The 144179-nt window shown below is 37.1% G+C and overlaps 12 protein-coding genes and 1 long non-coding RNA gene across 13 annotated transcripts; 4 read left to right on the forward strand and 9 right to left on the reverse strand.

Moving 5' to 3' along the window:
- The first annotated feature begins 3411 nt into the window (after positions 1–3411).
- LOC114539540 (neurotrypsin-like) lies at positions 3412–15100 on the forward strand. Its single transcript, XM_028560174.1, has 5 exons — positions 3412–3502; positions 8065–8388; positions 10254–10577; positions 12757–13073; positions 14861–15100. Exons 1-5 carry the CDS (start codon positions 3412–3414, stop codon positions 15098–15100), a joined length of 1296 nt encoding a protein of 431 aa, XP_028415975.1.
- Positions 15101–23171: 8071 nt separating this feature from the next.
- Positions 23172–23543, forward strand: LOC114539532 (histone H4). Its single transcript, XM_028560168.1, has one exon. It carries the CDS (start codon positions 23174–23176, stop codon positions 23483–23485), a length of 312 nt encoding a protein of 103 aa, XP_028415969.1. The 5' UTR covers positions 23172–23173; the 3' UTR covers positions 23486–23543.
- Positions 23544–27092: 3549 nt separating this feature from the next.
- Positions 27093–27404, forward strand: LOC114539534 (histone H4). Its single transcript, XM_028560169.1, has one exon. The coding sequence runs from the start codon at positions 27093–27095 to the stop codon at positions 27402–27404; it is 312 nt and encodes a 103-aa protein (XP_028415970.1).
- A 1214-nt stretch (positions 27405–28618) lies between these two features.
- Positions 28619–41822, reverse strand: LOC114539541 (inactive ubiquitin carboxyl-terminal hydrolase 54-like). The gene is given in 16 exon segments (XM_028560175.1): positions 28619–29233; positions 30247–30488; positions 30996–31118; positions 32734–32933; positions 33454–34247; positions 34743–34892; positions 35660–35754; positions 35905–35949; positions 35952–35961; positions 36400–36505; positions 37016–37095; positions 37814–37927; positions 38297–38347; positions 38901–38984; positions 40310–40402; positions 41440–41822. Coding segments are annotated over 16 exon segments (2907 nt in total). The 5' UTR covers positions 41545–41822.
- Positions 41823–47959: 6137 nt separating this feature from the next.
- On the reverse strand, positions 47960–59155 carry LOC114539531 (collagen alpha-1(XII) chain-like). The gene is made up of 7 exons (XM_028560167.1): positions 59055–59155; positions 52562–52869; positions 51818–52109; positions 51118–51425; positions 50149–50443; positions 49450–49754; positions 47960–48628 (listed from the first exon to the last, which is right to left on the reverse strand). The coding sequence occupies exons 1-7, from the start codon at positions 59104–59106 to the stop codon at positions 48341–48343; spliced, it is 1848 nt and encodes a 615-aa protein (XP_028415968.1). The 5' UTR covers positions 59107–59155; the 3' UTR covers positions 47960–48340.
- Positions 59156–74204: 15049 nt separating this feature from the next.
- LOC114539542 lies at positions 74205–84124 on the forward strand. The gene is made up of 16 exons (XM_028560176.1): positions 74205–74252; positions 74351–74412; positions 74817–75178; positions 75844–76008; positions 76694–76804; positions 76891–76992; positions 77147–77243; positions 77553–77771; positions 78360–78730; positions 79358–79525; positions 80092–80205; positions 80442–80558; positions 80845–80938; positions 81051–81428; positions 82809–82931; positions 83991–84124. Exons 2-16 carry the CDS (start codon positions 74358–74360, stop codon positions 84122–84124), a joined length of 2610 nt encoding a protein of 869 aa, XP_028415977.1. The 5' UTR covers positions 74205–74252; positions 74351–74357.
- A 4804-nt stretch (positions 84125–88928) lies between these two features.
- LOC114539529 lies at positions 88929–90479 on the reverse strand. The gene is made up of 2 exons (XM_028560166.1): positions 89796–90479; positions 88929–89414 (listed from the first exon to the last, which is right to left on the reverse strand). Exons 1-2 carry the CDS (start codon positions 90346–90348, stop codon positions 89239–89241), a joined length of 729 nt encoding a protein of 242 aa, XP_028415967.1. The 5' UTR covers positions 90349–90479; the 3' UTR covers positions 88929–89238.
- Positions 90480–99120: 8641 nt separating this feature from the next.
- Positions 99121–101361, reverse strand: LOC114539543. The gene is made up of 6 exons (XM_028560177.1): positions 101321–101361; positions 101133–101194; positions 100465–100829; positions 99925–100089; positions 99288–99341; positions 99121–99168 (listed from the first exon to the last, which is right to left on the reverse strand). Exons 2-6 carry the CDS (start codon positions 101185–101187, stop codon positions 99121–99123), a joined length of 687 nt encoding a protein of 228 aa, XP_028415978.1. The 5' UTR covers positions 101188–101194; positions 101321–101361.
- A 7307-nt stretch (positions 101362–108668) lies between these two features.
- LOC114539530 lies at positions 108669–110245 on the reverse strand. Its single transcript, XR_003688899.1, has 3 exons — positions 110140–110245; positions 108959–109052; positions 108669–108718 (listed from the first exon to the last, which is right to left on the reverse strand). It is a non-coding gene; the product is annotated as an uncharacterized LOC114539530 (long non-coding RNA).
- A 104-nt stretch (positions 110246–110349) lies between these two features.
- Positions 110350–115470, reverse strand: LOC114539545. Its single transcript, XM_028560178.1, has 6 exons — positions 115324–115470; positions 113173–113269; positions 112705–112923; positions 111423–111793; positions 111022–111189; positions 110350–110499 (listed from the first exon to the last, which is right to left on the reverse strand). The coding sequence occupies exons 1-6, from the start codon at positions 115468–115470 to the stop codon at positions 110350–110352; spliced, it is 1152 nt and encodes a 383-aa protein (XP_028415979.1).
- Positions 115471–121192: 5722 nt separating this feature from the next.
- On the reverse strand, positions 121193–122607 carry LOC114539528. The gene is made up of 4 exons (XM_028560165.1): positions 122432–122607; positions 122098–122251; positions 121869–121987; positions 121193–121541 (listed from the first exon to the last, which is right to left on the reverse strand). Exons 1-4 carry the CDS (start codon positions 122597–122599, stop codon positions 121230–121232), a joined length of 753 nt encoding a protein of 250 aa, XP_028415966.1. The 5' UTR covers positions 122600–122607; the 3' UTR covers positions 121193–121229.
- Positions 122608–122652: 45 nt separating this feature from the next.
- Positions 122653–127225, reverse strand: LOC114539546. Its single transcript, XM_028560179.1, has 6 exons — positions 127212–127225; positions 124183–124287; positions 123581–123637; positions 123307–123446; positions 123064–123148; positions 122653–122913 (listed from the first exon to the last, which is right to left on the reverse strand). The coding sequence occupies exons 2-6, from the start codon at positions 124216–124218 to the stop codon at positions 122653–122655; spliced, it is 579 nt and encodes a 192-aa protein (XP_028415980.1). The 5' UTR covers positions 124219–124287; positions 127212–127225.
- A 6068-nt stretch (positions 127226–133293) lies between these two features.
- Positions 133294–138440, reverse strand: LOC114539547 (macrophage mannose receptor 1-like). Its single transcript, XM_028560180.1, has 7 exons — positions 136548–138440; positions 136306–136422; positions 135380–135473; positions 134642–135022; positions 134409–134531; positions 133472–133588; positions 133294–133316 (listed from the first exon to the last, which is right to left on the reverse strand). Exons 1-7 carry the CDS (start codon positions 136677–136679, stop codon positions 133294–133296), a joined length of 987 nt encoding a protein of 328 aa, XP_028415981.1. The 5' UTR covers positions 136680–138440.
- Between the last annotated feature and the right edge of the window lie 5739 nt (positions 138441–144179).

A 144179-nucleotide genomic window follows, 5' to 3' on the forward strand; every position in this document is an offset into this window, starting at 1 on the left:
ATAAAAAGTGTAACTGAATGTTAGTGTTTCTCAAATTTGAGCTTCCAATTAAAATCTTAATAAACTTTTGTTTGCCGCCTGAGTCTACCAATCTTCGCTAACTTTTCTATTTTACGACTTGAACGATTCCATCGGAAACTCTAACTCTCTGTCTCTGAGTCATTTTAAGTCGTTCCTGAAATGACATTGACTCACACACTATATATATAACTATTGTTAATTGCATGTCTAAATATGTTGTTGTTTGTCTATGTCCATGTCCACGTCGTTGTCCTTGTCCTTTTTAATGCATGTGTATATTTCTACGTCTATATGATTCTAAGAAAACGCAGAACACTTATTTTTATATGTTGCCATGTGGTATTTCATAATTACTTTAAATTGAATATGATAGAAGTTACGTTAAAATTATTATATTAGTGAAGCGACTCAGTGTATCAAGCAGGACCCTACTGAAACACACTTTAGGCCGGTGGTGTTGGTATCCTGATTAAATATAATTTTGATAATATTATATATCATGAGGTTATGTGCGCACGAGTAACCAGTCCATTGGATCATCCGGATAGCAAATTAACAGAACAACTATTCCGCCGTAGACGTTTTTTTTGCGTGTGTATAAAATCAACATGAAATTGTTGTAGCAACAGCACCCCCAAACGTGTCTACATGTATTGTTTAGAGAATGAAAATTATAGAACTACAAAACGTCTTATATTAAAATATCATCCAGTTGCATATGTTTGCAGCTTGTTTGATCCAAAGAGACCAAAATCATCGATCAAAAACCTTCGGTGCGAGGTTGTCGAGGAACAATTTGGAAGAGAAGTTTGCATAATATATCTCTAAACATCAAAACTGAATATAAGATACAAAAATATTATCAATAATAATGATAATAATATATACTACTACTAATAATAGTAAATATAAATGCGGTACATTTAGTGTTTAGTTATCTCTTAACCTTGATGTTCATGTATTACATGCAATATGTCGGACAATTGTATTGAGGATTGCGTGCGTGCCAAAGTACTCAACAAGCACCATTTACTTAGGGCTGCTTTCCACAATCGAGTTTTTTATAAATACGTATACGCACATAAAAGTTTAAAATCATTTTAACGATACTTATGAAATAAAACTAGACTTTACAACAACTTACAAGGTTTTAAGCTTTTACGTGCGTGTGCGTTCATGCAAAAAACGCGACAATGGACATCAGCCTTTACCTAACAATGACAATCCATTAATCAAGTGCCCTGTCCTTCAGTGTCGCTCTCCTCTAACTTGAATGTATTGTTGACGTATTTTAATTTTCTACAGCGGCATAAGAAGCGCGACAATTTGGAATATACATATATCGCATATTCATATTCTGTATGATCAATTTCTTTTGAAATCGATTATTGATTTTATTAATCAGGCTAGAAATTAGCTATAATTCAGTCAATTGGAGTTTGGAATTCTTGAAATTAAGATTCTTATCATGTATTATCAAAATGTCACATACATCCAGTTGCATTTCCAGCTGATTCGATTAAAGAGCATCTACATTATAGAGGTAGTTCCCGACCAGTGCGACCACAATTTAGAGTTAGGCTCAAACTCTCTCCCGATAGATTTCGCGAGAAAGAATTGGAAGACATAATAGATCTTATTCAGTGTTTTACCCTCTCTAATAAGTAGGTATTATTATCGTTCGTTCGTTCGCTGCGCTCATTCGAGAGTCACTCGCGCCTTTTTGCCACTGGAACGTAAGATCCATATCTTCAAGCGGGCCGTGTAATTTTCTGTTTATTATATGGACAAAATTAAGAAAAAAATATGTATAAAGACGACAAGAAAATAAAGCGCGAAAGACCATGATAGAAGCGAATGTTTTTTAAATTATAGCCTGACATATAAAAGTAGAATAAATTTCTTTATCTAAAGATATCTTTTTAGTTTTTTCGTTTTATAAACGAACCAAAGCTAGACCATTTGTATTTTTACAACAACAATGAAAATGGCGGAATCGAAAATTTTTAATATATATATATATATATATTTCGTCTTGCCGGCAGATGTTTCTTTACATTCTATATATCTAGCTGCTTTCACTGCATTAAAAGATCTATATCTTCACAGAATGGGAAATAAAGAGAACGAACGAAAGCCAATCATATTCGGCAACTGTAAAGAAGTTTTGCAGACAGTTATAATGTTTTACTTTGCTGCAAACCTCGTTTTTGGAAAGGAAGATTCAAAATTTTGTACAAATGGATGGTCTGTATTCGTTGAAGACAGAGAGCAATGGGAGAAAGAGTGTTTAAATGAAGATATTATCAATATGACAAATTGTTGTAAGAGGACAGCGGAGTATCTTGAAGAGAGATACGAAAACTACATAAAGATGTGTCCTATCGTTGGTAAGATCAATATCATTGTTCATATTTTGATCCCAAGGTTCAGTATATAGCGACGATATAACGTTTTCATTTGAACATTAAACGTATAGTTATTATATACCAAAGTTAATTGGTCCCGTTGGCTGGCTGCCTATCAACCTAAAAAGAAGCGTTATGACGTGTAGCTTTTTCATTACGCATATTAGGAGATTTTTGCAAGTGGGAATTGAGTGCGACGCTTGCGACCTGTTCAGTTATACTTCCGGTTATATATGTACTATCTAGTATAGGTCAGTTGTCGAAACCATTGTGGATGGTGCCAAGTGCTCCTCCCTACATCGTGGCAGTCTTTTAAATGTGAGATTGTATGTTCAACAATTACTCGACGTAAAATCAATCTTCAATTTGAGCTGCGCAAGAGAGGTATTCCATTTTTTTGATAAAAGTAGCACTGCATGCATGGTATACCTGGTTCAAAATAGTATATATATATATATATATATATATATATATATATATATATATATATATATATATATATATATATATATATATATATATATATATATATATTGCGTACATGGCCGACAGGTTTCGGCTAAAACCTTCCATGTTCTGTCATTAGGAGGCAATTGCGTTTGTCATTTTCAAGAGCGAAGAATAGACCGTATTACGAAGAGCAGAATGTCAGACCCAGTGTCATGGGTGAAGCCGATGATAACTTGCTCGCATAAATTCCAGATTAATCTTTACAAAGTGGAGCCAAACGTAAAATCACCGCAGCGGTTTCCTGCCGGTTTAAATAACATCAAGTATAACTTCACACTGTATGGGGGAAAGAAAGTTTCATGTACCATCTTAGTCTATGTTCGTTCTTGCAATACCAGTGGTAAGTGTAACCCTAAGTGTATAGCACTTCTAGCGGTGACGAATATAGTGAAAGCAAAAGACCAGGACACAGCGAGAGATAATTTATCTGGATATCTTGTTGTTATCATTGCGCCAGAAAAAGAGAGTGGGCATGCAGGGATATCTTATCCACGCGATTAACGAGTTTTGTATTCAATGTTTAGAAAAAGAAGAAATAGCTGAGAGAAATGGAAATAAAAGAGGTAAACTGCAAAGATCATTATCACTTTCAGAAATATATTTATTTACGTTACATTACTATCAAGTACAATTTCATCTGATTCACCAATCCTTCTGAAACGTTTGCATTTCAATCATTCACAAGTTCGTAGTTTAGTTCGCATTGCGTACTTTTCAAGTTGTCTCCTTTCTGAAGATAACTTCTGATTACTAGTCGTATGCGATATATCATTTTATAGACATTTACATAGACGCTATACGCTTTCTGTCAGCTTCCTGGGCTATATAGGCATGAGCCTGGGAACCGGTACCATAATTGAAAAAGTATTTTGTGTAAATTCATCTTTCGTTTTCGTCGCTTCTAAATCGTGAAAAAAAGACTAAAACATTTACGCACAATACTTATCAATAAAAAAGCCGCACAAAAGGAAATTTAAAAATATCAGTATGTATGCGGTAATCTTTACCGAGGCGAGAACCAGCATGATGCCAAAAGCCATGCATGCAGACAAATTTTGGCCTCGACTTTAACGACATATTACAGCGGCTTCTCCGCGGTTGTGCCTGGGGGTCTCCATGCTTTAGAAATTCCCCAAATTTCGTATGTTTTGCATTTAATTAAATTATTTGAGCATAAACTTGTACTCATTAAACATCTTTTACTCATTTATAAATATATCCAAATAAAGTAGTACTTTGACAATATTCTAACAATAATATTCTGACTGGACAGGATAATTTAAAAGATATAGCGATGCAATATGTAAACACGGCGTTTGTTTACATTACTGACTGTAATCTATACGTTTAAAGTTTCAGTCTATTTTTATTATCATGAATGCTTTCATTTCGTGGGTGACAAATTGCATGGCACTGAACAGCTGTATTCTATTTTGCTCTAGACTGTAAAAAAGATATCCTTGTTCTCTGGGATATTTCGAATTATGTTAACTCTACGTACATCGATGTTGTTAAAGAATTTCTAAAGAAATTTATGAAAAGTGAAAAGCTGCACGTAGAAGAACAAGGCACTCATCTTGGTTTCGCTTCTTTCTCAAGCGACAACCGAACTAGAGAATTATTGGAGGTTGGCGAAATTAAGAACAAAACATTGTTGATGCAGTGGCTGGATAGAATTGACTTTAAAAATAATCCGAGGGGCAATACGGCATTCAAAAGTATGGCGAAAAACGTAAGTAGGCTTAAAATGTTTTACCAATGTAACATTTATAGATGTGTGTTTTTAATCTTTGCTAATATATTCCATCGTGTTGTTGAGAAAAGTTGTTAAACCATGATATTACAAAATACCCCACAATTACCAGGTTAGGTCGGCACGTAAAGACTGTAAAACGTAAACAACCTAGATAAACCTACCCCAGTCTATGATAATATAAAAGGCAAAAAATTTGGTTATTTTTATTTGTAATTTATGTAACCAGCTGATCTGAGAAAGAAAATTAGCCAATCAGAAGCCAGAACCTCAAAAAAATCAGATATCATTTCATATAATGTAACCAGGCTTCCAAAATGGAAGGGAATTTCCTTGCAATTGACAACCACAAGGAAGGGGGGGATCTGTGTTAATAGGATATGTTATGCATTCTTTTCAAAAGTTCTTTGTTTCTTTTTTTGTCATTGCTCAGCACAGCCATATGAAAATAAGTTGTGGAAACCCTGATGATAACCCACTTTTTGCCGTGACGTCCTTTGTTGTCATCATTTCAGAGTAGCTTGCTGAGAATATACACTGAACAACCCTAGCTGCGTGAAACATTCAATGTCATGTGCCCGTTTGCACAAATATACAATTTATTTACTCAATTACTACGTACTTTTCAACAATCAAATGAATATACAAGTTTACTATTCAATTTTTTCATAGCCGTTTAACGAGACAAGTCCTAAAAACTTCCGTCCGGACGTAGAAGACGTTATTTTGTTCTTAACCGGCAGCGCACACGAATCTGCAGAAAATCAAACGAGGCTTGTCGATGAATATACCACAATATTTAGAAAGAAGAATTTCACTATTGTCCGCTTGGCTGTCGGGAATGAGGTCAAAAAGTTGAAACTATATATTAAAAGCTGGTCGTCACCAGAGCGAATATTCGAATCAAAGTTAGACGAGTTGGACAAAGTTGTGAATGATACAGTTGATGCTTCCTGCACTTTACCTGGTACGTGTATGTGTGTCAAAACGTAAAGCTGATAAGACACATTAGGCAAGCATTCTAATTCTATTCCATTTCACGCCACCCTATCCCATTCTATCCCATCTCATCTCATTTCAACCCTCCCCCTATCCCATATCAACCCATTCCATCCCATTCCACTCCATCTAATTCCTTTTCCTTCCCTTCTATTCCATTTCATTCCATTCTATTTCATTCCATTGTATTCGACTATACTATATAATCATAATCAGGAATAAGTTTTTGGTTAATATTGCAATAAATGTAATAAATGTAAAAAATGCAATGTTATCATCAACTGGAAAACTACGAACGCTGATAAAAGATAAAACTCTTTTAAAAAAAATATTTTTTATTGTTAGTTTTTAAAAATTTCGCGCAAAGACATATAACAATACCAAAGTATAATTAAACATTTGCAAAATTAGGGCTAGGAACCTTCTAGAAACCAAGTTATAGTTCAATCATTTCCTTATTTTCATGCCCTGGTTAAATTGAAATAAGGGACGCTGTTTACACACACGAATCGAAGAGCATACAAGAGATAGTAAATCTGTAATATTTAATCACATTATATCACGTGATAACTCCAACATAATTAAAACACTCTACGAACTCTATCTTAAAGATAAACACTACACATCTACAACGTTTAATATTATACTGATCTTAGGTTTTTTAAATAATATTAAAATAATTTAAGGATCTTATCATTAGTCATTGCTGCTGTTTAAAGAATCTCTTGCTTTCCTAAGCTGAACGGCTTTGACCATGGAGCACAAGCTAATAAACTAGACACTCTTCTGTAAACACACCTTAGGGTGCTAGATAACGCACCTTGGTGCTCTCAGTTGCCCTGCTGTCTTGTGGTTGATAGTCTTTCCAGTTATCAAAAAAAATTGGTGCTAATGCTGTCCCCCATTTTGCGACTCTGCATGTTCAGCAAATTTAAAGTAAACACTTATACATCTTTTTGACTTAAAGGAGGATGTGAATGCAGAGATAGCGGTAACTATGAGTTTACTGCATATGCTAAACCTAATGAAATCAAAGGGCTGGTTCATTGGTCAGTACCAGAAGTCACGTGCTCGGATTATCAGAGAGGCCAAGTTCATCCACCTGACGTCAGGTCTCCTGCAAATTTCTCGCTGGGCAAGCACGTGATCACCTATCACTACTCATACAAACGCAATAACAAGACTATAGAGTTCAAATGTTTTGTTAACTTCACTGTTGTCGGTAAGTAATTGTTGCCTCAGGTCCGCAAATTCGCATTAGAGCCGCTCTTGAACGATAAATTTTCGTTAATCACTGACAAACCTTATGGAGCTTAATCTGCTATCGACCACACAATTTTCGTAAAGTTTAGTCGCAATTTTAATCCGCAAAACATCACGTAAAACTACGTAATGTAATGAGAAACATGAATATATATAAGCTAAATATTACCACAAGGAAATAATAATACGTTGTTTCAATACGTTGCTTGGGGCAAATAAACTACAGTGCTGAAAAATCCTTTTACAGTTCGCAAAAGCGTCTCGTTCCATCGCCGATATACAAAAAACGAATTAAAACTCGAACCCGTAGGTCGCTGGTAATTAAGCCAGCAGTTATAGTAATGATTTCAGTACTTTAATATTTCGTATATACTTGCGAGGTTTTCGAGATCCTTATTGTACGTTTGTTAGTCTTTTTCTTCGTAAATTAAGGCAATAGAATAAACTCAAAAATTCCCAACCGTTTATTTTGAAATTTAGCTTGTCATTGCCCATGCACACAAACAGTAAATTCTGAAGTTGAAGAAGGCCGAGACGAGAAAATCTTAGTCAGTTGGACAGAACCTAAGCCTACATGCCCAACCACACCAAATCCTGCCAATCCGAAACTTACTAACTTGTTTTAATTTCTATTGGTAACTACACGCGGTACTACAATTACACGTACAGCAACAAGCATCAAACATTTGGTATCCAATGTCATGTAAGAATTGGTGTCACAGGTATGCTCTTCGCTCATACAACAGTCCCAATCGTTTTACATTACTTGATGGCAACTTGTACTAAATGCTATAGTGCATAACTTGTATTCAAAATTCAAATGGCCATTATATATAGCCAGTCCAAGGAAAGTTGATCATATAAACCTTAAACGGCTAAACGTAAAATCCGAAATACAAGTGTGCAAAGTATGCAAGTGCGAAGCTTTATAATTATTTTGAACGGTGTAGGTATAATAGAACTCGAATTGAATTTTTCACTAGGAGACAAGCATTAAAAAGCAATAAAAACCTACGGGCCTGACAAAGGAAATCAGAAATTTTCGTGATATCAGTCTCACTTTACTATTAATATCACTATTCAAAGCACCAACTTATCTTCATATTTCAGCTTATAAAACGCTGAGGTTACAAGGATCTTTAAGTGAAAATGGAAAAGGACGTGTTGAAGTGTTCTTCAATGGACAATGGGGAACAATCTGTGATGATGGATGGGATTTCAAAGATGCTAGAGTTGTTTGTCGTCAACTTGGTTATCAAGATGCTGTTAGAGCTCTTGAAAGAGGTCAGGTTCCTCATGGTTCTGGACGGATATGGTTACGCGACGTTGGATGCAAAGGAATGGAGCAAAATTTGATAAGTTGTTCTCATAGAGGATGGGGAGAACATGATTGCAGTCATGACGAAGACGCTGGAGTAGAATGTGTTTCAACAGGTAAAGATACAAAAAATAAACATGTTAAGGTGGCTCTCTCAGCATATATCTAAAAGCATCCGTTAACTCGGACTTTATCTGTGCAATTGTCCGTTAACCACGCAAAATACGATTCAATGACTATGATTTCTATTTTAATTAAACATTTTGTATGAAGTTTGCCTTGAATTATATAAAATTTCTGGTATTACAATTTTACAATCTTATTAGCGATAATAGAAAGTCTAAACCGCGGTTAATCTAGGTCAGACCGAGGTCCAACCGCGATTAGCCCGATGTTGAACCTCGGTCGAATACGGTCTGACAGACATTTTCTTAAGATGTTTTCGACCTGATTATTGTATTGTCGACGTTCTCAGTAGTTCATAATATTCCGTTCGAGAGCGAACGGTAATCGCGATCGTATGTTTTCCCTTGCGGTCTTCTGATGGGGTTTCTATAGGCCAACCGCAACCGAACCGCAACCGCAGTGTTAGGTTATCTCTGGACAGTACTGTAATACCGGGTTTTAAATTTTTTTTTGCTCTCACGCATTGTCACAAGTTCGCCTTTTGCGTCTCATCTTTTGTTATGAGAAGCCTGAACCTTTGACGTTGCGTAATGAGTTTTGTTACCACGAATCCTCTCTTATAGGAAGGAAAAATACAGTTATTATATCGAATGCAATTAAAAACATACTAGAAATACATGCATGCAAAATCCCCTCGCCTGAAGTAATAAACCTATATTTCCATTAGTGAAATTCTATAATACTCGTTTCCGCTGAATGATCGAAGTCGTATAAGTAAAATCTTATATCAAGTACAATTAGTCGACTCTCGAGCTATCACATTCAACTATAATCGTAATTCATTAATTGTGCTACGAATAGTTTTAAATACTACAACTTTTGTTGATAAATCTACAAGTTAAACTTACGAAATACTTGCATGCTTTAAAATACAAAATCTACCTATTTACCTGTTCAAAAACACTCGTAGATTTTTCACCATGTATTTGAATCAAAGTTTTTCTATCCGAAAGCATCATTTACTTTACATTTTAGTCAATTTTCCGAATGAATTTTTCCGTATATTTTCAAAACCATCCAAATGAAAAATATCTTTAAAAAAGTTTTATAATTCAAAATATCAGTTATGCTGACGCGAACCAAAATTTTAATTCAACCAATCGCACGCTCGCAAACGTTTGCTGGTTACCAGTTTTAACTCTTTTTAAACTCACGCATGCGCATAACTTACAAAAACGCCCAACGTCCATGACATAATGGCGGACAACTTTCATTTCGCATTTGCATTCCCGAGCGTAATTAAAATCTCCGGGCGGAATTAGTACCCTCGCCCGGTGCTTCGCACCGGCTCGGGGATAAAAGAAAACTTTTTTCGGAAACCTCGCATGCATGCATAGTCTGCGAGTTGAAAAGGGTTGAATTTTATAAACTTTAAACGCTTAAAGCCAGTTTTCCAGTTGGCGAATTTATTCGCTCCAACAGATAAAAAGTAGGAAGCGATTCTACTTTTTCGCGGCGAATTTTTTCGTAAGCCAATCACATCACTCGATTTCATATAACGCTTCGCGACGCGCGAATAAATTCGCCTAGTGGAAAATGGGCAGTATATAGGCTTAAACGTAAACCCCGAAATACAAGCGTGCAAAGTATACAAGTGTCAAGCTTTAATTGGGTTGAACAATGTAGGTATAATGGAACTCGAATTGAATTTCTCACTTGGAGTATGCATTAAAAAAAACAATAGAAACCTACGGGCCTGAGAAACGAAATCAGAAATTTTCGTGATATTAGTTTCACTTTACAATTAATTCCACTATTCAAAGCATCACCATATGCTTCACTTTAAATATTCCAGCTGATACAACGCTGAGGTTACAAGGATCTTTAAGTAAAAATGGAAGAGGACGTGTCGAAGTGTTCTTCAATGGAGAATGGGGAACAATCTGTGATGATAGATGGGATTTTAAAGATGCTAGATTTGTTTGTCGTCAACTTGGTTATCAAGATGCAGTTAGAGCTATTTATAGAGGTGAGGTTCCTGATGGTTCTGGACGGATATGGTTAGACGAGGTTGAATGCAAAGGAATGGAGCAAAATTTGATAAATTGCTTTCATGCGGGATGGGGAAAACACGATTGCCGTCATTCTGAAGACGCTGGAGTAGAATGTGTTTTAGCAGGTAAAAATACTAAAAATAAAAATGTTAAGGTGACTCTCTCTCAAAATATGTCTTAAAAACGCCCATGTTTCCCATTTCTCATTTAGCAGTGATTATTTCTTCCTGCCCCGATATCATTTTTCGGAAGTTGTCCTATTATATTTTTGTGAATGAGTTTAATTAAGTGGAGGACGAGGTTCGACGGTGGTCGTTAACCCGGACTTTGTCTACGCAGCTAACTTGATCAAAATCTACCTGTTCTTCTGTCATCAAATTGATTCTCCTGCTTTTTTAGGAAGGACGTGAAAATCGCCCAGCGGATAGATAAGGACTGTGTTAGAACTTTATTGAACTTAGTACGAGTTATGCCCCCCCCCTCTCTCCAAATTATCGCATCGATATAGCATCGTTCCTGGTCGTAACTTTGACAATAGTATTGTAAAGCAAAACTCGAGCATATTTTCAGGATTAAAAAAGTTATTTGAAAGTCCCGCATTAAATTCTACAAGCCTTTATGGTAATAAAAATTATTTCTGTTTTGTTGAAAAGAAAATTTGCACTTCTTATAAAGAGCCTTTTTACAAAATTTTTTTATCTTCATTACATATTGGCGATAAAAAACATCGATTATCAAGATATATCCGCCATCTTGATTTATAATGAGATCTAACTATATGTGACGTGAGAAGCAGGGTTAACGCCTAAAAAATAACAATGACATATTTACGTTTTACTTTAGAACTCTTACAATTCAAACGTTGTAATTTGAGATACGTGCGATTGTAATACCATGGAACTATAACTTGGATCGTTCCTGGTAGTAACTTTGAGAATACTACTGTAAACAAAACTCGAGCATATTTTCATGATTAAAAACGTTATTCGAAAGACCCGCATTAAATTTTACAAACCTTAACCTTGAACCATGGAATCTAAGCGTGCAAAGCATACAAGTGTCGTCGTTTGTATGTAATACCGCACGACCGTATAATGTTATACCGCGGGATTGTTCGGATTTGGTCGATACATTTAACAGTACATAGAATACAAGTACACACACGCGAAACACCAGTCTACACAGTATTGATATTCTTTGTGATGTGATTATACCTATGTCACCGGTAAATTTATCCTACAGTCAGTACAAATTCAGGAACAGAAGGTGAATTCGTTTTATAGTCGAGGGTAACTTCAAACGACAGCATGCCTTCTTGCTCAAATTTTTAATGATTTTTTTCATTTAATATTTTCTTTCTTATTTCAAAATAAATTCTTATGATTTGATATACAGCAACTGAAACCTGTATTTAAGAAATAGAAAACATTTTCCGTGTTTCTATACAGTTATAGAAACACGCGTGGGAGTTTGGGAGAACGAGAAATAATCAGTGGGAAAACGAGCCCGTAGGGCGAGTTTTTCCACGTTATTTTGAGTTCTCCCAAACTCCCACAAGTGTTTCTATAACTGTATAGAAACACAGGAAAAAATGTTTTCTATTTCTATTATAATATAACTCAATTAAAGATTTTGTACAAATATTATGATTCGATTCAATTACAAATTCTCATTACATCGCTTCGCAGTTATAGAAACACGCGTGGGAGTTTGGGAGAACGAGAAATAATCAGTGGGAAAACGAGCCCGTAGGGCGAGTTTTTCCACGTTATTTTGAGTTCTCCCAAACTCCCACAAGTGTTTCTATAACTGTATAGAAACACAGGAAAAAATGTTTTCTATTTCTATGATATAACTCAATAAAAGATTTTGTACAAATATTATGATTCGATTCAATTACAAATTCTCATTACATCGCTTCGCTTGTCAAGTTCGGCGGGAAAATTCCCGTGTTTCTATACAGTTATAGAAACACGCTTCTCGACCAATCAGCACGCGCGTACTATAAATGTTATATTATAATAAATTATACCTGCTGCTCCTACTCCGTTGCTATAGGTTCACATAATTACTTGGCATCTAATTGCAGACATTCCTTTTATATCTTCTCTTATTCTCATCCTTGACCTCATGGTTTTCTGTTTTAAGCGGTTGTTTCAGAGCTTGATGTAACAGATATCAGTACCTGCCTTATTCCACCTATTAATTTATTATCTTTACATGTATCTGGCTACGGGGAAACTGGGAACATTTTCGTCACTTTGAGTATTCGATAGTTCTAAAAAAATATTTTACATTTTGCAGTTCATATTTCACTGAGACTACGGGGACCATTGAGTGAAAATGGCACAGGACGTATTGAAGTATTTTATGGAGGACAGTGGGGAACTATTTGTGGTAATATATGGCATAAGGGAAATGCTGGAGTTATATGTCGTCAACTGGGTTATGGGGATGCAGTTGCGGCCCTTTCTGGAAATTTTGTTCCGGATGGCTCTGGAAGAATATGGTTAGATGGTGTCGATTGTACTGGACGTGAGAAAAGTTTGATCGATTGTCAACATCAAGGTCAAGGATGGGGATACACAAGTTATAACTGCGATCACTCTAATGACGCTGGGGTAGAATGCTCTACAGCAGGTAAAATTAAAGTCCAGGTAGCGGATCTAGGGTCAGTCAGACAGTAAATTACACAGGTTAATATTTATGAAATCTGAATACCTTAATAATAACAACGTTGTTGATTATGAAAGGAGCACGCCACGTAGTATTGATTTTCTCATTTAACAAGACCATGCAAACCACATTTACATGGCATATCCTGGACTTGAATTTGCCCCCCATTTGTGCTCCCCAATTTCTCCTCGATACCCCCTCTAGTATTATTTATAATCTCTATGGTGTTCACAGGAACTTTTTGTTGGGGGTACAAAGGTCCTAGATGGCGTAGAAAACGTTAGCAAAATACCAAAAAAAAACATTAGAAGAATACAAAGAGTGAGACTTCTGCTATAATGTCTATTCTGCGTTGTGTACTGATGAAGGCCCGGGTTAACGGACTTTTTTGCAGTATTAAATACTCACGTGATGTACCTACAAGCTACTGTAAAGGCTAGTATCCACTCAGGAAAATTGTCCTTTGGATCAGACAGGACAGGAAAATTTCCTTTGTATAAACGCCGCCCGAGAACGCACCGACAAAGGAAATTTTCTTGTCCCTTCCGATCCAAAGGAGATTTTTCCTGAGTGGAAACTAGCCTTTATTAAGCAACTACGCATTTTTTAGGAATAACGTGAAAATTTGCCCACGTGATAGATAAGGATTCTATATTAGTGTGAGCTTTAATGCTGGCGACCACGCCAAGTACCAGTCAATGACTATATAATTATTATCTCTCGTAATCAAACATTTTGTTTGAAGTTGGGTGCATGTTTTTAGCTACAGCTCCTTTGCTTATAGCCGGAAATAATAAGTTAACTAATTTGGCGGTAATAGAAAATTTGCTAAATCGTTTCAATGGGAACATAAACCAGGTTTTCAATCTTTTTTAATTCGCTCTTAGGCAATGTCGTAAGTTAGCCTCTTAAGCCCGTTTTCCACTAGCAATATTTTTCGCGCGAAGCGACTTTATTCCTTTGTATTTGAGCAATTTGTTCCAGATGGTTGCATTTGAGAGCTCTGGAACAAAAGTAAAATGTCGATTCGCGCGAAAAATATCGCTAGTGGAAAACCGGTTTTAAGAAAAGTTTCCAGGGTGTGTGTGTCATGAGAAAAAGTATCGTTTCCCAGCACGTGTCTTGGGAGGGGCAAGAGGGAGGGGAAGACTGTAATTATAGCTACTTACACATACCAAAAAAGTTCTCAATGCTTGTGACTAAGATTACAAGGCATTTACTGAGTGTTAACTTCTTAGTTTGATACATTTTGTAGATCACAGTTAATACGAAATTAATGTTTTAATGCATATTTTCGATTTTTTATCTGATGGATAACATTATCCAACTTCACGCTCCCTTTGTTGATACGTAACATCTTTTATTTTAGTATGCGTATGTCCTGGGACTCAAGTAAAAGCAGAAGTACTAACGGGTGAGACAAGGGTGTTCGTGAATTGGTCCAAACCTGAACCCACTTGCCAGACCACATCAAGCCCAGATAACCCGCAAAATACCTCTGGATGGTTCTGTGTTGGTGAACACACTCTGATGTACAAGTATACGCGAAATACAAGTTTATATATTACTGATATACTATGTCATGTGAAAATTAATGTTACAGGTAAATGCTTATTACATTGTATGACATTGTACGGACAAAGTGAAAATCAGAGAAGTCTTGAGAGAAAACCTAAACAAAATATAACTTATTTGCTTTACTTATTTCATCCATTTATTTCATTTCATTAAGTCTTCAGCAAATCAACCTCAATGCATTTTATCGCATTATATATATTATGTTGCCTTCAGGAAAGGATTGTTGCCTTGGATTATAATGAAATCACTCATGTTTGTTGCTGTGGTGAAGTCCACAGGAGAATATCTGACTTCAAATGCTGTGGCACAGAATACTACAATCCCAGAAGCAAGAAATGTTGCCGAGGAGGGAACGTTGTCACCTTTGGAGAACGTTGCCTTTAGCGTGAACTGAGTAAATTCCTTTAACTTAACCTTGCCTTGCCCTTGGTGTAGTGTATGTTGTATAGTGTCGTAGTAGTAGAAATTGCTATGCAACTCGTTCATCTATTTTCGTTTGCCTACCATATGACTCCGTTAACTTTTGGTATGTTTTTAGTTGGATTGAATTGACTGTCGCTTCTTCGTCAGATATTAGGTTACATTGTCTTGATGTTTTTTATTATAATTTACTTCCATATGGTAGGTGCCATTGTTTTATATTTACTTCCATATGATGTGCCAATCAAGACAATCCTAGATATATATTTTAAGAACTATAAGCAAGCTATGAAAAGTTAGTTATGAAACCTAATGTATAGTTTTTTTAGTTCTTAGTAATAAGACAAACTTTTTATTACGGCATGGTCCATATCGTACTAATTTCCATCTGTTGTTTGCCGTGGCGTATAGGAAATATTCGCATTGGGACCGGGGGCCCATATTCATGCATATATTGCGGTTAACAGACAATATAAAGACATTCGATTCCGAAAGAAATTGATTATTTGGAACATGAATATATGAACATGAACTTTCCCCATAATGTATCGACTGTTAATTAACCCTGCTGCACCCACAGCTAGCCCGCTAACAGGCGGGTACTCCGTTGTATGTATTATATACATGTGCTGCACCGAACTTGAGAAATTTGTTTATACCAGGATTAGTGAAACGTAAGGAAATCACAATTCGAAAATACCGAAAATGAAATCTGCGTAAAAAGTCAGCTATTCTCACCTGAATCGAGTTCGAATAAAAAAGAGACTGTGAATATGAGTTCGAATGTTTACATGCACGTATTTGTAAGATGAGTAATGTAAATGTGAGTAACACTAAGTATGGAAATAGACGAGTGCACCCTAGTATTGCAGACGTAGAAAAGCACATGTAAGAGAATAACATAGAATAAAAAGAGATTCGGTTTTCGGCGAGATTTTCCCGTATAAAAAGAATTAAAAGTGTTTTTGACCGGCCACGTTTGATGAGCTGATTATTCTCGAATTAGTCATCAAGAACCCGTGTAACATATTCACAAAGTTTCGCTGTGAATATTGAGATGAAGGGGCATTCATATTTTGGAATTTTTGTCAAATACATGCAGTCTGTAGAGCGGCCAAAGCGACGTCTAGGGTATTGACTTTATTGCAGATAGACTTCCAAACTGTGCGTGTGTTTTTTCTGCTTATCCAACGTGTTTAAGAACTTTTCTCTAATAGTTTCAAGATTTTCCTCGGCTAATTGTAGTCTGCTTTCATATCGCAGGGTAATCCTGCAGGTTTACTTTGAGTAAAAGAGAAGTCAACAGTGTCGCTATGCTCAGCATACAATCTATAAACAGTTATTAAATGCAATATTCTTGTTAATCTTGTATGCTTGTATGGTAACATCAATAAGTAAATTAGCTTGTAGGTACACCACGTAATCATTTAATACTACAAAGCTTTCAGTAAAAGCCCGGGTTAACAGGCTCCTAAATACACTGCCGGTCAAAAAGAACTGCTCAAAACAAGTTAAAATGCTCTCAATGAACGTAACTGTCCCTCAATATTGTACAATATTGTACGAAAATTGAAGGTAATGTCCGGACGTACTATAACCAAACGTTTCATTTACACTTCATTTTTCATATTTCCTTATTAAAATATATCAGTCTTTGCGATACTGGTTTTGAATTAATTTGAGCTAGAATCTGTGAAATTAGGCTTGTCTTAACAACAATGTCTTAAGTAGTATGTCGATTGTTCAAATCCAAGTGTATCTGTTTTTAATTATGTCCTTTGCGAAAAGGACTATAAAGTAAATTAAATAACCCTAGCCGTTCATCACAAGATCTCGTGGTTAGTGGAGAAGGTAATGTCTCCCAAGTGGTAAACCGAGTCTACCCTATAACTTTTATATTTATATTTATGAAACATACTCAAACGCTAGCGGAAAACGACAAAGAGCCATAGTCAGTATAAAAACGCTGCGCAGTCGCAGTAAACGAATAATAATTATCCCACAATCATCAGATTAAGCAATATAATATATACGAGGTCCTCATCTTTTGGAGTTGTATCCACTGCATGTCACGTTACTCACTTTTTATCTTTTTCATTATGAACTGAAAAAGTTAAGTAAAAACATCTTCAATGGTGTCCTAAGTTACAGTCGATACGATGGTTCGAATCCGAGTGTACCTATTTTCATTATATCTTCGAAGAAAGGATAAAGTAAATGAAATAATCATAACCGTTTAGCACAAAATCCAGTGGTCTAGTGGCGATGGTCCGAATCCAAGTTTCGCTGTTTTTCATTATGTCCTTCGCGAAAAGGATAAAGTCAATTAAAGTACCAATAGCCGTTCAGCACAAAATCTCCCAGTCTAGTGGAGACGACAATGGTCTCCCAAATGGTAAAGCGATGGTTCCAATCCTACCATAATCGTTTTTGATTATGACTTTCGTTAAAGGATCGATAAAGTATATGAAATAACCATAACTGTTGAGTACAACATCTCACAGTCTAGTGGCAAAGACAATTGTCTCCTAAGTGGTAAGTCGATGGTTCGAATCCAACTGTAACCGTTTTTCATTATGAACTTCGTGAAAAGATAAAGTAAATTAAATAACCACGGCTCTTCAGCAAGATCTCGTAGTGTTGTGGTCAAAATGTTAGTCTCATGTGTCGACGGTCGAAGGTTCGAATCTCGTTTTAGATGAAAATTTTCGTTATTAATCAAACATGGTAAGGTTATGTGAATAAGTTGGTGCATGCTTTCAACAATCACCAGTTAGCCTTGCGGTAATCGTGGACTATCAGTACAAGATCGTGGTATCAAGAACGGTATGGGACGTTTCTCATGGCGGTGGAAAACAAAAGAAAAAAAGGAAAAATGGTGGGTATGTTGCTCGGGGAGGTTTGTACTCGGTTAATCTTTGCAAATCAAAGTTAATCTTTAGGGAAATCAGGGGATAGGTAGGGTGAATAGGGGTATATGAGTACAAAAAGACTTAGTAATAAAAAAAAGTAATTGGGCGGCCCCGGCTCCGGGGCAAGGAAAAAGGGTATAGGTGAGAAGGCACCATATAAAATGTTAAGTCTTTTTGTACTCATTTAAACCTTTCACCCCTATTTATCCCCCTATTTACTCCTATCTATACTCCTATCTATCCCTGCTTTTACCTATCCTCATATATCCCTGATTACCCCCTCACACGATTAAATGTTCGAAGAAAGCTTGCTTTGAAAGTCAGGAAAGCCGGGGGAAAGAGAACCCCCCTCAGTCTACTCCTCGCCAAGGCGAGGGCATATTCGCCCTCTCACTCTACTCCTCTCACACTCACAAATTCTCACTTTATTACCTTTTTCTTTTTCGGTTAATCCAGGGCTTGAACCATCGACTGTATACTTGGCAGATCATCGTCTTCACCATCACAACACCAGTTCTTGTGGTGTAAGCCTAGAGTTTCTTATTTTACTTAATCCTTTTTAGAAGGATCTTTGATGAAATAGAAGAAAAAAAAATTCCCATCTAAGACTCGAACCTCCGCCTTTAAACTCGGAGAGCACTGTTTTTACCAGTAGACCGCACGATCTTGCGGTGAAATGCTATACTTTTTTATACTACTGAATACCTTATGGGTAGGATCTCAAATGAAATGAACATTTAAAGGAGTTCTTTTTAATGTTCATGATTTATTTTCTCGTCTAAAACACGCACACAATTGTATCTTATGCGTAGCCTGTAACATAATAGTAGGCATTTGTGTTCTCGCTAAATATCACATACAGGTATATGTTAAAGCACTATTATTTCCATCAGTTAGTTGTTATATGCGGCGCAAGTGAAGCTAATGGTTACGGTGGGCTTGTTTTGTATTTTTAATGAAGTGAAGTCAAAGTAAAGTACAAGAATTAATAATGCATTTCAAAATAGGCTTAAAAGAAAAAACTAAAAGAATTAAAAATAGCCGAATTCATATTAGGGCGGATTTATATTAGAAACTCATCTGAGACGGAAAAGTTGCTAGTAAAAACCCGTCTGAATATGAATTTGGCTATGCCTATGGATGAATTTATTCGTCCTTGACCGTGCTTATATCAGAAACTCGTCTGATTTATCCGTCTAAATACGAATTTAAGACGAGCTTCTCTTCCAGACGGGATTCCCGATACCTCGTAGTCGTACTCTCGAAGATTACATCTGAAATCGCAAATACATGAAGCAAATATCCAGTTAAACAGACATTGAGTATTTATTTTAAGACTTTGCTGTATAAAGAGTCGAAATACTAGCTGGTCTAGCAGGTTCGTCGAATATAAAATACGCTAAGAAAAAAGAAGTTCAGTTCAAAAGCGCAATTTCCGCAGTTAAGCGGTAACAAACAACAAACAGCAACACTACAATATTACTAAATGATTTATAATTATTCATTTTAAAGTTCTTGGAAGAAACGATTAAGTCAAATAGGGAACAATAGCTTATCGATAAACGATGTGGTCGTCAAGCAGTTGGTCTCTTTAGGCGTTAAGACGTTGGTCTCTTTAGTACAAAGGTTTAAATAATAGATTATATAGCGGATTTTATATTTCGACGAACCGGCTAGACGAACCGGCGAGAAACAGTCCTAAAATAAATATTCAATGTCTGTTTAACTGGATATTTGCTAATTTGCAATTTCAGATGTAATGCTTGTTACCTCATGACTATACGAGTTATATACATTTAGCCGAATTCATTTACACGGGAAACTCATCAATAACGAGAAACTCAACGAAGACGGGAGACTCGTCTGATGTGAACCTCACAGACGGCTTTCTCGTCCCAATTTTCCCGTCCAACTTTCCCGTTTAAATAAAAGACGAGCAAGTTTGACGGGAATCCCGTCTGGAAGAGAAACTCGTCTTAAATTCGCATTTAGACGGATCAGTAAATCAGACGAGTTTCAGAAGTGTCAGCACGGTCAAGACTACGCATAATAAACACAATTATTATCACATTCAGACAGGTTTTTACGGCCCTCAACTTTCCAGTCCTAGTAAGATGATTATTCGGCTTTTCTTAATTCTTGTACTTTACTTTGACTTCACTTCATTAAAAATACAAAACAATCGCACCGTAACCCTTAGGTTAACTTGGGCCGCATATAACAACTAACTTGCGGAAAAACTAGTGCTTTAAGGCACTTCATACCTGTATATGTGATATTTTAGCGAGAACACAAATGGCTACTATTAGCTTACAAGCTATACGCATAAGATACAATTGTGTGCGTGTTTTAGACGAGAAAATAAATCCTGAACATTAAAACGAACTCCTTTAAATTGTTAGTTTCATTTAAGATCCTACCCAAAAGGTATTCAGTAAAATAAAAAAGTGTAGCCTTTCATCGCAAGATCGTGCGGTCTACTGGTAAAACAGTGCTCTCCGAGTTTTGGCGGAGGTTCGAGTCCCAAATGGGAATGTTTTTTTTCTTCTATTTCATCAAAGATCCTTCCAAAAAGGATTAAGTAAAATAAAAAACTCTAGGCTCACACCACAAGAACTGGTGGTGTAATGGTGAAGACGATGATCTGCCAAGTATACAGTCGATGGTTCAAGCCCTGGATTAACCGAAAAAGAACAAGGTAATAAAGTGAGAATTTGTGAGTGTGAGAGGAGTAGTGCGAGAGGGCGAATATGCCCTCGCCTTGGGCGAGGAGTAGACTGAGGGGGGTTCTCTTTCCCCCGGCTTTCCTGACTTTCAAAGCAAGCTTTCTTCAAACATTTATCGTGTTAGGGGGTAATGAGGGATATATGAGCATAGGTAAAAGCAGGGATAGATAGGAGTAAATAGGGGGATAAATAGGGGTAAAGAGGTTTAAATGAGTACAAAAAGACTTAAACATTTTATATGGTGCCTTCTCACCTATACCCTTTTCCTTGCCCCGGGAGCCGAGGCCGCCCAATTACTTTCTTTTTTACTAAGTCTTTTTGTACTCATATACCCCTAATTCACCCTACATATCCCCTCATTTCCCTAAAGATTAACTTTGATTTGCAAATATTAACCGAGTGCAAACCTCCCCCGAGCAACACACCTACCATTTTTTTCTTTTGCTTTCCACCGCCATGAGAAACGTACCGTATACCGTTCTTGATACCACGATCTTGTACTTGATAGTCTACGACTTTACCACAAGGCTAACTAGTGATTTTGGAAGCCTACACCAATTTATTCACCATAACCTTACCATGTTTTATTAATAACGAAAATTTTCATCTAAAATGAGATTCGAACCTTTGACTGTCGCAACATGAGACTAACATCTTAACCACAATACTACAAGACCTTGTGTTGAATGGCTATGGTTATTTAATTTACTTTATCCTTTACACGAAGCTCATAATGAAAAACGGTTATGGTAGGATTCGAACCATTGATTTAGGACTTGGGAGGCCGTTGTCTTATCCACTAGACCTCCAGATCTTCTGCTGAACGGCTATGGTTATTTTATTTACTTCATCCTTTTCAGGAAGTTCATGATGGAAAACGGTTAAGGCGGGATTTGAACCATCGATTTACCACTTGGGAGACATTGTCTTCTCCACTAGACCACTAGATCTTGTGCTGAACGGCTGTGGTTATTTATTTACTTTATCCTTTTCACGAAGTTCATAATGAAAAACGGTTATGCTTGAATTCGAACCATCGATTTATCATTTGAACACCTCTGTCTTTGCCACTAGACCACGAGATCTTGTGCTGAACGGCTGTGGTTATTTCATACACTTTATTTTTATCTCAAAGTCCATAATGAAAAAAAGTTCGGATTGGATTTGAGCCATCGACTTGGCACATAGAAAACCACTGCATTCTCCACTAGACCACGACACCTTGTGCTCAACGGCCTTGCTTATTTCATTTACTGTATCCTTTTCGAAGTCCATAATGAAAAACAGTGATGTTTGGATTTGAACCATCGAATAACCTCATGGGAGACAATCGTCTTCTCCACTACCTACTAAACCGTGTGCTGAACTGCTATGGTTATTTCATTTACTTTATCCTTTTCGGGAAGGACATGATAAAAAACAGATACACTTGGATTCGAATCATCGACTTACCACTACGAAGACCATAATTGTCTTCACCGCTAGACTACGGGATCTTGGAGACCACTATAACCTTGGAGAAAAGGATGAAGCAAGTTAAATATAACCATATATGGTTCGTATATCGTATTAACCGTGAGAAGTTTTAATTCCAAATTTTTATTAATAATAAAGGAAGGTAATATTAGGTTTAATAAATTGATGCAGGCTTCCAATAATCAGTATTTAGTCTTGTGGGTCGTGAGATCAGGAACAGAATGGTTTTTTCTCATCGCAGCTAAAGAAAAAAGATATGGTATAGGTATGTTTCCTGGGAGAGGTTTGTATTCGGTTAGCCCTTTCAAATGAAAGTTAATCTTTAGGGAGATTCAGGGAATTCAGGGGATAGGTATAGATATATAGGTAGGGTGAATGCGTGGTATATAAAATACTTAGTATATGGGAGAGTCGGGACGCTGGGATGAGATGGGAAACGAGAAATGGAAGTCTTTGTATTTCACTTATAAAACTTGTGGGGCTCGTATTTGCTCATGTACAGAAGAATGACACAGGACGATGACCGAAGGTCCGAAACAGCCGAATAATCTGAAATAAATACACTAATTATGTCACAGTTATGTTTGTTGACGAATCATAAAGCCTATTCTCATTAATATCTTTAAATTATTAAATGTCGTCGTATAACTTCGAAATGTAATGCTCAAAATGTTGTGTGCTGAAAACGAGCTTCAGAAAGCAAGAGATTAAAATTTGCATGCAAAAAATAACGACTAAATCCTAACCAATCAGTAAACATAATTTTGCACCAATCAACGACAGATATGCTAATTAGAAAGCTCTTCGTCGACGTCGGACACACACTCTATATTATATAAGCGTAGCCAAATCTCTTGGAAGGTCATTCGGAAATTTATTCCATAACAGAATCACACAGCAGAAAAGAAGAACAAGCGAAGTGAATATTGAAAGATGTCTGGACGCGGTAAAGGAGGCAAAGGTCTTGGAAAAGGAGGCGCTAAACGTCATCGTAAAATCTTGCGAGACAACATCCAGGGAATCACGAAGCCCGCCATTCGTCGTCTCGCTCGTCGTGGTGGAGTCAAACGTATCTCTGGTTTGATCTACGAAGAAACTCGCGGTGTCCTCAAAGTTTTCCTTGAGAATGTGATCCGTGATGCTGTCACATACACCGAGCATGCCAAAAGAAAGACTGTCACCGCCATGGATGTTGTGTACGCGCTCAAACGTCAAGGACGAACCCTCTACGGCTTCGGCGGTTAAACGACTGCATCTCAAGACATAACAAACCAAACGGCTCTTTTTAGAGCCAACAAATCTCGTAAAAGAATATAGCGGATAATCAGCGATATTAAGCATGCAATTTACTTCAATATACGAGGCAAATTTTCAAATTCTTTCTTTGTTGATTGATTGGTAAAATTCCAGCCGAAACATATTTGTGTGTCAGACATGCACTGCTCATGACGCAAGCAAGGAACATGTTGACTTCAACAATTGTCGCCGCTAGCATTTTAAAATAAAATTTGAAAATAAATACACATTTAAATAACGAATAGACTAATCACAAACAATCTGTTCATGTGCATTTAAGGTCAAGGAGTGGAAGAGAATATGCAATTTTGCGGTCAGTTTCATAATGCAAGATAAATATGCAAGAATAATGCCCGAAATGTCGCCGGTATAACAAAGGACATGATGTAATCTTTCGAAAATATTTTTAGCGTAAAAACGACATTCCATCGTGACGAGCATCTGACCTACTTTGAAGAATGACTGAAACTGTTCCTTATGCTGTAAAATACTCCTTTACATCTTTCTTTGACCTCGCGAAGTGTTGTCACTAGCATTATTTTCAGGTTTATTTGCATTCGTCTGAGAATAAAGAACTAAATGTTTTTTACCTTAATACAAAGATACTATCTACAAGTACATATTCAGTGCATAATAATCAAGTTAACTCATTCCAGAGAAATGTAAGAGTGTTATTTAATTTTGACTTATCCACCGTTTAAGCTAAACGGGTGGTATATTCTGGTGAGTATAACTTATTTTCCCAGCTTTTGTAATCTTGAGCCAGGCATAACACTATTTAACTACACGTTGCATAGTTAAATCATGGTTAACTCAGAAATACACTACTCTGATTGGCCAATTATTCCCTTAACTACAGCTAAAAGTTAACTAGCCTCTGGCCTCAACAACTGGCCTCTGATCTTTCTAACGTTAATTAGCATTAGAAACTCGTAATTATACTTCGCTTGTTCGACGATTTTAAATGTCAGTTGTGCCCCATCATGTATGAGACGAAAATTACCACAAAACAGAAGCGACCAGGATAAAGGCAAATAATTACAGTTCTTTGAAACAGCGTTTATCTTTACTTTCACACGCAATTTAATTTTTAAAAGCACACTTGAAAACAATGCATATAAAAACAGGTCCAACGGAAGCAACAGGTGATCGTGCATGACATGCAAATTTTGAGTTATTTCAGTTACATACAGAGAGCTATAGGATATAACAATGTATTTTCGTTACTTGAGACAAAGTACAATTTTATCCGCAATTTTCCTCACTCTTGTTGTTATGGCTCTCGTGAACATTATTTCCTTTTGGCGGTCTGATCTTTCTAATAATCGAAGATATCTAAGGGGCAGCAATCGAACGTACTTATCAGAGAGCAGTTCATTAGTTTTCTCGAATGCAAACAAGATTTCAAAGAAATTTTTATACTTGCTTCAAACAGAAACGTGTATGCCAGAACATTTAAAAAATGCAAATGCCATTGGAAATTCATCGTCTTGTAATTGTGATGTCCTGATACTTGGCTACAAGTCTTCGTGCAATGAAGCCTCACCAGAGCATGTTCAACACGTGCACGATCCTAACACAACTTGGAGTACTGGACGAAATCTTCTTTACGATATTGCTATGAAAAGAACGACTAAATACCTGTATTATATTTATTTGGACGACGATATACTGCTTAAACCAAGCTGGGAAAACGATCGCGAAGTAAACAGCGACAATTCTTGGCGATTTTTTGAAAGATTTTTACTGGAATACACCCCACCAGTTGGTATAACTGGATTTTGCAACGCAAATTTTGTGCCATCTTGTAAAAGGCCAGACAAGCCCGCCGTTATTCGAATTCAGGGTTTATTTGATGCCGCTTTTAACGCTTTTCACGTTAAGGCTCTGCCGTACTTGTTACCTTACATAACAAAATACGAGGACATCTCGTGGTGGTATAGCCAACATTACTTACATGGTTTTGCAACGGTCAACTTCAAGGGAGAAGGTGTCGTGTCAAATGAAGCAATCACTGCTGTAAATATCAAACACAGGAATTATCCGCGAAGAGATGCAAACGTTGAAACCCTTAAGTTCATTATGCAGGATGTCGTTGAGATCGTAAAACGAAAGAATTTGCCAGAAATTGTGTGGCGAGGAAAAAAGGTGACTCGTGTAGTGTTGAAAAGAAGAGACTGTTCATGTTATTTGTGATACGCGGCCAAAAGATTAAATAATTTTTGACAAATTAAAATGCAAGATTTATTTTCAAAACCCACGCGCACAACCCGGGCCACCGGCACGGCGACAAAATAATAATTGTTTTCTAGCTAATTAATTTTTTCTCGTCAAATCTGTTTTTCTTTTTTAACAGGTACCACGCATTTTGTACGCCACAAACCTGTTATTTTTTCATATTGACTCAGTCATACCTCATAAAGTCATAACACAGCATTCTTCAAGACATACAGTTGGTTAATAAGTTGTAAATTCAGATTACTTCATGGTTAGCGAGTGCGTACAATTTTTATGAGCGTACAAACGATGGCCAACCATGAAGTAATTTGTTTATTAAATGAATATAAAGTAAAAGCGAGCTAAAAAACGAAATCTTACGCATCAAAACATATTTATTACCGTTCAGTTTATTTGTAATTTTGTTGAATGGAAGAATGAAGTTAGATATTCTTTCAGAAAGATTGTGATGGACGTGAAAATGTCTTGTATTTGAGTTATGTTTCAGTGAATCTCATCCCTACTTTCGACGCCTTCTTGAAAAAAAATGTAAACACTGAAATTGCCGCCAAAATGACATACGAAAATTTTTCACGTGTGAAGAATATCGTACGTCCAATCCAATTACAAGCTTATTATAAATTCCGAGTTGAAGACTTATTTGACAGTTTAATCGATCATTCACGGTAAACAACATAGCTTAATTCAAGAACATGACGTACATAGCCGTATAGCCATAGGACACTACTAGCTTTCATTGGCACACTTACCACGATTATTAGCTGCGTGGGTTACCATATGGCATATTTCATGAAATGCTGAAAACATAAAATTGATGGCGTGAATTTAACTAACAAGGAACGTGATTTTGTTGATGTTCATAATTCACATAAAGCGTTTTAAAGTCACCTGTGGGGTATTTGGTCAGAAGACGAAGACCGAAATATCCAGCTTGAAATGAAGATAAGAATGATGCCCTTGACATTGTGTTTGTTTACCGATTCTGTAAAGCCTATTCCCACTGTCATAAAAATATTAAATTCTTAAATATGACAGATTCGCACCCTTTCCTTGTATAACTTCGAAATGTAAAGCACAAAACGAGCTTCAGAATGCAAGAGATCAAAATTTGCATGTAAAAATATAAGGACGAAATCCCAGCCAATCAGCGAACATAATTGTGCACCAATCAACGATCAGAAATGCTAATTAGAAAGCTCTTCGTCGACGTCCGACACGAACTCTATATTATATAAACGTGACCAAGTTTCTCCGGGGTGATCAGGTGATCCAAAACAAGTCAACAGCAGGAAGAAACAAGCGAAGTGAATATTGAAAGATGTCTGGACGCGGTAAAGGAGGCAAAGGTCTTGGAAAAGGAGGCGCTAAACGTCATCGCAAAATCTTGCGAGACAACATCCAGGGAATCACGAAGCCCGCCATTCGTCGTCTCGCTCGTCGTGGTGGAGTCAAACGTATCTCTGGTTTGATCTACGAAGAAACTCGCGGTGTCCTCAAAGTTTTCCTTGAGAATGTGATCCGTGATGCTGTCACATACACCGAGCATGCCAAAAGAAAGACTGTCACCGCCATGGATGTTGTGTACGCGCTCAAACGTCAAGGACGAACCCTCTACGGTTTTGGCGGTTAAACGACTACATCTCGAAGACAAGATATTATTAATAAACCAAACGGCTCTTTTCAGAGCCAACAAATCTCGTAAAAGAATATAGCGTTAAAAGCGATAAACAGCCGTAACTGAAACTGCTTGAACAGGGTAAACTGGACTATTTTACTGCTTACTGTATGTGTCTAAAGGAAGCCCAGCTGAGAAATATTTGGATAGCAGAAACATGCATGAATAGGTTAAGGAAGAAGAACTTGAATAATTTAAATTTAGATCTCTACCGCACAAACAAGGAAGTCAAAGGCCAAATGCAATTTCTACGCACCCTTGTCAGACACATATATATACAACAAGGTTTTGATTTGTGAAATGACAGAATTAAAATCAACACGTTCAAACGCGATTAGGAATATGATCAGTTGATTTGGTTCTACACTTAATAAGCCTACAACCTATAGATAAAATTACACGGCATTTCGGTCTGTAATTAAAATTGCATAATATCTGCCAAACACGTGTCTGCGAAGGTTCTCGTTTCTCAATTTAGATGCTTTGGTAGTTGGTACTGCCTGAAAAAATATTTTGTATTAAAATACGCATTTTCTCAGAGTGCATGGATGATACACTGGTAAAATTAAAGGCTTCCTTTTTAGCCATTCCCCGTTCAAGCATTTGACTCGCCTTTAAAATTCGAATTTAATCGTCTGCCGAAGATTTAAATTCTAATTATGGGATCTAAGCATCGCGCCCCCGTGTTAAAGTACCACAATCGTCGAACAGTATGCAAATAATCTTTTGAAGAAAAATTTCTTTACAGTATAAATATCAACGATAACTTTTTACAAAAAAGCTATGACCTTAATTACAATATGTACTGTACATGTGTAGAGACCTCATTTTTTTCTTACACAAACATATACGCGTGTATAGAAATATACAATTAACCCCACCCCTCCCCTACCAAGTATCACTACACTCGGAAATATACAATTAGTACTGCATAGCAGTATTGTCAAGATTACGTAACATGTGCTGTAGATCCTGACACGACGGGCAGAACATCGTGTTTTTCTCCACGAAAATTTTACCACAACGATTGCACAACCTTCGCGAGTTTCGTACGTCCTCGTTAATCCGTCGTACATCTTCGGGAACCCCGAGACCTCTCGAGTGGCCTAATGTGACTGGGAACGTTGAAACGCTGAAGTAAGCTACCTGGTGGGTTTTTAGAAGCAATTTTAGAATTGTAAGGCGGCGGTTCGACATATATTGGGTATTAAACGACTTACGATTCTGCCCTTGTTCACTTCGCGACGGCGTTTAGCGTACGTGGGGGGTAAATTTGTACTTTGTAGGGTATTTGTGTTCATTCGGGGATCCTTCCCCGGATTAGGAGGCATATTATCGTAAATAGAACAACGACGAATGTCAGTATTTCGTAGACTTCTGGAGTTAGGTAACACCGTGCTGGTTTGCAACAATTGGTCAACTGGAGGACTGCGTACGGGGTTAAACGATGTTGACACGTGCGTTACTGTTGCGCTCCGAATACGAGGTTCTTCCTTTACACTCATTAGTTCCAAATCATTATTTAGACCGTTTATTTTACCATAATGGGCGGGACTGTAGCATAGCACATCTGGTTTAATTTTCTGCGTACAGTTTACTTCATCGCGTGTACTGCCGACACCACCCGAGTGGATAATACGAGAGTTTGTTCTTCGTGCAGTTGGCGGGGAGCCGGAGTCTGGACGATGATTATTTAGGAAAAGATCGTTTAATGATCGGCTTGAGATCGGACCAACTTCGTTCAACTGAACACGATCTTTTACAGAAGACCTTGGTAGGGTTCCCTGTCATATAACAAACAATTTTGGAATTAGACACAGTGCAAATGTCACTGAATGTTATTCTGTTACGCGTTTCAATTTTCTTAGGGCTGCTTTCCACCATCGCGTTTCTTGCACTTGCGCACACGCACGAAAAAGCTTAACACCTTCTGAGTTGTTGTATAATTAATTTTATGGTAGAAAAAAACACGCCAAATCATCCAAGGAATCCAATCCTACGCATCTATTCATCTTTGATTTCAAAAGTATAATTTGAATTACTTGCGTGTGCGTTCGTAGAAAAAACGCGACGGTGGAAAACAGCCCTTAAGCAACCACATGATGAGAAGCAGGGAATCGCTTATCCACAAATGTATTTACATAATGAGCAGAAGTAATGCGTCAAGGAATACAGGTATTTTTTGATATAGCAAGCGTAGTTTCCAGGGAAATGGACCAGCAGAATTTTCCACGATCCCTTGCTTTTCCGCAATGAAACACAAAGAAATTCCAAAGAAAATAGCAAAAACAAATGCTGAAGGGCAAATTTAATTTATGTGGTAATTGATACAATGCCTGCAAATAGTGTTGGTAAAAATCATGCAATATATTCTCTTGTTTTTACCAAATGTGTATACCACGCTGGTACGAATTTATATCATATGATGTTGTTTCAAGCGCAAATGCACGCATTTATAAAAAATTCTTATTAACCTCGCTTGCTTGGTTTATCGAGAAATATCGGACTTTGGTCTTTCCAATACAAACATTCGACAGCCTGATTTCCAAAAAGACATTGGTCTGCCTATTTCTCGATCAAAACTTCCCTCATTCCCAGGATCGTCTGTGTTTATAACGCGCCGTATCATAACACAGAAGGCCCTGGGAACGAGGTTGATGAATGAGAACAACCAATCATTTTGGGTCCGTGAACTCTAATGAATAACGGTAACCCTACCTTATGTTATTATTTCACTGTTTTAGAGGAACGAAAAGCCATTGTTGAAAATAGTTACACATAATTATTAACATCTTACGTGAGTTGCAGGAGTTTGCTTCATTTCCCTCAGAACCTGTTGATCTCTTCCTCTCTGATTGTCGATTAACTTTTGTTTTTCGCGCTGTGAGAACATTCTCCTCTCATAATCATTTTTCTCGTTGATAAGACGGTGTAGCTCGCGAGATCTATCAACACATGTCGTGTATCTTCTCCTTAAGTTTGCCATGTACTCAGGGCTTTTGGTTACTGGGCAATTCTCAATGGCGATGCGAAATCGAGCTGAAACAAAGCAATGATTAATTTAGCAACATTAATTTGGACGGGGCCGTAACTGGACCGCTGAATTGGGGGGGGGGTGTATATTCATATATTCATGTTCATACTGTAGGAACAATAGCGTACAAAAGAAATCAGTCGGGAATTAGGCGAATACTTGAATAAGCTTCTCGGGAAATTACGTTGGGCTTTCGCCCCACGAAATAAGCTTCTAGCTATCGCTTAAAACCTTTATGACTGGGACCACAATTTCTTAGTAACCTATATCATGAGTGAGAGTGGGGCTTAAAGACACAAGAAAAAGTCGAAAATAAATGGTAATGATGTCGCTTTTCTCACAATAGTCGAAAATTTCAGACCCCAAAACTAGCTAAAAAGAACTAAAAAGATATATATGCTAGGAAAATGTGTGCAAATACCTACAAAGAATTTTTTCTGTTCTACCCTGGGTTTTGACACCTGCAGGAATATAAAGAGTTTTTTAAATTACAAATCCCAGATAAAACTTACTTGATGCGTTTGTTGCTAAAGAAAGCGACAATGCCAAATCGTCCTTTTCTAACGCGTATGACCTTCGCAATAAGTTTTCGGCTTCTTCGACTATGACGCCTAATTTTTGTTGAACGTCATTTGCTAAAAAAATCGAGAATTAGTCAAGGATTAGCGGTTTTGTTCGAAAATAAAACGAAACAGCCTTTCCCTATCTTTAGCTGATAAAAATTCTTGTGGGGTGAAAAATGTCTTATGACTGCCGACATTTTACTAATACGGACATCTTTTTAATACTGACAATTTCCTATTGATGACGTATTAGAGAAGGGTCAGCATTCAAGAGGTGTCCGTAATAGAAAAGTCTGTATCACGGACATCTTTTAAATGCTGACACTTACCTACTATGGACATCCTCTAATGCTAACAATTCCTTCATTCGGACATCTCTCTAATTCTGACACTTCCTTAATATGAACATCTCTCTCTAATTCTGACACTTCCTTAATATGAACATCTCTCTCTAATGCTGACACTTCCCAATTGCGAACTCTCTCTTATGCTGACACCTCCCTATTACTAACATCTCTTTCAAATGCTGACACTTGCCTATTACGAACACCTCTCTCTTATCCTGACACCTCCCTATTACTAACATCTCTCTCTAATACTGACACTTCTCTATTGCGAAAACTCTCTCTTATGCTGACACCTCCCTATTACTAACATCTCTTTCTAATGCGGACACTTCCCTATTACGAACATCTCTCTCTAATGCTGACACTTCCCTATTACGAACATCTCTCTCTAATGCTGACACTTCCCTATTACGAACATCTCTCTCTAATGCGGACTTTTCCCTATTACTAACATCTCTATCTAATGCTGACACTTCCCGATTACGAACATCTCTCTCTAATGCTGACACTTCCCTATTACTAACATCTCTCTCTAATGCTGACACTTCCCTATTACTAACATCTCTCTCTCTAATGCTGACACTTCCCTATTACTAACATCTCTATCTAATGCTGACACTTCCCTATTACGAACATCTCTCTCTAATGCTGACACTTCCCGATTACGAACATCTCTCTCTAATGCTGACACTTCCCTATTACTAACATCTCTATCTAATGCTGACACTTCCCTATTACGAACATCTCTCTCTAATGCTGACACTTCCCTATTACGAACATCTCTCTCTAATGCGGACACTTCCCTATTACGAACATCTCTCTCTAATGCGGACACTTCCCTATTACGAACATCTCTCTCTAATGCGGACACTTCCCTATTACGAACATCTCTCTCTAATGCGGACACTTCCCTATTACGAACATCTCTATCTAATGCTGACACTTCCTATTACGAACATCTCTCTCTAATGCGGACACTTCCCTATTACGAACATCTCTCTCTAATGCGGACACTTGCCTATTACGAACATCTCTCTCTAATGCGGACACTTCCCTATTACGAACATCTCTCTCTAATGCGGACACTTCCCTATTACGAACATCTCTCTCTAATGCGGACACTTCCCTATTACGAACATCTCTATCTAATGCTGACACTTCCCTATTACGAACATCTCTCTCTAATGCGGACACTTCCCTATTACGAACATCTCTCTCTAATGCGGACACTTGCCTATTACGAACATCTCTCTCTAATGCGGACACTACCTTATTACGAACATCTCTCTCTAATGCCGGCACTTCCCTATTACGAATATCTCTACATGATATATATGTACCTTTTGAAGGTCGTGGAAAAGTTCTTGTTGAAAAATCTATGAGATCATCTGTGGTTGTATCAACAGAACTCACAGAGCTTGTGGCTGGTGAGCTGGCCTGGCTGCTACTAGATCCCACGCCGCTATCAACCTCGTCGACCTCACGACCACGAATTGAAGTTGTGTTGTAAGCACGCATGATCTTAGCCTTGGGGTCATCCCTGAAGATAACATTTTACAAAATTAATATAACTTGATGAATTAGATTATGTATGAAAGTAGCAGATTTGTCGAACAGAGTAAAACACTGAATGGTATACGATACACTACAGTTAAAATGCCATATTTCAAGTGTGTGTGAATATTTTAAGAATATTTTACTGAGTGTTCTTGGTGAAAATATCAAATTGTCTGGAATGCACGCAAAAACGTATATTACTAAAGAAAAAATATCATTTCATGTCTGTTGAGGACCCACATAGATTTTAAAGAAACTGAACGCGGATTTCTGGTTATCGTCGTGAATATTCATCTCTTTTTCCAAAGTCCCAAAATTCAGAATAATAATTTCAATAGCAATGCTCAAAAAAGATATTTGGCATCAGATAAATACAAGCACACTGATCTCCTGCTATAATTCTAGTCGTGGCACAGAGTTCATTTATCGTCGTCACCTGATTAATGCCATTCCCCAAATCCCCTCAAGTAAATATGTAAACAAAGAACATCACAAATACTCACTCCAGCTTGATGAGATCATCACACGAATTTTGTTTCCTCTCCTCGTTAATTCTTTCAACTTTCCCCGTATGCAAAGACTTCGTATTATTGTTATTCCTTTCTGGAAACGAAGAATTGTCCTTGCTATAAGAAAACGCGGTCTTCACATCAGACGAACTTTGTTCCGGGGTAGGAGAATTGTTTCTACTACGAGAGAACGACCTCTTTAAATCGCTCGCACTTTGTTCCGGAGTAGGAGAATTGCTCCTACTACGAGAAAACCTCCCCTTCACATTAGGCGTAGGTATATCTGGGGTAATCGGTGAATTGTTCTCGCTAGATACAGGAGTCCCAGGTTCGGAGTTATTTTGTTCCCGGGTCGGAGAATTATTCCTACTACGAGATAAGGCCCTCTTAATATCCGACCCAATGCCCCGTAGTTTCTTCATAGTCCTCCTGCTCTTTTTCCGATCAGGAGGCGAAAGCTCAACGTAATTTCCCGAGCCTCGGTCGGAGCCGAGCGAATGACTGCTGGAACTTGACAACAAGCCGTCGACAGCGTCGCCATTTGACTTGGTTTCGTCCACAACGGACAACGAGCCCCCGCTAAGGTCGTTCGTTTTTTCGTTCGTGAAACTCCGCGATCTGCTGTTCTCTTGGCTGGCGAGTAACGTCTTCGTATCGACAAGTTTTACTTCGGAAAGAGCATGTTTCGTGTTGACGGGCACACCGTGGGGGTTAACATAGAGCAAGAGCAATGGCTGGTAGTGATTTTGACAGCATTTCTTGCGAATCGTCTCCCATTCTGAACCACACTAAGTTCAAGAATAATTTTTATCTTAAAACCATAGAACGATTAAAGGCTTAGCGTATTAAAAATCATAACAAAAGGTCTGCAAGCGATTAAAGCTCGTTTCCGAAGGGTTAAAACAACGTGTTGAAAAATTCAAAAGAACGCACATTGGCATTGGAGAAATTTTAAAAAGATTTTTGTATGCATATAGTAAAGTATGTATATAGTAAAGTGTATTTGGCGCCTATATTTTTGAAGTAAAAATCGTCATTGTTGCTATAGTTGCAGTTGGTAAAAGTACTTCACAAATTATTTTGGATATTCATGTTGAAATGTGCATTCGTCAATTTTCAAGAAATGCCGAGAGCCACCTTAAGCTAAATAACCTTTTTGAGAAAACTCTGGAAGTACCCAAAGAGATCAAAACATCTTAGTTGAGATGAGAACGAGTCAGACAGGGATGGCAGCAACTAGTTTCCCATGGACAGGGCCCATGCACACATCACGTTTTCCTCACCTTGCGAACCCTGGCGTCATCAAAATAGATCCAAGTCCTGAGTTTGTCACTTTTAAAGAACGTCGAGTAATGTTTGCCGTAGTACGTGACCACGCCAGCCAACAATAGCTCAACCTTCCTGGCTCTATCGTCAACTACACGGGGAAATACCTAGAGAAAATGCAAGGAAAAAATTATAGGTTAGATGCATGAGGATACTACATCGATGTAGTACAGATCAGATTTAAGATAGAGTTACAGTGGGATTCGACCTCACAAATCACTTTTGGGCTGCTATTCAAAAGGGCAAGCAGTTGTATGGTGCAGCGAAGTGACAGATGAAGAATCGTGTAGATTTAAAGATTTTTTTTAATTTCACGTTACCACTATCAGGCATGAAACATCGATGGTTGAATTTGATGGTTAAATTTCCGTAGAATTGTCTATAGACGTTTGTTTACTTTTGTGAAAAGAGATTGGTTATCTTAGATAATCGCATTTGACCTTAAATAATTACACTAGAAAATTGATTTGCCTCGGTGAATACTGGATATCACTGAAAATAATCTAGGCCTCGTCTGGTTCGTTCTTCAGCGATATTCATCTCATCTTTGGCGAATAATTATTAATTATTGAACTTTGTAAAGAGCGTGACTCGAGACTACAAGTTTTGCATGATGGCGTAAGCAAACAATACGAGAAGACGACTAATTTCGTGCTAAAAGTTACTGCTAACAAAGTTTTAGCAAGCTGGGTCCGGTTGTATCAAGTCAACGTTAAATAACACTCTTGCATCTCTCTTGAATAAGTCAACGTGAATATTATGCACTGAATATGTAGTTGAATATGTAGTTGTAAACAGTATCCTTGTATTGAGGTCAAAAACATTATGTTTGTATGCTAAACGGGCTTGATACATACGGCTCCTGGACATTTACCTCAGGCAAACGAATGACAGGATCAATGCAATCCAACAGCTGTGTTATCTGTTCAACGTCGGGCGTTTCAGAATCCCAGATCAGGCCAATGCACACTGCAAAAATAAGTTATTTGTGTTTGTAGCGGATTTTTTTTCTTTTCAATATGATATGGAGAGAAGAATGATATTCACTAAGTTTCATCAAGGGCAAGGTCTAATTCAAATTACACTGTGGGAAACGAACATCAACATGAAATAACATACCGACATCTGGGCAATTCAAAAGCGACTGTTGCACTTTGATTTTTTTCCACAATTACCCTGAAAAGGAAGAAACAGTCTAATGAGAAAACGTGTTCTCTTCTTATTAATTTTCACGTTCACGCTACGGGAACTGACCTGTATATATATTTTACATATTAGTTTATCTGGACTGACGGATCGAGGTCAAAAAGTGTTTTGTTTGCGGGCGAATTGCATTGTTTTGTACACTTTTTATCAGTAAAAGCGGGAAATTACAAGGCCCAAAATAGTCTTGGCATTGGTATAGTCCAGTTAACTAATAAACTAATATATTTAGCTAGACCTTCATCCACGCATGATATTTTGATGGATGTGAATTGGGCCCGACAAAAATGAGTTGTGTGAACAGAGCTTTATACTTACATCTATTTCAACTAATTGCATGAAATTCAGTGTACCTTGTCTTGGTTCGAATATTTCTTTCAAGAAAAACAAAGGACATTGCTATGTACTTACGGGGCACGTTCTCACATCTCCTTGATTAACAGCCTTCTTCAACAGGTAACCAAACATATCCTCATTCAATCCTTTAAGTTTGCTGCTTAAGACTTCCGCCTCGTGACTAAACAAAATATTATTAAAAGAGATTTAGACCCAGAGGCCGGTTATACGAAAGCCGGATAGCGCTATCCACCGGATGAAGAGCTTTTCAATGGCAATGTTTTGATACAATTTTGAAGTAATGTTTCGTTTATCATTAATATTTGGGCAAATATCAACAAATCTCTCCCTACTTTTAGTTGCACATTTCCCGGTGTAATATTCAAAAGTATATATACAAAATTTGCCAACTTCGCATACATGGCTACAGTATATTTCGTGTATAAACTTTATAACATTTCGCCGGCGGCCAAACTTGGCAATCGATTACACTAATTTTAGTATGCTTTTTGCGAAAATTTATCGCTTATAAATAAAAAGTTTCATCTATAGCGCATAGGATCCATGGAATTGCACTATTTTGCTTCAGTAGCAGCGGCCAATGTGCAGGTGTGTATTGGACACTTGGACTGTTTACTTATAGTCTGCAGCAAGCTTGAAAAGAATTTTTTAAGAAACGTGCTTAACTCACCATAAAGCGGAGACCGACACGTAATGAACAAGCTGGGAGAATGGCAATGGTTCTGACGTTGCACCACAGGAACAGATACTCTGAACAGGAATTATATATATATATATTATATATATAATATTATTTATAATATATATATTATATATATATATATATATATTATATATATATATATATACTACTGCATGTTTCAAGACCGGCCTGTGTGGGATCTTCGCTAGCAATGTTACTCTGGTTTACTAGCTGACACGAATCGAAACAGAACGCCTCTGAGGGCGGACCTCTCGAATAACAAGGTCGACAAATAATCCAAAATCGTAATGTTAAAACGTAAAATAACCGTCCACGCTACATACTTAAAAGCAAATAGTAATAAAAATGGTAAGAAAAAGATGATAAGAATTAAGAAAACAAAACGACACATAAATCTCCTGTTAACTAACCAGTTGCAATTTTCACAACGATCAAATCCGATGTACCAAGCGATGACAACATGCGTTGGCGAAAGTGTCAATGTGCATGCGGATAACATTTAGGCAGTAATTAATACAAATTTGCATAAAAACGTTTAAAAACAATTGGCAAACACGAAAACAAGGTTACATGCACCATATAATCTGTCAGTGTTGTTTGTAAATTGTAACTCAAACAAGAGTATTATGAGACACACAAATTTTCCTTGTGCAGATAATTACAATAGTTGAAGCGCCAAAATCCATCATATTTTGAGGCAGATATGGTATTACATATATATACAATATTGTTGGTGTATAGCGTATATACACCACATTACACTACCTGTTCCATGATTTCCATCGCAAATTTTCTGTGTGAAACGCAGTGGGCAGCACTACACACTTCATCTTTCTCATTCATGGCAAAATGAAAATGCAGTCGATTTAAGATGTTTTCCTGGTGCAGAGGAAAATATATTAGCAAACAGTTGAAGAAAGTGATTAGGTTTCAGTCCATGATTTGTTTGCAGATAGAATTTGCTTTGTGTGCCTTGGCATGGCTTTTGAAAACAAAAATTACTAAATTCATTTAGTGAAGAAAATTAACACTTCAGCCTTGTAGAGGAATGTGTATAATGAAAGATATGTGAAAACTGAAATCCAGGGGCCAAGTACACCCACCACTGGCAGAGATTTCAAAGGGCCGAGCACACCCACCACCAGTATCAAGTACCAGTTTGCCAAAGATGCCTTGAATTAGGCTTTTTGGAAATTTTAGTAGCATTTAATGTTACATTGTCCAAAGTAATTAAATCAATAAACTTACAAGGCATTCAGCAGCATCATCCATATCTTGTAATTGAAATCTTTGTTGATCCTATAAAAAGGTACATTTATCTACATTTAACAATGGATAGCCTGGAAATCTCAATACAGTAGGTGGTGGACAGGAAACTAAAGTCTAATTTGGTGTAACCTTTACTTGTGTTGACCAACTACAGTGTTCTAAACTTTAGCATTTAGGTCTGTGCTACACATTGATTCTACTCCTTAATAGCAATAGGGGCCCTTGTTTGCTAAAATTCCTACATACCGATACCAGGAGGTAATTAATTTTCTGTGTCTTTACATTTTTTTCCACATAAACTTTAGTTCATGTCTTAACTTATCAGCATAGCAAACCAAAATATTATTCTGACAGTATATATATTGTATTTTAAAATTGCAGCTGATAATGAAAATCTTTAGTTAGGTCTCTTGCCCTTTTAATGGGTTGACAATATTGTAAATTTACAAAATTGTCCATGATGTTCCCAATTTAGCATCTAAATCTGCGTAATACTGAACAATTTTACCTACATTGAGTGCTAAATTAGGAGGGCTTGTTTGATATTAGTGAGCCACACTACTAATATATACCCTGTAAATACCTTGAATGTTACAGCCAGTGCCTGTCTCAGTGCATCCGGAGGTAATGCTGCTTCATCGCTGTATTGAATTTGGGTGAATATGACCTGTAGTGTAAAGTAATGTATTATTTAGCAGTAGACTTATAACAATGGAGATTAAAGTTGCAGACCTGCCAAGTCTCACAATAATTGCACTGTGTGTCACACAATTTTAGTACATTCCTCACAATCTCATGACATGACTCACTTTTCTCACAATTTTAATTATTTATTTCATTTCTTGCAATTGACATTGTAACCTCTACTATAGTTCCATACTAGGTTTCCATCAAGGCAGGAATGATTATTATTATTATTTGCCTAAACAATACAATAATTCACCTGTGCTTTCAGCATTTTAATTTTATATTTACTTGCAGCATAACGCATAATTATATAAATTTCAAACACATGGCTTTTATTGAATTTCAACATGGCATCATGGCAAATCGTACATAAACACACAGTGTCTCACTCCATTTTATAAAATCTTCAGATTCCTTTATCACTAGATCTAAGAAAATCTTCAGATTTCTTACTATCTGAGGTTAGCAGGTCTGAAGTTGGCAATTTACTTGATAAAGACAAACAACAAATGGTCAGACACTGACCAATAAAATGTATAAACTATCCATGAACTAATATATTTTTCAATCAAGCAAGCTGTAAACAGAAATACATAATGTCTTTCATTCATATTTTGCATCAACTGATGCAGTAAATGCTAGGGAATTAAGGACTTGACCCTTTTTGGCAAATGTCTGACCATCAGACCAGATAATTGGCCCTTTGTCCATAGCAAAGCATAATCAACATGGATTTATATACAGTAATAAAAGATTTGTCAGGAGAGGGGTATGTCTTACACCAAATGGATTGCAATTAATTTGAAATTAGCAAATTCTAAACATTGTTCCTATAGTATCACTTGAACAATTAAGGTATCAATATTGCTATTATATCTATAACCATGCATTACATGTATAGTACTTGCTTGGCACTTTCACTATGTGTGCAATTATATAACTTTAGGTTAGTTTGCCAGTTCAAAAAAATTACACTTATGATGAAATTTTTAGTTAATATAAGGGTTAATACAAGCAGGGCCATCCTCAAGATATTTTACAGGGGGGGTGTAAGGTCATCTAAACCGACTGACTTGTAATGACTACACTCCAGATGAAACTTTGTCAAGTTTATATTGGATCAGTCTATAGTGTCAAAAATATTTTCTTCTGCCGACTAAAATAGCAATTTTACTGACTGGACTTCAGAATAAACTTTCTGGGGGGTGTTACACCCCTCTAAGCTCCAAGCCTGAGTACAAGCTATGCCCAAATAAGAAATCAGGTGGCATCCGAATTGTTCTTAAATATGTTACTCTTATGTACCTTCAAAGCACAAAATATGCAAGATTCACCAACACAAAAATGGCCAGAGATTTCTCGAAAGCTTCGGCGAAATACATCGAGATGCCACAGTACCTAGCAATAATAAAACATTATATGTAGGAAGTCAAATTGCTGTGGCTGCTTACACTTAACCTTTGATCACAATCATTGTGCATGTTTGGTAGAGGAAATGCACTAAGTGAATAAATGCAGTCATGTCTTGAAGTACAAAAATGTTATTATTGTTGCCAGGGAATTACTCTAGAGGACAAAATCCTTTAGGATTGTTCACTAACCAAAAATATACACCATAATTACTATGGCACTGAGAAATATCAATCAATATTGCTTTATAGAGAAAGCAACAGTTTTATCAAATTACCATGTTCAATACGGATATGAATTGTTACTTAATATACCTAAAGAATTTCGTACACATGTATAAACACTACAGCATTGAAAACTGACATAAAATTATTGGATGGGGGCGAATTCCTTGCATTAGTATTGTACAAATGTTGTACCAAACACAATTTTTATCTCTCTAAAGTACAGGGCAATAAACCCACTCGAAAATACTTAAAGCGCCAGCGATGACAGGCAAAAATTCATAGTACAATTTAGGACTAAACTAGTTGCAATTTTGTGACCAAAAAATAGCAACATTCGCTGTGATTTGAGATGTTTTTTTTTATACTCACCACCAACTATCAGATATGTTAAAATCCTACTCTACTTTAATCAATTCATGTCTTCAATCTTCAAGTGCTTAGCAATTGTTCTTCGATATCAGACCATTTCTGGTTTATATTGTAAGCAATTGTGCGCGGAAAGCTGAATCATATAATTTCATTCATGATAAACAATATTGCTCGTTCAAGGTTAATTGTAAATAAATTCTTAAAATTCGCGCATATTTGCTTGCTGTTAACAGTCACTGCGGCCGAAGACAAGTCTATTGACATTTGCCCATGTAATTCGTGTCTAGAAAACGTCGAAGTTATCTTTCTAAACTCACTAAACAAACAGGCGAAATACGAGACCTAAATGGGTGATATGACCGAGAACTTAGGACGGAATTCGGGAAAATTCTCACGGCTGTTAAAATAGTAAAATGTTATGAACATCACCTGTACAGCAGAGTTCAAAAAGCAGTTATTCTCGCCGGGATTATTGAGAAGTCCTTTGGTATAAGCAACCGAAGCTGTCCTCGACAGCCTCTCACTTTTATCCATATTTCCCACAGTAAATGATCGAGCAGGTCTCTGCTATTTATGAAGCCATATGAGATATATACACTGACATCCGCGATTTATCACGGCAAACAACTCGACTTCGAGGCAACTCTTCCGTCTCAAAAGGCGTTCGACGCTGTTAAATGAATCTCGTTAGCTCTAAAATAAGTTCTGATGTCGATCGTGCCAATTTAAAGTGTAGCGATTGGCGATTTTCCACACCATTGCGTAAATGTTTTTAAAACTCCTTCGATACGAAGATAGGAATCCATGTTTTGAACGTGAGAAGTATCAAATTACCAACAATGCATCGGCATCGTACAATTATTACGTCACTTTGGGTAAACAGCTAGTGTAAATATCGCACCTTATATGTAAAGAAAAGGAAATTTTGCATCACAAAAAACAAAGGACTGCCGGTTATATCATAGCCGTAAATAAGATAAATGCTTTGTGCTGACTTCAAACGTTTGCCATGGCGGAAAAGTCATAACATTTGAATGTTAATTATCTCCCCCCGGACCCCGGGCGCCCTCGGTTAGCTCTAAATGGCCCAGTCCTGTCCAGCACCCATCCGCATGCTACATGAAAAGGTCACGTATTATTCTGGTTATCGTCGTCAAGCCAGACTTTGACAAACATCCCGTAATCCGATCTACCACAAAAGAAAACCATCGAAATTAATGTTACATCAAGCTATAGAATGGACAGTATATCTGATTTATTTCCCACAATGTTATTATAGGCTACACTACAGGCTACTATTTTAACCAGAAATTACTGATAGGCAAAGCGGCTTCGCTCTTTTAGCTAAATCGCGACGCATAATTATTAATACCGCTTATTAACTAAAGGCCGGCGGACACTAGAGCTATGTGCTTAGCAAAAAGTCATTCGTGGCCATTGGCGTAAGCCATTTGCTCTCGTGTGCGGGCGACTTTTCCGGCGACTTTGGTCATTCGTGCCGTCACGCGCACACGAGAGCAAATGGCGTACGCCAACGGCCACAAATGACTTTTTGCTAAGCACATAGCTCTAGTTTGCGCCGGTGTCCCAGGAAATTTGGCCCCCCCAAAATTTGGCCCCCCGGGCCATATTTCCTAGGAAATTTGGCCCCCCTGGGGGTCATATTTCCTAGGAAATATGGCCCCCCTTTCGGAAATTTGGCCCCCTCGAAAACATATACTTTATTGCCATGAGTTCGAGAATCGCGAAGCTTCTTCTAAAAGCAAGATCGTAAATGTTTGTTTGTATTCATACTTAGTTTGCTTCATTTATTTGTGTAAAAACTTTTCATCTCGGCGAAGAGCTAAAACGAATATTGTTAATGTGCACGTGGCTAACTTCTAGGATTATCATAACATTACTAGGGGCTTTAATCGAAAAATAAACTCAAATTTTGTAGGTATTACACGGTTGTAAAGAGTTTGCGTCGAACAGTAGAAGATCAGAGAACGAAATAGTCGAAATAGATATACCAGGGGTCGGTTGTAGTTGTACGAAGGCTCAAGGCTGGATAGCGCTAACCACCGGCCAATAGTGATTTTCCAAACGTTCTAGGCTCAAATTGAAAAAGCGATAAAATTTCAACTTTGGAAATCCTCGATTTAGAGGATCCTCGATTTAGGAATACTAAGATTTGATCATAGTTATAGAAAACAACTGTTGATTTTATAGGGATTGAAAAAACACTATCCACTTATCCAGTGGATACGCTATCCGGCTTTCATACAACCGGCCCCAGATAGATAGACCTCTGAGAGACTGAATATAGGCATTACATTGTTTGAAGTAGCCTTTTAATCAACGACAAACGAAGGTGTCGTGTGACAAGCAAATCCGATTGTGATCGTGATTCACTGGGGGCGGTTGTGAAAAGCTGGATGCGCTATCTACCGCCAGATACAGATCAACGCACTTCAGTTTCCACTTGCAATTTTTGTTGTTATTTTCGGTCTGAGGCCAAGTTCATACGTCGCATTTTGGTCACGTCGACTGCAATTCCAACAATAAATAATGAGATTGTAACCATAATTTAGCCTCATCCAAATGTGACGTATGAACTAGGCCTGATTTTCTTCTTTCATTGATGAATAACAGTGAATTATATATTAAAAGTTGCATTCAGTTATTGCATAGAGTATAGAGGTCGGCTAAAAAAAACGAGCGCGCGGGGGTGTTTGGGATGATTTACCCAAGCACCCCGCGCGTGGCTTATTTTCAGCTCACCTTTATACAATAACTGAATGCAACGTTATATATATATTTTACTATCAAAGCGCCTGGGTACGAGAGCGCCCCTTCATTGAGCATCCGTAAATTATCCATGCACTCGTTCACGTATTTTGCTGGAAGAAGTGTCAAGCTCACTGGTGTCAACAGCAGCCTCGTACCCAGGCGCTTTTATAGTAAAATCAATGAGTAAAATATATAACGTTGCATTCAGTTATATGATAGTTATTGCACTGATGAAGGTCCGGGTTAACGGACCGAAAGCTTTGCAGTATTTAATACTTACGTGGTGTACTTACAAGTTATTATAATTATATGATAGAGGTCAGTTGAAAAAAGGCGAGCGCGCGGGGGATCACTGATCTGCAATATCTAATTTTAGATTGTTTCATAAACCCCAGATGGTTTTAATGTTACATCATCACCATCAAATTGCTTCCATACATGAACCATGTTCACGACATACTTGGCACAGTTCCTTACGATGATCCACTGGTTTTGTCGCTCCTGCAACCTCTTTCAGCTTCATTTTATTCAGTGGACAAAGCATTACTGGAAAACATCGAACTAATTTTCCCCTTTGATCAAAGCACCAATTGCAACCTTGCCATTTGTTTTTATAACATTTGCCACTTTCCAATTCCTTCTTACAATGTTTACAGTAGTAGTGACCAAAACATCTTGCATTATTTGGATATTCTTCAAATGTAACCACCAATGAACCTTTATTGACATCTGAGACTTTATTAGGGTACTTTTCCTCTAAATACTTCAGCACCTTAGGTCGTATTTTCTGTTCACGTACTGAATGATGTCCAGCACCAACAATAACTTCAAGCCATGTTTTCTTCTCACTTAGAGCTTTACCCATATTTTCTATAAATTCATCAATCTTTGCTTTTAGCATTCTAATTGCTTCATCTCCTTGCTCTTGTCGTTCTTTTATAATATTGGTCACCTCTTCTTCCGGGTTGTCCTGCAGCAGCTCTTTTTCATCCCTGGCAAGTGTTTCTTCATCAACCACTAACAGCCCATGAAGGTCAACATGGTTCAATCCTCGTTCCTCATTGAAAAATGCAAACATTTTCTCGCATGCCTTTTCATTATAGATCTTCATTAGATTAGCATATTTCTGTTTGACGCCTTTACAGAATGATGATTGCTCAAAATATTTAGCTTTATAACTCTCCATAGCTTTCTCTCTCCACTTTATTCGTTTTGCATTCATTTCTGAAGCCTTCTTGCGACAGTAAATTGCTTCAAGAAGGTTTAAGAGCAGTTTTTTACATTTCTGAATTTTCTCATTATCAAGCATTGCAGGTAAAATAAAACAAACTGCACTAGACCCAGTGTTATTCTCAACTTTTATAGATTTTGGTTCATTTATAGAACAAACTCTTGCAATGTTCTCAAGGTGATATCCATCTGCTCCTTCAACTTCTTTTGCTGACACATTGTCACATTTAAATGCTTTTTGATTTGGTCTGCTATTACTTTTCATCACTTGGCATGCTCGCTTGTCAAATTCTTCGTACACAGTCAAGTACAGATCAAATTGGATTTGTGTTTCTTGAAATGTGAATCCAAGTTTTGCTTTACCTTTTTCATTATGTTTGATGGATTTCAACAGAACAGTAGCCTCCCATGAATGATCACTCAATTTTTTAAGTTCCTTAACATTAATAATGTTTTTCTTATATTGAGAAACAGTCAACTCTTTAGATGAAAGTGACTCCTGTTTGGTTTGAGAGTCACCCAGTAAAGAAATCAAACACTTAAAGTGGTCATCATCAGGAAACAAGGCTGGTTCAAGGTCAATCAATCCATCATATTCTGGCTTCAATTCAACAGACAATTGGTTCGTTGGCTGCTTTGGTAATGGTTGAACATTACTGGCAGTTTGCCACTCTGGTAATGGTTGAACATTTCTGGCAGTTGGCCACTCTGGTAATGGTTGAACATTTCTGGCAGTTTGCCACTCTGGTAATGGTTGAACATTTCTGTCAGTTTGCCACTCTGGTAATGGTTGAACATTTCTGGCAGTTTGCCACTCTGGTAATGGTTGAACATTTCTGGCAGTTTGCCACTCTGGTAATGGTTGAACATTTCTAGCAGTTTGCCACTCTGGTAATGGTTGAACATTACTGGCAGTTTGCCACTCTGGTAATGGTTGAACATTTCTGGCAGTTTGCCACTCTGGTAATGGTTGAACATTTCTGGCAGTTTGCCACTCTGGTAATGGTTGAACATTACTGGCAGTTTGCCACTCTGGTAATGGTTGAACATTACTGGCAGTTTGCCACTCTGGTAATGGTTGAACATTTCTGGCAGTTTGCCACTCTGGTAATGGTTGAACATTACTGGCAGTTTGCGACTCTGGTAATGGTTGAACATTTCTGGCAGTTTGCCACTCTGGTAATGGTTGAACATTTCTTGGTTGGACAAGTTGCTCATTTGTTCTTTTGCAGCCATAATCATTATTTACAATTGGCAACTTTGGAATTGATTGATATTTCACCCTTTTTCGATTCATCACTATTGGCATTGCCAATGGTGGTGGTAATGAGGGCTGAACAGTTATTAAAAATTCTGATCGACCTTTAAATTTATACCTCGTGCCCAAATCTATCCCAACGGTTGCCCTTCCAGGTTGTTTTGGAAGACAAAAAATGTCAAGCACTTTACCTGAGGAACCTTGTAGTTTTATGTTCATACCCCAATCGCTTTTGCAGAATTTGCCGTCGCCCTCACGTATAATAATAGTATTATTAACAAGAAATGAATTAAAAACATCCCTTTCGTTAACTAACTTGATTGAACACAACAGTGTTTCGGTTCCGCACTGTGCTGTCGATGAATGCTGGAGCAAAATAACTTCCTTTTCAACTTTAGCAAAATATTTGTAAATCCATAGGCATAGCACAACCGCGATAACCGCGATAAACGACACAATCCAAATGAAGCAATCCTGCCACATATTTTCCCAATAGTCTTTTATCTTTTATAATATTTATAAATTTCCAAGAGACGACTACAATATTTCCGTGACAGAATGGCGGAAAACAGATTACATATAGTCCAGAAGTGTAATTATGTTTTCGCGCCTCAAATTTCAAAAAACACAGCAAAATCAAAATGCACACGTCATGAAACCCTCCACTGACCCTCACATACGCAAACTTGTCACAAAAAGATGGCTACTGTGGATTTCTCATAGTAATTTTCCTGATTTTGGCAAGTGTGAGAGGGACCGACCTTGAGACAAACATTTTATATCTTTTATGCACGGTATATTATTATATATTATCTTAAAACATTACGGTGTTTTTTAATTACAGGAAAATTACAGTTCCTGGATTTTTTCCTTGATTTTGATTGTGGGTCATTTGGACCAATCCGCATGACAATGGCCTCTGAAATACCGCTGGTTGAATGACCGCATCCTCTCCAATAGCTCACGTGAAAGCGCACTTGTGCCAGTGCATGGAAAACCTTATTTATGTATGGCCATAACATACCGTATGCAGACAAAACAAATTTTTGGCAAGTTAAACAGCATATCAATTTTGTAAAAATAACCTGTATATATATTTTTCTAACACGTTATTCTCTGTGTCACTACAACGTCGCACATTTTATAGTAAATAATAAATCTCTAATATAGAGGGAACATACTTTTCCGAAACATTTAGTGATATTTATGATCACTGAAGGCACTTTGAGTGCGATCAGATAGACTCTTTCGATAATTACGTCACAACATTAACGTTCTAAATTTAGAACCACCTTAAATGAGATGGATTTCACGTTTTACTCTCACAAACCGCGTGCAGAGACCCAAAACATCCTTCTTTAACACATGAATGAGAAAGAACTTTTAACTTTGACAAATAATTGTGGAAATAAGCTGTAACACTAAAACGAAGCTACAAGGGCACGACCGGAAGCCTCGTTCTTTAGTTATGGCTTATTTCCACACTTATTATGTCAAAATGAAAAATCCTTTTCATGCGTGTGTCGAAGAATAATGTTTTGTATCTTTACACATGGCTCGTGAGAGTAAAGGCTGTTTTCCACTTACGCGTTTTTCATACGCACGTTCACGCACGTCAAAGTCGAAATCCTTATACATGTTACCTTTGAAAAAAATAAGTGAATAAATCGAAGGAACTTCTGAGTTCTCTGCATATTTTAGTATGCATTAGTTGACCTAGATGTTAAATAATAAAAATTTAAAAGCATTTAAAAAACGCGTAAGTGAAAAGCAGCCTTAAAACTAGAAATCCATCTTATTTAAGGTGGTTCTAAATTTATAACGATAATGTTGTGACGTAATCATCGAAAGGGTCTATATTGGCTTTAAATAAACTCCATTTAACGTCAATATTATTGTCTATGGCACTATTGATTATTCTGAATTGTATACCCCAGTAACTATACTAGGTATGGACCGTTGAAAGAGAGAATTTGGTTTCGACTATCTCCAGTGTCCGTCTTGGGGTATTCAGAGATCAGTTTCCTTAGCGGCGACTCTATTTTACCACTCTAGGGCATTAACTCTGAATTACTTGCTTCTGCAAACAACTTTGACAAGGTCAGCGGCAATGTACTTCAGTTCGTCGAAACTTGACGTGTAGAAGTCGCTTGGACTAGACGAAATGCTACGAAGGAAATCCTTGTTTTCCTCCTCGGATTTCGAGTTGGCGATGTATACCGTCACGATGTGAACTCCCCGCTGTCTTAATTTTGCCGCATTTTCCGAAGCCTGGGTCTGGTCATGCGCACCACCGTCAGCCACCAAGATTATCACGTTACTCACATCTGCTCTGTCACCATCGAAGCCATCGAATATCTAAATAAAAGAAAGAAAAGGCATCAATATTGAATGCCGTTTGGGGAAAAATATGTTTTTCTGTTAAAAGTCAAATGTAATGATATATAAATTGTGTTCATTGTTCAATTGTAATTTGTGTTAGGTGTCGCGTGCGCAAAGTTTCCCCGATGTCTAAAAAACATCATGATTAACATTCATAGCTTTTTTGTGATCTCTGTGGTGCCGATGTGTATATTTTACATATCTCAGCACTGTCAATAAACATCGTGACAGTATGAAAACCGCATAATGGCTTACAAGAACAGAAGTGGTTCACGTATTTTGGTCTCCCGCTGACAACGTCGACTTCAAACAATTCTTCAACTGATGAAAATTATAACGACTTTTTGGAGACGCTCGTAATAACAACTGCTTTGCCATTGCGCGTATATTGTATCAGGCAGCCAAATAACAAGCGTGCGCCATCAATGCTTATCATCCTTTATTAATTATGCCAAGTTGATATATTCCGAATAAACTGAAGTTTTAATATTTAAGGTTTACAATCACGAGCGACCGTGAGTGTTGTAAATGAGTTGTGAAATATAAGATTTGAATAGTTATGAAAATCAGTTACAAACACTAGAGGTTGTTTTTTTTTCGATACAACCGCTGGCGTTTGTAACTGATTCGCATACTTATCAATCTATTAAATTTGTATGGGGTATACAGGGTGTGCATGTGACCTAATTCATGAAATTTGGTTCTGTGATAATTTAATATAATTATTCATGATCAGAATACTATATATAATGCAAATTGCTCGTTTTTCACTGAATCATGGGAAATCATTTTCTTACCGAGCTATCCGCTAATTCCAAGGCATGACCTAACATCGTTCTTTTCCCCGCATGGTACACCATTTTGTGGATTGCACGGCTAATTTTCCTAGCTTGGTAATAACGGTCAAATCCAAATTCCGTCTTAGTCTTCCCTTGCTCGCTGAACTGTGTCAACGCAACACGATTGCTATCTTCGCCGACGTTCAGTTCCATCACAAGTTTTTGTAAAAATTTCTTCACCGTCCTAACATCTTGCCAACCAACGCTGGCTGACCCGTCCACGAGGAGTAGAATGTCGCGCTTCTGATGTGCACATTCCATTGCTGAAATTTTATTGAATAGATTATATTAAAGACGATAGAAGAAGATTGGGAAGCAAGCATGGCAATAAACAGAAAACTAAACAACTTTTTTATGCATACTGATATTCGATTCAAACCGGCATGACGTCTGGATGGAGTTTGTAGGGAGATTCAGCACGAGGAGGTGAATGTCAAAGACGATGTGAAAATGGCGAATGGAGAATAAATGGCGTGATGCGCCCAAATATGGACATGCCACGCCATTTACTTGCCATTTTCATGTCGTATTTGACGTTCACGTCCTCATGCTAAATCTCCTTTATTTCCCGCCGAGACTACGCCGAAGACCAGAATTCCTTAAGAATCCCCTAATTCTACTAAGGTCTATTCCTCTGTTAAATTTATACTCTCGTACTTTTGGGGGGTTTTGCAAAGCAAATCTCTGACGTCAGCGTTTTCACCAAATACGGTAGTTTCTTGAAATCTGCAGTAAAAACATTACTGGACTTTGAAGCCATCGCTCTAAGATCTTTCCTGAATGTCGCGACCGTCTCTTCTTCTCCCATCCCTATGGTTATGATCTGAACTCTTTTTTCGCGCAATTTCTTTGCCTCTTCGAGAGCCTTCTCTCTGTCACGTGCCTCCCCGTCGGTCAGGATGACGACAACATCCGAGACGTTTGGACGATATAAAACATTTTGGGGGAACACCTGGATGGTGGAGAACGAAACGATAAATTTTAGTTACGAGATCCTGGTATAAATCGGCAATGACGACCAGGGGCGCCGGAATATCGATAATAACGGGGGCAGATATTCATATATTCGTGTTCGCAGATCGTAAAAACAATCGATTTCAAAAGGAGTTAATAATGCAGAACACGAATATATGAATATCTGCCCCCGTTATTATCCATATTCCGGCGCCCCTGATGACGACCATTGAGTGATCAGCGACCAATCATAATAGTGAGGTTCAGATTTGACTCTAACTACCTACCGCTACTTTTAGGCATGGGCGTGGCCACTGTGGCGGGGGGTGCTGGATTGGAACATTCCTAATAATTTGCAATTCAAAGAGGTGGTCAAATGCTTCGTTATTGGAATGGGATCCAAAAAGTGTGGACTTAAATTGACATCACGGCCAAAACTATATGCGATAACTGCTTAGTTCAAAGAAAGACTTTACATCATTCTTTATATGATGGATTTTCCTTAGAAAGAGTTGCAAATTAAATGGTAGAAGGATCAATTTCAAACAGTTTGGTTTTTAGAATTCCATTCCTTCTGCGCTGAAAATTAAATTTGATCACCTCATGCGATCATAGACAACCGATCGCTTACTAATCTAGATTCAAATTTGGTGAAAATACTCGCTAACTGACCTTCGTGTTAACGATTTCCAGAGCATCTCCGGCGTCTGTCCCTCCTTCTTGATAAGGCATGTTTAAAATTGCTTCTTTAACCTCCTCGAATGTTTGGTGCTCACCCAAATTGAATTCAATTCTAGTTTTGATGCTGTGACTGAATTGTAGCAATCCAACATGGGTGCTGTGCCGGCCAACATCAAGCTCTTTGATGAGATGTATGAGAAAATATTTCATTCTTTCAAAATACGACAGTTTAATGCTGCCCGAGCCATCCAGCACAAAAAACACGTCATGATTTTTTCGGACACATCCTTTGGTGGGATCTAGCACAAGTTAAATCATACCATTATTACGATATGTAAATTTTGTAGCCGTAGCTTGCTGTTGCGAAAAATGTCCGATTGAAATAAACCCTTGATTAGCAAATGTTACACGAAAAAATAAACTCTTCAGGGCTGCTTTCCACTGTCACGTTTTTTGCACCTACGTATGTATGTGCAAGTAATAGCTTGTCCAACCCTGTGCATCCAACCCTATGCATCTATTCAATCGTTGATTTCATAACTCTGAAACTCCTAGTTAACTCTGAAATACACGACTCTGATTCGGCAAATCTGTCCTTAACTACAGTTCAAAGTTAACTAGTGTTTTATACAACCCGCCCCAGAACCTCAAAGTGTAGACTGACTAAGGTAAATCATTAATCAATACTCACGCATCGCACGAGCCGACGGACAAATTCTCTTTTTCAACGTCCGTCTTAATTTCCTGTTCGACTGAAGTGTCAAGACATTTTCTGGTATTGATGCGACAGCTGTCAACTCATCCTTCACGTTCCACGCTATCTTCGTGGCTTGAGAGAACACGGTTATGATCTCGACATTTTTTTGCTTAAGTTTGTGAGCTTTGCGCAAAACATCTTCCAACTGGGTGGGAAGAAATCTGTTGGTAAAAACGATGAGAACATCGTTCACTTTCTTTCGGTCACCGTTTTTGTTGTTGAAAACCTGAACGTGTGAAAAAAGAGCGTGAGCCATCACAACCAATTCTGTTTGCCGAAATTAGAAATCGTCATGTCAAATGACGTCATATAACGTGGATTTTTCACGTATGCCACTACGTCATGATTTGGAAGAAAAGTTTGTATCTCATGACGTCATACCAATGACAAAGACATCATGGTCCCAAAGGGTTCCGGAGTGTGAAAGAAACCAGATGCAAGCGAAAAAAGTTGTCTAGTTCACCTCTAGTTCAATTCATGCAGTTTTTACAAGATATGAAAAATGATCAGTCCCCAATTTCTCCTTAAAAGAACCTCAGCCTACAGTCTGGGAATTCTGCATAATTCTGCATGTATTTCAATATTTTTTTTCCCTTACTCAATACATGTTAATTACAGCATCTTCAGCAAGCCCATCCCAAAAACACACAAGGACATATATAGTAACTAAACACACACCTTCTTTTGTACAACTTCCAAAGCATACGCCATATCAGATTGTCTTCTCCCATGACATTTGAGCCGACCAATAGCATTGCTAAGTGAGTCAATTGAACCATATTGACCTAAGCTAATCTCGATTTTTGTTCTCTCTTTATGGTCCGCTAAAAGCAAGCCAACGTGGGTCTTACCAAGACCCACATCCAGGCGAGACACGAAATTTTGTAGAAATGTTCTTATTTTGTCGAATTGAGCAGGATCGATTCGTCTTGATCCATCGACCACAATAAAAAGATCCTGCTTCCTGTGGGAACACCTTCGAGAGCCTGAAATATAACCGATTATATATTTCAATGATAGGAGTAAAATAAGTTCCCATTTGCAACAATTGGCGGCAAGAAATTTTTGTGCAAAACTTTCAACAACAATTGGGATGGTTAAATCGTAGTTTGACTATTAACTTGTTTGTTAATCATGTCATTAACTAGTTAAATGTACACCACCTTAAAAATTCACACAACTGTTCGAGTTTGATGAATGAGACAGTAATTAAGGACTGTTTTGCTTTCAAAATCAGTCATTCACATTCAACTTATACTAACTCAAAGAAAAATCATTAACTTTGCGTCAAATACAACTTGCGTCGTGAAAACACTCCATTTAAAACTTTTTTGATGTATTGCGATCAAAATGTCAAAGCAGTTAAAAATATTTATCAATCAGTCGGGCAAAGATTATTTGTTTTATATAAAGGATTTCTAGTAAACTCGACTTCTCACGAGCGTGGGAGGTCTTTACACCACAGGTCGCTGTGGGAACCAGGTATGTCAGCCTCAAAATGCCGCCCCAATCTCGAACCTGAGCCAGCATTCCTTCGCGGAGGCATGGTGATGCTTTAGGAACACTAGCAAAATTCAAGCTTTGATTGTTTTTTACCAATTCTTGAGCTATTCTTGTTCATTGCGTTCATCATTCATCGCGATCAACACGGCAGTTTCGTGCGCCATTTAAGCTGCTTATTCCGGCGAGAAATTACCGCAAGAGAATATATGTAAAAAATCCAAAACAAAATTTATATGCGAACGTAGAAATAGTTCGAACTGGGAATTTTAATATTCGTCTTCTACTTTAGTACTTTATTAATACTTCAAAAAATGATTATATTATGAATCACGAAAAGTTCGAAAAGTGTGTTTGTGGAGGCGGAAATTTAATTAGTTTGAATCTCGATTTCGAACGAAAAACAATTAATGTTATAACCACGACTATAAACCATCGTCGTTGTATTTTAACTAATAAACGAAAAATATGCTTATGAATAATATCGCCAGTTTTCACATGTATTTATTCACACGCTGCTCCTTACGTGGACGTAACCATGTTTACATATAATATGATGTTACGCGGAGGACTGGGGTTGAGTTCACTGCGATGATTTTACTAGTGAACTGATTTTCGTGCAAAATTTGCTGGTTTTCCCAAAGCCTCAGCAAGCGTCTGAGTTTGATGTCGCCGGCACCACACGGGAACATGGGACGGTTTCATTTGATGAATAACTTGTAAACAATTGGGCTGGTGTGCAAATGGCGCCGTCAAATTAATCAATTCTATATTCAAACTTTTTTTCAACTTTTAATTATTCTATTATACATGCGACCACATTTTCAAATTGTAATCAGAGCTGACCTTATAACTCTGTCGGCAGAGCCGAACGAGATACTAAATGAAATCGTGGATTTCATTTCAACAAATGTACCGAGGTCTAACGTAAAGAGAGCCGGGATCATGTCTCATAAAAACTGCACCAAAGCCAAGCCATAACAACGAATTAATTTGGAAGAACACAATATAAACTTGTATTGTGGTTCTTTCCGGCCTTTGTAATGTTTATATTGCTATATTGTTATACACGTATATAGGATAACACAAATAGGACTTTTCGGTTGCTATGTTACAATTGCGTTGGGGGCTCGATTTTGATGCATTTGTGACGCTTGCCGGAAAAACCTATTTAGTGCTTTTTCTTCACTGAAGTGAACTGTCACAATTTTAACCTAATTCAAGTGATATGTGAGCTAATAAAATGGCTGGAATAAGTGCTATATACTGGAACGAACACAAAGTGACAAAAAAGAACCTTCTGGATCTAAATATCTAAAGATCTAAAGCACTTCATAGTAGTAACCTATATGTAGGGTATCCCGAATATAGTTTGTTCTTGATTGATTCATTGAAAAAGCTCTGGTTATGTGAATCATACAAAGGGGAAGTTTCGCCGTTTATTCGGGCAAAGTTTAATGTTAATAAAATAGAAACCTATATTCAATAGTGGAAATAGAAAAATCAGAAGAAACATAAATTCGTGCCAACAAATTATAGCAGCTCCCAGTTAGGATGACTGGTATAAGAGAGTTTTCTAGCTCATTTGAGAAAAATAAGATGAACTTTGATGAAAAAATGGGAGACAGGATAGTTGTGGAGGGAATAACTATAGAATTCCCTGCAATTATATACTAAGGAAAGGCTGGACAATAAAATAAAAAGTTATTGTAGAGTATGAATAAGTTATTAGAACGAATATAGTAAATCTCGCTGCATGGTATACTCTATAGTTGTGTCTTCGTAGAGTAATATATAGCTAGATCGTATATAACTATATATATATATATATATATATATATATATATATATATATATATATATATATATATAATATATATATATATATATATATATAATATATATATATATATATATATATATATATATAGTTAACTCTATCATGTTCATCAACAATTAGACGACGAGCTTTCCGCATTTTTTGTTCACATCAAAATATTACTATTGTTTCGATACTGAAAACTCTGCGAATTTCAATTTGAATTTGATTTCATGTTTGTATATATACTTATTTGAGCCTGCATGATCATTTCTATAACTCCTGTACATTGGTGTCAAAGCCTAGCAGCATGTGTATTTGTAAAGCATTCTTTAAAGTTTTGCACATTACAATAACAAAGACTCGGTAAAAAAATAAAAACAAACAATTGCCACAAATATATATTTAAAAGCACGATGTCTGCCTTTATAGTGTAATAATTATATGTATAATACATTTTCAGAAGGATTTCACCGCTATTAAAAGTCTTTCCGACCCGAAAAACCGTATCTTCGGCTTGAGTTTTCCAAACGAAAATTTAGCAAAAAGCTAATAGTGTCTGTTATGCATTTGATTGAGACTGAGAATTAGAGTTATTTAGGTTTCATTTGAAGTGATTCAAGCAGTTTCAGTCGAAACTTTCGACATTTATAAACACTCTGGTAAATAATAGCCAACGCTTTCTCTTTTATCTTTGTACAGGCTGAAAACTGAGTGGAGATTGACCTGTATATACCATATTATAATATAAGTTATATATATTGGTGACTTTTCGCATCACAGGTTACTTACACAGCTATATAAACAATCAATATCGCGCTTCTGTACTAAAGGAGCGTAATAAGGAGACCTATGACGGGTTTAATCGAGCTTAATCTGTGATTCTTTGGGCATAATGAAGTAGCAAACGGATTGTTTACCAGTAGTGTGTTAAAAAAATTTCGCACGGTTATTTTCAAGACCGATGGCAAAAATAGCTTTCACAAAGAGAAGTCTATTCCAAATTTAGCAAATAATAATCTCAGTTGAACTCCGAAAATATCTCTCAGCGGTTGGTCGGGCTGTATTTTTAATAACACTTTATACAAGGAATCCCCTTTGTATAATGACCATGATCCCAAGACGCTTCTAGACGTGGTTTCACTATGTAATTTTGTAACGAGATGAAACGATGAAAGCAGTTAGAAAATAGGCTATGAGTTGATATTAAGTACTTCATTTGAAAGGGAGTCTTAAGTCTTGATGACTCATTGCATCTCCAAGGAACGACAAGTCTCGCGTGATATTGTTTTTGTATAGCAAATAACGTTGGTAAATCATCCGGTGAGCGAGACAAAGGATGACCTTAGATCGCCCGTTGCTTCAAGCATAAAATACACCTGCATCGAAATATGGCGTCAATCTTTTCATACGTTAAACGTTTGTCATATTTTCCCACATTTACGGTGGTCACAACAACATTTTGTCACAGCAACTGTATGGCAAACGTTCATCGCAACAACAATACACGTTTCTCAAAACAAAGAGATTATGAAGTATTCATTTCCTGATATAAGGCAGGCATGAAGGCCATAGAATTATTTTATATTAAGCATTCTTTAAACGCTTTAGGTATAGAAAAAAAGATGAGAAAAAACCAGGGGAAATGCATGGAATTTGTAATTTCTACGCCCCTGTTGAGCGGCAAAAACTTTGCAAAGCGTCTTCATGACGAATGAAAATTTTTCAACACGGAAAATATCATGCCGATCACGTATTTGTGAGCATAGTTTATCAATCACAACTGATTAGGATCGCAAGTCCTTATAAAGTTCTCAAATCTAAATTTCGCAGAAAACTCTGGTAATGCAGTCGCAAAAGTGAAACAACATTTCTTTCGTTAATTACAAAAGAAAGACAAAACAATTGCGAATTCTCACCTGAATAAACAAAATTAGACAGGTCTGGACAGAACATGAAGTTAGAGTCTAGTGCAAACACATAGAATTATATATAGTCTATAAAAGATTTAATTAACTTCGGTATAGTCCCTATACTGCTATTTGATGTCGTAAAAAAACATGCAACGACTCCATGGAGAGATATTAAAAGTCGGTTAATTGTAGTCCTATTATGTAGACACTAAATTTATCAAAAATAATTTGATATCAAGCAGATAATATATTTTGGTGGAATATATATTTTTATAGTCTTTATGAGTTACCAATATACATTTGCCTCAAGACAAAATACTTTTGTCCGTTCCTAAATGTGTGAACGTGTACAGATTTCGCACAGGGAATTGATCGATTGTGTTAAGCCTAAAGGTTTTATTTCTCCATGCATTTAAGAGACAAAATTAGCTAGCTATAAGGTACGATTTACCTTCTATCTTCATTCGTGCAAATAGGATGGCCCAAAATTTCGATATTCAATTAATATCATGTTTATTAAGCTCAAAAGCGGGAGTTTGATTTCGATGCTCAAAAGTACAGAGCGCTAGCTGGCCTCGAGGAAGAGAGTTGCCTTTTTTTCCCAACTGTCTTTTGGTAGAGATTTACCTGACCATACTAATTAAGAGCATGTGCGAGCAATCATTTAATTCTATAGACGAATGGGTCTTTCAAATGCGTTAGTGCTATATAGACTATATATATTTATTAGCTGACGTATCATTGAAGACTCCATGTATATATGATCAATTTTTTACAAACATCATATCAAAGCTGGGCAAACAGCAGTTAAAATGCATTAGTTACCATCACAAGAGTACCCTATAGTGGAGAGCGCACCTATATAAATATTTGTTTATATGTAACAACATGCAATGATATATGTTTTTTTATTTTCAACCGGATTTTGGACCAGCCATGTCTAGACAGTATATTTAAACATATAAAGCCGTTTGAATTACCGTCAGACTTTCGCAATTTATATATTCAGTTCAAGAATTCCCCTCACCTTGTTCAGGCAGTTCTGCCAGACGGCACAACATTTTTGGCCCAAAGTTTGAATAATATACTACATCCACGCTGATTCTACAACCACAACACGGTTTACTTAAAGCCATATAGCTAACCTTCGTGAAATCCAGACATAAAGCGCATTTGCTAAACTGAATGTTTGCAAGAAATGAATCAGGTTTTTTTGTCAATGAAGAGTATAAATGCATGATATATCCCCAAGCAATGGAAATTTGTGTCCTACGCACGCAATTTCGTTTTCCCAATCACAGATTTAGGAGGAAATGAGTTTGTTTAACCTCAACGGTAGAATTAAACTGCATGGGACGTAGCGTATATATGATTTTGTGACTTCATGTAATAGATCCTGTAGCTTCGAAGAAGACAGGAAAGATTGTCATATAAATTCGGAAACTCTTCAAACAAAGAATTGTTGATCTTTTAGTGATCATGTTCGGCTAACGATCACAGTAACGACCTAATAACCTGTGGGCATAAGCATAACACCTTTGATATTCAATTATAGCATCGCAAAAGTGTAAAGCTTACGTGAAAGTTCGCAACAAAACGAGGTATAATTGAGGCATTAAACAAGATCGAAAATTGCTCGGTGAAATTCAAGTCATGTACAACAAACTCTAAAACTCCAAGGTGAATGTCGAGATAACACAATTTCGTTCAGTACAGACAGTACAGCCTTGCTAGTACTCTTTGTTAACATTTATCTAACCCAGAACTCGTTACGTATCGAAGAGATTTGGAATCGGTTGTATGTCGTGCAATCGTACCTGGATGTGACTTGATGTTATATACATATAATATAAACCGCAAATCCGGCTGTAATATAAACTAACAAACGCTATGTAAATATTACAATGTATACAGTGATTTATCACAGATTTTAACCCACCTTCCGCCACAGTGAGGAGAAACGCCAAGGCATAGATCCCAAAAGCAAACATCGTCGAACGAAAGAGGTTACAGACAGCGGAATGCTAGCTTTCTTGCCAAGCGCTGTGAGTTTAAATACATTCAAATTCTTTGTCCAGCGTACCGGCCTTCCGGAGTACCTAGCCACTTGTTTGAACAAGTTACGCGGTTGTATCAATATTTTAGGCATGCATACATTTGAATGTTTAATGGCGCATTAGGGAAAGCAAAACAAGTAGGCTTTATGTCGGCGCGTGATAAGAATCAAACACGATTTGGGTGGTATTTTGGCACGGGAGAAAGATTTTACGCATCGTAGAATAGCTACATGGAAATTTCAATGACCACTTTAGCCTTTTACAAACCGCACTATTGAAACCATTATGGAATGAAGAAACAACATTTCTCATGCGTTATATAACTAATAACGTTGATATATTTTAGTAAGCTTTGCGTTCTAAGTTCAACAATAATTGTTTTTAGTCTACGGAGAGTATTTTCATAATGTCCGTAGTTACCGTATATGGTTTTCACATGGTAACAAAATACCGTTTAAAGCATTTGTTTTGTCTATATATATCATTAAATTGCAAGATATCTCAGAAGCTTAAATTAACGTCCTCTTTTAATATTAAACTATATGTTTATAAATAATTATATATGATTTCATGTAATTGCTTGCATATATGAACTTAGTTTCTGGTCAACATCGTTCCGGTCACATGGCAAATGCACGCGCACCTATAATATGCATGCATGTGCATGGCATATACACAAACGAACTATACACAATTTAGGCATTCTAAAGTGAGCACGTGGTTCATTATTATCATTCATAGCTGGCGCGATAATTATACCTCAATATTATATATTTGACCGAAGGCTATATCAAATTACCTAAGATTGAAATATTAACTGGGAACTTTTTTTGAGGTTCACACACTTGTCGTGTTGAAATGCGAAGTGTAGTGGAATTGATTCAGTTTTTCTCTACTAAATATGGCGCGTATTCCTATAGGAGTCTTCTAGTCGCGAATATTTACTGTTCATGCACGTATGTTAATTTCAGTTTTTTTTATTCTTTGCCAGACTGTGAAATGATTGCTTTGTAATGATCGAAACCCCCCCATCGAAGGAAGGTAACTCAAAGGGTGGCATTTGCGTTCATTTATCGTTAAGCGATAAAGTGTCATATTCCGTTTTCGAGGAAGTCGTCAGCTTGAAGAGCTCATGCTCCATAAGTTTCAGTCAAAGGTGCAAATTGAAAAGTAAAAATGTTTTGTTGGCATTGAAACGTAAGCTCAACATGTCGTCTATTACCCATATAAAGGCATTATTGCGGTTAATGCACTTCCAACGAAAAAAAAAGCTTTAAAACAAACATCGGAAATTATCAAATAAAACATAATTAGACGTAATTATTGTGTATATGAACAGTTTTGCCGACATAAAACCAAATGCATTGACCATTTGACCTGCTTTGTCACGAAGCCTGTATACTGAATCGAAACAAATTAGTCAGTGAGTTGTTTTATGTATTTTGTCTAGAATGCAGTTTTTTACCAAAGCTTCTTAACGTATAATTAATGAAATTTTCATTAGTAATTTATAAAACGTAGTGTCAATGCATGATATTTACATCCAGTCTGAGTTTGAGCAAATATCACTTTCATGCAACGTTGACATTTCTCTATCACTTCCAACTTCGATCGCAAGCTTGTCCGAATTTCTTTATCATTTGTTTAAAAAAATAAGAGATATCTGGCACAGTTTTTGAATCATTGATATTTGCAAAGGGGACCGACCCAAAATTCTGTGCCCTGTGGTGAATATCATTTTGATCAAAAACTGGAGAACAAACGACAAACTCTGGACGTTTCTATATCATGTTTTTATCCTGAGTATAGGCATGCATGTAACTGACTGACCTCATTAGATCGAGAGAATCTAACAGACTATACATACATGCATACAATAGCTACTTATCATCAGTATCCAAAATTGGCAGTAATTCTGCAATATATTATGTTCTTAAAATTTCTCGTACAAAGGTCGCAGGAATCCTTCTCGCCAGAAGAAAACAACTGACCCACAACATTTAGACCACTGATCTAAACTGAAACTACTTGTGTGCATATTATATGCATGCATGCATTATGCAGGATAAAATATCATTTATATGGTTGAAAGTCTATATATATAGGCAGCCATGTTGGTGTGGTCACGCATAATGTACAGCGGCATCGCTAATATGTTAGAAGATAGTCGCGTAAAGTCTGAAGTATTGGGAAAGGTAACGGTAATACGGCCTGGATACAAATTAGTCCCCATGCATTACGTCTTTTTAATTCGCTTAAAATTTGATAAGTAATGCACGAGGTCACGCCAGAATAGCCGCCTTCGTCTTTTGCCTTCCGAAACGCATTCTATATGCGAAGACATAAATTTGCTTGATATGTTATTTTAAAACTGAATCAACAGACCAGCTCATTAGAAATATTCCGACTTCAAATGTAACTCATTCGATTCAAAAACACTAGAAATAACCGCTTTCGTGCATGTGGCCCACATATTAAGCACTTGACATTTCGTAAAAACAAGATTCCTATTAAAACTCCAAGACCAAGGCATGTATTATATTATCATGTGGCCATTTATATCTTCTTAGTGAAGAGCGCGGGGAACAAAATTCTATAGCTAAAACGTGACACTGACATCCAACGTCAACAACAGACATAGTTAAACTCGTATAAAAACTCGTATTTTTAAGTTACATGCACTCAGCACTCCGCATTTCTACAGATACCTGTGTAACAGAGCTGATATCATCGATTCTTTCAGCTGTCTGCCTGCGGGTATTTACGTGTAATATCGGCATGTTTTTGCCAAGGGTTTTGATCTGGAAAAGAAAGGAACTTTCATATATCCGGTACGTAAAAATAAGCAAGATATTACTCAAGCAGCCGTGCAGTTATACGACAAGTACTTTTCAACAGAAGAAACTTCTTTCACCAATTTGCATTGGAAGTAGAGTCGTTTTAAGTGTGCACTTGGCGCTTAATGGACTTATAAGGGTATTTTATTGGAAAGAATACGCGACATTATGTGTTATAGCTTATATAGACACATGCATGTTGCTGAGGAAAACGGCAATTGCTCCATTGGCATATATTCAAGTTCTCCATTCTTAGTCAAGTATCTAAATATTTTGAAAAATTCTTTCATTGCAGGAGAGTAACAAAAATGTCTTCCACATCAATCTAAATATACATTTCGGGAAATGAAAACATTCCGTGTTTCGCACACATTGTTCATGCGGACACTTACTGCCAAGGGAATTTTCGAGCCCGTATGGAATGTATAGGGGGGGGGGGAATTAAACACACCCACGGATTAACTTTCATTTTTTGTGTCTCATTTCTATTTTTTTCCCATTGGCATCGCATACACAGTAACATTTTGCACAGTCCGAACTGCAATTTTGAAATGCTATATGTTTAAACACTACAACACGATTTTGGTTTGTCATTCTTCAGTAAAAATGAATATATAAATGATTTTATGCCTCAAAACAATCATACGAGATTTGGTCTACAATTAGAATTACATATGACAGACAGTCGCTTTAATCCTACCAGGGGCCAGTTGTATAAAAGACAAGTTAACTTTTAACTGTAGTTAAGGACAGAATTGGCAAATCAGACTCGTGTATTTAATTCTGAGTTAACTATAGGATTAAATCATATATGCAAAATGTATAATTAAAGAGTTTTATACAACCGACCCCAGGACTTTGTGAACAAATGTTTGGGACATATTATGGTTGATATATAGGAAACATGTATGTTCGAGTATGGTAATATTGCAATTCAATAATGAAACTGAAACGACGGAAACCTCTAATTTATTATATTTAACAAGTAAATATACTTCGCTGGCCTCAAAATTTCAAATATATGAATTATACTGAAAAGGCAAGCAAAACATTGTTGCTAATTTAGTTGAAGTGATGTGGCCAAATTGCCCGTAAAAATTGCATTGAAATGACTATATTGAGTTGTTTTTTTAAATTTCCCTACCATTGTTTTGATTGATTGATTTACTTTTTAGAATGGTTCCTTATGCTTGTGAAATTATGCATGACCAAAAGCTATATCGAATCCAATATCGTAGCTACTTTTCATTTTTAAGCCTCCTACAAACACTGTAAAGCAGAATTCGTTAAAATTTTATTTTGAAATAGTTTGAAATATCGATTTTTCATCGACGGTCAATTCTGCATGCTTTCTACCGTATAGACGAAAAGAAAAACTAGCAATTGATTATTTCTGCATGATTTGTGGTATAACTCAGCCGGTATTTCGCCAGAACATTAAGCCTCGGCTACAGGGGCGATTTTTGACGGCGATCTTCTCCTTTTGGTGTATGCTATTAAGTAAATTTAACAGAATAGGTTACTTTACTTCGTCCAGCTTATACACACTGCGTACATAGTTCACACAATTACACTCAAATGGCGGAAAGGTTCAAAATGGAGAACAAAATAATCTATTTATTGAACAATTAAGCTGAAATATATCAAGTTAAAAGGGGAGGTATAGATAGGTATAGGAGGACATATATAACAGCATGATTGCGGTAAAAATGAAACTATTTCTTCAGTAGTAATCATTAGCTAGCTATATCGATCGCAACATCGTTTTCAACGTTGTCGAGTTGTAAAAAATTTGATCGTATATACTGAGTATATGTAGACAGTCTTTACTTGAAATGGTATAAGTATAACAGTCATCCGTGATAACACAGGACAGGTCACTCTCCATATATAATATATAGTATACGTTGGCTGAAGACAGACGTTCATATCCGCCAAATACAAGACTGCAAGGGAGGAAAAATAGGAGCGTTAAACACTTGAAGTAAGACGTCCACACATAACCGCGATTTTGGCATCGCTTTGGAGTTTGGAGTACACATTCGAGTGAAAAAACTTTAAAAGAGGAAGTATTGAGTTTTTGATGTAGATGACGGAACTACGGAACTCAGGGTTTGGTCCATCACTAGGGCGGGGATTGAAAACAAACACATACATGCCGCGTACCTATACAACGCATAACTGCATGTTTTAATTCAAGAGTACGTTGCAGCTAGTCCTAATATTATATAATTCGTTTGCATGCAAACGTTGCAGTATACTGATAAGGAAGGGATGGGTAATATCAACTATCCTTTCATGGTATAGCGTCAGAAATACATGCTGTCATGCATGCATCTAATTTAAATTGAAATTAGTTACAGACAGTTACATACAATATTATGCAGAGTCACAAGTTCAATACCCATAGCTATGCATCAAGATACAACGTCTGTATTTAGTAAATGTCAACATACACTATATATACTCATATTATGTACGCATAATAGTTGCATGTGATTTTATAGAAGATGTCCTTATATATACAGTAATGATATCTCCAACCGACTAGCTGCATGAGAGCTTGCATGACTTTGCAATTGAGTATCTGACCCTAAATCGTACTATGAATTGAGAAGAACCTTATAGATCATTATTAAGCAGGACTAATGGGGTTATACAGAAGTACTTTTATGCGTGGCTATTTGTTAACGCGGTAAATTAAAAATAAACATTATAGAAATAATATCAACCAACATCAGTACTTAATCTAAGAAGCATATCTGATTTAATATATTAATTTAATAAATAGAATTAAATATCATACATTTTTCGTCAAAACAAATGAGGAAGAAATATATACTTATATAATCAATATTTATGAATAGTTGAGCAAAACCACGACCGAATTTGGCTGACTTGGTCTGATCCTCTCGTCCAATCTGGATGAGCGTGTGAAATAATTTTGGCATTTGCCGTTTTAAATGATGACTAAATACAGACAAGTGGAGATGGTCTTAAAGAAATGTCACATAACTTCAACCTGTGCTTCTGTATTCAGAAAAAAAGTTGAAGAACATCCACTTGCATGTGCCTGAAATATTACACCAAACTATACTAGGTGCATGATTCCCAAACTATACAAGGTGATTCCCACACATGTAGCACTCAGATATTAACTGCTGCTTTAACATTTCATGTATTGACCAAACTTAGTTGAATAGCTTTATATTAAAACTTAAATCTCATGATAAATATACACAAGAGTCTAAAGTTTAACTTTTTATAATTTTTGAGTTTTTATTTACAACATTTCGCCAAGATATCTTCATGCAGACCAAATTAATGTGAATTATATAAAATTACATTGGTGGATTTGACTAAATGAAAGTTAATCATACGTTTCTTTCTTAAAAAACCTCTGCCTACGATAGTTTAATTGAAATATTTTATGCTCTGAAAGTATTTAGTATTTTGACTGATTTAAACGAAACAAATTTATATAAGGCAGTCCATGTGATTCATTCCTCGCTCTATGAGCTAATATAAAAGCGTTTAGGTATAAGTTTTTTGGCACTGAATAACAATATTTTTCAAAGTTAACCAACATAATTACGTTGCAATGACGTCAATTGACAAGCAATAATTATGAGGACTAAGCGCGTGCTGGGGACTCCAGTAGGGAAAATTAGAGGGCAGCCGGTAATTGCAAAATACACGTGGATAATAAGCTATTTGTATAAGACATATATTGCATGACATCAAATAGGGTGATCGAGTTTTCATTAGTTTATGAAAACCGATATTCTTTCAGAGGGCCTGAAGAATTTTTGCGATCGATTGTATCGAGTTTTTGGACCATGGATTATATCAGGTCACGATATACTGTATACTCACGTTAGAGTAAAAAAAAACGATGACAATGCAAAGGAAATAATTTTCAGACTCTTAGCTGAGGCATGACAATTAAGTAAAATGTTATAATTATTAATTGAACTTTGAGTGTTGCACGTAAATCAAGGAGAACAAATTGTTGGACGTAAATTAAGCACAACTTCTACCCACGTCAAACTTGCATGCGGTATAACTTTGAAAGCTAAAACGGACAGCAAACTCTCACAAACAGCTCTTTAAATTAAAGGTTTTCACAGTGACAATAGTGAAATGTATATTGTAAACGGTAAAGGAATGAGTGCAAGTTCTAGATAAAGCCTCGAATGCAAATCAGCATGTGCAAATAAGCTGCATAGCAAGCTGCCATTAAAGGCTGTTTTCGCCACTGTCGCGTTTTTTGCACGTACGTACACGCATGTAAAAGCTTAAAATTTTCCAAGTTGTTGTAAAATTGCAGGTTAAAAACTATAATTATTAATTTATTATTATTCCCATTACTTTTGCTGAGTTTAGTGAGCTAAGATTAAACATTTGACTACTGAGACAGAGAAGACAGAGTACTGTTAATGATGAATTCAAACAAACTATGTAATGTGTTCACTAAGCTATATATGTCATCAAATTTGCTTCAATTATACTACCTAAAATATTACCTAACTCTCGATTTTTCGATCTAAGGACCCCACACACAAATTCTCTTGAAAAAAGCCCTCAGGTCGGAAACGCCGAGAAGTTTTCTGGTATATTTAAGGTAATTTCTTAATCACATTTGATGAGAAACTATTCGAGGATTTTACCACGCTGTTTCCTGGTTATTTTAGGACACATAATAGAGTAATTCAACACAACACAAAACTGGTGACACGATGTCGCGGTTTAAGGAACTGTTCAATAAACTAATTTAAGGAACGATTTAACGGACAATTGAATTTATTGCGTAAATGAGCAAAAATAATTGACCCAGGACAACGATTTGAAAATAAATTTTATGCGTGGCAGTATCCGAAGCTGCCTAAAAAGAAATTTGAAAGGTGTTACCAGAAGACCAGAATTCATTGGGAAACGAAAACGTTTACTTGAAGGGCACTACTTCTACCCTATTAGGTGAAACCATTTAAAAAATGTCCGCTTGATTCAATTTCTTTGTGATAGTATATTCGTTTTTGTTTCGTTTCAATTTGAAATTAAGAATTTCAACATTCAACTCTAGGTTGAATATGCCATATTGAATCAAGATTTTATACCAGAGGAGGCACTTGATTTACTTAAAGAAACTTTAAATAACTCCATAATGGCAAAGTGTCGAAATGTACCTTGTCCCTGATATAACAAAGATAGTTCACATCAATTTTTTGCCTCTTATGAGCAAACATAAGCTTGTAACATATTTGAATTCTGGATGAATCATGTGAGTGGATTATTTGAAAACATGGAGAAGACATGAAACTAGTTGTCGAATGGAAAATAAAATAATTTCATTAAGTATTTGTTTTGGAAGGTATAACACAGCTTGCTCTCAAATATTTGTGAACTCAATTATGCAGGAAAATTACAAATCAAGAATTATTTTTATATAAGAATGAATTATGATGAATTCATTTTATGTAAGATATTAAATGACTGAGGGTACGGATTTAGAAAAAGACTTGGACAAATGATGATGTCACTATAAAGCACAATATTGTTCAAATGGCTGAAATGAATTTCACAAGCGTAGAATACAACTGATTTAGGATTTCTTAATTCATACAACATCAGTCTGCAATTAAGAGCTGTTCAGGAGTATAAAGCTTTACTTTAGGTAATTAACCCACTGCCCCATTGGTACAGAGAAATGTTTACTCTTTGAACCAAATACATTGCATTATCTACAAATGGTGATATTAATTTTATTACAGCTTTGAACTTTTCATTATAAAGTATTTAACATTCATTCTCCCTTGCTTATTTTGCACCCAACCCAGGTATGGGGAGAACTGTCTGTGCTCCCCCAGAATGGCCCTGATTACTTTCACCCAACTTGTCCACAATTATTTACGATTATCTTCAAATATTGCTAAATCGTGACGATCTAGTTATTTAGGATTCCTCGCCCTTCTGCAATATTTGAATTCCCATCATACAAAAGCAATTATCTGCCTTGAAACTGATGTTATTTTCGAAGCCATGTGCTCATTAAAGTAAGGTTTAGTTTCTCCAATCTTTTTAGATTTGCTGTTGTTCAGTTCTGTACTTCAAGCACTAAAAACAGGATGATGTTATACAGTCAGTTTTAATTCTTCTTAAATGTTCATACTCATTCTGATGAATCATCATAAAGTTAACTTTGGCAGGCATTGTGATGTATTTTGTGGGCTAAAATGATAAATTTGAGAGGCTGAAATTATTTTAGCCTGCTGATCTGAAGTGCTTACCCCTTGCAATTTTTTATACAAAAATTGCCTTTTAAAGAGTTGATGTTTGGGGCATAAGTGGTTTTTGGCCCTCCTCAGAAAACATTTTAGCCACCTTGGAACACATTTAAAAAAGTTTGGAGTTAGGCGAACACCACATTTATGCCCATGAACATCAACTCTATTGTTATATTTTAATTAGGATGTGGTTACCAGTGTTTTACCTGCACCTACTTTGCATCTAACTGCCCATTATTTTCCTATCAGTTTAAACAAGTAGAATAATTACATTTGTAAATTTATTATTGCATGTACATTGCATATTGAATTCAACCTGCCATGTATTGAATCATTCGGGAACATTCTTTCCAGTGTATTTACATACATTTCATAGTGCAGAAATAAAATCTTGTAAGCAATAGAATTCACTTTAAAGTTTATCATGTATGCACCCTTAATCCCTCATTTTTCAGAATGCAATAGAATATTCTGGTCAGGTTAACATATGTTGCAGATGTAAGCTTAGGGTCTAAATTAACATAAAAATTACAAAGTAAACTTAAATAATTTAAATGAATATTCTTATTGTATATTTTATCAAGAATATATGTTGTAGTTTTGACATTTTATGCTTCATGTTTAAAAGCTTTTCTGCTTGCTTTATTATAATCTCCAAGCTAACCAACGGTGTTTTTGTTTATACTATTGAAAAAGAATATATGAGGATATATATTGAACATGTGTATGACACAGATGAATTAATGCTGTGATATGCTGCTAGCAGAAAAACAATATTGAGCTTGTAAACTAAAGGTCAAAGGTTCAATTTCTACTGTGGTCAGGCTAGTACTTTAGCTTACAGGGTCACAACCAGCTGAATGATAGAACAAACCTATACCCTCTCAATTTCCAGTGTTACCAAACCCAAGTTATTCTACAGGAATAGTCCACAGCAGTAAATTATTTTATAGCCGAACGCCAAAAATCTCACCTAAACAGATACTGGGGATTGCTCTTCTATCAATAAAACTTCAAGATAATCAAAATGACTGAACCACCCATCTTACCAAGAAGATATAAGAATTATTAAATAATGCCACCATACAGCATAGCTGATCAAAAATTTTGAATGCTGGCATATACATCAAAAACAAAAACAGTAACACAATACTCACAACTTTGTCATTTGTCCCCTTCAACACCAACTTTCCTTCACAATTGCGATATTTTACAACAAATCGAAACTAAATCAAAAATTAAGTTCAATAGGCTGTGTTTAGCTACTTTTAGCAGTGACACGAAGAACACGTGTACATACACAAGGGCAAATAAAATCGGAAATTTGAGAGAAAATACGATAAATTCTCACCTTGCTTGGTTCTTCGAGACATAGCTGTTCAACTGCTTTAACATACTCATCCCAGGAGTCGATATAAACCATTTTAATAAGGGAATTATTAAGAAAACTCGTGTAGAAATCTTTCAATGAAGAATGATTTCTGATTCTTTAGAATATTCCAAATACTCGTTCCAGTCCATCAATGCAACCGGCAGTCTAAGGTTGCTCTGGGTTTATGTCACTGAGCGCGATAGGTCAGTGGAGTAAGCAAATTTAAATGCATGGCCAAATAAGAAATATTGGGAAATAATAAAGTAAAACCTTAGGTAAAACCATGAGACATATTCTGTTAATATTGCAAAATTAAATCAAAACCACAAAATAAAACGCGTATCTCTTTCCCCATGGTGTTCAATATTGTAAAACACGCTGGATAGTTTTAGTTACTGGCCTTCGTTTCTGCCTTGCTACTTTTCATGAATAAGCAAATAAAGCAATTCTTGGAAAAAAAGGTGACTTTGGTCTTGTTTTTTTTGGAATATCAGGCGATTTCTCAAACATCTAAAGACTGGATCGCAAATGTAGCTATATGGTGTATTGCACAAGAGTGAAAGAATGTTTTTAGATTTGGATGATGATTTTGCGGCTACACAGTGTCCAAATATTGGCAGAACTTGATTGAACTTGTTTTCCATTTAGCCTTGGTTCTGGGTAATGTCGAAATAGTTTGCCGGAAATTTGTTCTGTTTGTCTGAAAATCGCTGAAATATTACCACGAAGTCATTTTTAGCACGAAATTCCACACTTACCAAGAAAATCACTTTTTATCATTGCAACGAACGCGTGCACTTTCTTAGGCATTTTTGTGGTACATACTATATCAATCTTAATCTAACATGTTTGTGAATAAAAAATTATATAACTGCAGCATGCGGCGAATATAATTATGATTCTAAATTTCTAAGAAGAGGGGAAAAGGTATTTGGAAATTCAATGCGAATTTTACTCTCTGAGTTAAAAATTAAGGATGGGAACGAAAATCATAAATACACAAAAGAGAAAACGTTTACCTACTGGTAGTTGATAAACATTGGGCGTACATTACAGAATATCTTTTAGCCTGTTTTATATTTACGTAACTTTATTTTATTTACCACAAATGTAAGAAACAGGTTCTGCAATCTTCGTTCTCTGATATGATAAATATTCAGGATCAGTCAGTAGCTCATTGTTTTTGTGATGAGGAAAATGAACTCAATTGGTAGAACGTGCCAAGACACCAGACAAGGAAATTGATCCTGTATGCTTGATAAGTTCAACAAACATAAATGTAAATAAATGTACTTGGACTTAAACAATCTGTGTTGGCCCAAAAGCCTTAATTTAAGTCCTGAAGGTATTCAAGTTCCCACAATAGCAATACGTATAACACTAATACAGACAAGTGTTGCTTTATTTAATGCAGATTAACCGAATATAGTTGACATTAAATCAAATCGGTAAAAGTAAAACCTTGGGTAAAATCATGGGACAGATTCTGTTAATATTGCAAAATTAAATCAAAACCACAAAATAAAACGCATATCTCTCTCCCTATGGTGTTCAATATGGTAAAACACGCTGGATAGTTTCAGTAACTGGCCTTCGTGCCTTGCTACTTTTTCAAAAAAATAAGCAATTTTAGGATACTTTTGAAATCTTTTAAAAAAGGGTGACTTTGGTCTTGTTTTTTCGGAATATCAGGCGATTTATCAAACACCTAAAGACAGGATCGCAAATATTCATGGTGTATTGCACAAGAGTGAAAGAATATTTTTAGATTTTGGATGATGATTTTGCGGCTACACCGTGTCCAAATATTGGCAAAACTTGATTGAACTTGTTTTCCATTTAGCCTTGGTGAAATAGTTTGCCGGAAATTTGTTCTGTTTGTCTGAAAGTCGCTGAAATATTACCAGGAGGTCATTTTGCTCACGAGATTCAACACTTACCTAAAGCCCACCACATACCCACCGCAGATAATAAGAAAATTACTTTTTATCATTGCAACCAACGCGTGCCCTTTCTTAGGCATTTTTGTAGTACATACTATATTAATCTTAATGTAACATGTTTGTGAATAAAAAATTATATAACTGCAGCATGCGGCGAATATAATTGTGATTCTAAATTTCTAAAAAGAGGGGAAAAGGTATTTTGGAAATTCAATGCAAATTTTACTCTCTAAGTTAAAAATTAAGAATGGGAACGAGAATATTCATAATCTATACACAAAAGAGAAGACGTTTACTCAGTAGTTGATAAATATTGGGCGTACATCAACATAACATGTTTTAGCCTGTTTTATAGTCTTGTGACTTTATTTTATGTACCACAAATGTAAGAAACAGGTTCTGCAATCTTCGTTCTCTGATTTGATGAATACGTCCGGTTACTGAAGTTCATGAGCCGAGAAGCTAGTGAGTAGCTCATTGTATTTTGTGGTGAGGAAAATGCATTCAATTGGTAGAACGTGCCAAGATACCAGACAGGGAAATTGATCCTGTATGCTTAATAAGTTCAACGAACATAAATGTAAATAAATGTACTTGGACTTAAATAATCTGTGTTGGCCCAAAAACCTCAATTTAAGTCCTGAAGGTATTTAAGTTCCCAAAATAGCAATACGTATAACACTAATACAGACAAGTGTTGCTTTATTTGATGCACATTAACCGAATATAGTTGGCATTAAATCAAATCGGTAAAAGTAAAACCTTGGGCTTGGGTAAAATCATGGGACAGAGTCTGTTAATATTGCAAAATTAAATCAAAACCACAAAATAAAACGCATATCTCTCTCCCCATGGTGTTCAATATTGTAAAACACGCTGGATAGTTTTAGTTACTGGCCTTCGTTTCTGCCTTGCTACTTTTTGAAGAAAATAAGCAATTCTAGGATACTTTTGAAATCTTTTAAAAAAGGTTGACTTTGGTCTTGTTTTTTCGAAATATCAGGCGATTTATCAAACACCTAAAGACAGGATCGCAAATATTCATGGTGTATTGCACAAGAGTGAAAGAATATTTTTAGATTTTGGATGATATTTTGCGGCTACACCGTGTCCAAATATTGGCAAAACTTGATTGAACTTGTTTTCCATTTAGCCTTGGTCTGGGTGATGTCGAAATAGTTTGCCGGAAATTTCTTCTGTTTGTCTGAAAGTCGCTGAAATATTACCAGGAGGTCATTTTGGTCACGAAATTCAACACTTACCTAAAGCCCACCACATGCCCACCGCAGATAATAAGAAAATTACTTTTTATCATTGCAACGAACGCATGCATTTTCTTAGGCATTTTTGTGGTGCACACTGTAATATAACATGTTTGTGAATAAAAAAATTTATAACTGCAGCATGCGGCGAATATAATTATGATTCTAAATTTCTAAGAAGAGGGGAAAAGGTTTTGAAAATTTAATGCAAATTTTACTCTCTGAGTTAAAAATTAAGAATGGGAACGAGAATGATCATAACTTATACACAAAAGAGAAGACGTTTACGCAGTAGTTGATAAATATTGGGCGTACATTAACATAACATGTTTTAGCCTGTTTTATAGTCTTGTGACTTTATTTTATCATTTATGTACCACAAATGTAAGAAACAGGTTCTGCAATCTTCGTTCCCTGATTTGATGAATACTTCCGGTTATTGAAGTTCATGAGCCGAAAAGCTAGTCGTAGCTCATTGTATTTTGTGATGAGGAAAATGCACTCAATTGGTGGAACGTGCCAAGACACCAGACAAGGAAATTGATCCTGTATGCTTAATAAGTTCAACGAACATAAATGTAAATAAATGTACTTGGACTTAAATAATCTGTGTTGGCCCAAAAACCTCAATTTAAGTCTCTTGAAGGTATTTAAGTTCCCAAAATAGCAATACGTATAACACTAATACAGACAAGTGTTGCTTTATTTGATGCACATTAACCGAATATAGTTGGCATTAAATCAAATCGGTAACATTCCTATTGTAAAATTATATACAAAAACGCATTCTTTTCCTTTCTCTGGAAAAATTGTTCTAATAAAATGTTCCATCACTGACCAGTTAACAAGCCAGCTGAACTTTCATTATTACACACATAAGACACAAACCTGTATTTGAAACAAAAATTCTTTTAAAAAGACTTCTAAGTTCCAAGTTAAATCTATAGAATGAAAATAAAAAGAAACCTTTAGCTATACTGTTTTTAGAAGCATTAGGGCGGTGTTGGGGAAAGTATGTCGTGCAGAAACGACAAATTACTTTGGAATATTTTTCGATATAAATTATGTGATTTCGCAAAACTAGCTTCTTAATCAAACAATCGGATAACCTAGGTAGGCTGGAATTGTTCAACTTTCAACCCCAGACACATTGAGATCAAACACTTTGTGTTTTTTGTTTTCCTTTTTGCAAATGTGTTTTTTGTTTTCCTTTTTGCAAACCGCGTTTGCCGACATTTAATTAAAACGTGTTTGTTCTATCCCTGTAAAGTTTACGTAGGGTGTGCCCCAAACGCTTAAAAGCAGGTGATCGTGGAGAAGGCCTCATATCACTTTCCAAGATACCAAAGGAAACGTGAAAGTCACACAGGGTGCTGTAAAAGGTAATTCATGCTACATACTTTCTACATTAATAGATTTGTGAAAAGCTTTATAATTTGCACATTTATATCTTTGTATATAATATATGGATTCTTGATAGCAAAAAGATGTGGTTCCCACTTGTTTTGCTTCTGGTTGCTGGAAATTTTCAGATTTCAACAGGTGGGTTTGCTTTCGAATTTTTGTAAAGTAAATTATAAAATACCTTGAAATAATGTGAGATTTTAAAGACAAAAATCTATTTTACATCAATAGTAATTTGAGTCGTATAACGACTCGTGTACGGTTAATTTATTGCATGGTAATTCATATTTAGTGCTTGCATAAACAGTGATACGAACTCTGAGTTACGTTGACTTTCAAATTAATCACGGAAATTGGTTATTGACGTATTTCCAGTAATTCCATTCATATATTATCGACCCCGTTGTAATTAATTCTTGGAAATTCTCTCTTCTGTGTATATGAAATTTGACTTATCTTTTTTACCAGATGGGGATTTTTTCGGATGAGGTATCGTATTTATATCTATTCCTATAAAGATTTATATAATTTCTTCAAAACAGCATTGGTAAAACAAAGTTTTGGCAAAGTAAACATCACTGAAAGCTCATCCGATGGTTTCTACTGCGAGACTGTCAATTTTGCAACTCCGTTTCAATATGGTGGAACAATCAGAGTTTTCCCCTCATTGAGTCACGAAGATCACCCGGGAAATGAAAACGAGGCTTCGGTTGCTGTTGTTGGTTCCATTGATTGCTATGCCTTCTCAGTCTGTCTCATGGAACCTGCTCGGCCGACAGGGGAAATGACCTTGAATTGGTTTGCATTCAGCGACAGTGTTCTACCACGGGGGGTCCTGACTGGGAGCGTTTATTACAATGCGTTCACAAGTGGAAGTGTTTGTAAAGACCGAAGCTTCGCTCGAGTAAGTTTCTTTGATCTTTTACTACGTCACCATGCAATTAATAGAGGCCCCTAGACGTGTGAATCACGAATTAATATTTATGTATGCACATAGATTATAAAAATAGTATATATCTTTGATAAAAAATGCCTCACAAATCACTTTCATTTTATTTATTGTCGTACATACTTGGCCATGTTAAATAAGGTTTTTGTTTGCCGAAATACTTGAAAAAAGTTTGCATAGACGAGTGGCTTGGTATACAAGCCGGAAAACATACGCCTGTATTCTAAAAGCTCACTTACACTCAAACTCATTGATTAATCTTCTCTTAATGTTTCAATGGCGGTATTTCCAGCCGAAAAGGGGCTTGATTTTCAGTGATTTACCTTATATCTTTCCATCTATTGAAAGAAAACTTTCTCATTGACCAGCATTAAAATGCCACACTCAATGAGTGTAAGTATGAGTGAGCTTTTGAATACAGGTGATAATCTTTTAAGACGTACGGCATTGTTAAGCGGTAAGTATTATTATTAATCAAGTTAATATTGGAATGCAACGGAAATACCTATCAAATGTTTCAGTAAACTTTGTGTTTACATTTGTACCACTGTTCTGAGATATAATTAGCGAATGCAGACGAATAAAAGTAAATATATTAACTAAAATCTCTTTTGCTCCAGACCTTTAGCGCTCCACCCAAAATATTTCTCAGCGTCCGACATAGTGGAAATACTAAACGGAAAGATGTGATGACTTCGTGGACAGAAGATGTGACGGAAAATCATTTTCGAGTCTGCTTAAGAGAAATGGTTTCATTTTCTGGAATCCATCAGAATCTTTATGTCGTAGGTTTTCTTGAATTTTTTTTTAATCACCCACTTGTCCTGCCTAAATAAGCAAAATAACTACTGGCTTTTCACTGAAGAGCTCTTTCAACCAACAACCCCATGCATGCAACTTCGTACATAGTCGTTGAAATTTACGTGTGTTATGAAACTTAATTAAGAAGAGACTTTTGTTTACATATTCATTCCGCATCCCGCTGACTGTATCACTCACTGTCAGTAGGCCGTATCAGGCAAGCAAAGATCATGTATTGTAACTATTAGAAAAGAAGTAACGTTCCAATCGTTGTAACTTCTTCTAAAAGTTAAAGAAGTCACTAAAGTCAAGATAACCACAGTTGCATAAGGAGTAGATATATGACTGACAAATAATGACTCGCTTCGTGTGTTTATTCTTGATACTTGTCAACACACCGTTTAATTAGAAGACAATTAGTAAACAAGCGGGACTTCTCATGCTATGTTTGTGTTAAAATCTGCTTATATACTGATTTCAATTAAGCTTCGTAGCTTCTTCTGAACTTTACGTTTTTTCCTTCCGCCACAAAACATATTTCCTTCGGTCGCGGTTCGCGGTAAATCAGTGTTTAATTACTGACTGGGCTTAAAATGTTTAAAACATATCTAATTTTTCGATATTATTTATTTTTTTTCAATTGACTGTTGTTTACAAATTAATTTTCAGGATTGGGTAGCAATGGAAAATACATTTAGTCGGAACATGACAGATCTTGATTCAATAGGGTTCCTTAACATGAATCAACCTTCTTCTCAAGACAATTACGCATATTGTCAGGTGATAATAACTAGAATTGAAATGTACAACCACGGTTTAACCGAGAAGGAGAATGAGTTTTTCATCTAATTTTTTAATTCATTTAGGTTCAAAATTTTACTCGACGCTTCTATGAACCCCCAGCAGTTCTTGTCAGCGCCCACGCCATTTTACATCTGACAGACCAAAATATTGCCACGTGGGTTAAGGTAAACAGGAGTTTTCGGATGGATCTACATTAAAAATCTGGCAGTTGTATACATAAATTATTGAAAATGATCTCATCGATGAGATTTTGCAACAATATCATTAAAAATAATATGCACCAGTTTGACTTTGCACTTACAAATATCTTTATTACAGGATGTAAGTATTACAGCGTTTGAAGTTTGCATCAAAGATCTTCCTGGAATAAGCGGCCAACATGAGCCAATTATCGTCGACTACGCCGCAATAGGGGGTATATTATTATTTTTATCAAATGACAATCGAAATGTTTAGTAGCAATTTGAACGCAAGTTTAGTAGCATGTTGCAACACGTATGCTGCTTATGGAGGATACGACCATAAGATTTTACTGCGATTATCGATACTTGACAGTCTTATCTTTTCTATCTAGGTTTCAAAATATCTTTCGAATGAATTACTTCTTTATAGATAAAAGCTATGTGTTTATTACCGAAGATTTGGCGAGGAAATTGTGACGGCTTTTGCTTAATATAGACAGATTATTTCAATTTCATACTGAAACATCTTAGTTCTTTCGTAGACCTTGATCCATGTCTGGACGTCACGTGTGAGAAGTTCGCAGTTTGTCGTGCGTTTGGTCCCTACGATGCACGATGTGTTTGTGTGACAGATTGCCCTTCGGTTGAACAAAATGTCTGCGCTTCAAACGGACAGAACTTTACGAATGTTTGTTTCTTTCAACTGGAAGTCTGCCAAACCAAGGCAAACTATACATACTATCATCACGGGAGTTGCAGAGGTAATACTCTTCTTCTGTTATGATTATATGTGGTTATGTAGCTGCAAGTAGTTATATAACGACTTAATCGTTTTTGGACTTTGCCCAAAGTTATACTCCAGGCCAAATCTAACTAAGGTGCGATTTCCCAAGAGGGAGTTAATCATAGAAATAATTTCAGGTTTTTCGCACGATGAAGATAAGTAAAAATCCGGGGCCAGTTGCCTAAAACAAGGTTAAATTTAACACACAGTAAATGCTTACCGGGCTTTGTAACAAGGGTGGATTTCGTTTTTGACTAATCAGAGCATTTGCATGTTTACCTTTTGCCGCTAAGCCAATCAGAATCAGTACTTCTGGTAGGGCTATGTGCAAAGCAAATCAACCGTGGTTTACAATTTAGCTTTAAGTTGAGAAATTTTAACCCTCGCTTAGCGTTAGCCTGTTTTTAAACAACCGGCCCCCGAAGGTATATTGTTGGTAATCGAGAGAAAGGAATCCAATCTAAGTGCTGTGCGTTGCCGGTGAACTAAACTCTGGCCTCTGCATCATTGCCTGTGTGAATTTAGGTGTCGTTAACGCTAAATTATGTGGAGCATATTTATTTAGGTTTCCCATTGACAAGAGGCCGCAGACATGTAACCGACGTTCTTCGCTGGTCAGACTCACATTGCCAGACTGTTCAATTTGATCCTTTAACTTTTTATCCCGACAAGCCTGTCCACGTGCAGATCAGCGTGAGCCACGTGAATGATACGAGTAACGTACATGACGCGGCGGTGTCATGGGTAGAAAATGTAAGCGAAAACAATTTCACGTTTTGTGTCATGGAATCAGGAAGAAATGAAGGTCCACCCCATGGATTTGCCACTGTTGAGTATATGGCTTATCAAGGCGCTCCCAGCGGAGGGTTGGCAGGAGTAGAGTCAATTCCGGAGTGGTGGACTGGAACTAAGTGCCAACGTGTGGACATATCTTTGGTGAGAAGAAATTCATAATGATAGAAGCCTCTTTTGTGAACTCACAAAAATATCGAGAGACTGAAAAGCGAATGTGACCGTAATCAACAAACAAAAGTATATCTTAGGCAAAAATATGGCCTCGTAATTCTCCTAATTTTCCTAATATACTGAATGTTAGTAATATCAACAGTTCATCGCAATCATTGCTACCGTGGTTTAATAATGAAAGTAATCACTGAGTGAATATCTCAGGTTTGATTGGATTTTATCACGGTTACATGGTTGCCGTGAACTTTTTTAAAACTTAAGATTTATTTATTGTTAAAAGTGTTGATGTCAACAGCCGTCAATGTTGCCCATTGACTAGACTGGATTGTTTGTAAAGTGGAATTTCAAATATCGTTTGCAATCACAAGTGGACGTACATTTCACATAACAAGCAGGAATGAAACCCCCGTAAATACTTTATTGGCATTTGAAATTGAGCAGAATATAATGTTCGGATTAGGTTTTGGTTGACGGAATCATATTTGACCTCCACACCAGAGTTGAAAAAATTTGAATCTTTTGTTTGAATATAATATTCGTAAATTTACGATCTTCCAGCACGATTTTCCATTTTTTACTAAATCATCTTTCTTAAAGGGATCATTTTCGTCCGCACCTACTGTCCTGGTTACTGCAGAACATCATCGACTGAGCCTCAAACACGACGCTGCCTCTTTGTGGTTGGAAGATGTCACAAGCTCGTCATTTAAATTCTGTCTTCGTGAGTTACAAAACTTTGATGGACCTCATCAGGACATCTATGTTGTAAGTACAGATATCCTATTAACTCTTATAAGTAATGACGTAGACTATGCACGTCTGCGCGCCCAAGGACATTTTAAAATGTAGGAAAATGTATTTAATGGAACGACCAGTGGCGTAGCCAGCCTGACGATTTTGTCCCGCTATATAAATTTCGAGGTATTATAATTATTCATGTCTTTAGAAGTTTTCACAGTCAGTGAACTAAAATATTAGCATAGCGGGACAAATCGACAGGCTGGCTACGCTACTGGGAACGACCAGTAAGTACGTGTATCGATCACACGGGTAATGGCATACGCCAAGAAATGACAGAAATTTACAGGCATACAATTGTTACTAACATCTTTTCTCCACTGAGAATGACTATGATTGTACTGGTGCCATTAATGTTTATATCAATTTTTGACGAATCCATGCAATTCATACAAGTATCATTTATACTGTCTTCCAAAAGAATGTTTCCATGCTATAGCTCGCGAAGTTGAGGCTCTGTTTTCTCTTTACCTCTAACTTGTTTTATACCTCTTGCATATCCCTGATGCTTGAATTGTATCATTTATATTTAGAACTGGCTAGCGTTCGAAACAATTGAACAGCCGTTGTTCACTGAACACAGTTCTAGTTATTTCGCCCAGTCATCGCAGAATCCTTTATCAATAACCAATTATGCCCAATGCCAGGTAATATTTACAATATTCATGAGAAAAGTTTGAAGATTTTAATTGAATTAAAATTCCAATGATGGAGGTTTCTTGTTGGAATGTTGCTTAGTTTGCTATATATGAGCAAAAAGATGTGTTTAGAACGGAGATCTCATTATCAGACTCTTAGATATATTACTGCCTGTTTCCAGCCAACTTATTTAGTCGAATAAAAGAAATTCGATTTTTTAAAATTTTAAATCACTCGAATTTAGGATGTTACTCTTTCCGAAAATTATACACAACCGCCAACAGTGCTAGTTTCAGCAAAGCATAGTTCATCTGGAGGAAATGTTAATCCAAAACACAACGCGATTTCTGCATGGATCGAGGTTTGTGCCTTCCTCAATATTTTCTTAGCTGAATTATTGAACGTTCAAAGGATGTTGACTGAATCGGAAAGTTTGTATTTGCAGTATTTGTATAGTTATATGGAATTCATATTCTTGTATGTTTGCATGGTGACAGTCGATAAGTATTTAATACTGCAAAGCTTTCGGTCCGTTAACCCTGGCCTTCATCAGTGCAATTACTTAGCGTCTAGGAGTGTATCACGTTGAAGCATCCATTGCGAAGCCTGTAATACCCAATTGCTCTTTTTGTCCAATCATTATATAGACAATCACAACTTCTTCATTCAAACTTTGTTTCAAAGAGCTGTACAGCAGCAATGGCTATGATGCTGTAACGGTTTCCCATGTTGCTTTAAGAGGTGAGTACAAATTCACCTTTATTACACTAATTTCGTGGAATAATTCAACAAAAATAAAGTTTTATTTCTCTATGCTTTTATATCGTTTCCTATATACCTTATACTTTCACAGAAATCTGTGACCCGGATTGGGTATACTATAAAGGGTATTGTTACCGGGCAGAATCGGCGTGTGAAACATGGACAACTGCTTCTGCGACGTGCATGGCTTACAATTCAAATCTTGTCGGAATTGAAAATGCTGAAGAGGACGTCTTTGTTCAACATCTTCATCATGGTCGGCCATCTTGGATTGGACTTAATGATCAAGCAAATGAAGGGGTGTATTTATGGACAGATGGTGGACCTGTCTCGTACACACACTGGGCTCCAGGGATGTCCACACCTTACAGTGAGGCAGAGGACTGTGTTGAAAGTTCGGGCAGAGATATGAAATATCACTGGCAATCATCATCATGTAACAACTGTCGAGATTTTACTTGCAAGAAAGGTAAAGTACAAAATCTTTTCAGAATGTAAAGGTCGGCACACTCCGCATTGAAAAAACCACTTTCTTTGTATTTTTGATTACTATATTATTTCTAAAAAATTAAAAAAGCTAGAATATCTAACGCCATTTTAGCATAAGTTTATGTTCTGGAAAAAATAAGTCAAAAATGAAAGTTAGGAATTGATTCTGCAACACCTTCACCCTTTCAAACCTTCACCCTTTTATATAAATCAGGAAACCCATTATTTTCGCCACAATCAAGCTTGCATAAATAAAAACGACTATTCAGCAGAACACAGACATGCAGCAGCCCGGTAAGGCACACCATGTTTGGTGTGTACTTACATGCAGTATATTTATTTTAGTCAAAAGATAGTTTTGTTTTTGTCAAAATAGGACTGATTAATTTAACTAACCGCGGACGAACCGACGACTTAAAGCCAACAAGAAAGTCAGACGTTTAATTTTTAAAAGAAAAAAAAAGGATAAATACCCCAGGTCTGGCATCAATATTTTTTAATTCTGAAAGTTCTAACTGAAACTTTCACAACCACAAGTATTTTCGTTTGTGATTAACCAAGATGATGGCAAATCCTTTTTTTAAGATCAGCCATTTAAACACTGGTGTGTAAATAACTAATTATTTATCCAGCTAACTAATTATTTATCCAGCTACTTTGTTTTTTTTTAACAATTGTATACTCCTCATATTATAACATTTCGCTTCATGCAGAAGCATGGCCGTTCTGCATCGCCAAAGTCAAAATATTCGGACAAAGGCGTAGCTTTTAATGTTTTTCAACTTAATTGCATTGTACATAAGGGTACATTGGCTAACGCGTGTGCATTGTGTGGCCATAATGCACGCTTGTAGCTTTTGAAATTTTCAAGAATTGGCCTAAATACTGTTGACCTCTGTTGGCTAAGTTGTTGTCGCATCGTTCATTGCCAAGCAAAATCTTAAATAACATGCAAAGAGAATTGCATTATTAATCCAAGAATATTTGTCCCCCACTTAGTGTTTCTATAACTGTTTACAAAAACAGGAAAAATGTTTTTAATTTCCTTTGTATTATGATTTAGTAAAAAGATTTCATACAATTTTTGTAATTCGATTAAATTACAAATTCTCACTACTACTTGGCTTGCCAATTTCGGCGGGAAAATAACATGACGGCATTTATATACAGTTATAGAAACACGCTTCTTGACCAATCAGAACGCGCGTTCTTGTACAATAATACGCCATAATACACTAGACTCTTTTTCATTTCTCAAGTAAAGCGAAGGCTAGCAAAGGCCTGAGTCTTTTTTTTTGCCCCACCCGCGTTACCTCCACTGACTACTGGAATAGAGCATGACGGCTTTTTTTCTTTTCAGATTACGATGAATGCAGCGAAAATATGAACACATGCGACCAAAATGCAGTTTGTACAAATAATGCGGGCTCCTATACCTGTCAATGCCGAAGTGGTTTTTATGGGGATGGTCATGTATGCACAGGTAATGACTAAATCAAAGGAAGTATATATATTTTGTAGCACATTGTGGACACACTTTGTTTATGGAAGAATAAAAGGAGTAAAGTTAAGATAGAAAATCAGAAAATCATCTTCCACCATTTTTCGCATTCAGAACCACGAAACGACTGATCATTATCATTTATGGACCCTCCGCGGGGGATTAGGCAAAATATTTCACTCAGTAATGATATTCTTTGCCTCGGGATTCTGAGCTTGTAGAATAGCCAAACATACAGTACAAAGTTTCATAAAAGTATTCCACCATATTTGCGGCGAAAATTACACGACGGACTAGGAACGAGCGGGGTATTCGAAAGTCGAAAATCCCGCTCAAGCGTGGTATTATTCGAGTGAATACCATGCCCCGAGCAAAGTACCCAGGGTCCGAGCAGTCCGCGGCATGGTATTCGCTCAAAAATTCCATGTTCATGTGGTATAAAGCAGGTTCTGTGAGTGGATTGAAGTTTATGTGAGGTATAATATTGTAAATAATTGTGAGGGCCGTCACCAGCAGCTTATTTGGGGGTGTGCATATTCATATATTCCTCTTATGCCCGACTGATTTCTTTTATCAGCTATTGTTTCCACGGTTGTACGAACATGAATATATGCATATACATCCTCAATTAAAAGCCGGCCTCCACTTGCAAGTGCTGTCAGTGTGACCGATTTGGCACATGCTCGCGGTGACCCGAAACTGTCATTAAGCTGGCCCTCGCCGGGACGTAATGACAGTCGAACTGTATTGTGCGATTTCAGCGCGTATATGTAAGTGCAAGTGGAAGCCGGCCTTTAAGCTTCTAGCGACGACCCTGATAATTGTCTTCGATGTTGTGCATAGTATTGGGCCGGTGAGAGGCGAGCCTTGTTGGACTTCTATATAACATAATTTTAAAACTTATTTTCCAAGATAAGATTCAGTAGAGACCTACTGCAGATTGGTTGAGATCGTTATAAACTGACATAGCCTAAAATATAACTTAAAAAAATGTAAACATGTAATTAAAATTGATAGCTCAATAAATTTATGTTACTGTAGACATCGACGAGTGCTCCAGTGGAACTCACACGTGCCACCATTTGGCGAATTGTATCAACAATGCCGGCTCCTACACATGTCAATGCCGCAGCAACTACATTGGAGACGGGCGCTACAGCTGCACAGGTGAATAATGCACATAGGCGTATAGAGTACGAGGCGGAGTCTCAGAGTTACCCCGCGAAAAATCCTGGAAAACCTATAATTTTCCATACACATGGGATAATAATGGCAGATTTGAAATGTTTTAAGTTAAGCTCAATTAATGGGATTAGTTCCGCTTGATATTTCAAAGGAACGATCATTACGCGACATTTTACAAAGAATGAAAAATTCTTCACCTTAATTAAGCCCATGCTATTGCAAAATTTCCTACTAATGCATGCATGATAACAGTATCATTTTCTTCAGTCAATTGTGGAGATCCAGGCTACCCACAGAGAGGATACGCTGTTGGTTCAGATTTCACCCCGGGTCACACGGTCACATTCCGTTGTCATTACACTGGTGAATCGGTGGATGGTGCTTTTTCTACCACCTGTTCATCCAGCGCCACGTGGAGTCAATCCACTCCTTCGACATGTGAGTTTGTATCTTTTTTCTTAAAATATTTTTTTCTCGGAAAAACGTGGACTTGCATGTAAAGCACGGACTTATAAATCACGGACTAAGTCCGTAATATAAAATGCGGACTTGTAAAGTGCACACTTGTAAATAACGGACTAAAGGCGGATATCCACTTACAGCGAAATCGTTCACTATCGAAATATTTGCATATTTTCTTTTGAATTTTAACGGCATAGATAAATCAGTTCGACTTGACTGTTTTCAATTAGGGGAAACAAGCCTTTAATAATCCTTTTCCCCCTCAAAGATGGGAAACAAGCCTCATTTTCCTCAGATCTCACCACTAACTTTCCCCTTTAAAGAAAAATACCAGAAGGCTCCCAAAGCTCATTGATAACGAGACAATGACAAATTAGAATAAAAAGGTTTATATTTAATACTTATACCATCTTTCAAATTTGCCGAACAATTCTCAACACTAGTTTTACAATTTACATAATAACGATGCGTTTATAGTTTTGGCATATACTTCATGTTTTTGAATTAATTAAGATAGACCGTGTTGTCCGTGTTTATACCACGGACTGAGTTCGTTATTTACAAGTCCGTTACAGGGCCGTAACTAGAACGATAATTGAAGGGGTGTTTATTCATATATTCAGTTCAGTCCGAAGGATTTCTTATGTAAGCTATTGCACTTACAAAAGAAACCCATCGGGCAGAACTGAATATATGAATAAACACCCCCCAATTATCGTTCTATATAGTTACGGTACAAGTTCGAGATTTACAAGTCCTCGTTTTTCCAATCCAGTCAAGTCCAGTTTAGTCAGTCCGCATTTTACAACATTCCGTTTAATCCTCGATCAGCACAACGAAATACAAACTTTCAGCCTCAGGCTCAGTCTTTACGTTCTAAACAAAGACAAAGTTTACTTTACAAAGACTAAACTTTGCATTTATACTAATTTAAGTAATCTCTTTCTTGCTATGCTAGTATATTTTCTAAGATCAATCGATAGGGTGTATGGTCATTAATATCACCATGTTTTGCCAGTATTCGAAAATGCATACAACTATGGCTTAGCTTGTTTTTTTAATTCTTTGCAATAGGTTTCTCCCCTAGTATACGTCTAACTTCAGGCAATTGTGGAAGAGTTGAAGTTTACCATCCGTCTTATGGATGGGGAACGGTGTGCGATGATGGCTGGGATATAAATGACGCCAATGTGGTATGTCGTCAACTTGGATACAATAGAGCTAATGGTGCGTATCAATCTGCCCACTACGGTCAAGGTACTGGACAGATATTGCTTGATGATTTACAATGTACTGGTTCTGAGTCATATCTTTGGGACTGCCCTGCCTATATTGGTTGGGCCTGGAACGACTGTAGCCATTCTGAGGATGCAAGTGTTTCTTGCACCTATTAAAAGGATGCTTCACGCAAGCTAGAACACTAAATTCGATCAAAAGATTGATAACGTTTGATTTTAAGGTACAGCGGTATAATTATATGGTATGAATCAAATTATAATTATTTAGTTAAAATGATCAATTCAACATGTATTTCCAAATTAATAAACTAAACTCTTTATACATATACAGATTGCGCAATCTGACTTTACTTTCTGGTTAGGCCCAAATAATTACATTAATTACCTTGGGTCGGTAGACACAAGGTCATAAATTCGGCTTTGTTTTCTTTTATTATTTTTTTTTTGGTGGGGCTCTAGGCAGCAGACTCTCTCGCGGCCACGGCGCATAAATTACTGCAACTTCTTACTCTTCAATCTTCGAATCGCACGACATTTACGGAGTTTTCCAAAGGTTACGTCATAATCAAAACACCGTTTTACCATTTTGCTTAACAAAGCTGGCTTGTTGTCTATTGATGCGAAGACAGATGAAATTGAATTTGCCTAAATGGATCTCCAAGAAATTAAACTGAAAATTGATTTACGATCGAAGTTTATTTTGAGTGTAAATTAACACATGAAAATGACAGTTTCCTTCTCCCTCGCTTAGCTCGTCCGAAGGAAAGTCATTTTCCTTTTCCTGTCACTTACACATTTGAACACATACTAATGGCAGGCTACGTGCAAGCACTCGCCTAGCAGTTTATTACTCATCACAATCACATAATTATAACTCTGAACATAACAACTTTCTATCAACTATTTAATGATTGGGTTAAGGTTAGTTTATGGTTCAATTTATCTTTTATATAAATGTCCTTTGAAGAATCTGATCTCCATCTTCCATGTATTTTTAACAATCGATTGAGATTCGGATTGTTCGCTTGTGAATTTGCTATGAACGTCGCTCCTCCAGATCGCAAACTATGAGTACTGTATTTTTTCGGATCTAGACCAATAATTTGAACTCCCTCTTTCACTAATTCACGACATCTTGTGTAGCTTAGACGTCTCGGGCCCAAAGTAGCTTTCGTTGCTCCTCTTCGAGGAGCTTGGATTGATCTGAAAATATACTCATCTGAATTTGGAACAATCTGAGCTAAAGAAAAATATGTTAGAAGCAAAGTATGTGGACACACAATTCCGTTAGATTTTGAAATAAACACTGTATTGCCCTCTCGATATTGATCTGTTTTGCTTTTTGGAACTACGATGGCCAAATGATCGGAGTTGATTGTGATGTGCTTAGCTTGGATGTTGATTAGCTCATTAGCTCGAAATAACCCAGAAAAACCCAGGACAAACAGGAGTGCTGTTCGAATATCTTTTAAGTCACTATTAGGTGAGGCAAATCGTAAAACAACAGCTTCGAGGTTCTCTATAGATAAGGGTTCTTTTCTGGAACAAGGTTTGGAACAGAGTCTCTTACTTGCCTCCACGATGTTTTTGATCATAGCCGTATCCGCTGGGTTAGAAGATAGTGGGAGAAGATCGTGGATCCACTTTAAAGCACACTGGGGTTGTATAACGACATTGTGGGATTTGTTGGCAAGGAGAAGATGGGACAAATATTGAGAAATGACTGTACTGCTAATTGGCAACTCACGAGTAAGCTTAGAATTCTGGCTTACAAATTGGATAAACTTCCGGTATTGGGCAATATATGATTTCACGGTTGAATTCGCCCGAGAGGACAATAATTGACAAATTATTTGTTTTCTGGTTTCCATAGTTGTAATTCCCCAACAGGATGCAAAAGCTAAGTCCTGAAAAATAAAAGAACAGACAAGTACATCTTTATCAGTTAGAATTAACATATCACAGTAGTGTAGAAGATTCAATCGCTGATAAGTCTAGCCAGGAACATGCTCACCTATAGCCAACCGGCTTGTAAGCAAAATTAGTGCCAATTTGAATAAAACTAAGGCAACCGCCTGACCCCGAGCTAAACAGCTAGGATCTCAATTATTATTTCCTTGGCCAGCACCCGCTGCCAAATGCTGCAATATGCACAACCATACTATTAACCTCTAATAATTTATTAAATTCGAGAATTCCGGGCAATGTAGATTAATTGCTACATAATGAACAACAATTAATTAAGCACACGCAGATTAAAGTCCAAACTAAAGGCTACTACGAACCCTGTCCACGAGTTTGAACCGAGTAATGAGTTTTGGTTAAGTCCATGTTTGAGGGCTGTATTACCAACGAGCACAATATAATCTTTAATGTAAGAGGAAAATCGAGAAACCAGTAGTGGCCAAAAAGACGCCGACTGCCAAAATGGTACAACTAAAGTCCCCGTTGCTTTCAATTTGTGCATGTGCAGTAAAACTTTCGAGACAAGCGCAACTGGAGGAACTAATAAGCAGTTTTCTCCCTCCCATCTTTGAAAAAATGCATCAATTCCGCATGAATTTGGGTTCCAAAACCTTGAATAGAATTTTTTGACTTTGTGATTACGATAATTTGCAAAACAATCTACCGTGTGCGGTCCAAATCTGCTTTCTAGTAAGTGAAAAGTTTGCCATGTGATTTCCCAGTCATCATAATCCACAATTTTACTCAAATAGTCCGCTTGTTCATTTAAAGATCGTGGAATCCATTGAATGTCTAACTCAATGTTTTCTTCCATGCAAATGGAAAAGATCTTAAAAGCCAATTGGTGTAAGTTAAATTTCATGCTTCCAACTTGAATTATTTTAGCTGCTACTTGATTATCAGTAAACCACTTAATCCTGCTGTGTTTGACAATTGGCACGAAAGTTTCAAGAGCAAATTTTATTGCAATTAACTCTCTGTAAGTGGAATTCGTGTCCCTTTCTTCAGCTGAAAACTCACGGTGAGCAATTAAGGACCCATCACCCGAATGAGCTGCACAGGCTAAGGCACTTGCGTCCGAATAAAAGATTCTGTTGACGGTGTGTACTCGCACAATTCTGCTAGAGGATAGTAACTCTGATACGGAGTCAATGACAAATTTCGAATTATTTAAGGCTGATTGGTTGTTAGGAAAGGACTTGGGGGTTGGTGAGGTGTAAAATGGAATCTTGTATCCAGTTCGTATGGTATTTAAAATAAATTCGGAAGCCCCAATGTCCTCCCAGAATTTGATATGCGAACTAAGTCTGCCTTTAACTATTGGTAGCACGCTGGTTTTTTCACTCACAAACTCTTCAAGTTCACATGCGTCAATAAAACGTTGTACCTGAATCAAATCATAATTATCTTGTAAGATATCTGAATCATCCAGTTGTTGCTCAGATAGGTGTAACTCCTCGTTCCGGGGGATTGGACGTGGCTGCGGACCTGTGTGGGAATCCTGAAGTTGGCTGCTGCATCGGCCTTGAAAATCCAAATCTTGCACAGCTATTGCTCCAGTGCCCTTTCTTCCCACATCGGAAGCACATATCTGATGGATTTGGGACTCTACGGCCTATAACAAGATTTATACACAGGGAGCAATAGGAATAACAGGAAATAACGAAAAACAAACAGGCAATTTAGGAATAAAGAAGCATCAAACGTCTGATATAAGACTTGTGTCTGCTAGGTAGTGCTAGACGTGATGAACAGGTCATTGCTTCCCCTGTATTTATACCATATTATCATGCAAATACGCTTTGCGATTTGCATGCCTTTCATGCATGCTTGCGTTACCATACAAAGGAAAATACCATTTCCTTCTCCCTCGCTTAGCTCGTCCGAAGGAAAGTCATTTTCCTTTTCCTGTCACTTACACATTTGAACACATACTAATGGCAGGCTACGTGCAAGCCTCGCCTGCCACTTGAAACAAAGAAAGGGCAATAGATACCTCGAAAAAACCGCTTATCAGCATCAGCGCATGAATAAGGCGGATAAGATGATTGTCTTGCTTTGTCTTTCTTAATAGCATTATTTCTGCGTTTCTTAAGTGCTGATTCCTGGGCTTTCTTTATTCTTTTCTCGTCGTCTGAATCGCTAGCTAATTCCTCCGCCTCGTATTCTTTAACAGCCAACCAGCCAGCTTCGCTCTTATCGGCTAATTTGATCTTCTTCTGCCTTTGAAGTATGAGATTCTCAGCTGCTTCTATTTTGGTCAATGCTGAATCTGTATCTTGTTTCTTTATCAAAACCACGGATTCGTCGAGCAAATCATGCACTTCTGCGTTAAACAGGAACTGATCTTTGTTGCCGGGAAATTTTAAGGCGCGGCCTTCTGCTTGTCTTTCAAGCTTTTTAGTTTGAGATGAATTCACAATACTCAGGCCCGACGAAAGGCTGTCTATTTTGCAATCCAGATAAGATTTAAATTGATCGATCAAAGCTGAAGTGATTGTAGCCGAGCTCGACGATTGATTCTCTGCGCTTTGGTCTTCTGAAGACATGCTTATAACGTCTGATATAAGACTTGTGTCTGCTAGGTAGTGCTAGACGTGATGAACAGGTCATTGCTTCCCCTGTATTTATACCATATTATCATGCAAATACGCTTTGCGATTTGCATGCCTTTCATGCATGCTTGCGTTACCATACAAAGGAAAATACCAAATTGTGTGGAAATTATAATATTTAATAATTTAGATTCGTTGATAGATTCGACTTTGCGTGTTAGATAAACCGGGTTACTCCATACTTAAATGATAATATTTAATCCGTATGAAACGTTAAATTTGCAAGTCACTTCATCATAAAATTTCACAAGCATAATTAGTTGTGTGTGTTATGTTATAGCTTCGCAAGCACAATTGCTTCAATTCATTTTGTCGGTTGTAGAAGAAAAGCCAAAGCCATTTGATGGTCAGGGACCCTGATTCGTAAACAATTACATTGGAATGGTCAATTTTCATATGTGGCAGAATGAATCATGCAGTCACGGAGCTTTAGCATTGCAAATAGTTTAATAGTCTTTAAACCATGGTTTATACCACACTAAAGTTTCCAAACAAACCCTATATGCACCGACCCAAGGTAAACGCCGAGCCGGCGTCTTGTTACATTTAAATTTTATTTTCGTTTTTCTAAAACGCGATCGAATTATAGAAACGGTTAACTTCTTTCAAAATACTTAAGAATTAATTACTTTATTAGGTCGAGACTTGAGAGATTTGAAAATATTCACGGTGAGCAAGAGGATTTGGGGTTGAAAGCAATGGACGACTTGCACTGTAGACTAATTTAATATTTTTTGATTCAAGTAATAAGAAGAAAATAAATCTTCACAGCTAGAAAGGCATATATAGTTGAATTAGTGCAAAGGCAAAGTTTGGCTGCGAAATTTGGTAAAATAGGGAAAAAATAGCCAAGCGAAGTTGGCATATTTTGTATACTTTTGTATTACGTGTGGAAATGTGTAACTAAATTAGTTACAAACTTCCGGCCGTAATTTCCTTTTTATCGCTGAGATAAGAAATTAGCCTAAAGCGCAAGTCGTCCATTAGTGTACACTGTAATGACCATCCCAATTTGAAACGAATAGCTGCATGATACTCCAAGAACATTAGCACCAAAAAATTGCAATACTGGACGCAATAAAATTCAGAATTTTTTTTTGTTCCTCTGGGGCCGGTTGTATGAAAGTCGGATAGCGCTATCCACCGAATAGTGTTTTTTTCAATCGCTTCAAAATCGCCCGTTATTTGCCACAACTTTGATTAAATCTCAGCATTCCTAAATCGAGGATCCTCTTTAACAATTTTTGCTCTCAAGCTAAAATTTTATCGCTTTTCGAGCATTTTTAGAACGGTTGAAAAAATCACTATCCGGTGGATAGCGCTATCCGGCTTTGATACAACCGGCCCCTGAGGGACAGCAAGGGCGCCAGAGCCATAAAGGGTTTTTAAGTTTTGGTTTGTTTTAAATGCGGTTGTTATGATCATAGGCGATCTTTATGAACGACGCTATTGCCTGATTCTAACTCCAAGTCTAACTTAAAACCTAAAAAACTCCAACCGCGTACGCTGGCCACGAGTTTAGAAGAACTCTCGTACGCCATCGAGTCGGATCCAGGTCACTGCGTAGTATAATTCAACATCAACGCCAGTGTAAAGTTAACCGGCAATATTTTAGTCGAGAACAGAGTTGTATTGTGACTTGCTTTGTAGTGACTTGAAACCTCTTTTTTTTCTGGAATAGATGTTATCCTATATATGACTATTTTGAGATGCTACATAGCTTGATTTTATTGTTATATGTGTGAGTTTACTGGAATCAAGAAAGAAAGAACTTAATCAATATGAAAGGACTATAAAAGTAATTATAATTATACTTCGTATATGGCACAGAAGTGCTGTGGTGGATTCCATGTAAATTTTATCCGCGAAAAACAAGCAAAATTTTACAATAAGTACAAACATATTACGATTTTGTAACATCGTATCTTCAGGGAGACCGTTGCATGACCGCGTGAGCAGCATGGCTTGAGCCCTGGGCATGTGTTTAGTTTTGAATTTCCGGCATGATTCGATGCTCGCCACTATAAGCAACCGGAGCTCACTGATTTGGGGTTTCATCAGCTCAACTTCTATAAAAGCTTTTCTTGGCAATTGCAGGCTAGACACCGGCAATGATATGTGGATGATATATACTTGAAACATAAAATATAAACAATAATATTGTGAAATTTTCGCTTGCTCAGTTTTAGGTCGCTTTTCATTAGACTGGAATACTAAATCTCGGAGATCTCTTCTGACTCTTGTAAAGTACTTCCCAAGTACTGAACGTTAATTTGTATTATAACAATCAGGCCAGGGATGTTAAATCCTGCCTAATCATGCATAAGGGCGATCATTCTGACTATATAAACAGGCCATAATATTTATCCCAATTTTGTGGTCTTAAAAATGTCACTAGATATATTTGAATCTCTAGCTTTGAGCAATCCAATAAATTTTAAAAATTACTTAATGAAAATGTATTTTTGATTTTATTCAGCTATAATTACATAAGATACTAGCCGTCAGGGAAATTTACCTGTGCAGAAGGAACGTTATTTTCGCTACATCCGATCATAGAAGCCAGAGAAGGATAACGAACTTCCTTTTGTATTTTCTTGTTCTCGTTTTTGAAAATATTTCTGCATTTAGGGTTAATGAAGCATTCACCTTGAGGTGTTTGAATAGCATGGCCTATGCTTCCTTGCTTCAAAAAAGTTGTGTTGAAATATATTGAATCATTTCAATGAATGCTTCTGTTGGAATTTGAATGCATGATTATACAGGGTGTCTCAAAAAAAACGAAAACTATTGAAATCACCCATAACAATGCAATTGTTAGAGTTTGAATGCCTAAACACTCTGTTGGGACCCACAGGTGTGTAAATGTTTGCCATAAGCATTTTTATGCATGCATATGATGCAGTAAAATTTGCCTGTTCGCAAAAATGATATTTATTAACAATATGCACTCAAGCACCATGACCTTCGACATGTCCCCTTTCTCTAGCAACACAAAGCATTTAGTATTTTATAGGTTGCATTAAATCTCCACGGACTGAAATTCGTGAACACGGCATTCAAATTTTAACAATGAGTGATTTCAATAGCTTTCGTTTTTTGAGACACCCTGTATAATGCATTGGTGAATAGCATATAGTAATTAGTTTAAGGTATTCAAATTGAGCATCTCGCTTTACATTTTAAGCACCTGTGAGTTTGACATAATAATAAGGCATTCGAATTCGAACAAAAGCTTGATTTTAAAATAGTGGGTTCTTTTTTTTGATACACCCGGTATTTCTATTTTCATATTTTAAATTCTTCCGTGTGCAAATCATTGTAACATGAAAATCGCAAAATTGATTAGCTAAAGATTTAAAGTGTTCTAAACTTCAGTTTAATTCAGGCTTTAGATATCAACGCCACAGTAACGATAAGAACAGCCCACAGTTGAAGCCAGTTTGTAGATATAGAACAATCCACAGTTCAATACTTCAATATTTAGCTGATGATAACAACAATTTCCGGACCAACTGAAGCAAACGGTACGTGTGACTTTTCCTTCGTTTATGGTAGGATGAGCTCCATTCAACCAAGAGACACCATGAGTGGAACATTGCGCAATGTGGGTGTTTAATCGCGGAATGCATGATGACGACATCTGAGTCCCAGCACTACCAGCAAATCTGTACCACCCAGTTGATAAACTACGATCGCACATTATAGAGTTGCCAACATAACTAACGCTTCGATCGATGCTGTCAAGCAGTGTGTAACTATTGCACTCTGTCACCGCTAGAAAATTTGAAAGAAAGAAATCTTAGAGTCTCACTCACTCTCAAACTCATTCAGCGAGAGATTTAATGGAATCACTTCCTAGTTCATAATGATTCTTCTGCAGTATTTCCATCGAATAAGACTGAAATTGATTTTCAGACTATGTACACACGGTAATGTTTTCGAGCGTTTTCACATTCGTTTTCATACTGAAAAGATTTCAAACACCGTCAATTTACAATAGAAGTATAACATGTTAAGCATATTTCTCCTTGGATCGTGTGGACAGGGCATCTAAAATAGACAAAATATAGTAAAATGGACAAAAACGATTTTGAAAACGCTCGAAAACGACGCTCGTGTGCACATAACTATCCTCAGTGCTTTACCTCAGTTAAATCAATCTTTTCATTGAATAGACATAAAGACAGAAAATTGCGACGTTTCTTGTCCCCCTATGCTATAATAGTTTAGTGTTTATTGGTTGTGAAAACAATGAATCGACAAAATCGTCAGGCTGGCTACGCGACTGCTTATTTATGAACTTTTATTTACACTAATGTTTGACAGTAAGTCCCGAGGGGTAGTAGCGTATGAAAATTAGAGGTACTGGGGTAGTACCATTTTCACATGATTTTGAAAGTCGTGTAATTAAGAAGTGCATGAATAAGTTTAAATGTCTTGTTTATGAAATTCTTTTTATTCAGTCAAAAAAGCCATCACTTAATGTTCAGTCTGATTCCCTAAAAGCCAAGCTCTTCTCGTATTGCTAATTTTATACTTGTAGTTTATCAAATCGATTTTTTGTCATCAGTTAAACTCACTTGACAATGAGGCCAGCATGACCTAGAAACGTCGCAATTTTCTGCCTTTGTCGTTTATTATTTTCATTATAACTAAGCCCTTACTTATCAAAACAGAAGTAAATATACATAATTACTGCGGCAAGTTGCGCAACCTTATTCAAGATACTAAGATGATAGCGAAATTATATCAAATGCAGGAGAGTATATCCCATATACCCTAACATGAAGTCTCTGCAATATTTGTAACTGTAAGTTTTTTTTATAAAGTTTGTTTAGGTTCTTTTGTAAAATAAAGGAAAGCAATTACTCCTCTCATGCAAATTGAGTGGAGTGTTTTTTTCTCCTAGATCTACAGCCATGCAGGTATACGAATCATGAAGATATGGCTTTTTAGTTTATATTATAAAAGGTCGATATCTTATTAATTTCGGGGATACATAGTAGTTTTCATATAAAACAATAATTACCTCTACAAGTGTGACCATCCCCTACATAACCTACTCGACATCGACAGTTATACGAACCAATAGTGTTGGAACAATCAGCATTTTGATCACAATTATCTGTGTTTTGAGAGCACTCGTCGTAATCTACAGGCATATGGATAATAAAAAATTAATATGGCTTTTCAGTCCTATATAATCCATCAAAATGTCTCAATTTATAAGCCTGTATATAGAATTATCGATAATCGTTACAAAACGTTACCTCTGCAAGTGTGACCATCTCCTGTAAAACCTACTCGACATTGACAGCTATATGAACCAGTAGTGTTGACACAATCAGCATTCTGGTCGCAATTTTTTTCTTTTCGAGAGCACTTATCGTAATCTACAGGCATATATGGATAACTAATACAGATAGGCCTTTGAGTTTATTTCATAATCGCTTGCAATTGATATTTTAAATCTTCGATAATGAGTCTTGAAATCTTACAATAGTGAAATATATAGTTTCTGTTTGCTGTACAGGTATATCTCTACAGGTAAAAACATATAAATACGATACCTTTTTTACACGTGAAATTACGGCAATTTGTACATGATGACGGTTGCCAGTAGTATTTCGACTTCCTGCCTGAACTCTCAACACAGTCTTTCGTCTCGTTGTATGGCGTGGATACCCCTGGAGCCCAGTTTGTGTACGAGACAGGTCCACCATCTGTCCATAAATACACCCCTTCATTTGCTCGGTCATTAAGTCCAATCCAAGATGGCCGACCATGATGAAGGTGTTGAACAAAGACATCTTCTTCAGCACTTTCAATTCCGACAAGATTCGAACTATAGTTTAGGCACACTGCTGATGCGTTTGTCCACGTCTCGCATGTCGATTCTTTTTTATAACAGAATCCTTGGTAATATACCCATCCCGGCTCACAAATTTCTATGGAAAATGCATGTGAATCAAGACTGAGAATGTTGTCAGATTAATAGAGATATCCCAGCATGATCAAAACAGGCTGTCTCACCTTTTAAAACAACATAGGAGACAGTCACTGCATCATAGCCATTATTGCTGTATAATTCTTTAAAGCAAAGTTTGAAGGACGATGTAGTAATGGTCTAGAAAGGGCGGTACGACAGAATAAAATCGTTGATAAACTGCACTGTCTATATATAGTTAACGATCCTTTGATCTTTGATCTTTCTTTCGCCAATTGCATGGGTTTGTTTTGAGGATGGTTAAAGAAATTTTGTAAAAATACAATGCAGATGAATACCTCTATCCAAGCGGAGATTGCGTTGTGTTTTGGATCTACATTTCCTCCCGATGTACTGTGTTTAGGTGAAACTAACACTGTGGGTGGATTCACGTAATTTGCCACGAACGAAACATCCTGAAATAATGAGGTTCATATTTTTATAAAATGTTTTACGAAAACACAGTTTTATTAGAGAAAATACTGAGTACGCCAGTATTTTTGTATGTAGAGAATGATTTGGTTAGAACGAATTATTGTTCCCATGGCCACCTGAATATCTATTTCTCCATGCAAATTAATCTTTATAAGTTACGATATTACCTGACACTGAGCATAATTGTTGCTTGGTGAGGGATCCTGGGAGGTCTGGGTAAAATTAATATAACCGTGTTCAGTGAGCAGCGGTTGTTCAAGTGTTTCAAAAGCCAGCCAGTTCTAAATGAAGCAATTTATGCGTTTGAGAGATAGTAATTTTATTGCGATATCATGCATTTATTTGAAATGACCATTTATGTTCCAAAGTTGTCTAATTTTAGTATGGTATTCAAAGTCGCTAAAGAATAGTTTCTGTAAGCATTCAGTTATAATTATTGCGAAATATGAGCTAATTCTATATGTCGTTTTGCAAAGACATGCCGACTATAAATGGCTATTAGACTAATAATCATTATACTTTAACATCATAAATAATTTTTGATGTTTCAAGCCTAGATTTTTAAAATTTAAAAATACAGTAAAACGGGCGACGTTTACCTGAATAATAGAAATACTAGCTATCAACTCATTTGAGTCATTTCATAATACAAGCTTCGGTTTTATTAGCCTAGGAAATTGTTTGCTTAGTTTGAATTGGAGAGGGATTGCTACCTACATTGTATTTCTAGTACAGTATTTGTAGTTAGTTCAATACTTACAACATAGATATCCTGGTGAGGTCCATCAAAGTTTTGTAACTCACGGAGACACACTTTAAATGACGAACTGGTGACGTCTTCCAACCACAGTGATGCAGCGTCGTGTTTAAGACTAAGTCGATGATGTTCTGCTGTGACCAAAACAGTAGGTGTGGACGAAAATGATCCCTTTACAGTGTAACGAATATGAAAAAGAAGTGTTTGAATATCTTAAAAGCATACTTTTTTTTACAAATTTATGCTCACCAGAGATATGTCGACGCGTTGACATTTGGTTCCAGTCCACCACTCTGGAATCGACACAACCCCTGCCAATCCTCCACTTGGGGCTCCTTGATAAGCCATATACTCCACGGTAGCAAATCCATGAGGTGGACCCTCATTTCTCCCTGACTCCATCACACAGAACGTGAAATTATTTTCACTTATATTTTCTACCCATGATACCGCTGCATCATGTACGTTACTCGTGTCATTCACGTGGCTCACGCTGGTCTGCACGTGGACGGGCTTATCAGGATAAAAAGTTAACGGATCAAATTGTACAGTCTGGCAATGAGCGTCTGACCAACGAGGAACTTTTGGGACATTTCTTCGACCCCTTGACTTTGGGAAACCTTAATTTATTGATGAGATTACAGAGCTGAAGGGCTTTACTGAATTAGTTTGAGGATACAAATACAATGCATACCTCTGCAACTTCCGTGATGGTAGTATGTATAGTTTGCTTTTGTTTGACAAACCTCCAGTTGGAAAAGACAAACATTGGTAAAGCTTCGTCCGTTCGAAGCGCAGACATTTTGTTCCACAGAAGGACAATCTGTCACACAGACACATCGTGCATCGTAGGGTCCAAACGCACGACAAACTGCGAACTTTTCACACGTGACGTCAAGACAGGGATCAAGAGCTATGAAAACATTGAAAAATGAAGTTTGCAATTTGCAAGAATTGGCTAAGTTTCCTGCCTAAGACTCATGCAAATGGACTGCTATTTAGCTAATCATTTGTTTTCATGCATGTCGTTAAGATGTCGTCATGCTGTACACATGCTTTTTTTATTTGAAGATTCTCTTGTTTACCTCCCACAGCGGTATAGTCCACTCTAATTGGTTCATGACGCCCACTTTTCCCCGGAAGATCTTTTATACAAACCTCGAACTCTGTAGTGCTTATATCCTATGAAAAAAAAAATCGAATAGGAGAATAGTCTAACTCAAGCGAATAATACTGGGCTGTTGGCACATCCATAGACCAGGCAATCATTCAAAAGCTAAGTGGCCTTGTATTATACAATTTTTCACAAGCTTTAATATTGACTTTTGAAGAAGTTACCTTAACCCATGATACAATGTTCTGATCTGTCAAAGATGACGGCAAGCCTTGTCTACGGTTAGCGCTGACAAGAACTGCCGGCAACTGATGGAACCGACGAGAGAAGTTTTGAACCTGAGTAAAAATATTAAATGATACACATCTCAAGTCAGCTATAAATCAGTTTTTATCCGACAAATATTTGCATTCATGATGACAAAATAAAGTCGAAACTTTCAATAATCTTTGATAAATGCTTATACACATTTGGAACTATACAATTGAATTGAAGTACTAAGCGGTTCTCGAAATTTTTACCTGGCAATATGCATAATTGTTCCGAGAAGAAGGTTGGTTAATGTTAGAGAACAATACTGAATCAAGATCTTCCATGTTCCGACTGAATGTATTTTCCATTGCTACCCAATCCTAAAAACGGAAATTGGAAGTGCTCTAACGTCAAATAAAAATATTTAATCTTCCGGTGTAGTTTGTCAACTGTCTCTGCATGCATTTAATCCGGGTTTAAAATAACAATGTAATATAAGGCGTGCTCAGATTGGTTGAAACCCGTGTTGGATCAGGCCATCCAAACACGGAAATTTAATTCGATATGAAATCAAACTTGGAACATCGCCTTGTTGTTGTTATTTTATTAAACAATTACCTAATGGTTTCCCGTGTGACTCGTGTTTCGCGTACTTTCCTTAACGCTCGCACATTCCCCTGTGTTTGAATTCAAACATTCAGGCCATCCAAACACGGAAACCATTAAACAATTGTTTAATCTTGCATGTCTATTTTGAACTGTTACAACTGTTTGGAAATTTTGAGCTGTTACGCGATATCCAGTATTTTAGAATTACGTGCAGTGTTTTGAACTTTGATTTACACGGTTCCATTTTAACCATTTGCCTGATGGAGTCCTGCGGGGACATGAGAGGAGCTGTTTCGCAATATATATATAAAGAATTATATTTGCATTTTGATGAAATACGAATATTGTACTTACGATATGTAGATTCTCATGGGTTCCGGAGAATGAAATCACTTCTCTCAAGCAAACCCGAAGCTGTGTTTCAGTGACGTCTTCTGCCCACGAGGTCATCATGTCTTTTCTTTCAGTATTACCAACATGACGTACACTCAGAAGAATTTTGGGTGGGACGTTGAAAACCTGGAACATGCATGGATTCATTCAATTTCATTTGTCTGTTTGCTTATCAAAATTTTACAACATTTATGATATACGCGTTAACAAGTTTCAAATCAAAGTTTTCACCGCCAGATTGTTTCATCGAGTTGACAATAACATTGACTAGCTAGTACTAGTCGATCTGGGAAAAGCGTACTAAATGTAGGGCGAATACTGCATTTATTCAAGAATTATTGTGTTATTAGAGACAAATGAAAGTAAAAATTTTTGAAGATGGTCTAGTTAAAACAATAGATCGAGACACTTATTTACTAACAAACAGTATACAATAAAATTACAGTATCATCTATTTTGAAGACAGGTTTTGATATTAGGATTGTTTAGTAAAAGACTAACTCGAGAAAAAAATACGTCGGTGCAAACACTGCCACTGGTGAAAGCACCGTAGGAAACAGTTCCAGTCAGGGTTCCCCGTGGTAGAAAACCATCACTGAATGCAAACCAATTGAGAGTCATTTCCCCGGTTGGTCGAGCTGGTTCCATGAGACAAACTGAGAAGGAATTTCGATCAACTGAGTTGATTACAGCAACCAAAGCCTCGTTTTCATTTCCCGGGTGATCTTCATGACTCAACGAGGAAAAAGCTCTGATCGTTCTTCCATTTTGAAATGGAGTTGGAAAACGAACAGTTTCACAAAAGAAACCGTCGGATGAATTCTCAGTGATGTTCGCTTTGCCGAAATTTTGTTCCACTATTGCCGCTAAAAAAGTAAACAGACATGGTTAACCAAATTGAAAAAGATCTTATCCATATATGATCAGATGATCAATGGATTAAATCTAAAGAAAGGAATGGATGCATGGTCTAAAGAGACATTTTATTTCATGCAATAACATTGACAAGAACGAACAATGGCTAACCGACTGATTTCAACTGACAAAAATCGCATTGCGAAATTGAATTACCTACGAACTTTACATCTCGAGCTAATGTAATCATGCAGTTGTTGTTCGACTCTTAGGGTAAAGTGCAAATGAAAATAATAATCGTTGATCAAACCTACCTGACATAATCGACAATTTGCAAGCAATCAGTAGCAAAACAAGTGGAAACCACATTTTTTAGCTGTAAAGAGATAAACTGAAGAGATATAATTACGCTATGAATGTTGTATTGACAAAGTGGTGTATAGTATTGTATAGACAAAATTACTCCAGGTTATTACAATACAAGATTTACTTGGAAACATACCTTTTGCTGCACTATCTAAATCGTTCAGCAGTATTAAAGACGTTTTAAGTTATCCTTAAGATCCACATGCAAGCTATGAGAAGAGAATGTAAGAGCCCTTTCTTTTATTGATTATGGGCACACCCTTTGTAAACGTCAGCGGTGTAGGGTAAACACCTTTCAATCAGTAAAATGCTGGTCTGAAAACAAAGGAGAAAAAACAGGAAAACAATTATGGACTTTGGAAAAATTTGAATCAATATTTTTGTCTGTTTATAATCGAAAGTGCATTTAATCATTCCTCTGTTGAATTACCAATTGCAAACTTACCATAATTGTTTGAGTTAAAATTGTTTTGTGAATTTTCCCATATATTCGTATGTATATGCATTTGTTGATAACAATTAATAACAATTTGGAAGCATTTAAAGTTTTCCGCGCGTAAAAAAACGTGACAGTGGAAAGTTGCCCTAAAGGTTGCTTCCACTTTGTACTGCGCGTTTTTTATACGCACGTGCACGCATTTTTCGAGGACCATGTAGTTGAAGAGTTAATAATTATTATGCAGTTACATTTGACATCTAACAGGAATTTGGAAGTGCTTTTTTAAGTAAAAACAATGGTGCAGTAATTGTGTAGTGGAGAGATCTAAAATGGATTGTGACCATGTCTGGACTGTGTCGTTTAATTATAGATGCTTGGATATTGGTTACATAATGGCTTGCTAAGCGCACAGCTGATATAGTGCACGAGTTAAGGCTGCAGGCCTCCACCGCATGTATGTACTCGCCGAAATCACATGTAGTAGACTACAGTTCTATTGTTATACGTACAAAAAGAGTAAAAGACAGCCGCGACGGACAGCATTAACCACCAGTTTTGAGTCAGTTAGCATGCGCCAAATTGGCCGAACTGACAGTACGTGCATGCAAGCGGAGACCAGACTATAGGTTATACGTTGCATTTTGGTCGCGTCGAATGCAAATCAAAAAATAAATAATGAAATGATAAACCTCATTAAACTTCATTATCATCTCATCATCTAATGTTTAAATAGCATTCGATGGGAGTAAACGCGACATATAACCTGGGCCTTATGTTGCATGTACATATATTATTTCGCATTTTCACGCGGTATATAAGTCATAAAGGGTCACATTATACACCTGTTATATAGTTATACAAAGCCGTTAACTATAAGCAATAAAAACAATCGTGTATTAAAAAAATCAGTGAAATATATAGTGTACAGAGCTGCATCATTTAATATTTTCAAAAGAGACGACAATACATACGTATACATGTAACGAACTATTAATAGCTGATAATGATTTGGTAAAACCGACGGACCAGTATTCTCTGTTGAGCTCGATCTCAAGAGGCTGTAATTAGTAAATACTATCCGAAACTATCTGAATAGATCATTATCTCAGATAGTAGCTACTGGTTTTGTGTGGATGTGTTTTTCTCACGCAAACTATTAAGCTACAGGGCAATACATGATGTTGACGTGTACAAACAGCATCGTCATTGGAATTTGCTTTCACAATGTAAATAGAATATGTACTGTATATCAGCAAAATGCGAAGATTTGTATCTGCCTTGCACATCCCATAATTATATAGTTTGTATGTGATTTTTACTCCTGTGTCAAAGCGACTATTTTTTTCACGGTCGTAGAACATGCAGACATGTAGAAAAACGACAGAGCATTGAGAAATTTTCGTGCTGTACATAATTATGTACTATTTCGTAAGTCGAAATAACTCAACTCCACCACTTAAGCTCAAATATCTCTTAACTTTGTTTGCTTCTTTAATTGCACTTGCACGTGTTATAGAACGTCATAATATGGATAAAAAATTATCTATCAAAAAACTTTGACCTATCGCTTAGAATTCGAAATTTTTATTGGCTAACATTAGTTATAATAAAGCTGTGTGTATAATGCGAATACTGAATAGTGACTGTGGTTGATTTTCTGTTCACCGCGTGAACAATAAGTTTGATAAGTGCTAAGCAATGTTTAAGTAAGAGAGTGAAAGCAAAACAATATAATGCTCTTGCGTGTCAACATCGAGTCTACTTGGATGAAACACAATTATCGAAATAACAGGATGTCTGAGACTTTGAAGTTAACAAGCTAAAGCAGACTCAAAATATTTTTATAAAACACAAAACAACAAACACTTCATAAATGTAGTTTGCCTCGGAATAATGTCAGTGTTGGAACGAAAACAGGAATTGAATCTGAGTACATGCGGAGTACTCTTGAGCCTGACGAATTTGCAATTTGCGGAATTCAAAAGCAGTTTTTGCCAGCAAAAGATTATAGCATTGGAGCGTAAACGAACATTCGTCATTTTATTTGTTTACATGCATGTAGCTAATAGAAATATGATTTGCTGAAGAAAGATAGCAAGAGCATGTTTTTAAATTAATCCAGAGATACAAAGATAAAAACAGTGGCTTAAGTTACTAACAATTAATAAGGGTCAGCAAACATTTTCTGTTTACTTTTAGACATTACTCTAGTTTAAAAATGACTTCAAATAATCTGTATATCAGCCAGCATATAAGCTGGGGCGGGTTGTACGAAAGTCGAATAGCGCTATCCACCGGATAGTGATTTTTTCAACCGTTTCAAAAATGCTCGAAAAGCGATAAAATTTCATCTTTGGAACAGACAATTATTGAAGGGGATCCTCGATTTAGAAATACTAAGATTTAATCAAAATTATGACAAACAACAGGCGATTTTAAAGCGATTGAAAAAAAACACTATGCGGTGGATAGCGCTATCCGGCTTTCATACAACCCGCCCATACCTGGTGTATAGATTTATCTCAATCGTGTTAACTTATTACAAAATATAAAGCACGTCAAAGCTTGTGCAAGTCAATATTTAAACAAGTTGTCAGACGCCTTTTTTGTCTGTAAATTAATCAGTTCACTCAGTTGGACTCGATCTGTCAACATAACACTGAGCTGGCGATAAAGCCTCCCGATAATATTTACTCACGAAATATGGGTTATGGGTATGTGTCCTTGCCTATACTTACTTAAACATTATTTTTAAGCCCCGGAAACCTCCAGGGCCGAAACTGGGAGGATATGGGGGGGGGGAGGGTTTGTTTATTCATATATTCAGTTCTGCATGCACGTATTTTTTTTCAAGGGAGGTTGAACTAATAGTGACAGAGCATCGTTCTTACATAATATATTTCGTTTATTATACCAGACTGCCGAATCACACAACATGTACACTCTCTCATTATTAACAACCGCAAAGTCATTGCATCCAATAGCTCATATAGTTCTACAATGTCTTCGTTTATTAAGTAAATCAGCTTGTAGGAACACCACGTAGGTATTTAATACTGCAAAACTTTCGGTTCGTTAACCCGGGCCTTCATCAGTGCAATTATTAACTGAATACACATCTACAGGTCTGTATAATTATGTGGGCGAATTGACGTCTCTTAAAGGATAAACATGAATTTGGCGTATTTATTGTCATTTCTTATTTGTTTTTATTTTGTATTTATTGCCAAATCATGTTCCTTTGCCTAGCTTCTATAAATGTTGATATTTTTGCTATTTTTTTCGTGATCACGGATTGAGTATGTGGTCTAACTCGGGAGAAGTCCAAATCAATTGGTGCGAAGTGAGTAACATCAAATTAAATCACAATGTAATAGGCCTTTCATTAAGTTGATACTACACATTTATAATTGTTTTTGTCAAAATTTTATCTTAGTCTGTTTGCTAGTCTACGTGCATTTTAGTTCATTCTTAAAACAGCGGTTTTAAAATCCAAACATCAATAGCAATCCACAGTCCTATCTTCCATACCTATAGCTACCTAAAAGGCAGAAAAGTTAAATAATTATTCATTTGTAAAAATTTACGGTATCATTTCACAATGCCACTTTTCCCAGAAATTTGATACAGTCAGCGGTTGATAAATTAGTACGCGGGCGCAAGTGGGAAAACATAACATTGCGAATTCAAGATGGCTGCCAAATTTGGGTTAAGAATAGAGTAAAGTAATTTACCTTGGGCCGGTTGTATAAAACTCCTTAACTAAATTTTGCATAGTTAAATCTTAGTTAACTCTGAAATACACGGCTCTGATTGGCCAATTCTGTCCTTAACCACAGTTATCCTAATTATTCATTTCTATAGAAATTCAATGATTGTTTTCGCATCAAAATATTAGCATTACCAGGGATAGATTTTCTGGCTGGACCATTTTAAATTACAGACCAGTCGAGTATTTTGGATGCAAATCGAGTCGATCATGTGTTCTGACGAACAAGACTTGTGGACAAGAAAAAGGTTGTAATCAAGACGGTATTATAAAGACCTAAACTTGTCATGCAGCTCGCAAGATGTCACTAAATATGGCTGTTTGTTGACATACAATTTAAATAACATTTGGAAGCGGTTTGCTCATTCACAATACGTCCTATTTTGCTTCATTGTGATTGTTTGAACACTGTTCTATAATCAAAGACTTGCGGAAATGATTATACAAACTTTGTAAAGGAAAATCAAAGACGGATGGACAGGTAAGTCGCGATTTTCTCATATGTATTTCGCTTTTGATTGTGTGAACAAGGCTAATTAAATATGCGGTTTTTATGGCTCTATTATCATGTTGAATCTAATTTTTGGTCATGTTCAGACGTATTTCACGCGGTCGTTTCCCGCACTTCAATCGAAATACAGGGTATACCACGTTTTTTTACGTTACGGCTGAAATGGAAAATGGGCCAAAACTATGCTAATACATGCATACAAAAAAACTGAGGCTACATTTAAATAAGAAAGCATTTAAGTCTTGTTACTTACAAGTAGGAATTGGATTGCTCCATAACCCGTTTGACTGACATGTAGTAGAAGATGCCCCATACAGACGGTCACTCTCGCTATATCAACGGAAAGTCACCGTCGATCCTTCAGTATACCTGTTTCCTCTTGCGTACCCATTACGTAGGCGACCAGGATTCCCGCACGACACTAAAATTGGCCCGCAACTCAATCAGTTTCAGAGGATGAGTACTGCAAAAGTGGCGTGTCACTTTTGGCACACTTCTCATTTCGAGTTTAATAACTCACGGTCGAATTAATAACTCTGACTAACTCACGGTCAACTAGTTGGGTCAACTAGGTAACATGAGTATATAAAAGAGCGGGTGAACAAATGCATTCAGGCGTTGGGCGTGTCACATATTCTCCACCCTTTTCCCAGCCAAAAATTACATATTCTAGCGAATAACTGTTCTGGTTGCTTTCTCTGCTTCTGATCAGCACATTGCGTATTTTTGCCTAACAGAACTATGGCGCGTCGTTTTGTTAGAAGAAAATTTACGTTTGACGACGTGGCAGGTACGACATACGACGGGCTTTTAGAGCAAAGAAACACCTTACACGACACAAAATATACGAATAACCTCACGTCACTTCATTTGGACGATTTTTGACGGTTTCGCGCAGCAAATAATGAAATGAAAGAATATGCAGCAAGTTGTTTAATAATGTAAACAGAATGCCAATATCAGATATATCGAAGGCTTTTAGCGAAAGTGAAACGTACTTATGCTAAATATATAGCTAGCGACATTGAGCTGACAGCATCGGTGATAGTAAATGCCTTAGTGTCACCTCTAGTTCACCTTATAGTAATTGAGTTTATCAATACTGACGTACCCAGAGAAGAAAACCCGTCACCTTCATAACCACTTCGACATCGACAAATATAGGAACCAGCAGTGTTGCTACAATGTGCGTTTGAGTCACAAGAATGCATACCGCCAATGGAGCACTCGTCCACATCTATTAACGTAAATGTCTTGTTATATGGTGCACGTATGGTTATAATTATGACTGGTTAGAATACCGCGATAGGTGTGATGGGAATACGTTTTTAGAAATTCTACCTTACACGGTATTTCTTAGAACAGTTTAAATGTGTAATCTAAGGAAGATCAATATGTGCACCATCGCTTTGTACGGTATCAATATAGAGTTGGGCCTGGTGAATTTTTTGGTTTTGGCGTCTAATCTTAATTGTTGCTTTCCTACCCGTCTTTGAACACACAACAAAATGGAGGAAACATGTCACACACAGCACACTAAATCCACGAAGCAATATAACGATAACTATATGTTTGTATCACTTATGGACGTTAATTAGTATTTTTCAATGTGCAGAGCGCAAGGCATGTAATCTGCTGACTTTACCTGTACATGAAAGACCGTTACCGGTATACCCTTTCCTACAATAACACGTGTAGGAGCCCACTGTGTTGCTACAATTCAAATTTACCGAATTCAATTTTAATATTTGTTTTAATAATGGACATTATTGCTTTGTTTGCTCGCATTTTGCTGTTTCACATTTCCCCTCCTTGGGACGTTGGTGTCCTCGCCATTGGTATGACGTCATAATGTTAGATATGACACGTGGGTTAAAAATTGTATCACCCAGTAAGGCGTCACTCATTTGACATGATAATTTCACATATCACTTTTAGACATTCACAGGCTGTCAATCATTTTAAAAAAAAATAATAGGCTGTATTTTAACCCTTATAAATACTGATAAATAGGTTTGTTGTTGCTAGTGAAATCGTGATGAATTTATTCTAGTTTTTAGTAATATCTTGAAAAATCTCGCTCCATACATTGGTTAATGAGATGAAAAGCAAAAATTGTAGTCAATAAAAAGTCCATTATAGGATTTGCAAACTGATTATGAACTGTAAAAAATACCTCTGCACTCTTTTCCATTGCCAGTAAAACCACTTCGGCATTGACATTTATATGAACCGTCGGTGTTTTTGCAATCAGCATTTGGGTCACAAGCGTGGGTATTTTGGGTGCACTCATCATAATCTAATGTCAAAAGAAACTGTACCGTTTCAGTGGAAGAATTTAAGCTTGTACTGCTAACTCAAAATGATAGATAGAACGCTTCTCCTAATTGAGAGCATTTCAAATAGCTACTATGTCCGTAATTTCAGATTATACCTTTCATACACGTATAACCTCGACAATTGTCACATGATGACGATTGCCAATGGTATTTCGTATCTTTTTCTGAAATCTCAACACAGTCCTCAGTCTCGCTGTGAGGTGTGGATACTTGTGGATCCCAGTATGTGTAGGAGGCAGGTCCGCCATCGCTCCACAAATATAACCCCTCATTTGCTTGATCATTCAATCCGATCCAAGATGGCTGCTTTCCATAATGAAGATTTTGAACGAAGACGTCTTGTTCAGAACTTTCAATTCTAGCCAGAGTTGAACCGTAACCCATGCACGTTGTTGAAGCTTTTTTCCACGTCTCACACGAAGTTTTTATTTTATGACAATATCCTCCGAAGTATATCCACCCCGAATCACAGATTTCTGGTAAAAAGACATGAATTGTGGGGGGGGGGGGAAAGTTGCGAAAAATTCTGGAACGTTAAAAGTTTTGGGAGAGTGGTTCCCTACAGTCTTGCAAAATTGATAAATGCACATTTCAAACACTGGTATAATATTAAGCGTCTAAATGTTTTGCAAGAAGATTAAAGTTACTTAGATAGTAGAGACTTTAGGTGAACCAGTACGAAAAACCGCGAACGCCTAATTTCAAGTCAATCTCACCTCCTAAGACAACATGGGATATTGTAACAGGATCATAACCATTGGTGCTGTGTAACTCTTTAAAACATATTCTAAAAGACGCATCTGTAATAGTCTACAAAGATGTAACAAGAAAAATTAAGTTACAATCTTCCTTTTCAAAACATGATTTTATACGGTAGATTACGTTGATTAATGTACAATGAAAGGATAATGTATTAAAATGATCAAAAAGTTCTATACAACTGTGCGTGAAAATTTTTATTTGTTACATTACCCGAGTGTTGCTTACAACAGGACTACCTAACATTGGTTTTTTGAGAGTTAGAGAAACATTCAATTAACTTTTGCTGTGCACTCAGAGGGGTAAGAACACTACTTCAGGTAAAACTGCTTTTGTTGTATTTTCCCAACATCATCCGTTGCGGCATACAGTCGATATTATATAGGTTTTCCACTGGGCTCTATTTTTTTATTCTGAAGTCTTTTGCCTAGTTTTCATTTCAATTCAGAGGATTCGACCGCAGCGAATTCCCTTAACCTCGGTCACAATGAAAAAGATAGTCAGACGAAAAATTTCGTTCAGTCAAAAAATTCCGTCTAGTGGAAAACCGCCCTTAGACAAGACTCGTTTTTTGTTCGTAATTAAAAAAAAATAATGCCGACTAGAGTAAAAAAAAATAATGCCGACTAGATCATACTATCCTGCAAATCGGTCTCTCTATCTAAACTTAACTAATTCTATTTCAGATCGATTGAGGTGAGTCTTGGGTTAAGGCACATTCACATCTGGTTGACAATGGCCTGCAGTACTTGCCACACAATCATTTTTTGGCAAAGTTACCAATTTTTTGGAGTATTGAGGTAATTTACTGGCACATTATGTTAAGCAAGCATTTTACTGGTGGAATTCAGTATAAACAGCCACCTAATGATCGTCCCCGATGTATTCCCAGCGCATTATAGTTAACTTGTACTAGCTAGATCTTCAGTTAACATACTAAGACTTCCTGTATTTTCTAAAACGACGTTTTTAGCTGTTTTGAAGAGTGAAATAATTAACTCGTCATATATTAGTTGATACATTGAAGTCGCAGTGTAGTCGCAATATAGACATATTGCAACTGCACTAAGAATTAGTGTAACAAATATAATAGCTGTCTAGAATAGCTCCTATGTATAACCAAAATTTGGATAGATACCTCAATCCATGTGGAGATTCCATTGTTTTTTGGATCAACATTATTTCCTGATGTACTGTGCTTCGGAGAAACTAACACCGTTGGTGGTTTGGTATAGTTGGCTGCAAAAGTGACATCCTGAAAAATCATCGCTCAAAACTTTTGATTTATGACCCGCGAATATATTTATGATGATTGATAACTTAATAGTTCGTAAGTTAATTTTCGTTGTCATTTTATGCAATGAAAAATAATTACAAATTTTACCTTGCATTGTGCGTAATTGGTGCTGGGCGGAGGATTCTTCGAAGTGCGGACGAAATGATTGGAGCCTTGTTCTGTGAAAATAGGCCGTTCGAGAGTTTCAAATGCAATCCAATTCTAAAAAAAAACAAAATCATGCATTCACTTAAAAATATAGGTATCTACATAGAATGCTCTGCCGTATATTTTTTGTATATTTTGAATAAGAAAAAGATTGTCGTAGACCGATTAGGCGCATTTTTCAAATTTCTAAAGCCTAATTTCTAAATGACGCGCAAGCTGGAGCTTTCAAAAACATAAATTTCTCAGTGGAACAAGGAGTAAAGCCCAAACTTTTATGTATCCAAAAATTTAGGAACTTTACGTAATGTACGCACTGTTCGATGCATAACTCGCTATTACACACATTCATACAGCGCTAATACCTCAAGCAGACGTCTAAAATGTGCAGTGTGCATATGTATGTATGCGCTTTCTCCCTCCAATTATCAACAAGACGTTGAATATATACTGAGCTGATGCTGCGATGCCTTCGCACATAATTTAATTTACTTGATTGCACAAGGTTTATAACAGTGATTGATTAACAGGGTTTGAATTATGGCATAATATATTTTGATGCGTATTTAGTTGACTCACCACGTAAATATCTTGGTGAGGTCCATCAAAGTTTTGTAATTCACGCATACACACTTTAAATGAGTATCTATTGACGTTTTCCAACCACAATGATGCAGCGTCGTGTTTAAGACTAAGTCGATGATGTTCTGCTGTCACCAAGACCGTTGGTGTTGAGTAAAAAGATCCCTTTGGCAAAGTGAACTGATTAAAACTGATCGTCTAAACATTTCGGATAGCATTTTTCCGTTTCAAATTCTCATTTGAGATGACAAGAAAAATATATCTCTGAGTCTAAAGATTATTTCTCACTAATAATGAATTATTTAGAGGTTCGACGTATTCTATTGGGAAGTAATTTGCATATGTATAGCCTTCTCTATGAATTCATTTTGAAATATATTTCATCGGCCTGGGCTTACCGATGACATTTTCACATATTGGCACTTGGATCCAGTCCACCACTCTGGAATCAGCACCGATCCCGCCAACCCTCCGCTGGGAGCGCCTTGATAAGCCATATATTCAACAGTAGCAAATCCATGAGGTGGCCCTTCATTTCTTCCTGACTCCATCACACAAAATTTGAAATGAGTGTCGCTCACATCTTCTACCCACGATACTGCGGCTTCATGAACTTGGCCCGAGTCATTCACGTGGCTCACGCTGATCTGCACGTGAACAGGTTTGTCCGGATAGAAAGATAAAGGATCGAATTTAACAGTTTGGCAATGTGAACGAGACCAATTAGGAACATCAGCGACGTATCTTCTGCCTCTCCTCATAGGAAAACCTAAAAATGCATTAGGAATAGGAATAAATATAGTATACTTCACAAAGACAACCGTTTAGAGTTAAAACTATACGTCACAATATTCGAGTTCTCACGCATCCACTTATTTTTATATAGCTCTTCTATTTGTGTCCTCTTTTTCCCGAACTCTTTTGTAATTGTTTAGATGATTATCAGAGAGACTAATTCTCTGATAATTCTCTTCTGCTGCTCGTTTTTTCTTTTTTTAATTTCACTATGCATTGGTTTTAAAAAAATAGAAAAATATTTTATTGTTATGATATTTTAATAGTTGCATATAAATATGTTACTTGGTTACGGGAGCCACTGCATGAGTATTTTAATAAAATATAAAACAATAGAAACTCAACGTAATTATTTCATACCGCATAATTATAGCTTTCCGTGCGTTTACCCGGGCCTTCATCAGGGTAATTTTGATGGCCCAGGTTAACGGACGGAAAGCTTTGCAGTGATAAAATACTTACGTGGTGTACCTACAAGCTAATTTACTTATTTGATGTCACCATGAAAACATACAGCAATATTACCGCATTAATAGAAACTCCGTAAAGAGTAAATATTTGGGAAAATACACTATTTAAAATGTTTACTCTTAACGGAGTTTTTATATTACTTGACTTAAGGCTCTGTTGTTACACGATGCAATTTTTCGTGCAATTTGGAATGCAATTCTTCTTTTAAGAAATGCAGGTTTCACTTTGAAATGCAACTTCAAAATTAACTTCCTCGCCTTGTAGTAATACACATAACATTTCGTAGTTGCCAAAATTTACATCTCTCAAAAGTAAAATAGCATTGCAAGTTGCAAGAAAAATTGCACCGTGTAACAGGGCCTTTATACGTGCACTATAGCTATAGAATGATGTATATTTCATAACAGCGTTTACCTCTGCAATTCCTGCGATGATAAATTGTATAGTTTGCTTTGGTTTGACAAACTTTTAGTTGGAATAAACAAACATTGTTGAAAGTTTGTCCGTTTGAAGCGCAGAGTTTTTGTTCGACTGAAGGACAATCTGTTACACAGACACATCGTGCATCGTAGGGACCAAACGCACGACAAACTGCGAACTTTTCACATGTAACGTCAAGACAGGGATCAAGATCTACGGGAATAATGAATTGCGTTGATTGTAATTTGCTAGAATTGGTTGATTTTCTCATAGCAAAATCATGCGGGCCATTGCAATGAAAATAAACTAAACATAAAAAGGCCATAAAATAAATAAAAAGGCTGGGCTTTCTAACACTAAGCCTTTTCGTGGCCTCGCTTTTATTGGGATATGCAGAATGTAGGAATACTCCTACTATTCGTCATGGCCGTATTAGTTATAATATTTGTACAATATATATACCTCCTACAGCAGAATAGTCAACTGTTATTGGTTCGTGATTCCCGATTAATCCAGGGAGGTCTTTTATGCACACCTCAAATGCTGTGACGCTAACATCCTGCGGTAATAACATTAACTAATTAAAGCGATTCTCAAACAACAGGGTCTATAGTGCGGAGGGCACTCTTTCCACTCTATTATTTAAATTCGAAATGAAACGCGGTTTTAAATTAATTTTGTTTCTGTCCTAAAGCATGAACGCTGCATGTAAATAGAATTTTTTTAAATTTGCATTGTTCATCAAGAAAATTGTGAACATTTCCAGAGTAATCTTTGCCAGCCCGTGAAGTTTTTATATGGGTGCATGTTTTAAACAAGTGTTAATCTGGGTATTTTCTGAACACTGAAAGTTGTTAAAAATACTTGTATATATACATTAATTTTGTACATTTGCAAAGAGGTTTCTCATTCTAAATAACGGTCAAACATATTTTTAATAGCATGGCATTAGAAGATAGCATGGTTTCTTAATGCTCGACAAATCTAAAACAGTTGAATCTTTGAAAAAAAAATTAAAAATTGTACCCACGTACGACTGAACATTTTTGTTAGTTAAATTTTAAAGGATGCAAAAACATGCGAAAACATGCATGGCTTTTTTCGTTTGACAGATGTATAGTCGATGTAACCCAAGCAAACTTATAAAAAGTTTTTTGATCGAACTTGCCAACTTCCATTGAAAAAGACTGATTTGTATTCTATGTAATTCACTTTAATATAGTTACCTTAACCCACGCTACAATATTTTCGTCCGTGTCCGATAAGTTTTGTTTACGGCGGGCGCTGACAAGAACTACGGGCGGCTCATAGAAGCGGCGTGAGAAATTTCGGACCTGTAATGTTGATATCAATGGTGAAAACTAATACTAAAATACTCGCCGTGAATAAACACAACTTGATTTGAAACATTGAATTAGAAAATAGTATTTACCTTACAATATGCATAATTATCATCAGAAGAGGGTTGATCAGTGTTAGGGAACATTATTGAATTAAGGTCCGTCATGTTCCCGCTGAATGTATTTTCCATCGCAACCCAATCCTGAAAACAGGTACAAATGTAATATGTAAATCATGATTCCGTAACAAAATTTATGTTTTATTTGCTTGTTTTTAAAGCATCTGGCCTAATTAAAGTACTTAATAATTTGGATTAATTACTTGTGTTTAATATAGAAAATGTATACGTAGAAAACGCATAGGAATCTTATAATGTGAGTTATTTGTTTCAGGCCTTAGGGCCTGTTCATATGAAAGCCCAACCTGGCATAGCCGGGCTGGCTCGCTTTTGCAGGCCCGCTTGATATTTTTACATCATGAACCCGTTGAACGCAAGATCTCGCTTCCTTCAGTCGAGATCTCGCCAAACCCAAGCTGGCCCGGTTCCGTATGAATGCAATTATAGTGAAATAATATGTGAAGCGAGATCCCGCACTGCCAAGCTAACGTGTAATATGAACAGGCCCTTATGCTAGCATGGTCGAACTCTAACCCCGTTTACACTACACTCAATTTATCGGCACGGCACGGCTAAAATAGGTACCTGTGCCCAATTTTAATAGTGTTCAGGCTACTAAAACAAAGGCCGGGCACGAATGAAGTGGGCACGGGTACTCATTTTAGCCGTGCCGTGCGATAAATCGAGTGTAGTGTAAACGGGGCTTTTGTCTAATTGTTGCACGTTCTGTCATTTGCATTTGAATTGTTTGGTTTTCTTTATTGGCATAACCGGTCCTCGAAGCCTTTGAAGAACTTTTGTTGCTTATGCGGTAGTATTCTCAAAAAAAAAGAAAATGTTGTTTATATCAACAGCATACTTACAATATGCACATTCTCGTGAGTTCCAGAGAAGGAAACCATTTCCCTCAAGCAAACTCGAAATTGCTTTTCTGCTACATCTTCTGCCCAAAAGGTCATCACGTCTTTTCGTTCGATATTTCCAACGTGTCGGACGCTAAGAAAAATCTTAGGTGTGTCCTTGAAAGTCTGGAAGAGGAAAGGGTTAATTTGTTCTTACCTTCAGCTTTTATTATATACATTTACGTTTTTCACAAAACATACAGAGTCAACAAATATAGTACCTATAACACTGTTGTTTAGTAAAATATTTACCTTTGCAAAACTGATGTCAGTACAAACACTTCCACTCGTGAAAGCGTTGTAAGAAACAGTTCCGGTCGCGACCCCCGGTGGTAAGAAACCGTCGCTCAACGCAAACCAATTGAGGGTCATTCTTCCTGTTGGTTGAGCTGGTTCCATAAGACAGATTGAAAAGGAATTTTTATCAACTGAGTCTAAAATCGCGACCGATGCCTCATTTTCATTTTCTGGGTGATCTTCATAACTTAATGAAGGTAAAACTCTGATCGTTCCTCCACTTTGAAACGGAGTTGGAAAACGAACAGTTTCGCAATAGAAACCGTCCGATGTACTCTCAGACTCAGTGATGTTTACTTTGCCAAATTTTTGTTCCACTATTGCAGCTGTAACAAAATTTAAATCTTGCTTCACATACGGAAATACATTGACGTAGAGTTTACTCTTAAAGGTGGAATGAAAATGAAATGAACGTATAAGTGAATACGACAAATACCTGACATGAGCTGAAAATTGCCGGTTGTCGCGAGCAAAATAAACGAGAACCACATCTTAATTTCCTTAAAAAAATATATAATTTGTGTTGTATTTTTGTCGCGTGGAATGCAATTCAAACAATAAATAATGAGATGTTATTGTGGTTCATCGTTTCGTTATCTATTGTGTGAGTTGCTTTTGACGCAACAAAAATGCGACGTTTAACCTTGGCTTTAAGACCACACATTCACTTTTCAAAAGCAAATATATTTTAACATAATTATTATAATATTTTTGTAGATTGCATAACGATGATACATTTTTGCCGCTCTGGAGTCCATTCCAAATTTTGGTTCCAGAATTTACATGCTTCTGAAAACTGAAAATTCGTGTCTTTACGAAATCGCGCCCTGTCTGTTCTTCAGTGTTTTTATCTGCCGTTTCGTATTTTGACAAGCCCCTTATGGGCCATACATAATACGACAAACGAGTTGTAATCCAAAGCGATAAAGATACTGAAATATCAAAACATCTATAGATCAATATTTCAGATCAATAAAAATAAGCTGCATCAAGCGAAAAACAATAAACCTGAAAGGTGTGTATATATTCACATATTCATGTTCAAATAATTAAAAGCAAACGATAACGAAAGAAGTTAGGCATGAGACGAATATGCGAATACACCCTCACATATAGTATACGGCCCAATAGTATACTTCTAAGTTCTAACAGCCCGTGTCTCAGTCCCCCGAGGGAATTCACTGGTTTTTTTTTCAAGCAGCTAAATTACGCCCGTCTGTGTTATTATTACTCATCTCCGATTTGGTGTTAAATTATATTTAGCCTAAAATTATTCCATTGGGTGTTAAATTACCTCGATCTGAACATGACTAAGCAATTTGCGATTTTAATTGCTCGACATTCATATTCACTTGTATGAAATCAACTTTTCATGCATGAAAGAGAACCTGTTGAAGTATACAGGGTGTATAGAAAAGGCGAAACATAATACTCAAAAATTCATATTGTTCCTTTATAGAAGCAATTATAGTATTATGGATATTAGATCTCTGGTAAAATCGCCTTTTTCGCGCACCCAATTTTGCTTGGACAATTATACCGCTTATGAGCAAGCACGCTTACGATTGTAAGCAAACAAAGCGGATATATTCCTGAATATTTACATTCATTTCATTGAGTGGGATCTGACCGATCAAACACATCGAGTTTATTTACCATTGATCTGGTGCACGAAATATTTACATGATGCAACTCTTGTCAAGAAGGACGTAAAATGTTCGAATTTTCTTTTCTTTGATCAAGGTAAAATTTTTCATCGAACTGAAATATGCGCACCGCAGCCAGTGGACAGCGAAAAATTCGACCAAAGCCGCAAAAAACCTGAAGTTGAGAGGTCAAATTTCGTGGGTATAAATTTTAGCATTAATTTTAATGCTTTTACCGATGATAATAAAAAAGAAAATAACCCTGTTAATCTAAAATTCCAAAAATTTATGCACGCCTAAAAATAATGCAACCTTGACATTTGTGAATTGACCGTGACGGTATGAAATGGCCTATAGACTTACCTTTGTTGAATTTGGAATAATTTATTCGCTGATAATACCTTCAGTTAGATATACTGCTCGTAAAGTTGATATTAACCTGGATCAAAAGAAAAGCTGCCAGCGATTTACAAAGTGACCTCAATTGCTCGCCTAGCCGTCGTTGATGTATGTATCATGTGATTTGGATTATCTTTGTCTGACCTCGGGTGATGTTTTTGAAATGAAATCGTATTTGTTCAAAAAACGACGCAGGAGTTTATTTGATTTCATTGCGAAATGGAATTTGGGCGAGTTATCGATACTGAATATGGCACAAGAAATGGTAAATAATCGTTTTGTTTCATTTTTTCATTTCATGATTACATTAATTCTGCTGAGCAGCGTAGCCAGGTATTCAGACAAAACAGTTTCGGACAAACTGATAGAATAACGAGTTGTCGCAAAAAGAAACAAAGCCCTCACAATTTATAACAAATTAGTTTCTAAAAGACATGCTTGGCATAACCCAATTTGATGGATGTTGATTGGTAGAGGGTGTTCAAAACGCTCAAAAAACGCTATCGATCGTAAGAAATGTTTGTATATGTCAACTAGAGATGCCTCAGCAGTAGAATTGCTTTGTAGGTTGCAACGGAGGTTCAATAATGTAACAGCACCTTTAGCGGGACCTGTTTTCCTTGAAATGGTGTGAATAGACTATAGAGGGTTGCAAGCAATGTAGTCATCTTTGGAGCTCAACCACTTACCTTTAATTAAACAGCATTTCAGTATGCTATAAAGAGATCAGTGGTTATGTTGAATATGTTCGCCAATACAAAATTCTGGTTCGACGTGTCTTTAACAATTACGTGCAATACATTGCCTTGTAGAGCAAATCATGAGCAAATCTATGGAAGCTATTATACGTAATAAGTGATAATGCAAAAAGAAATACGGTGCCAAGCAATTTAGATGTCCAAATCTGCCGATATTTACGAGGAAGTTAAAATTGGATATACAAGAGACCTGATGTGTCTCACATAGTTTTTATACAATTGCGACGACATAGATTGCTCGGGTATTAACAACATAACCTATCGAAATATATGAGGATTTGCAGAAATTGTCGAATTTTTAGATTTACTAATTGTAAGTTATTGAAAATTGAGATGCTACTTTTTAAATTACAAGACGCCATTTTGAATTTTAAATGTGCCATGCTTGTTACTGACAGTGGTTACTGCAAAATTAGCGATGTCAAACCGAGTTTAATTCACAAAAGTATGACCATACCTTTTGTTTACTAGTATAGGACGTTAACTTTTCCCGTTATTAAAGCTTCGTCCGCCTGACCTTAACTTGGTTAATCCTCTACGTCACCAATTAGAAACTCTTGTCACTTTAATGCACATGATTTCAGATTGGTGATCAAAAGTGTTTGGGCGAGGACTGAGCAAAGAACAAGATATAATCCAATACGTATGTATACAGTCCATTAATATTTGATGATTACGTCAAACCTGGTATTAATTTATGTCAACACCCTGTATCCCTTAGTTCGCTTTTTGGTATTTAAAATTCCTGTACGTACCATTCATATACTGTACCTACCATTCATATACCTTCATGAAATGGAAGGGGGACTGCTTTACAGCACGCATCAGAAGTTAAAAGCTTACGTGTTTGTACGTGCAGTGGCACGTTTGTTTAGCTGAATGGCGACGCACATGCCGCACATTCATTCAATATGGCGACCAAAAATTACTATAAATTATACAGGAGTTGATAAAAATATCAAATTTTAATCTACTTTGTTTCAACATTCCATGGTTGTGGACTTCGATAATAAGTACGACCCGACCAAGCAATATTTGTAGATCAATTTCACAAGGATTTCTTTCCGTCTAAGTGGTTCCCGAGATACAAGAATTTTCACTGGCAATATAATCCATTTTATAGTGTAATATATAGTATATCGACTAAAAACAAGATATAAACCCGTCAAATAAGGCAGTATCCTTTATAAGGCCGATGCATGCTGTGGACGTCGCGATGTATTTGTCAATGTTCAAATAGTTAATATAGCCAAGAAAATTGCTTGTTATTCCACAGCAAACCGGTCAGTCCAAAATCCTTTAAAGTTTGCCTTTCAATGATGCCTTTTTGTCTTTCTTCTATGACATATTTCATAGTCCGCCATATTTTGAGATCATTTATGACGAATTACCGCTGATTGGGAAAATTTTGAACGACGGCGCAAAATGTCCCAAATTTCTGGTGGTGTTCTAATTTTCATTTATCCATGCATAATGGCTTTCGATTTTTACTGTTAAACATATCTAAATTGAGTGAAAATATAGAACCTGTGTTATTTAGTATTCGTAAGGCCTATTTAGACTATATACGATGAGTTGTATCACTTGTATGCAATTATCATTCTGGCGAATCTAAAAGAGGGCCAAAAGATGTTACAATTTCCCCCTTTCGTTAATTTCAGGGAGAAATTGAATGCCAGGTTTGTATATGTGTTTACACGTTCACATACGCCAGGTTAAGATCGAGTCGTGTACGACATATCGCATAGTGTCAATGGGCCTTTAATTTCCCAGCAAATCGTCTTATTCATGCAGGTTTATACCGCGCGTGGCTTTTCGCATTGATCGATATGTATAGTAAACAGACGAAATCAGCAATTTGCTTATGCACATTAATTGTCTTTGTTCCTTTTTCTCTGCATCAACTAATGTTTTCACGAAATGCGATCGCGACAAGACAAATATTATATAATCAAACTTGCTATTGGTGTAAATACCCTGAATGTTTTAGTTAGCTTTTTCATATTTAAACTTCCTGTTATTTCCAATGTTTTGCAAGTCATTGATGCCTTTCATATTTACGTTTATCAAGTGGCAGGGTTAAATAAGGACTGCTTTACAGTATGCATCAGAAACGTGTTTGCATTGCACGTTTGTTTAGCTGAATAGGCCGAGGCATGCTTCTGGGAATATTTCGCAAAAAATCAAACGGAATACCGACATATGCAGACTGGTTCATGGATTGATATCATTACGTTTCCGCATACCAAGTCGGTTAGACAACGATAACCTAAATAGAGAGAAACTTTTTGCACTTCGGCATGAACATGCAACGGCGCGCACGTCTACCCATATGCATAAAGGGAGCATCGTGGCGTATTGTGATAAAGTGTTACATAGAGCTAAGCATCAAATGTGGTATAACAACTGCCTAAAATAGACAAAACACTTCTCGACGTTTCGACCTGAGGGCTTTCGTCAGGAGAGTTAGTATGAAGACATGAGTTAGGGCGAATTGACGTCTCTTAAAGTGCCTATAAACCCAAAATGGGTTTTTGGTGATTCGGATAGAGCGTAAAAAGTTACAATAAAAGTTCTACATTAGATTTTGATTAACACACTCTAAAAACATCCTGGTTAAATTTTACCAAAATGGGGTTAAATATTAACCAGGTAAAGTGTCAGTATACCACCTAACCAAGTCTGGTTAAATCAACCAGGAAGTCCTGGTTAAAGAATATTAACAACAGTTCCTGGTTAAATTCAACCTAAAATGTGGTTAAGTATTAACCAGGTAAAGTGTCAATATACAACTCAACAAAATCTACCAGGAAAGCCTGGTAGATGAATATTAACTACAGTTCCTGGTTAACATTAACCAGGAATGTGTTGTTATTTACAATATATCTGTTTGATTTTTTTGAACATCGCATATAAAATAGTGAATATAAAAATCAAGTGTACAAATGTATTGCAAAATCACAAAAGCATTTTATTAACAATGGTACAGTATATATAAATATATATAGAAGCAATAACAGATAGAAGCAATGACAAGTATGAAAGACACAATAAACAATCAAGCCTTTAATGCAGCCCGTATGGAGATAACAGACGGAGCAGTTTTTTTATGTTTGCACCTGTCCTCCAAACCAAAAATTACTTTTTGGAAAAATTCCCATGTGATGCCACATTGCCAGGGGTATTCGATATCCATAATATAAAACATCTTGAAACAGGTGTCGATAGCAGTCAACAAATTTGACCTCTCCAATGCTCTGCCTTTGCTAACAACAAACACTTGTTGAGGACTGGTGACACTTCCATGAACCAGAACCTGTGGCTCATCAGTGGAGTTTTCCTCAAGATATTTTGGCATGTTGGTACCAATCTATTTATATTGGGGAAAATTCCAAATTAAATCAAAGCAGTTAAAGAGCAGTCATCAGACTAGTTTTCAGTACCTCTGAGTCTACAGTTTGGTTTCTGCAGATTGAGAATTTTACTCATCATGTTGACATTTATAATATAAGTTGGATAATTATACACTAATTTATGTATGCGAGTACTAAATGCTTAATTTAAGGCAGATGTAGATGTTAATTCCCCAATATAGAGAGTGGCCTAAATAGTGTAGGTATAATGTACTCCATTAAATTCATGGATTAGCTTCAAAATAAATAAGAATAAATATTCATAGATACAAAATCATGCTTACTGGTTGAACATCAACAAAAACCTTGATAGCATCATCAATGGTGCTTTTCTTTTTCCCTTTGCGTCCAGTAGGAAATATTGCTGGTAAGAGCACAATTGCAACATTTTGTTTTTCCTCATCTAGAAGAAAAAGTATTAATTATTTTCATCATTGTAGAACAAACTGCTTGCTAATTGCAGTAAATGTTCTGTGTGACAGAAAAGACAAAACATGCTTTACAGCAGCTTACCAGTGTTGACTTTCTGCATGTCAACATGGAGGTAACTGTGCCAATTTGCTTGGCTGTTAGCATAGGCAATAACTTTTTCAGCAAAAGATGGTGTCCATTTTAGGAAAAGATTATCTGCAACTTCACCAAATATTTCTTCAAAGTCTATTTCAATCTAGATAGGTAAATAAACAAACAGTTAAATGGTGTGGTATAATTATGCCATCCTATCTCCATTTTATTGTGATGACAGTCCTTCCAGGCAATGCCACTCCATAGATGAAGAAAGAATATCTTCATGTTCACATTCTAGGATAGGAATTTCCTGTTAAATTTTCCTGTGTACAATACTCACCATACCAGGTATGTCGAACAACCTTGGATGTTCTTTCAGTATATCACAGACTGATAGTTGAGGGTTTTCCTTAATCCATGCAGCACGACTGATTGATGTTTTCTTCATGTATTGCTTTACTTTGCTGAGTGGTTCGATGTGATGCTTTAACCATTCTACCATTCCCATGTATTCATCATCACTTATGCATTCTGAGATAGGGAAAACAGATTACGTTACGTTCATTGTGCTGTACCATTTATATTTTGAATTGCTGTCATTCGGTCACTGCGCTGGTGGGAATTACGCTCACTGTACAAAGTATGGGATGCAATGGCCTTTTTACCTGGTAATGCACCAACTTTAACAAGCTTAGAGCTTGGCGCACTAGTTGACACACCAACTTTTTTCCCCTCTGTTGAGCGTCTTCTGACATTTCTCAATTTCTCTTCAAGCCACCCTGTAGCTGAATGAATGCCCATCCCAGGAGTGTACCAAGCTTCCTGCAAAACATTTGAATTATGTATATTGATGGGCAACATTCATGTTGACTTGCGATATTTATTTCTTTATATTTGTGTAATTTTAATGTCTTGGGCGAATTAAATTAGAAAAAAAAGTTGTTCAATGTTATGGTTGTCATTAAAGCTTACAAATCCTTGGCCTTCTTCATCCTTAAGAAAGGGGAATTCCTCAACTACAGCTCTGGCCATGGACACTTTTACATCTGCTCGTGGCCTGTTGAAATAATCAAAGAATGGCTATATTTAAGAACTCTAAATTCTATGAATGAACAAAAGATACTGTATGCCATCTTTTAATGTCAAAAAATTGTATTTTTGATTTTGATTATGTAATACGTTGTACAGTATATGTAGAGTATAATTAATTGCAACCTGTCCCCAAATCTCTCAATCATCTCGGCTACAAGAACCTGAACCATCTTCAATCTCTGTTTTCTGGGTAGTCTCCCGTTATCCAATTCAAACAGGATTTCTTCGCCAAGTGCAGAATTTTCAAGAATTGATCGGATGCTCTAAATATAGTTGACATTAATGTTAATTAATTAGCATTATAATAATGCCAAACTAAAATATTACGTATAACATTAAGTATATGTAATATAACATTAAGTATATAGTCGGTGATTATTATTAATATGGAACATACAAAATCAGCCTTTAATTTCTTTGCATTGATTTCTTTGTGTTTTGATGAATCTGAAGCCTGTAATGTAAAATTTATAGCTGAAATCTGCAGAAAAGTTCAATGTTTAACCGGGAGAATTCCGGGGGCAGAATCATGAATGTCTTGCCGGTGAATTGACACAAGATCGAGAAGTTGTAATGGTGGAGGGGACCATACTAAAAATTTGTGTTTGTATGTAAATATTACTAAATTTGAATTTCTTTTGCTTTTTCTCATCGAATTATAACACTAAAATTTCGACACTGCCAAATCCAGCATGGAACTTACATGGAATGCATATTGGGCATCAAGGCTATGGTAATTAATAGAGAGGTTAAGAACCCCGGTTTCGGTATACAGGTACGGGTAGCCATATTTTGTTTATTGGAATTTCTTGTTTTTTGCACGTTTCAAGATACAAATCATGCTTGCCTCAAGTCTACTGGAAAATAATTGTCAAGATAATCTTCGAAAAAATTGAGAAACACTGATGGATATTCATAGCACAAAATAAGGGTACCCGTACACTGGAACTGCGGTATCTTAACCTCTCTAATGCATAATTGTGAAAATTCTAAGCTTACAAAATTCCTATTGGAAGAACTTGCTGTACTGGACATCTCAGTCCTCACTGCCACTGCCACAGGTGTCTCAGCACTCACTGTTGTCACAGAAGTCCCAGGAAGGAACTAAAATATGAATTGTACACAAATACATGTTATAGATAGATATACAACCAAGCCCCAGGGAATAGCTGGCCTTACACTTCTGTTTGTAAGTTGTATGAAACAAGACTGCAAACAAGCTATTGAAAAGTATTGGGAAACTTGTTTGCAAGTTGTAAAATAACATGCTTGTTTAATCATCCAACTTGTTACAAGGCTGTCCTAACAAGACTGCACAGTACATATGCATAATATAACAATATTTTTACAATCTTGTGTTGTCAAGCTTGTAGCAACCTTGTTATATCATAGCTGTACGTAGCAGACAAGCGGGATAAAAACATCCCGTCCTGGCTAGACAGGACCATATAAGCAGGCCCTAATATGTTGGTAATAAGTGCCCAACCTATCAATGTATTCTGTGGCGTATGGTAACATAATTGAGCCAATCTCCTTTATAAGCCTTTGATGCATGGTATGCTTGTCGATCATATATATTATCCACCAGAGTTATAGACCAAACTGGTTCAGCTGATTTTGTAACAACGTAGGTATGAGTATGTCGCTCATATTTAATGGTTTCCCAGAGTGCTGTAACAAGTCTGACATGACTTCCATCACAAATGATGAAAATAATTTCCTGAAATATGGGCAGGCCATCTTCTGATTTTCCTGTGATAACCAACACATTTCTTGAGTACTTTATTCCATTGACTACACACCATTTAGCAACATATACCTCACTGAAGAGATTTACATGAAGGGCAGTGCTCAAAAACTCTGCTTTTTCCAAAGAGGCAACTAGGGTAGAGGTTCCTGGCCCAATTTCAATATCCCTGTCGATAAGCTCCTTTCCACACATCAGGTTGTAGCATAAAAACATCTGCTGCCTCTCTGCCAATGTTTTTAGAATATTACGATAATTGCAAACAATGTGGCCAAGTCTTTTGAAAAACCGATGCTTGGCCTCAAATCGCATTGTCCAATAGTTTATTAGTGGGCCAAGTAGACGTATTTGTTGTGGATAATGTGTCATGAAATGGTGCTTTGGCTTCAAATTGCGATTGGGACATATCTGCAGAAAGTAATCATGATGGTCTTTTATAAGTTGTTTTAGAAAATATGTCTCCTGTGTAGTAATTTCTGGGCAGAAGATGAAGTCCATACACTCAAGAAGGAGAAGAATGAGCTCTAAGTGTTCATTACCCTCTGGAACTAGATCTGCAATCATAAGTGGGAGATAGCGAATGAGACACCACATTTGCGATGCTGTCTGGCCTGTTGCACCATCTGGGTGTTGAATCTTATTATTACTGATGGGTGATGGTTTGTTCTTGGAATCGCATGGTGCATAATCGAAACTGGTGATTCTGCTGTTTAGAGTGTCAAGATCAAAAAACCCTGCTTGGATAAGATTGCCAAGAACAACATGAACCTCCAGTCCACAAACACCCTCAAGCAAATCGTGCATCACATCAGGTGCATTGTTTGTTGTAACATGAAAGTTTTCAACATTGTTCAAAAGACACGCAGCTTTTACACCCGTTGAAGTGGGATCATTTCGTAATAAATCTTCACCATAGTTGTCGACATTACGAAGTAGCTCATTGTTCGCTGTTAGTGCTCTACGCATTTCTTGGATATGCATTTTGCAGTTTCTGCAAAAATGGTGACTGAGAAAGCATTCCACAAAACCACATATACCATTAACACCTAAGTTGTCACCAGTTACCTGTGCAACACTAATTTGAATCCTGCCTTGGAACACATCTGTATCTATTTGAAGACCGTCCGTTTCTAGTTCTTTAATATCTTCCACCAGAGGTTGCAAAATAGGATCAAAGCCGTAGGTTTTAACATCGCCTGAATTATACAGTCCAACTAAGTAGCAATTACATAAAGAGGATCGAAATTTTGGTGGTAAATTGAGGATTGTACAGTATACAACACCTATCTTGTGTATACCTGCTTTTGATCCGAGTGGGTTTGCAATTTCGCAGTCGTCCACATATAAAAGCAAGGCAATGTTTCTCGAATTCGAAAAAAAGACATGGCCGCGACAAAATTCTCCGTCATGGAAGTCTCGCATAACTCCGTCATCACTTGGTTGGTATTCGAAGACAGCTCTCATGAACCCTTTACTTTCCAAAATGTTCTTGAGAAGTTTCTTGAGAGGAATGTACTGAAATGTGACGTGTCTTGCCACTTGATCAACATGGCCAGTGTTTGGGTTGCTGCGTGGATAATAAGCAATGGCAAAAGGTACCTCTTGGGGTTTTATAAAATGACCGGTCTGACTAAAATACTTCTGCTGTTGATAGACAGTACCTAACTGTTCAAAAGGATGTTGGAAATCGTGGAACATTTGTATAAGATCTTGTCTTTCGGGATCTTCATTAGCTATACCTTTATTATCTAATAGTTGTTCAGTTTTGTTCTTTAATGACTCGATCATCTGCGAAAACATGTCTGAGCTCTCACTAACAACATTATCTACTGTTGATTGGACAACACTGCTTGACGACTTCAACTTAGCAATTGTAGATGCCGCCAGTTCAGTGACTTCGACTCGACTAAGAATCTGAGATCTCATGTTATCAATATTGAGAGGAGGAATGTCATCAAAGGGCCCATTATTGGGAGGATTTTCATCACTATCATCATTGTTTTCATAATCGCCATTGTTCTCGCGATCATCACAATTAGGATCGATATTTTTGTGTTTATTTTCGATGTGACGTTTTAAAGCAACAGAAAACCGAAATGTTTGCATGCATCCATCTTGCCCACACGTAATTGGGCAGGTGAACATACGGCCTGACATTAAAGCATGTCGATTCCTGATATGCCAAATAAGACGATTTCCATCTCCATGCACTACTTTATCACACCTAGAGCAAATGTAGCCCATTGTTCATCGACAAGAAAACAATGCTTTATATGTATACCTTTTCTTTCACCAACATTTTAGCAGCTTTTGTCTAGGCCCAATAGCTACAACCATTTCCTTTACAGATGCTTCATCTAAGAGTTCCAAAGCTTCTTTGTCAATCATATTCTCTATAATAATGGAAAATAACTTCATTAAATGAGAAGTGCAAAATTATTGGTATTTTATCATGCATATATAATAGAAGTGTGCAATTTCCTCCTATTATTATTTTTGTAATCTTTTCTAATATTGTTACAGTGCCTGCCAACACCATACGGCCACGGAGAGGGGAGCATTTTGTCCCAGGCCCCGAACCTGAAGGGGCCCCCAACTTAAGAAAGAACCTAAATTAAAGCACTTTAGAAAATATTGGGCTCAATCTATTGAAAGAAATATTTGCAGTTGATTCACAGATATTTAAAATCATAATGTCAAATAAAAAAATATTTTCATATTCAAGCATTGACAGAGCATTGACATTGCATAAAAACAACATTGTTTTAAATATTCAGCAAAAATATAGTAATAACAATTCAAAAGCAACAAGCTTCCTTTTTTTGTCAAATACAAATACATGTATAGTCAAAGAAGAGAGTAAAAAGTGCGAAGCAAATCTTGCAGTAAGTGCGTGGCGTATTAAAATGGCCTTCAAATATCTTTAAAATGCAACCATAAGTTGTCGTCTGTCTTGAAAAGTGCCTTGGTAGAGGCGTGGAGCATTAATTATACACAACTATCAAATATTTTCAACAATTTTTCGAATATTTCAAATGTTAAAAGCCACATATATAGTCATGTCTTCTGTCTGAAAACATATTTACAAGTGGAAAATAAATGCAAAAACCGCAAGTTTGTATTGATCCTACCTTCAAATATTTCTTGCAAGCAAAGAAGGTTCCATTCCTTGAGTTTCTCCGATACAAATCTATCCATATAACTATTTTTATGGCGTATTTTTTTGCGGAATACTTCGATAGTTCGTTTGAACGAAAAACTTAAATGAAAAAAAAACACAAAAGAGCGCGAAAAGTCAGGTTGGGAGCTTATTCGTATAAACTCCTCGGTTTTCATTGGCTTGTACTTACGGGGATTAGGAACGTATACCCGAAGAAAATTTCCTCCACTACGGCATTTACCCATTACGTCATTTAATCTGTTTTAATTTGGTTTGGCACAGTCAAACAAAATGAACCTAAAATACTATATATGTGTACTAGTATACGTAAAGAACGCTCGATATTATATCGAATGTAAAGGTATGATTTTAATCGCCAGATATTAAAAATCGATAAAAAACGACATCGCACATGCAAGGATTTAGTCGACTGACTAAAATCGTACGACGAAAATTGTGTCGTGTGCGGCCCGGCTTTAGAGGGATATATAAAAGTTCTGTGCATCGGTTCCACTCATAACAATGGGTAGGCTACTCATTTTAAAATTGCTGAAATTTAGTATGCTTCTAATTTTTATGAACATAAACGCTAACTCATATTCATTTAAATCTATAGTGAACCAAAGTAGTGTTAATCAGTTAATTTTTTGTTTACATTTAGAAGGTCTGGATATATCCAAATGGGAAGAATTAAGGGGTGGGGCTTTATAATTTTTAGGGATATTTTAAAGGTATGGTACAGTCCCTAACTTAAATAAATGCTTTGTTTGCATTTTAAAGTACTCAATGTCTTGAAATATCAATAACAGTCAGAATATTTAACACTATTTTGATTTTGCTTTTGTTCTAAATGAACATAAGTTAGAGTTTATGCTCAGAAAATAAGAAACATGCTAAATTTCAGCCATTTTAAATCAAGTAACCTACAAATTGTCTGGGCTGTAGCTAGAAGCTTTATTGGGGTACATGTGTATATTAATTCAAACATTCATCTTATGGAGACTGATTTATTTTGTAGGCTATTGTTCCTGTGGTAGATAAACATGAATATGACTATACTCCCCTTCCCCTGCCCCTATGAAGCAGCCCAGCTAAGCCCTGCCTATTGTTATGGGAAGAGTCATTTCCACAAGTCTAAGGCAAGACCATATAGGGGGGGATGACAAAGGGGGGCATGTAAATTTTAAAATACAGAAAATTCAGCACTCTTTAAACTGGGTAAGAGGTCTTTTATTCAAATCATTTAGTGACTGTGAAAAATAACAAGGACAGGAGCAGTTAGGAAAATATTTCAAGGCGGGAAAATATTTCTTAATTGTTGTAATTAATGCTTAGTAAATATAAAAAGGCAAGTTCTCGTCTACAATTGATGCAAAGTATGAAATCTTATCTCACACCGTCAACCTGTGTTAAGGGCTTTGCTAGACAGTGATAGTTCCATTGTTAACCTATAGCTGCACTACTCACTCAGCATATACTAGAACACAGATTTCCTAATTGGAATGTCTACAAAACAGAATGAAGGGGATGATCATAATCATAATTTTATTTTTTTTTATTATGTATGTAAAAACCTAACAAGGTTGAATCAAATAATAACAATGTATTTACCCATGCAGTTATGTTGAATAATTTACATACGATGTAAACATTCAAATTATATGGTCAGACTAAAATAAGAAGGACCAGTAAGCACCAATACTCTGTTATCAAGGTAAATTGTCTGACATTTATATGAACACGAAATTTCTCATATGCATAGCGTGGCAAAATTGTCGGGCTATAGCTTCGCCACTTCACCCTGAGTGTATTAAAACCTGCACTCCACTCACTTCATTTATCGGACAAACAACGTCATTATTGACCATAAAAATCTCTTACCCAAACAAAGTAGTATCGTTCGCTTCGCTTTATACGACTCCGATTGTCTTTTTATCTTGTTCGTGCCAAAACAGACATACTACAGCCAGTTGAAAAAACAAAAATCGCCAAAAATGCGACGCCATTTTTTTTTGTTTTTGATGAAGGTATTCTTCCTTTAAAGTCTCCTGGTTAAAACAAATTAACCAGGAAACGGGTTACAAGTATTCCTGGTTTAAAAACATGAAATAACCAGGAATTTCAACCAGGATTACCGAGTTTAACCCAAATAGGGTTATTTCCACATCAACCAGGAAATTTTAACCAGGATGTTTTTAGAGTGCATGAATTTGGTTTATTTATCGTCATTTTTCTACATCATGTTCCTTTGATTAGCTCTTAAAAATGTTGATATTTTTGCAATTTTTTTCTCACCATGGATTGGGTATATGGTCTAACTCTTGAGAAGTCCAAATCAATTGGTCCGAACTGCAGTAAAATAATATACAAATAATGAATGTTTATGAGTGCCATGGTAAAAATATTTTCACGAGGTGAAAGATGGAATGTTAGGCGAGGCGATAGCCGAGTTGAATGGAACATTCCATCTTTCACCAAGTGAAAATATTTTTACCATTGCACGAATGAAAACATTCATTATTTGTTTTATATAATACCAAAATAGACTTTCTCGTTTCAAAAATATAATTTATTAAAAAACATACTGTATGGATCAACAACCATATGTGCGAGAAGCATTTTGATGGATGGTATTTACTGAAAGCATTAAGAGTGCAATGGAACAAAATGTATAGTAGTACAATTGCACTCTGGAGAGTTCAATGGAACGCTTTCCATTGCACTCTTGGGAAATGGGACTTTCTATTCAATATCACGTGATCGTCATTAACCAATTAAACGTTCTAAATTTAATGGGGTATTATATAAAATTAAATCACAATGTAACAGGCTTTTCATTAAGTCTATACTACACATTTATGATTGTTTTTGCCAAAATTTCATGTTAGTCTGTTAGCTAGGCTACGTGCATTTTAGTTCATTCTTAAAACAGCGGTTCTAAAATCCAAACATCAATAGCAATCCACAGTCCTATCTTCCATACATATAGCTACCTAAAAAGAAAAAAAATTAAATAATTATTTATTTGTAAAAAAAGTATGGCATCATTTCACAATGCCATTTTAGCCAGAAATTTGATACTGTCAACGGTTGGTGCATTAGTACGCAGGCGCGAGTGAGAATGACGTACATCGCGAACTGAGGATTACTGCTAAATTCGGGTGAAGAATGGAGTGAAGTGATTTACCAGGGGCCGGTTGTAAAATTTAACTAACATTTGGAAGCCACTTGCTCATTCAAAATGCTTCTTATTTTGCTTCGTTGTGATTGTTTAACACTTTTTTATAATCGGAGACTCATTATACAACGTAAAGGAAAATGAAAGACGGATGAACAAGTAAGTCGCGATTTTCATATACGTTTTTCGCTTTTGATTGTGTGAACAAGGCTAATTATATATGCGGTTTTTATGCCTCGCGCTATTATGTTGAATCTATTTTTTGGTCATGTTCAGACGCATGCATTTCACGCGGTCGTTTCCCGCACTTCAATCGAGATACAGGTATACCACGTTTTGCTACGTTACGGCTGAAATGGAAAATGTGCCTAATCTATGCTAATACTTGCATACAAAAAAACTGAGGCTACATTTAAATAAGAAAGCATTTAAGTCTTGTTACTTACAACTAGGAGTTGGATTGCTCCATACCCCGTTTGACTGACATGTAGTAGAAAATGCCCCAGACAGATAGTAACGACTGTAAGAGCAACCGAAAGTCACCGTCGATCCTTCAGTATACCTGTATCCTCTTGCGTACCCGTTACTTGGGCGACCAGGATTCCCGCACGACACTAAAATTGGCACGCATCTCAATCAGTTTCAAAGGATGAGTGTTGCAAAAGTGGCGTGTTACTTTTGGCACACTTCTGATTTCGAGTTTCAATTAATAAATCACGGTCAACTATAGCTGGGTCAACTAGGTAACATGAGTATAATTATTATGATCATAGAAAAGTGAGTGAATATATGCATTCAGGCGTTGGATGTGTCACATTTTCTCAACCCTTTTCCCAGCCAAAAATAACATATCCCAGCGAATAGCTGTTCTGGTTGCTTCCTCTGCTTCTGGTCGGCACATTGCGTATTTTTGAATAACAGAACTAGGGCACGTCGCTTTGTTAGAAGAGAATTTACGTTTGGCCACGTGGCCTGCCTACGACGCGCTTTCGAAGCAAAGAAACACCGTAAACGACACAAAATATACGAATAACCTCACGTCAACTGTGGACTATTTCTGACGGTTTCTCGACAATATGAAAGCACATGCAACGAGTCGTTTAATAACGTAAGCAGAATGCCAATATCAGTTAGACATATCAAAGGCTCTTAGCGAAAGTGAAACGTACTTGTGCTAAATATATAGCTAGCGACATTGAGCTGACCGCATATGTGATAGTAAATGCCTTAGTGTCACCTCTAGTTCACCTTAGAGTAATGGACGACTTGCGCTTTAGACTAATTTCTTACATAGGCGATAAAAAGGATATTTTCTAAAAGAGCTTACTAAAATTAGTAAAACTGCCAAGTTTGGCTGGGAGTTGTTGTTAATTACGGAAAATATAGCTATGCGAAGTTGACGAATTTTGTATACTTTTGTATTACGGCCGAAAGTTTGTAACTAATTTAGTTACACATTTTCGCACGTAATACAAAAGTATACAAAATATGCCAACTTTGCATGGCTATATTTTCCGTATTTTACAAAATTTCGCAGCCAAACTTTGCATTTGCACTAATTTAAGTAAGATCTTTCTAGCTGTGTTGATTTATTTTCTTCCAGTTACTTTGATCAAAAATTAGTCTAAAGCGCAAGTCGTCCATTGAGTTTATCAATACTGACGTACCCAGACAAGAAAAACCGTCACCTTCATAACCACTTCGACATCGACAAATATAGGAACCAGCAGTGTTGCTACAATCTGCATTTGAGTCACAAGATTGCAAACCGTTAATGGAGCACTCGTCCACATCTATTAACGTAAATTTCTTGTTATATGGTGTTCGTATGGTTATACGACTGGTTAGAATACCGCGATAGGTGTGATGGGAATACGTTTTAAATAGTTTAGAAATTCTACATTACGCGGTATTTCTTAGAACAGTTTAAATATGTAATCTAAGGAAGATCTATATGTGCACCATCGCTTTGTACGGTATCAATATAGAGTTGGGCCTGGTGAATTTTTTGGTTTAATTTGGCGTCTAATCTTGCTTTCCTATCCGACCTTGAACACACAACAAAATGGAGGAAACATGTCGCACACAGCACACTAAATTCACGAAACAATATAACGATAGTTATATGTTTGTATTACTTTATGGACGTAAATTAGTATTTTTCAATGTGCAGAGCGCAAGGCATGCCATCTGCTCACTTTACCTGTACATTTTCGACCGTTACCGGTATACCCTTTCCTACAATGACACGTGTAGGAGCCTACTGTGTTGCTACAATTGGCACTTGGCGCACATAAGTTTAAGGAGCACTCGTTCACATCTATACCAGAAAGAAAATAGGCAAGTGTCAACGCACGACAAATGCAAGTGGATTTAAAGAAATGACCAACACTACCAGATTTTTTCTTCATCTCATTGATTCAGTTAGTTGTACGAAAACTTGATAGCGTTGTCCACCGGAGAATGCCCTTTAAAATTGCATGCATATTTTTTGTAGAACCTTCGTTCAACCTTTATATTTTTCAATTAACGGTTATTTATGATAATTTTTAGCTTGAATCTATAGTTTAAATGCATTTAATTTTTTTTAGAACCGTTAAAGATGTCAATCTAGTAGATTATAGAAATATTCTTATTCGTTCGCCCGCCACATTTCTAATTAGGGTAGAGTACTGCAGATGCACTTTCTGAGAACCGAATTCAATTTTAGTATTTGTTTTAATAATGGACATTATTGCTCTGTTCGCTCGCACTTGTGCTATCTCACATTAATTTTCCCCTCCTTGAGACGTTGGTGTCCTCGCCATTGGTATGACGTCATAATGTTAGATATGACACGTGGTTAAAAAAAATTAAATAATTATTTATTTGTAAAAAAAGTATGGCATCATTTCACAATGCCATTTTAGCCAGAAATTTGATACTGTCAGCGGTTGGTGCATTAGTACGCAGGCGCGAGTGAGAATGACGTACATCGCATAAATAGGTTTGTTGTTGTTAGTGAAATCGTGATGATTCTAGTGATATCATGAAAAACCTCGCTCTATACATTAGTTAATAAAATGAAACTGAATAAAGAATATGGTCAATAAAAATTCCATTAAAAGATTTGCCAACTGATCATGAACTGTAAAATATACCTCTGCATTCTTTTCCATTGCCGGTAAAACCACTTCGGCATTGACATGTATATGAACCGTCGGTGTTTTTGCAATCAGCATTTGGGTCACAAGTGTGGGTATTTTGAGTGCACTCATCATAATCTAATGTCAAAAGAAGAATTTTTGTGCTGCTAACTCAAACTGATAACTTAACGCTTCCCCTGATTGCAAGCATTGCAAATAGCTACTATGTCCGTAATTTCAGATTATACCTTTCATACACGTATAGCCTCGACAATTGTCACATGATGATGATTGCCAGTAGTATTTCGTATCTTTTCCTGAAATCTCAACACAGTCCTCAGTCTCGCTGTTACTTGTGGTTACTCGTGGATCCCAGTATGTGTAAAAGGCAGGTCCGCCATCGCTCCACAAATATATCCCTTCATTTGCTTGATCATTCAATCCGATCCAAGATGGCTGCTTTCCATAATGAAGATTTTGAACGAAGACGTCTTCTTCAGAACTTTCAATTCTAACCAGAGTTGAACCATAACCCATGCACGTTGTTGAGGCGTTTTTCCACGTTTCACACGAAGTTTTTATTTTATAACAATATCCTCTGAAATATATCCACCCCGAATCACAGATTTCTGGTATGAAAGACGTGAATTGTTGGGGGAAAATTGCGAAAAATACTGGGACGTTAAAAGTTTTGGGAGCGTGGCTCCCTACAGTCTCGCAAAATTGATAAATGCACATTTCCAACACTAATTATTAAGCGTCTAAATGTTTTTCAAGAAGATTAAAGTCGCTTACTACATGACGTACTTTCAGAGAACATATCTAGAGCGAAAGTCTAATAAAAATTGCGCCTGGCAACCGTTGCTATGGCAACAAAGACGTTGAAAAATCCGTCAAATTGAGTTTGTTGACATAGTAGAGACTTTAGCTGAACCAGTACGAAAAACTGCGAAAGGCAAAAACGTCTAATTTCAAGTCAATCTCACCTCCTAAGACAACATGGGATATTGTAACAGGATCATAACCATTGGTGCTGTGTAACTCTTTAAAACATATTCTAAAAGACGCATCTGTAATAGTCTACAATGATGTAAAAAGAAAAATTAAGTTGCAATCTTCCTTAAACATTACGTTATTTAATGTACAATGAAAGGGTAATGTATTAACATTATTTTCAAAGTTCTGTATGTGAACAACTGTACGTGCATATTTGTTTTTGTTACATTACCCGAGTGTTGCTTACAACAGGACTACCTAACATTGGTTATTTGAGAGTTAGAGAAACATACGAATAACTTTTGCTGTGCACTCAGAGAGTTGTCGGAACACTACTTCACGTAAACTTGCTTTTGTTGTATTTTGCGAACATCATTCGTTGCGGCATACAGTAGATATTATTATAGGTTTTGCTAGATCATAGTATCCTTCAAGTCGGCCTCTCTATCTAAACTTGGCTAATTCTATTTCAGATCGATTGAAGTAAGCCTTGGGTCAAGGCACATTCACATCTGGTTGACAATGGCCTACAGTGCTTGCCACACGATCATTTCTTGGCAAAGTTTCCAATTTTTAGAGATACTGAGGTAATTTACAGGCACATTATGTGAAGCAAGCATTTTACTGGTGAAATTCAGTATAGACAGCCACGTAATGATCGTCCCCGATGTATTCTCAGCGCATTATAGTTAAGATGTGCTAGCTAGATCTTCAGGTAACATATTAAGACTCCCTGTATTTTCTAAAACGTCGTTTTTAGGTGTTTTGAAGACTGGCTTAATTAACTCATCATATATTAGTTGATACATTGAAGTCGCAGTTTGTCTATATTGGAACTGCACTAAGAATTAGTGTACCAAATATAATAGCTGTCTAGTATTCTGCTTCTATGTATAACCAAAAGTTGGATAGATACCTCAATCCATGTGGAGATTCCATTGTTTTTTGGATCAACATTATTTCCTGATGTACTGTGCTTCGGAGAGACTAACACCGTTGGTGGTTTGGTATAGTTGGCAGCAAAAGTGACATCCTGAAAAATTACCGTTCAAAACTTTTTGATTTATGACCCGCGAATATATTTATGATGATTGATAACTTAATAGTTCGAAAGTTAATTTTCGTTGTCATTTTATGCAAAAATGATTACAAACTTACCTTGCATTGTGCATAATTGGTGCTGGACGGAGGATTTTTGGAAGTCCGAACGAAATGATTGGAACCTTGTTCTGTGAAAATAGGCCGTTCGAGAGTTTCAAATGCAATCCAATTGTAAAAAAATAAAATCATGCATTTACTTTAAGATGTAGGCATTAATTATATACATGGAATATTATGCCGTATATTTTTTGTATAATTTATTTTGAATGCGAATAAGATTGTCATAGACAAGAGTTTGCGCATTTTTCAAATTTCTAAAGTCTTAATTTCTAAAAGACCCGCGCGCTGGAACTTTCGAAAACATAAATTTTTCAGTGGAACAAGGATAAAAGCCCAAACTTTTACATACCCAAACATTTTGGAACTTTACGTAATGTATGCACTGTTCAATACATAACTCGCTATTACTGCATTAATTTGTCTTTGCAAGATATGCTCTAAATACACACATTCATGCAGCGCTAATACCTCAAGCTGACGTCTAAAATGTGCAGTGTGCATATGTATGTATGCGCTTTCTCTCTCCACTCATCAACAACACGTTGAATATATTATACTGAGCTGATGCTGCGATGTCTTAGCGCATAATTTTACTTAATTGCACGAGGTTTATAACAGTGTTTGAATCGGCAGGGTTTGAATTATCGCATAATATATTTTAATATGTATTTAGTTGACTCACCACGTAAATATCTTCTATCTATCCATCAAAGTTTTGTAATTCACGCATGCACACTTTAAATGAGTATCTAGTGACGTCTTCCAACCACAGTGATGCAGCGTCGTGTTTAAGACTAAGTCGATGATGTTCTGCAGTCGCCAACTGTTGAGGTAAACGTACTCAACACTTCCGGGCAGCGGAGTCCACGTCAATTAAGCATGCACTTCGGCCGTAAAAAATACGGAGGAAGAACGTTTCGGTTGTTACATTTTAAATTTATAAAAAATACTCGGAAAATTCTTGTAAAATAGAACTCTGCGGATTATCGACATTCGGTAAGACATTAACGTTTTTTTGCGTATTATCTATCGTCTATGTGAACGTTTGTTATGTAAAATCGTGGTGATGTGTCATAGTTTGCGTATAATTAATGTAAATATTTATGTATTTATATTCTGTTAGAATAAAACAAAATCAACACGATTTGTCACATTGGGGTCGATAACTAACATCGCAAGTTCGCTAAGCGTATAGCGTCGGAACACCTATACATAGTTTTATTCGAATGATCAGCCGACCGTTTGGAGTTCTTTCTTGTCGAAGCACAAAGAGATTCCGTTGGCTTGCGCCTGACGTTCGTTTAATTAAGGACTGTATATTACAATATATACAATAACATGCATCGCTGATTTAATGAAATATGGACTCAGACAATAGAAATACGAGATGGCCACGAAGGGAGCGTGTGCAACAAGTTTCTGACGACGTTCTCGACGAAAAGGTGTACTCCTCAAAGAGAACTAGGGCAGGTTGCTTGGGAGCCGTTACTCGTGTGCGTGGTCAAATCGAATCTTTGTTAAATGACCCAAACAATGCCGAGACTATTAGAGTACTTTCACAACAGTACGATAATTCATGGAAAAGGTTCGTTGAGGCTCATAACTATTATACGTCTATAATTAGCCCGAGCAGTCAGGAGTGCTACCATGCCATTCAACAATTCGATCAGTTATATCTCGACAAGCTCGCCTTCGTTCAGAAAATCTCAGGATATCTGCTCGATGCTGCAACCTACTTTAATGAAATAATCATGGAAAATTCGCACTTGCAAAGAGAACATGTGTCACCGATACGCCGAAAGTGTGGACACTTATAGATCTAATGTTTCCAGAGGAACAAAATGTTCTTCAAGCTCAGCAGTCCTCGAAAAAAGAGCCCAAGCCGCGAAGGCAAATTTAGCCCTACGTTTGGCGGAACAAGAACAACGGCGAAAACTCGAAGGGGAAATAAACTTTTGGAGATCGAATGGAAACATAAAGAGCTATTAAGGCAACAAAAAATGGAAAAGGAAGAGATCGAAAAAACGCAAATATTGGAGACCCTAAAACAACAATCTGAAAAGGAACTGGCCGAAGCTCGACAACGGGCAGCCCTCTTGGAATTAGAAGTCCAACTGGAAGAACAAATGGAAGAACATGGAGAGATTGATATGAGCTTGGTCACGCAAGAAAAGGAGAACATTCTAGCTGAACCGGAGTTCACGGGCGATATCCCCAAACCCCTCGTATACGAAGATTTCTCGTTCGGAGAAGAACCACATTCAAACTTGAGTGAGAACACGGCTCATCCCACCAAGCCACTTCACTCAACGCCGGCTATACCAGCTTCACGTCTGTCGGCGTCATGTCCGAACAGTGCAAGAGAAAATCAGTTGAAAACCATTAATCGATCGGCCACGTCAGTTCCGATGAACGCAACGAATATTCGACATGCAACGAATATTAGCGACGAGGCACCTATTCCCTCCCCAAACCAAATTTATCCCTACTACACTAAACCCAACGATTTGTACCCACACTCGATGTCTACCTTCAACTATACCCCACCTAGCGTACCCCAAGTTCAGTGGACATCTGCTTCCAAAATTGTCGAGGAGCCGTTAAGTTCAGATAATGACAAGCAACCAGTCTTCGAGGCAGAACACAGAACACCTCTATTTGTAAGCAAGCCAAGCTGTTCTCCATTGGAGCCACCACAGAGATATGCTAGCGTAAACGACCTACAACAGGGAGACATCCTGACTATGGTAGCATCTGCTATGCAAGGCATTTCGTCAGTCCAACAGAAAATAGCCTCCAATCAAAGCCTCCCTGCTATCAAACTTGACAAGTTCTCCGGCGTTCCCGAGGAATTTCCTCTGTTCAAGCAGAAATTTGAGCGGCGTATAATGGCAAGGCAAGACTTTGATGACGGGGAGAAGATGATGCGCTTGTTACAATTTCTGGACGGTGACGCGAAGGAAGCAGTTGCAAGTCTGGAAGCAGTTGACGGCGGCATACACGAGGCACTAAAAATACTGCAGAAGAGGTACGGTCGTACATGTGTAATTGTGAGTTCAATAGTTGATGGCCTGGTAAAGGGTCCTGTGATTTCAAACGGTGACAGAGTTGCGCTTCGAAAGTTTGCAGACAGAACTGCGAGAGCCGTGGCTACATTGAAATCGTTGGACTGTTTGCACGAAATAAATCAGGGAAATCTGGTGGAGATGGCCGGCCGACTACCGAAACACCTACAGCAAAGATTTGCGGGACTAGCAAATGAATTGGAAGAGAAGGGTCAACGTTTCCCGACATTGAGCGACTTTCGCTCATTCGTTGACAAATGGGCGAATATTGCAAACCATCCAATTAATGCAAGCAAGACAAAGGCCCCGGGTGACACTTTAAAAGGAAGCAAAGCGAAGAAAGAAGACCTACTGCCGAGATATACAATGGCCACAGGTGTCGGCGACGATCAGAAATTTCCAGTACACAAGGGACCTCATGAAGCACCCTGCCCTTGCTGTCCCCAGAAACACCCTCTACACCGCTGCAACATTTTCAAGGAGAAAACACCCGCTGAGAGGAATGAGTTCGTGAAGGCGAAAGGTCTCTGTTATAACTGTTTAAAGAACAACCCTGTTTTACAATCCGGCACTACAGTCAAACATATTGCCAAGTGTTGCCCAAGCAAATTCAAATGCAAAGTCGAAGGATGTGGTGCGTCACATCACACGTTGTTGCATACACCGCGCAAGCCAAAGAGGGATGAAGACAAAGGTTCTGATCAAAGCGACAGAAATGGGGAAGGCAATTCCGTCAATGCGGCTTTCGTGGAGAGGCGCGACACCGTGTTGCTGCAAGTCGTCCCTTTGCGCGTATTTGGAAACTCTGGAAAGGTCGTGACCACGTATGCGATGCTCAATTCGGGGTCGGAGATAACTCTAGTGGACCCCTCACTAGCATCGGCGTTAGATTTGCAAGGCCACCCCGATGAATTGGTCCTGTCAACCGTAAGCAATGATAACGATGTTCAATATGGCGTTCGCGTTAACCTCGCAGTTGAATCCCTTATTGACAATAAACCACAACGCTTGAAGCTGAACAACGCCTGGTGTGGTAAAGAACTAAAGATACCGCTACGTCATCGATTGATACAAAGCAACAAATCGCTATGGTCCCATCTCAAGGGCGTGCCGTTTCCCGAAGTCCAGCAGAAAAGGATCTCTGTCATTATCGGGACAAACGTTCCAGAAGCTTTCATCCCGCTTGATGTCAGATATGGCGGCCCTGGTGCCCCGGTAGCGATACGATCCTGCCTGGGATACTCGATTCTCGGTCGTATTGGGGATGGTACAAGCTTACAGCGCGCGGCCGCCCACAACGTCTGCACCACTACGGACGATTATACACTCAACAAACAAGTCGATGACTTCTGGAAATTGGAATCACTCGGAACAGCTACAGACAATGCCAAACCGAAGTCGGTGGAGGATAAGCGGGCTGAGAAAATCATAGAGGATACGATCGGAAAGATTGATGGTCACTACCAAATGGGACTGTTATGGAAGCACAATGATCCACGACTTCCCGATAATCGAGTAGTGGCAGAAATACGCCTTCGACATCTCAGGCATCGACTCGAACGAGATCAAGATCTGAAGAAGAAATACGCGGCGATTATCGATGACTATGTCGAGAAGGGCTACGCCCGCAAGCTCGACTCGGACGAGATTAAAGAGCGAAGCAACAAAACCTGGTACCTACCGCATCATCCAGTCTTGAACCCTCGCAAGCCAGGAAAGGTTCGTCCCGTTTTCGATGCGGCGTCAACCTTCGCAGGAGCATCGTTAAATAATGAACTTCTTCAGGGTCCAGACTTGATCAATAACCTGGTTGGTATTCTGGTACGATTTAGACAAGATCCGATCGCCCTGATTGCTGACATTGAAGCTATGTTTCATCAGGTGAAGGTGATCAACGATGACTGCGACGCCCTTCGATTCCTGTGGTCAGCTGGCGATATCAGTAAACCCCCAGCAGAGTACAAAATGCTCGTCCACATTTTTGGCGCAAAATCCTCACCCTGTTGTGCAAATAGGGCCCTTAAGCAAACCGCGGATGACAACGAGATGAAATATGGTAAATCTGTCGCAGATGTAGTGCGCCGGAACTTCTACGTGGACGACCTCTTGAAATCAACCCGAACAGTTAAACAAGCTGTCGACCTAGCCTTGAAGTTAATAGCCCTATTGCAAGAAGGTGGATTCCGCCTTACGAAATTCCTGAGCAACCGAAGAGAGGTGCTGCAAGCAATTCCAGCCAGCGAAAGGGCATCTCCTACACTTGACCTCGACCTTGACCAGCTGCCGATTAATCGCACCCTAGGATTATCATGGGATGCTGAAACTGATGAATTCTACTTCACGTCCATTTCTACCGATAAACCAGCAACGAAAAGGGGAATCCTTTCGGTGGTGAGCTCTTTGTTCGACCCTTTGGGCTTTCTCGCACCTTACGTTCTGCCGGTTAAAACGTTACTGCAGGGACTTTGGCAACAGAAGGTCGGATGGGATGACGAGATTCGAGAGCAGCAACTCAAGGTTTGGCAGAGATGGCTGAAGTCACTATCGCAGCTGTCTGAAGTTCGGATTGCAAGATGTTATTTCAATACGGACATGTCTCGCGTACGTTTAATCGAGCTGCACCTGTTTAGTGATGCAAGTGAGATCGCATACGCCGCATCTGCTTACATACGAATTGTCGACATTGCTGGGGCGATATCGTGTAGATTTATTATGGGAAAGTGCCGTAACTGCCCGATAAAGAAACCCACCATCCCACCACTGGAGCTTATGGCAAGCGTCCTAGCTGTACGGCTGAGTAATCTAATCAGAGCTGAATTGGATTGGAACGTTGATCATATCATCTTTTGGACCGACTCTACCACAGTTCTTCAGTACATCAAGAATGAAAATAGGCGATTTCACCGCTTTGTGGCCACTCGTTTAGAAGAGATTCACGAACATACGACGCCAGAACAATGGCGACATGTCCCCGGAGCTCTAAACCCGGCCGATGATGGATCAAGGGGCTAGCCAATCGAAGCATTTCATTCAACGTGCCGTTGGTGGTCTGGACCCGCTTTCCTGAGCCAGACTCCAAATCATTGGCCGGTCGCAAGGGTATCCGAGGTCCCAGAGGACGATGAAGAGGTCGTGAAACCACGTATTGGTCATAACTCGTCGGCAGTCGTAATTGGCTCCCATTTGGTTCAACTGCTGAATGACGTATCGTCGTGGTCTAAACTGCAGAGATATATTTCTTGGCTAGTGCGGTTCGTGCGTCATCTACGAACCAAAGCTAAATCACAAGTGGCCTCATTTCCCAAGGAAATAAGTTTAACAGAAATGAAGAAAGCGTCGACATCTATCGTGAAAGTAGTCCAAAGTCAATACTTCCAGGATGAACTCTCGGCTCTGAAATCTGGAAAGAAGATCAAGTCAGATAGCAGATTGGTGACTCTTTCGCCCGTACTCCTGGACGGCGTTATTTGTGTTGGCGGCCGTCTGAGACACGCACCTTTAACCTCGGAGAACGTCAACCCCATGATAGTGCCACATCAACATCACATCGCCTCGTTAATTATTACCTATTATCACCAAATATTAGGTCACGCCGGTCGAGAGCATGTACTGTCTGTGGTCCGTCAGCGTTACTGGATCATTAACGCCCGTGTGTTGACTCGTCAGATCTTGCGTCGTTGCGTTACATGCCGGAAGAGCAACGAAGCTCCAATGAATCAGATGATGGGCGACCTTCCCGAAGCCAGGCTCACCCCTTATGAGCCCCCCTTTACGTATACCGGATTAGACTTCTTCGGCCCGTTTTATGTCAAACGTGGTCGCGGTACGGAGAAAGTGTATGGTTGTATTTTTGTCTGCTTCAATACAAGAGCAATCCACATTGAAGATATCGGATCGTTGGAAGCAGACGATTTTATCCAAGCTTTGCGCCGTTTCGTCTGCACCCGCGGCGCCGCCAAAGAAATATGGAGTGATAATGGAACAAATTTCGTAGGTGGGGAGAAAGAGATAAGGTCGGCTATGAAGGGATGGAATCAGAAAGCTATTATCGAAGCTCTGAGCGAGAAAGGAGTGGAATGGCACTCACAACCGTTGAAAAAATGGCACTTCCAACCTCCTACAGCTAGCCACATGTCAGGAGTGTGGGAAAGATTAATCCGAAGCGTTCGTAAGACCATGAAAGCCATCCTTGGGCACCCACATGCCTTCGTTAAGCGCGAAACACTGCGTACAGTGTTCGCAGAAGCAGCCGGTATTCTCAACAGCCGACCTCTATGCCCAAGTAGCGACGATCCGAACGATTGCGAACCGATCACCCCAAGTCATTTTTTACAACAACGTCAAGGTCTCGCGGTGCCCCTCGGCATATTCGAAGACGCAGAAATTCATTCTCGTAAACGGTGGCGTAGGGGGCAAGTTCTGGCTAACCACTTCTGGGTCCGTTGGATCCGCGAATACCTTCCCCTCTTGCAGGAAAAGGAAAGAAGTGGATGACGAAGAAACGAAATTTGAGAACAAACGACTTGGTGCTTTTAGTGGATACAACTCTACCCAGGGGACATTG

This window comes from Dendronephthya gigantea, unplaced genomic scaffold (assembly GCF_004324835.1).
Source record: "Dendronephthya gigantea isolate DGI-Jeju-01 unplaced genomic scaffold, DenGig_1.0 000205F, whole genome shotgun sequence".
NCBI classification, from domain to species: Eukaryota; Metazoa; Cnidaria; class Anthozoa; order Malacalcyonacea; family Nephtheidae; genus Dendronephthya; species Dendronephthya gigantea.

Coding starts and splice junctions, on each gene's coding strand:
- LOC114539528 (XM_028560165.1), bottom strand. CDS start 122,599: ATGGGAATGGTAGAATGGTTAAAGCATCACATCGAACCACTCAGCAAA. Junction 122,252..122,431: donor TGTTCGACATACCTGGTATG/GTGAGTATTGTA, acceptor TTACCTATCTAG/ATTGAAATAGACTTTGAAGA. Junction 121,542..121,868: donor TTTTTGTTGATGTTCAACCA/GTAAGCATGATT, acceptor CAATATAAATAG/ATTGGTACCAACATGCCAAA.
- LOC114539529 (XM_028560166.1), bottom strand. CDS start 90,348: ATGTCTTCAGAAGACCAAAGCGCAGAGAATCAATCGTCGAGCTCGGCT. Junction 89,415..89,795: donor TGATAAGCGGTTTTTTCGAG/GTATCTATTGCC, acceptor ATCTTGTTATAG/GCCGTAGAGTCCCAAATCCA.
- LOC114539545 (XM_028560178.1), bottom strand. CDS start 115,470: ATGGAACCAGCTCAACCAACAGGAAGAATGACCCTCAATTGGTTTGCG. Junction 112,924..113,172: donor TGACTATTCTGCTGTAGGAG/GTATATATATTG, acceptor TTATTCCCGTAG/ATCTTGATCCCTGTCTTGAC. Junction 111,794..112,704: donor TCATCGCAGGAATTGCAGAG/GTAAACGCTGTT, acceptor ATGCATTTTTAG/GTTTTCCTATGAGGAGAGGC.
- LOC114539542 (XM_028560176.1), top strand. CDS start 74,358: ATGTGGTTCCCACTTGTTTTGCTTCTGGTTGCTGGAAATTTTCAGATT. Junction 75,179..75,843: donor AAGACCGAAGCTTCGCTCGA/GTAAGTTTCTTT, acceptor CTTTTGCTCCAG/ACCTTTAGCGCTCCACCCAA. Junction 80,206..80,441: donor CCAATTATGCCCAATGCCAG/GTAATATTTACA, acceptor ACTCGAATTTAG/GATGTTACTCTTTCCGAAAA.
- LOC114539547 (XM_028560180.1), bottom strand. CDS start 136,679: ATGATTTTATTTTTTTACAATTGGATTGCATTTGAAACTCTCGAACGG. Junction 135,474..136,305: donor GAATCTCCACATGGATTGAG/GTATCTATCCAA, acceptor ACATCATTGTAG/ACTATTACAGATGCGTCTTT. Junction 133,589..134,408: donor CAATGGAAAAGAATGCAGAG/GTATATTTTACA, acceptor TTTCTGGTATAG/ATGTGAACGAGTGCTCCTTA.
- LOC114539540 (XM_028560174.1), top strand. CDS start 3,412: ATGCAGGGATATCTTATCCACGCGATTAACGAGTTTTGTATTCAATGT. Junction 8,389..10,253: donor AGTAGAATGTGTTTCAACAG/GTAAAGATACAA, acceptor TAAATATTCCAG/CTGATACAACGCTGAGGTTA. Junction 10,578..12,756: donor AGTAGAATGTGTTTTAGCAG/GTAAAAATACTA, acceptor TACATTTTGCAG/TTCATATTTCACTGAGACTA.
- LOC114539532 (XM_028560168.1), top strand. CDS start 23,174: ATGTCTGGACGCGGTAAAGGAGGCAAAGGTCTTGGAAAAGGAGGCGCT.
- LOC114539543 (XM_028560177.1), bottom strand. CDS start 101,187: ATGTGGTTTCCACTTGTTTTGCTACTGATTGCTTGCAAATTGTCGATT. Junction 100,830..101,132: donor CAAATTGTCGATTATGTCAG/GTAGGTTTGATC, acceptor TTACTTTTTTAG/CGGCAATAGTGGAACAAAAT. Junction 99,342..99,924: donor CCCATGAGAATCTACATATC/GTAAGTACAATA, acceptor TTCCGTTTTTAG/GATTGGGTAGCAATGGAAAA.
- LOC114539534 (XM_028560169.1), top strand. CDS start 27,093: ATGTCTGGACGCGGTAAAGGAGGCAAAGGTCTTGGAAAAGGAGGCGCT.
- LOC114539546 (XM_028560179.1), bottom strand. CDS start 124,218: ATGTCCAGTACAGCAAGTTCTTCCAATAGGAATTTT. Junction 123,638..124,182: donor GTTCTTCCAATAGGAATTTT/GTAAGCTTAGAA, acceptor TTTACATTACAG/GCTTCAGATTCATCAAAACA. Junction 123,149..123,306: donor ATTGAGAGATTTGGGGACAG/GTTGCAATTAAT, acceptor TTATTTCAACAG/GCCACGAGCAGATGTAAAAG.
- LOC114539531 (XM_028560167.1), bottom strand. CDS start 59,106: ATGTTTGCTTTTGGGATCTATGCCTTGGCGTTTCTCCTCACTGTGGCG. Junction 50,444..51,117: donor TGGAAATCGTTAACACGAAG/GTCAGTTAGCGA, acceptor TCCACCATCCAG/GTGTTCCCCCAAAATGTTTT. Junction 49,755..50,148: donor CTTTGCAAAACCCCCCAAAA/GTACGAGAGTAT, acceptor ATAAAATTTCAG/CAATGGAATGTGCACATCAG.